At 38.9% G+C, this 113,788-nt stretch overlaps 11 protein-coding genes across 16 annotated transcripts; 5 read left to right on the top strand and 6 right to left on the bottom strand.

The window, feature by feature from the left end:
• Positions 1-10,163: 10,163 nt before the first annotated feature.
• Positions 10,164-24,291, bottom strand: LOC125227353 (mRNA (2'-O-methyladenosine-N(6)-)-methyltransferase). Its single transcript, XM_048131647.1, has 7 exons — positions 23,042-24,291; positions 22,333-22,473; positions 21,604-21,780; positions 17,062-17,330; positions 16,197-16,407; positions 12,381-12,439; positions 10,164-12,228 (listed from the first exon to the last, which is right to left on the bottom strand). The coding sequence occupies exons 1-7, from the start codon at positions 23,969-23,971 to the stop codon at positions 11,961-11,963; spliced, it is 2,055 nt and encodes a 684-aa protein (XP_047987604.1). The 5' UTR covers positions 23,972-24,291; the 3' UTR covers positions 10,164-11,960.
• Positions 24,292-24,578: 287 nt separating this feature from the next.
• Positions 24,579-25,906, top strand: LOC125227106 (2-oxoglutarate and iron-dependent oxygenase JMJD4). Its single transcript, XM_048131316.1, has 2 exons — positions 24,579-25,141; positions 25,230-25,906. Exons 1-2 carry the CDS (start codon positions 24,642-24,644, stop codon positions 25,888-25,890), a joined length of 1,161 nt encoding a protein of 386 aa, XP_047987273.1. The 5' UTR covers positions 24,579-24,641; the 3' UTR covers positions 25,891-25,906.
• Positions 25,715-29,780, bottom strand: LOC125227107 (alpha-methylacyl-CoA racemase). 3 transcript variants are annotated; one of them, XM_048131317.1, is made up of 3 exons: positions 29,635-29,780; positions 27,064-27,179; positions 25,715-26,920 (listed from the first exon to the last, which is right to left on the bottom strand). In XM_048131317.1, exons 2-3 carry the CDS (start codon positions 27,169-27,171, stop codon positions 25,895-25,897), a joined length of 1,134 nt encoding a protein of 377 aa, XP_047987274.1. In that variant the 5' UTR covers positions 27,172-27,179; positions 29,635-29,780; the 3' UTR covers positions 25,715-25,894. The 3 variants fall into 3 exon arrangements, with proteins under 3 accessions (XP_047987274.1, XP_047987275.1, XP_047987277.1); XM_048131318.1 differs by having other exon boundaries at positions 29,630-29,726; XM_048131320.1 differs by lacking the exon at positions 29,635-29,780 and adding an exon at positions 27,329-27,351.
• Positions 29,781-31,306: 1,526 nt separating this feature from the next.
• LOC125227189 (proline-rich protein 2-like) lies at positions 31,307-33,324 on the top strand. The gene is made up of 2 exons (XM_048131437.1): positions 31,307-31,672; positions 32,058-33,324. The coding sequence occupies exons 1-2, from the start codon at positions 31,451-31,453 to the stop codon at positions 33,198-33,200; spliced, it is 1,365 nt and encodes a 454-aa protein (XP_047987394.1). The 5' UTR covers positions 31,307-31,450; the 3' UTR covers positions 33,201-33,324.
• Positions 33,325-34,336: 1,012 nt separating this feature from the next.
• LOC125227215 (39S ribosomal protein L3, mitochondrial) lies at positions 34,337-38,812 on the bottom strand. Its single transcript, XM_048131474.1, has 6 exons — positions 38,611-38,812; positions 38,351-38,438; positions 36,531-36,758; positions 35,858-36,153; positions 35,330-35,494; positions 34,337-34,636 (listed from the first exon to the last, which is right to left on the bottom strand). Exons 1-6 carry the CDS (start codon positions 38,658-38,660, stop codon positions 34,384-34,386), a joined length of 1,080 nt encoding a protein of 359 aa, XP_047987431.1. The 5' UTR covers positions 38,661-38,812; the 3' UTR covers positions 34,337-34,383.
• Positions 38,813-40,912: 2,100 nt separating this feature from the next.
• On the top strand, positions 40,913-46,650 carry LOC125226908 (protein O-glucosyltransferase 2-like). 2 transcript variants are annotated; one of them, XM_048131085.1, is made up of 6 exons: positions 40,913-41,317; positions 41,925-42,133; positions 42,269-42,725; positions 43,005-43,242; positions 45,577-45,876; positions 46,205-46,650. In XM_048131085.1, the coding sequence occupies exons 1-6, from the start codon at positions 41,163-41,165 to the stop codon at positions 46,322-46,324; spliced, it is 1,479 nt and encodes a 492-aa protein (XP_047987042.1). In that variant the 5' UTR covers positions 40,913-41,162; the 3' UTR covers positions 46,325-46,650. The 2 variants fall into 2 exon arrangements, with proteins under 2 accessions (XP_047987042.1, XP_047987043.1); XM_048131086.1 differs by lacking the exon at positions 40,913-41,317 and adding an exon at positions 41,368-41,686.
• A 617-nt stretch (positions 46,651-47,267) lies between these two features.
• Positions 47,268-59,532, bottom strand: LOC125226911 (ubiquitin carboxyl-terminal hydrolase CYLD). Of its 3 annotated transcripts, XM_048131088.1 has the most exons (12): positions 59,449-59,529; positions 59,031-59,169; positions 58,024-58,297; positions 57,134-57,325; positions 56,681-56,880; positions 54,439-54,618; positions 53,642-53,797; positions 52,690-52,878; positions 52,402-52,510; positions 52,107-52,243; positions 51,521-51,704; positions 47,268-48,282 (listed from the first exon to the last, which is right to left on the bottom strand). In XM_048131088.1, exons 2-12 carry the CDS (start codon positions 59,082-59,084, stop codon positions 48,089-48,091), a joined length of 1,869 nt encoding a protein of 622 aa, XP_047987045.1. In that variant the 5' UTR covers positions 59,085-59,169; positions 59,449-59,529; the 3' UTR covers positions 47,268-48,088. The 3 variants fall into 3 exon arrangements, with proteins under 3 accessions (XP_047987045.1, XP_047987046.1, XP_047987048.1); XM_048131089.1 differs by lacking the exon at positions 59,031-59,169 and having other exon boundaries at positions 59,449-59,532; XM_048131091.1 differs by lacking the exons at positions 58,024-58,297; positions 59,031-59,169; positions 59,449-59,529 and adding an exon at positions 57,468-57,581.
• On the top strand, positions 57,690-85,391 carry LOC125226910 (probable phosphorylase b kinase regulatory subunit beta). The gene is given in 23 exon segments (XM_048131087.1): positions 57,690-57,767; positions 61,130-61,253; positions 61,418-61,553; positions 62,213-62,495; positions 62,830-62,959; positions 63,270-63,421; positions 64,017-64,353; positions 74,035-74,124; positions 74,543-74,566; positions 77,113-77,267; positions 78,562-78,576; positions 79,525-79,644; positions 79,806-79,916; positions 80,078-80,205; positions 80,508-80,683; positions 80,996-81,258; positions 82,366-82,524; positions 82,621-82,746; positions 82,943-83,166; positions 83,409-83,523; positions 84,016-84,031; positions 84,034-84,245; positions 84,961-85,391. Coding segments are annotated over 23 exon segments (3,261 nt in total). The 5' UTR covers positions 57,690-57,764; the 3' UTR covers positions 85,123-85,391.
• A 5,153-nt stretch (positions 85,392-90,544) lies between these two features.
• On the bottom strand, positions 90,545-94,022 carry LOC125227192 (dnaJ homolog shv). Its single transcript, XM_048131440.1, has 5 exons — positions 93,470-94,022; positions 93,143-93,319; positions 92,402-92,569; positions 91,195-91,405; positions 90,545-90,748 (listed from the first exon to the last, which is right to left on the bottom strand). Exons 1-5 carry the CDS (start codon positions 93,917-93,919, stop codon positions 90,693-90,695), a joined length of 1,062 nt encoding a protein of 353 aa, XP_047987397.1. The 5' UTR covers positions 93,920-94,022; the 3' UTR covers positions 90,545-90,692.
• Positions 94,023-101,243: 7,221 nt separating this feature from the next.
• On the top strand, positions 101,244-103,558 carry LOC125227193 (proteasome subunit beta type-7). The gene is made up of 4 exons (XM_048131441.1): positions 101,244-101,421; positions 101,500-101,936; positions 102,104-102,309; positions 103,377-103,558. The coding sequence occupies exons 1-4, from the start codon at positions 101,360-101,362 to the stop codon at positions 103,515-103,517; spliced, it is 846 nt and encodes a 281-aa protein (XP_047987398.1). The 5' UTR covers positions 101,244-101,359; the 3' UTR covers positions 103,518-103,558.
• Positions 103,559-103,742: 184 nt separating this feature from the next.
• On the bottom strand, positions 103,743-113,344 carry LOC125227548 (protein O-mannosyltransferase 1). The gene is made up of 12 exons (XM_048131885.1): positions 113,039-113,344; positions 112,579-112,772; positions 111,926-112,227; positions 111,175-111,337; positions 107,024-107,258; positions 106,865-106,944; positions 106,498-106,780; positions 105,873-106,070; positions 105,524-105,593; positions 105,155-105,372; positions 104,390-104,958; positions 103,743-104,259 (listed from the first exon to the last, which is right to left on the bottom strand). The coding sequence occupies exons 1-11, from the start codon at positions 113,138-113,140 to the stop codon at positions 104,470-104,472; spliced, it is 2,334 nt and encodes a 777-aa protein (XP_047987842.1). The 5' UTR covers positions 113,141-113,344; the 3' UTR covers positions 103,743-104,259; positions 104,390-104,469.
• Between the last annotated feature and the right edge of the window lie 444 nt (positions 113,345-113,788).

Genomic DNA, 113,788 nt, shown 5'->3' on the forward strand with positions numbered 1-113,788 from the left:
TATCGGATTTTACTAGTGACATTAACAAAGGAAACTACGCTTGGGATTGCCAGACGGGGAAGCTAAACTTCCTGTTACTTTGTCATAAATTATCTTTTTTAAAGATTTTAAAATGATCGGCAATGGAGGGAAACTATAAAAGTCTAGTGTAAAAGCATCTATAGCTGATGCATCTAGGTATTTTCACCATGATAAGTAAGTGTACATTTGGCATTGGAGCGAGAAGAGAAAAGATCAATATCAGGCTCACCAGCAGTATACATTATGCGTAGCAGTATAAACGCTTCATGAGATAGTTACCATTCAGTATCGAGATTCACATTTCGTGATACCCGGTCTACTTCTATATTGTCTTTCGTATATTTAATATTTATATACGATGCAAAAAAAACCAAAGGTTTCGCTTCTTCGCACCACTGCCAAATCCGTCTGAAAGGGTCGTTCAAATTTCGAAATTGAACGCTGCCCATGCGATTTTCATCGCTTATATCAGTTATAGCTTTCGTATTGTCTATACGAATTAATATAAAACAGTCACAACGACGGTCATTTGAGAAATATTAAGAGGTAAACATACTGCTAACATTTCCAAATGGTTTATGTGGAAAGCTTTTTCCTCGGATCTCGACGCTCCGTGTGCAAGAGAATATAATATTCATCCCCCAGTTCGGATCATTTAATATTAGTTTCGGTAATTTAATTTTCTTACTATAGTTTGGGTCGCGTTGCAAGGCTAGAAATTTTTGGCGTTCTAGAATTTTAGTATATAGCCACCCAAATTTAGCTGCAGGGCATGCGTTAATAAGTACTCCGATCAGTTGAGATAATTCTCTAACGGAACAAGAGTGTAGTGACAGAGATTTTCTAACCATCACGTTGATTTTCTTTCGTTTTTCCCGTAGGTAAAAAAAATCGACTGAGTTTGAACATAAAACCTAAGTCTCGACAAACCTCCCAACTAGCAAAATAGTCTTGGATTGCGCACTTTATAAGTGTAGTGGGCTTATAGCACTCTAATATTTGTTTTATAAAATGTTACGCTCTTATATTAGCCTTAGACAAGCTAGTACGCACTCTAGAACTCTCTGTCTCATTACTTAGTCTCATATGTGTATATAAGCGCATTTTATAATACTATTATAAGCCTCTTACTCCTACAATAACATTTACGTAGATTAATTGCTCTTGAGAGTAAATGTTCTTATAGTCCCCTTCTCTAAGTTTATTTGATTTTATAATGGTCCTAATAAATGCTCTTGTAAGAATGTCAGGCTAATATCTGCATAACATAAAAACACTATAAGTACATGCTTTTTTCATCTTATTCAAAACTATTATAAGATCAATAGCAGTAGTTTAGTAAGACATTAGAGCGATATTGGATCATTTGATGTTATAATAGCCTTAATAAATGCTTTTGTAAGAACTTCAGACTAATATCAGCATAACATAAAAATACAATAGTGCATCTTTATGTGACCTTATTTAAAGCTATTATGAGATCAATAGCAGTAATTTAGTTCGATATTAGCGTAATATAGAATAAACATACTTAAATAAACAATAGATGGGATCAATATAAAGTGATTAGACCTTATATAGATTTTGGGAACACAATTCTAAGTATACAACCATTTCACATCACCAACATTGCCATTTGAATAAAAAGTAAAAACAATAAGTATATTTGTTTTTATAGGGTCAAGTGATATAAAATCAGGTCAAGATAAAGAAAATGAGGTTTTATATAGGTAAAGCAAGGAACCCTAAATTAATTAAACATGGCCGTGTCATTGGTATTCAAGAATGCTAATATTAAGTAAATGATCTTATAATAGTCTAATAGCGCACTGAGAAAATGCAACTATAACAATGGCGTCTTTTTACTGCAAATATAGAAATAAAATAATTAACGAGGATACAAAATACTATTATTTGAGTGGGCGCATGAAATTTGAAGTGTAAATAAGGGTCCATTTTACAGTAAATAATATTTTCCAAATACTTATTGCGCAATATGAAGAAGCACCAAGGATAATAAACACGCTATTATAAGTTTATAAGTATTACTAAATGGTAATTCGTATCTTCCGTGTTTATTTTGTCAAATATTATTTTTATATTATCACGCTACAGACCAAGCGGATAGCCTTAGAATGTTTCAAATACCGTGTTGTCGTACAAAAATCAAAATAAGCTTGTTTAGGCTCATAAGAGTCTAACGTTGGACCAAAATAAGCCTATGCAGGCTTATAAAATACTTACCTGAAAGCGATATTAGCCTAAGGAGGCTTAAATTAGTTTTGGCATGATTACTGTAAAAGCAAACAGTATGCAAGAAAAGTGATATTAGAACGATATTAAAATAAATACGCTTATAATTGTGCCCAAATCCAGGATTATACGATGATATAGAATCAATATAAAACCAAAAAAATGTAGTCTTGAGATCGTTGTAAGCGCGACTTTTGCTAGTTGGGCTGTCGTGGTTTTAATGTCCTATTAGTATAGTTTATGACAAAGCACAAGCATTCTAGTAGGTTAACGTTTACGTTTCGTAAACACTCTACATAAGAGTACCGACACATAAAATACCGCGCTAAAAAAGACCATAAGACAAAGCCGTAAATTCATTTAAGTTAATAAACTAGGGTTTTCATCTTCAAAATGGACGCTCAGATATTTGCGGCAATATCTCGCAATAAGAATCAGTGGGTAAGCTTCCTTCAAATCAACTGTAGCCATGAAGCTACCTGTTGGTAAGTATAAGCTTAACAGTTGGTCTGTGGTTTTCCATTTTGAAATGTTCTCTAGGAATAAATTTGTTCAGCTTTTCGAGATTTGGAATAAAACGTTTGGTGTCATAGATTTTTGTGACAAAAACGTTCTCGAAATAAACTGGTCATGCTGTGGGATGCAAGGGACAACTGCATCCAGCTGAATTAAATTTTGGACGTACCTCCATAACGGCTTTTCCACTACTCCAATTTATTTTTGGGGTACAACGTCTTGAAAAAACCGGACGTTCAAAAGTTACAGAGCAACCGTTTTTAAGCGAATCTAAAATAACTTCATTTGATGTTATTTTTGACCAGCAATCATAAAAAATATTTTATTTTACCAGCGTGAGGTAACTGACTCATTGTTGAGGAGTGGCACGGGGCTTGCCCTGGCCCGCTGGTCTAGCTGGAGGGTTCGGGGTTGGTTGACTGCTGTCCTTTCTCTGGGCCCCCCCGCCTTTCGACTGGTAACGAGGAGGGCCTGACCCGTTTCCCTGAAACTGGTATTGGTTGCGCGCCGACGTTGTTGTCGAAGTTGATGGAGCCGTGTTGCTCTTTCCCAAATATACAGACTTTTTATCTGTAGCCATTGTTTCTCAATTACTTTTGAGGCTTTTATGTTTTCCGGGAGTTTACTTCCATAGAGTAAATCGCCCGCATCTTGAATTATGGTCAAGAAGGGTTTTTATAACCTGGGTGTGACAAGCCTTGTACGTGCTTGGGTTTTGCAATAATGCAAGTCTGATAAGATGCGACAACTGTCGCTTAACAGCTTGATAGCAGTGATCTTATATATCATCAGACGTCAATAGAACAGTAATAGCTCGGTTTATGGCTGTAATGCCTACACCCAACTGGCAGCTGCCACAAACAGCATGGCTGTAATGGCCGCAGAAATTTCTGCATGAAGCATCTAAATGCGTACAATTTTCGGAGATAAGGTATTCTTTTAATATCTTATCCTTCAAATATTTGGTAAACCCTTGCGGACTAATGATAGCCAAAGGGAGGCTAAGTTACCGTGAATTTTTCCCCAAGTATGGGTGTATGTTCGGTATATAGCCTCACCTAAACACGGTAACCAGGTCTGGGTCCAAATCAGGTACTTTTGGAGCTGAATTCTCAGGAGTTGAGCCTGGCGCCGTACCCGCAAGGTGTTGCGTCTTCAGGTAAGATCTCCGGAACATTCTCGATGTATGGAGAATTCGAGTCCTGGTAATCGAGTTGGTTGTCCGGAATGTACCATTTCGGTCTCCGTGACTTCTTGTTCGAGAAAGCAACGATGCTTTCTGAACAGAACAAAAAACCAAGCCATAATTTAGTTTTATAAAAACTAAAATAAAAATAGTACCAAAATTGTGGGTAGGTACACTGAGAGAAAATACAACCAGTTTCATGTTCGTTCAACAAATTTTTTGGTTAAAATAGCACCTACGTGCTTTTTGGTTCAAACAACAAGCTACTTGTCATTTGAATCAACAAGTCGATTTTATAAAAACAACCTGACACATATTGTTTTAAACATACGTTTGGCTGATTCAAACGGATAAACCGCAACAAGTCGAACTTGTTAAATTCACAATGCAAATTTCTCTCAGTGTAGATTTCACCCATATGCGCGAATGCGCGTCTTACTTAGTGTTATCTCGCGGATAACATTCAGTAACTAATGTTCATATCAACATGTGTTCGTAATAGAATCACCATGTCTTACATGAGTTATGCCTTCGTGTTGACTCACGGTCAACCCCCCGGCTGCCTTCGTGTTGACTCACGGTCAACCCCCAGGCTCGCGTCTTGTTAAAAGTACGCGTTGTGTGATCATCCGTAGATGATGATAAAAATACTAGTCCACTGTTTTTCTTGGTTAGTGCGTTTTACGCTTTGGCATTGCCAACAACCAAGATAAACTTAGTATCAAAAGATAGTGCAGTGGACGCGTGCGTCTGTTGCCGTGCACGAAAAAATAATGAGGATCCCACCGCCGGTTGACACCGACCTGAGGGTGGGGGGGAAGGTTTAGAGCCAATTGAAATACTTATATATGATCAAACGAGCTTCGCAAGCGAAGTTCGATCGATATTATATGACTCGCTTCATTGGAAGATATAATTATTAAGTTTACATTATTGTAGTTTATTTAATCTACTGGCAACATATTGCACGCTTATTTTAGAGATTTATAAAAAATAAGTATTTCAATTGGCTCTAAACCTTCCCCCCACCCTCAGGTCGGTGTCAACCGGCGGTGGGATCCTCATTATTTTCAGAGATTATTCTAAGCAAAACTTTGGAATCTGGGTGTATCGGGGGGAGGGTAATTATATCTTCCAATGAAGCGAGTCATATAATATCGATCGAACTTCGCTTGCGAAGCTCGTTTGATCATATATTATATTTCCTCGCTTCATTGTTCGATATAATTATTAAGTTTACATTATTGTAGTTGTTTAGAGACAAAGTTTTGCGGATGCCAATTGTGAAAACAAAATTAAATATTTATCATTAAATTTTGTTACATAATTATTACTAAACAACTAGCAATTACATAATTATGTAATTTATACACAAGATCAGTCTTATTCAGTAACACAGTTCATAATTAATTATAGCAAACTGATCTTGCAAATAGGTCTTCGTCAACTATTTGACGATGGCAGAATTTAGGAAATATTTGCGAGGTTGAGGTCCAACCCGCAGTTTTTCTGATAATGTCAAACATTGACCCATGCCGAAACGGCAGTAGACGTGGTAGTATGGCGAGTGCCTGTGTGCACTAAATGTTGCCACGTCCATCCCGATCTCCGCTAGTACTTGTTTTATCCACCTGCTTATTGACTGTGCCATCGCGTCCCTGTGAGGGCGCTTCGCAGTTAATAAGAGGTGTTCTGAGTTCGGAGGCCTTTTATCGCTTGTTAGAGTGAGATACTCGCGAAGGACCGAAGTCGCGCGACACGTTTCTTTAAGGTACGAAAGGAACAGTATAAGTATGTCGGGGCAGATGGTTATATCTGACACGATAATTTTTACCCCATTTGGGTAGTGTATATTCACTCATTTAATCAGTAAGAATGTTGGCACGCGATGGGCAGTGCATAATGCCAATAATACGACAAGCTTTTTAGTACCTAGGTAATCTGCTCTAAAGATATAGTCGTATTTGGATACCATTCATCAATGTAATCCAATACTATTTTTGGATCCCAAGAGTGAGTAAGTATATTTTGGAAAATTAGGTCTCATTTTAAATATGCGTTTTAACAAACGTTTAACATGTTCTGTTTTTTTTTTTTTTTTTTTTTTTTTTTTGTCCTGCGAAACAGGGATAATGCTGACCTTATGATTGTTTATGGATCCATAATATGACGATCCTGCTGTGATCAAAATGTCCACCATAGTTTAAATCACGTTTAAACGAAACGTTATATTGCTGAATGGTATTTTTTAGAAATAGATGCGATCACATGAAGTTTCCTCAGATAACCTTTACCGGAGAGCACCGCTGCACCCAGGAAAAGGCGCTCGTGGAACGGATTCCTGGTGCTGTGATCAGAACAGACCTTATGTTCTTCGGGGCTTATGTAAATAATATCGGATTTTACTAGTGACATTAACAAAGGAAACTACGCTTGGGATTGCCAGACGGGGAAGCTAAACTTCCTGTTACTTTGTCATAAATTATCTTTTTTAAAGATTTTAAAATGATCGGCAATGGAGGGAAACTATAAAAGTCTAGTGTAAAAGCATCTATAGCTGATGCATCTAGGTATTTCCACCATGATAAGTAAGTGTACATTTGGCATTGGAGCGAGAAGAGAAAAGATCAATATCAGGCTCACCAGCAGTATACATTATGCGTAGCAGTATAAACGCTTCATGAGATAGTTACCATTCAGTATCGAGATTCACATTTCGTGATACCCGGTCTACTTCTATATTGTCTTTCGTATATTTAATATTTATATACGATGCAAAAAAAACCAAAGGTTTCGCTTCTTCGCACCACTGCCAAATCCGTCTGAAAGGGTCGTTCAAATTTCGAAATTGAACGCTGCCCATGCGATTTTCATCGCTTATATCAGTTATAGCTTTCGTATTGTCTATACGAATTAATATAAAACAGTCACAACGACGGTCATTTGAGAAATATTAAGAGGTAAACATACTGCTAACATTTCCAAATGGTTTATGTGGAAAGCTTTTTCCTCGGATCTCGACGCTCCGTGTGCAAGAGAATATAATATTCATCCCCCAGTTCGGATCATTTAATATTAGTTTCGGTAATTTAATTTTCTTACTATAGTTTGGGTCGCGTTGCAAGGCTAGAAATTTTTGGCGTTCTAGAATTTTAGTATATAGCCACCCAAATTTAGCTGCAGGGCATGCGTTAATAAGTACTCCGATCAGTTGAGATAATTCTCTAACGGAACAAGAGTGTAGTGACAGAGATTTTCTAACCATCACGTTGATTTTCTTTCGTTTTTCCCGTAGGTAAAAAAATCGACTGAGTTTGAACATAAAACCTAAGTCTCGACAAACCTGTCGTGGTTTTAATGTCCTATTAGTATAGTTTATGACAAAGCACAAGCATTCTAGTAGGTTAACGTTTACGTTTCGTAAACACTCTACATAAGAGTACCGACACATAAAATACCGCGCTAAAAAAGACCATAAGACAAAGCCGTAAATTCATTTAAGTTAATAAACTAGGGTTTTCATCTTCAAAATGGACGCTCAGATATTTGCGGCAATATCTCGCAATAAGAATCAGTGGGTAAGCTTCCTTCAAATCAACTGTAGCCATGAAGCTACCTGTTGGTAAGTATAAGCTTAACAGTTGGTCTGTGGTTTTCCATTTTGAAATGTTCTCTAGGAATAAATTTGTTCAGCTTTTCGAGATTTGGAATAAAACGTTTGGTGTCATAGATTTTTGTGACAAAAACGTTCTCGAAATAAACTGGTCATGCTGTGGGATGCAAGGGACAACTGCATCCAGCTGAATTAAATTTTGGACGTACCTCCATAACGGCTTTTCCACTACTCCAATTTATTTTTGGGGTACAACGTCTTGAAAAAACCGGACGTTCAAAAGTTACAGAGCAACCGTTTTTAAGCGAATCTAAAATAACTTCATTTGATGTTATTTTTGACCAGCAATCATAAAAAATATTTTATTTTACCAGCGTGAGGTAACTGACTCATTGTTGAGGAGTGGCACGGGGCTTGCCCTGGCCCGCTGGTCTAGCTGGAGGGTTCGGGGTTGGTTGACTGCTGTCCTTTCTCTGGGCCCCCCCGCCTTTCGACTGGTAACGAGGAGGGCCTGACCCGTTTCCCTGAAACTGGTATTGGTTGCGCGCCGACGTTGTTGTCGAAGTTGATGGAGCCGTGTTGCTCTTTCCCAAATATACAGACTTTTTATCTGTAGCCATTGTTTCTCAATTACTTTTGAGGCTTTTATGTTTTCCGGGAGTTTACTTCCATAGAGTAAATCGCCCGCATCTTGAATTATGGTCAAGAAGGGTTTTTATAACCTGGGTGTGACAAGCCTTGTACGTGCTTGGGTTTTGCAATAATGCAAGTCTGATAAGATGCGACAACTGTCGCTTAACAGCTTGATAGCAGTGATCTTATATATCATCAGACGTCAATAGAACAGTAATAGCTCGGTTTATGGCTGTAATGCCTACACCCAACTGGCAGCTGCCACAAACAGCATGGCTGTAATGGCCGCAGAAATTTCTGCATGAAGCATCTAAATGCGTACAATTTTCGGAGATAAGGTATTCTTTTAATATCTTATCCTTCAAATATTTGGTAAACCCTTGCGGACTAATGATAGCCAAAGGGAGGCTAAGTTACCGTGAATTTTTCCCCAAGTATGGGTGTATGTTCGGTATATAGCCTCACCTAAACACGGTAACCAGGTCTGGGTCCAAATCAGGTACTTTTGGAGCTGAATTCTCAGGAGTTGAGCCTGGCGCCGTACCCGCAAGGTGTTGCGTCTTCAGGTAAGATCTCCGGAACATTCTCGATGTATGGAGAATTCGAGTCCTGGTAATCGAGTTGGTTGTCCGGAATGTACCATTTCGGTCTCCGTGACTTCTTGTTCGAGAAAGCAACGATGCTTTCTGAACAGAACAAAAAACCAAGCCATAATTTAGTTTTATAAAAACTAAAATAAAAATAGTACCAAAATTGTGGGTAGGTACACTGAGAGAAAATACAACCAGTTTCATGTTCGTTCAACAAATTTTTTGGTTAAAATAGCACCTACGTGCTTTTTGGTTCAAACAACAAGCTACTTGTCATTTGAATCAACAAGTCGATTTTATAAAAACAACCTGACACATATTGTTTTAAACATACGTTTGGCTGATTCAAACGGATAAACCGCAACAAGTCGAACTTGTTAAATTCACAATGCAAATTTCTCTCAGTGTAGATTTCACCCATATGCGCGAATGCGCGTCTTACTTAGTGTTATCTCGCGGATAACATTCAGTAACTAATGTTCATATCAACATGTGTTCGTAATAGAATCACCATGTCTTACATGAGTTATGCCTTCGTGTTGACTCACGGTCAACCCCCCGGCTGCCTTCGTGTTGACTCACGGTCAACCCCCAGGCTCGCGTCTTGTTAAAAATACGCGTTGTGTGATCATCCGTAGATGATGATAAAAATACTAGTCCACTGTTTTTCTTGGTTAGTGCGTTTTACGCTTTGGCATTGCCAACAACCAAGATAAACTTAGTATCAAAAGATAGTGCAGTGGACGCTAAAAAGGTAAAATAATGTTAATTAATCGCGTTCGACCGTATGTGACATTAAATATGTGTACAAAGCGCGAGAACTTAAAGTGTTATGTTGCCTATGATCATATTTCTATTTTAAACATATGATAGTGGACTATACTATCGGCCAAAGTAAACGCGGCGACACTGGGGAATAACATAGGACTCCTTGTTACTGACATGGTGACACCACTGAGCTGGCATTATTTTTGTGCCCATATGCCGAGTCAACGTTTACCACTAACTGGCGTAGTCTTGACAAAATGAAATGTACCTACAAAACATGCGCGAGTGCGCCAGAGACACCCGATCGACGTTACACACGAACTGGGTGAGATGCGAGCGTGCCATCAGCGCACAGCGCGCGTCTAGTTTGATCGCGTTCGAGCATTCAAGCGCAAAACAGCTAAGTTGTTCTCGCCACTTTATTATCAAACTGCTGCGTGTGGCCTGTACTTTTAATGTCCAAATGCATAATAATTTTATGACTACCTAATTAAATTTTACCGGAAAAAAGTTAAGAGATATAGAAATAAAAAGTTGTTTTTTTTTTCAAAAATATAATGATGAACAATCAAAACAATAGGTATATTTATCGAACTATACAACAGAGATGTGGCTCTTAAAATAACTAAAAAAATTGATAATCGAAATTATCTTTACAACTAAATAATATGTATATACATGATACAAATTTATCTTTATGTACAAAAACACATACACTCGATTTTGTAGGTAGATTCTACAAAGTGCCGCAATCAGATTCTGTCGATTATTCATTTTGTGTGTACAATATCAAAGATAATAAGCGAAAGTAGCATTTGGATGCCACCTACCACCCACATACACATATAAACCTATACATATAGCATCTTTCCTAATCCGAGAGAACACTTTTTTTACAACCCTACACAAAATATAACTAAGCATATGAAGGGGCCAAAGAAAGTTGCTCAAAATCTAAAATGGATTACGGTTTGATCAATTTATACAGTGATTTGTATTGATTGTAAAAATTGTAACTCCGAGTTTCAAGCCTGAAGTAAAATTGAAGCTGAAGGGCTATTGTGGGTTGTGTTAGGCTTCCCACAGACAGTCTTAAAAATTCATAATCTTAAAAAAAACTTGTATGCAATCTGACAGTTCAAACTGACACTGACAGATCTGTCAGTGTCAATTTGCATACAATTTTTTTTTAAGATTATGAATTTTTAAGACTGTCTGTGGGAAGCCTTATTCAGGGTGTCTGCAAAATTTAAGCTAAATAAATGCTAGTGGACCGTCAGCGCCATCTACAATTTTATGTAAGTAAATCTTCTAAGATCGATATTGCCCTCATTTACGGTAATGGGCATCTCAAATCAAAATTGAATGCATATATATAGCAAATAGTTTATCATAAATTTCAAATATTAAATTATTTTCTTGGATTGCAGGACATAAAACTCTGATACCAATTTAAACTGATCGATATTAAAAAAAAAAACAATTTATTGATCGTATTGCATAATGATAATGAGATCATGACGTACAACTGATTTTCTTCCTCTGATGCAGTTATCTATACAGATATTCTTCGCGCGAAGTATGAACAAGGAAAATAAAGATTTGACTCGAAAAACTCTTATCTTATATCTTTCTTGACCCCTTCAAATGTCTGGGAAACGACGACCATTTGACAATTTGTACGATTTAAAAACTAGCCGAAATTAGGTATATATTAGTGAAGACACATTTAACTAAATAAATTTAAGTTCCTCGACTGGCAAATAAAAAAAAAATAAAAAAACGATTATAATCGGACGATGCAACTATCCAACTGTTGGTAAGTTTCATTGTTGAAGAGTAACGCCGTGTCTTGCGTGGGCGACGGTCGCGCGACCGTCGCCGTCGCGTCTCATACTTCTATATCGATAAGGTTTGATTTCGTATGCGTCGCATCGCCGTCGCGCGACCATCGCGCGACCGTCGCCCACGCAAGCCACGGCGTAATGAAGATGTATGCGTGACTAATGTTATTTTAAAGCACCCATTTCGCGACTTTTACACACGGTAAATTATTAAACGGGACTTTTAATCGGTGGCGACACATCGTTTGTTTCGAGTGGACATTTATTTCATGTTAAAGTCCGGAGCTTTTATCATAAATTTCGTACCATATTTCGGCTAGCTTTTTATAATTTCCGACGTCACGTCGCAGAGCCATCGCATCGAGCACACTCGTGATTTTATAATTTTACAGAGGACCGTTTCACCGTTCGAGATCACCGCAGTCGTCGATTAAATTTGATTTTAGATCCGTATACACTCGACGGGTAAATTTGTACGGCACGTCACAATGCGTATATAGAAATTTACAAGTCGGGACCGCACACAGGAGCGTCGCCTACGCCTTGTCGTTGGGGCGCTTGTCGGGCGCGGGCGGGGGTGGGGGCGCGGGCGACGGTGCGGCGGGCGACGGTGCGGCGGGCGCGGCGGGGTCGGCGGGCGCGGGCGCGGGCGCGGGCGGCGGGGAGCGCAGCTTGGCGCGCGGGCGCCAGGCGTCGAGCAGCGCCTCCACGCGCTCGTCGGTGGGCCCCCAGCGCGCGAAGCCGGCCGCGTTCTGCAGCCACACCACCACCGTGCCGCCGCCCCACCGGAAGTACACCTCGCTCCTGAACAAAACGCCGACCGTTTAAAACGAAACGTTGCAATTTTCGGTCACGAGACTACGTTACGCCTTTAGTGGAGTGTGAACGTAGAATCGCGCGCGCCACCGGGTGCCACGCGAATTTAACGAGCCATATTTAATATAAGAGTTACTCACTTTGGAACCACGTGCTGGAAGCCGTGTCGATATTCATGTTCGAAAGCCGGTATCACCACCTGTCACGAAATAAACGATACCTGTGTAAATAACATGAGAACTGAAATAAATCGGACGACGATAAGTGATTTCAAAATAAATTTCATTATGCACCACTATCAGGCCTGTGCCACTCGCGCGTGTAGGTATCGAACTGTATTGGCCGCTGTACACATGGGGCCGACGGTTGGGCAACCCTTGGTGGAACCCCTTGGCCAAGCGTGTAGAGGGCTACTTGGCCGTATGTTGGCAGCTGGCGCTAGCGCTGGCCGGCCAACCGACAGGTGTCGGATTTTTTGTCCACACATCAAAGGATCTTGGCGTCAATGGCCAACTGCGTTCACACGTTGGCGCCTCATTCAGTTTGTCGTCAGCCGTCAGAGAGGACAGTAGTGAAAGATTATCTATACCAATAATAGTGTTGATTTTAGGAAATACAATACCCTTGCAAATGTTTAATGTATTGCCTAAAAAAAATAAATGTGCTTATCAGAACATTCAAAAAATTGTTAATATTTCATATAATTTAATTTTATCAAGAGGTTATTATTTATTACTTAAATTTTGCTGACAACGTGAATGACCTAGAATTATCTAGCCTTTTCCATTCTACGTCCATCTTTTATGAAGGGCCAATGCCAAGTGATTGGTTCACCAATGTGTAAACAGCAACTCTTATCTTGGCCAAGGGGTTCCACCAAGGGTTGGTCTAACCGTTGGCCCCATGTGTACAGCGGCCATTATCTTGGCCAAGGGGGTGCTCCAAGGGATGGTCCAACCGTTGGCCCCATGTGTACAGCGGCCATATTACCCCTCGCGAGGGGCAAATCAGTAGGGCCTCACGGGCGAGCGGTGACGCACGCGAGAGGGTTGTTCGTCGCATACCTACGTACTGATTCGACCGCTGTCACTTGATATTTTATCGTGATCGTACTATTCGAAACCTCATTTGTTTAAAAAAATAACTAAAGGGCGGAATTATACAAGGCCATTGAGTAGGTAATATCAGGCCTGTTTCAATTAAGGTACTTACTTATTTATTTATTTAAATTTATTTTCATTTTCATTTTCAATGATTAAATACAAGTCGATAACTACTATTATAAAATAAACATATACAAATACAATAAATAAACCTACATACATATTAGAACCTATATACACATACTTATCTAAATACGCCTTAGTTACATGCGAATTTATTAGAATTAAACCTACATACCACTAAGACATATTTATCTTAAGTTTATTCGAAGTAGAGCAATATAAAAAAGGTAGTAATTAACAGAGGGCGGAATTACTCATGGCAAAAATCAAACGTCAATAGAGTTGGAACGTAAAATTTTATCGACTATCGATTACACTGAAATTGACAACATTTCATATTTTTGAGTACTACTTTTTATTGTTTGGTTTGAAAGAACTCAATACTAAAAGATACACGTATTTTTTTATTTTTCCAAAAACTGCTATTTTAATGAGAAATTCCCTTTTTATTACTGCTTCGAGCAGAAAGAGCGTAAGTTACAAACGTCAAGACACAGCTTCGTGACGTCACATGTGTTGTTTCATACACCTAAGAAAACGACAAAATCATTCCTAAAAAAAAGTTTTAACAGTCAGCTTAAACAGTGCGGTATGTCTGACTGTCAAGTGTCACTGTCAACCACTAGTGAATGACTTCGAATCATAGACTAAGCCATGATTTTTTTAATATCTTTGCTACGGACTGTGATAAGTTTCACTGTCAAACTCAAGTGACATCCCAACTGGAAGATTTTTTTGATATAGTGGCAGCTCTAAATCAGCTATTTGACGTCACTTCTCCTTTAAACTATTTTTAAGATTTTTTATACTAAAAATGCGGAAAATAAAAAATAAAAAAATGATTTATGTGATCTACAAGCGTATATCTCGAAATGGTTTTCGATTTAGGGACATTGAAAATTTTGAAACGTTGTCAATTATCAGTATATATTGTTGAGTTGTTTTCGACATAAGTAAGACAAGGATACTTCTTTATCCATTTGGTGGCTGTTTTTCGTCTTGGATTAACCATTTTTTTCAAACGTGAATTAGTTGCAAAAGGACTAGTGACAGAAATGGTAATTAAATGTCATTCAATTTACTAAGATTAAAATCTAATCAAAGAGGTCAAAATCAAATGGTCGACTAGCTAATCAAAGAGGTTAATGTTAAAGTCAGAAATATAAATGGTGACTGAATGTATCGATAGCTGAATATGTCGATAAAATTTAACATTCCAACTCTATTGACGTTTGATTTTTGCCATTAGCAATTCCGAAGATTATATTATTTTTTAAAAGGAAACAACCCTATATCGTCAGAAAAGGTACGAGTTGCGCGATAGAAAGCGAGCGCACTTCTACTTTAATATAATTGTAGGCATTTAGCGTTGCGCGGTCGGAATTTGAACTTAATAGTATCGTGGCATGAGTCGTTATTTCTTTAAACAGGTTTTTGGAGAGGGCTTTCTGTACTTGTACTAATATGTATTCTGTGCCACTATTAACGTATAAAGTGGCTTAACGTATAAAATAAAAACCGGTCAAGTGCGAGTCGGACTCGCTCACCGAGGGTTCCGTGCAAACTGTTAATAGATGAATCATCAAAATGTTATTCATAGAACTCTACAGACTTGACTAAATCTCTCAAGACTCAATTTCCCACATAACAAGTAATATTTTAATATACCATTTTATGGTTAGACAACGCACAGTGTGTTAACAACCCCAATTGTGTCTCACCTTGTTTTTATTACATAATTCTACAATTAAGAAGGTTTTGAATAGTAGACTAAAACGTGTCCACGGTGCTACGCCTTCTAGTTTTTTTATAAAAAAATATTAAAATTTGCCTATAACCCGGGATCGTAAAATTCATAAAAACCATAATTCCTTAAAAATCTATAATACTTATTTAAATTTAAATTAAACCAAATGATTAGGCGTATAATACCTGTTCTTTGTGCATTTTTTTGTTTATTTTCTCTTTTTACATAAGGAGAAATTTATGAATTTCTGTTTTTATGTTTTTGATTTTTTATTCGGGAATAACGCCGTATTAGCACATGAAACTAAAACAGAACGATAGCTTACATGTGTTTTTATAAGCCATATTAAAATCACGTGACACACAAAAATAGTTTTGATATGTACAGTTTGAGCTCTTTCTAACGATACCCCACTTGACCTAGTTACTTGAAATTTTTAGTTTGCCCCCCTTTCATTTTAGCCATTTTCTGTAATGAATATTAATAAATTAAAAAAAAATACTTTCAATTTGTAGAAGTTAATGATGTTCATAAGTATTCCAAATTTCAAAGCGATAGCATAAGTAGTTCTCGAGATATTTAATAATGTGACAGACAGATAGACAGACGGACGGACAGAGCGGCGCCATAAGGGTTCCTTTTGTACCTTTTTGGTACGGAACCCTAAAAAGCAACACATGATGTTTCAATCAATTTTCACGTTTTATAATAATATTTATCATCTCAGTAAAATACATAAGGAACGGCCAAGTGATCACGTGACTTGCCAAGATATTATTTAACTCAGGCTATTAAGTTCAAATTAACTGAGGCGAGGCGCGCTGAAGCACGATTCATCTATACAAATGACGGCGACATGACTACAGACCTTGCGCGCGATTAAGCGATGCGAAGCGATTAATCAAAATTGATTTGACACATCAATCTTTAACCGCGCGCCGAGCCAACTGCGCGTTCATCTCAATTTCAAGGTTGTTATTTACCTGCTTGCGCTTGAAGTGGCTGGCCTGCAGCTTGTGCAGCGCGTGCGTGTGCCGCTCGGGCCACTCGGGCAGCACGACGAGGAAGGAGAGCGGCTCGGCCGAGTCCTGCAGCAGCCGCTCCATGTGCCGCAGTGCCGCCTCCAGCAGCTCCTCGCAGTACGGCGGGTGCGCCACCATCGACCCCGACACCGGCCGCAGCTCCAGGAACGGTCTGCAAGTAAAATAACCATGTATAATTGCACCCTTTGAACGACGCGGATCGTGAACCTTGCGGAAGGCACGCAGGTCGATAATGACAACCAGACTAGATGGCACTTTACGTCATACATATTTAGTTTATTGACAAAGCTACTGAAAAAATATAGCCTAGTGCCACGCTACTTCAATTGACAAATAGAATTCATAGTACAAATTAATATTTTTTAATCAAAAACTTTTTTTAAATAGAAAATAGCGCCATCTGCACGCGAAATCCAAAGTAAGAGTCAGTATCGACGAACGACGAGCAGTACTGACGGAAGTAAGTAGCAGTCGAGTGGGGACATGAAGCATTCAATTGTGACACCAAAACAGCGATGTGGAAACTCCAGCACGGGCACAGGCAGCGCCATCTGTGGGTACTACACGCAAATAATGGCCCTTATAAACAGTACAATATTACGTACCCATGAGATCCAAAGTAAGAGTCAGTATCGGCGAACGCCGAGCAGTACTGACGGAAGTAAGAGTCGAGAGGGGACGCGAATCATTCAAATTCAAACGTTACACCAATACAGCGATGGAGGCACTCCAGTACGGGTTCAGGCAACGCCATCTGTGGGTGCTGCACGCAAATACTGACCCTAATAAACAGTAGAATACGTACCCACGAGATCCAAAGTAAGAGTCAGTATCGGCGAACGCCGAGCAGTACTGACGGAAGTAACAGTCGAGAGGGGACGCGAAGCATTCAAACGTTACACCAAAACAGCGATGGAGGCACTCCAGCACGGGCACCGGCAGCGCCATCTGTGCGAGTTGCGCGTCGCCGCCCGCGCCCACCCACGCCGCGTAGCGCCGCAGCACGCACCACACGCGGGAGAGGAACTGCTCGAACTTCTTGTCGTCGAAGCAGCTGTATCGGTATAGGCACTCCTGAAAACGTAGCAGAATGTTAGTAACAAGGGGTGTAACTTGAAGTTAGCCGTGGGGGATGTTGCAAGTTTAGGTAATAAAAAAGTTGGGTTGCTAGAGCGTATCTGCGCGCGTAGCAAGTATAACTAAAAACAAAGAAATATTCCAAGAAATAGACTTCGTTCGAAGACACTATTTAATAGCAGAAAACTAAGACATGAGTACCTCTAGAATGTAGTATATAATAATATATGATATGATCGTTGGCAATGTAGACTGTCTTCTACTTTTTCATTTAGATTTTAGACAATGACATTCAGTGGAACCAAAGTGGAACCAATACAATATTAATAATTTTCTATTAAACGTTCTGGAAGCTCGTTGCGATAATTTGAGTACATAGGGAGTCCGATTTTGCATCAATGTCACACGTTGAATATTTTTAAAGACGTCAAGGTTGTCTGATAAGATCGAAGAAGCGCGCGTTAGGCTATTATTATTATTATAACAAACAATAAACGCGTAAAGACTTATTATAATACTTTTGTTGCGGCGACAATGGGCTAATGCGTATAATTTAGTGTCGTTGATTCAAGATTATTTTAATCTAAGATTATTCAAATCAACTTTTTATTTTTTTAATGTTTGTTCCACGATATCTCCGTCGTTACTGACCCTTTTTTTTATTGAATGTATATTCATACAGAATGGTCCCATTTTTATCAGAACCTAGCTCTGATGATGGGATCCTGGAGAAATCGAGGGAACTCCTCAAATCAGAAAGGCATACATATGGTGATTTTTGTGTTTTTATAAGAACAGCATGCATTTACGTACGGAACAGTGACATTTGGTGCAGTAGAACTGCTGATGATGGTCAGAACGGAACTCCTCAAATCTAAATGACACACTTATTAGTGACTTTGGTATTTTTATAAGAACAGCATGCACTTACGTCCGGAATAATCACATTTGGTGCAGTGGAACTGCTGATGATGGTCAGAACGGAACTCAAATCAGAATGGCACACTTATAGTGACTTTGGTTTTTTATAAGAACAGCATGCACTTACGTCCAGAACAGTGACATTTGGTGCAGTGGAACTGCTGATGATGGTCAGAACGGAACACCTCAAATCTGAATGGCACACTTATAGTGACTTTGGTATTTTTATAAGAACAGCATGCACTTACGTCCAGAACAGTGACATTTGGTGCAGTGAAACTTCTGATGATGATCAGAACGGAACTCCTCAAATCTGAATGTCACACTTATAGTGACTTTCGTATTTTTATAGAAACAGCATGCATTTAAGTTCAGAACAGTCACATTTATTTGTTAGGAGATTTAATTTTATTCTCTTTGTTATGCTTACATATTGAGTTTTCAAATCTTGTTAAGCTCGATTTCTTATAATCGGATATCAGATTCATGAGGAATTGAGGAAACTATTCAAACCTTAACGGCATACGTATATTCATTTGTGTTTCCATCAAATAATCAAAGATTTACATTATACACCGGTCAAATCTTACATGAAAATCGGCTAAAAAAACAAAGTGTGATGTAAAGCTGGATTTTTGGTATGTTATTTGGAGTCCTTGGGGGAATGTAAGACTATATTTTGCAAGCAAAAAAAAAGTGTGCTAACTTCGTAATTTAAAAAAAAAAGTAAAAAAATCGGACTTTTTTTGGTTTTTATTTTTTATTAAAAAACTATGCGTTTTTGGTCAAAAGTTGCTTTGTAATGTTGAAAGCGCATTAAATTTCAAACAGTTTGACATCTTTTTTATCAATGTCCGTCAAATAGTTTTCGAGATATGAAGCGTCAAAAAAGGTTAATTTTTGACGAATTTATAAAATGTAGCATTTTGCCAATATTTTTAGACAAATATCTGCAAAATACTTCATGATATGATATATATTGCAATATAACATTGTATAAAAATTATATTGCTTTAGTTTTAGTGCAAATAAAGGTCAATAAGACGAATAGTTACTTTGGTAAACAAAAAAAAATCTATAAATAGAGAAGCCAAGAGTCTGGTAGATTGGTTAAGGTAAAATAGTTTACGGTAAAAGTTTTAGGTTGAAAGTGCTATCTATTCGATCTTACTTTCTTTGACATCCGTTTATCTGAAAAAATTGTCTAAGCTAACTTTGCATCGATTTGACTATTACTAATGAAGAAATAAAATACAGTAAAATTTTGAAGTTTAGTAAATTAGAAAAATAAAACAGAATTAGTTATATTTTACTTTTTCCTTTTTGAGGGTCCTGGTTCTGCATCTTGATGGCATAACTCCTGTAGTGATAGAAAGTCCACTTGAGTTGTATTTGACCACCAATTGCTGTGGAATAAACTACGGGAAGGGAAAGCGCCCACGCCAATTATTAAGATACTGGAGAAGTGGTACCTATTCCCAGCAGAAGAACGTAGTAAGATGGAAGTCAACTCTGTCCACAGCCAGCGGGCTAAACTGTGGCGTGAGACAAGGAGGCAGTATGTCTCCGGCTCTCTTCAGCGTGTACATGGATGGGCTGTCGCAGGTTTTGACCAGTACCGAGGTTGGCTGCTCCATCAATGGGCAAATGATAAATCACATCGCATATGCAGACGATATGGTCCTACTAGCACCATCTGTGGGAGCTATGCGTGAGTTACTTGCAGAATGCGAGAGATACGCCAGCCAGCATAACGTGAGATACAATCCAGACAAGTCTGAATTTATGCTCATGGACGCAGCACATACGCCCACACATGTACCACCTCTTTTGCTTGATGGAGTTCAATTGCGGAGAGTACACGAAGTCAAATATCTTGGCCACATCTTGTTGTCCAGTTTAAAAGACCACGAGGACATAGAAAGGCAGAGGCGAGCCACCGCAGTAAGGGCAAACATGTCGGCTAGAAGATTCGCCAAATGTAGTGACAGCGTAAAAAGACAGCTGTTCCTCAGTTTTTGTACAAGCGTGTATACTGTCGAGTTATGGTCCGACTACACCTGCGCGGCGGTGAGAGACCTGCGCGTGCAATACAACACATACTATGTACTGATATTTCGTTAAACGGAGAATACTATGATTCGGGCACGTCCACGACAACGCTCGTGAGATTGCATCGATGTTATTGACCCTCAGTGATATGCTTTAAAAACCAGTCCGTACAAGAACAATTTCCGAACAATCTGATTCAATTAATGAGGGTTTTCTACTCGTAAATATTTTTTTCCGCCAAGCGGCGATCCTAAGCTCTTTCTGACCGTAAACTTAACTTACTAAATAAATGTTGATTTGATATACGCAAATATGTGTCTGAGTAATACTTGAACAGCCCCCAAATAATAATAATAATTCGTTCTCCGCTACACCTCCTGTAAATATGAGTAAACTATCCCATTTGGCCATTACCATCCACCGATTATTTCTGATCCAGTTATACTAGACTTATGATATAATCCTATTTTTTTAAATAACTGGCACTCTTTTGGTCTTAAATGAAAACTAGTGAAATTTTCTACATTTTTATTTTACAATTTATGTAATAGCCTGAGTTGTTTTGCTGATATCTGTCTCAAAATATTAGCAAAACGAATATTTTCATAGAAAGGGGAAAAATGCTCTTTTTTGACGCTTCATATCTCAAAAAATATTTGACGGACATTGATAAAAAAGATGTCAAACTGTTTGGAATTTAATGCGCTTTCAACATTACACAGCAACTTTTGACCAAAAATGCATAGTTTTTTAATAAAACGGCAATAACCAAAATAAGTCTGATTTTTTTACTTTTTTTTTTAAATTACGAAGTTAGCACACCATTTTTTTGCTTGCAAAATATAGTCCTACATTCCCCCAAGGATCCCAAATAACATACCAAAAATGCAGCTTTACATCACACTTTGTTTTTTTATTTCTCTTTTTGACCAGTGTATTAAAAGCAGTTTTAAAAAATACCTAGGTACTCATTTCTACATAATCCAACATTCGGAAGTACCTTTCACCAGAACCCCAAAAGCGGCGGTTTTTTTTTTCTTAAAAATTATTTTTTATAAATTTAATATGATTTCATAGAGGAAGTAAAACTTTCATCGTCATAATTTCAGACACTTGGGGTTTGTAATATAGCACTTTCACACTCCGCTATCCAAGTTATCTGTTAGCTAAGACTTACTCTAGATTGAAAGAATAGCATGTGCTTGTGGTTTTCAATATTGTGGTTGAGGAAAACAGTTGCAAACTGCATCACCTAAACATCAGTCTCAGGTCCACATGTCCAAGAGTAGATACCCACCAGCTTCTGTAGGTAGGCGGCGTTGATGACCTGCGTCTCGCCGAGGTAGCGCAGCAGCGCCTGGTCGCGGTCCAGAAAGTGCTCGACGAGCGGCGGCCGCGGCGCCGGCAGCGCGAACTGCACGGGGTAGCACCACACCTTCCGCAGCGCAGCCTGCTGCAGCGGCGCCGGCAGCTCCTGCGGAGTAATAAGCGCGAACTGATGTGTAGTAACGCTATCGCCGCCGGTAGCTTGGGCTGCGGCGCGGAACTCTAATTAAAATTACAGTATTTTCCTAATTCTGATTGATGCCTATAGTGCCTAAATGATATTGCACACCAGTGTACTTTTATAATGTAAGTGAGAATGTCTTCTTTCGATTCAACATATGGTAGGTGTTACCTAGGTCTTAAAATGAATATGACCATTGTTGATGATTATATTTTCAGAAATTATTGCTAAAAAAGAAAAAAATGGTACCTTCTCCTCCCTATTACTTATGAACCATAGGTCCAATAAATATAATGTAAGTATAATTTGTGAAAAAGTAAAGCTATGGGTAACTACACTTAGCATGAACATGGCCATAGCCAGATTTTCTCTTGTAAAAATTTTATGTTCAGTATATAACTATATATTGACTGCTCTTTATTTTATAAAAAAAATCAACATTGCTAAATACATAGTTGTCGAGTCCTCCTAGTGGGTACAAAATACCTGTATCAGATACAATTCTTTATTATTTTATACCTGTATTCCATTTTCTTTTAGCAGAGCACTATGTTTCTCTCGTATTTTCCGAGCATACTCTGCAGATAAATGATATATCTTCAAACAAATGCCTTCCACAGAAGCCTTGACTGTTTCAGCCAAATGAGGTTGACATTGTCTCTGAAACAATCATTAACATTAGATATACAATTTTACAGCATTCTACTAAGTACAGTACCGGTCAAAAATTTAAGTTCACTCCTTGTTTTCAGTACAATTGACTGCTTTAGAGAGAAAGTTTTGTGTAGTTCAGACGTCAAAATTTGTTTCGTAAACAATTTATATTTTTTTAACATCTGTTTCCCTCAAATCTTATAGGCTAAATAATTATTTGGCCTATATTATCTGGCTAAAACTGTGTTTCGTGTAAAGATGTGTCTCAATTAGTGGCAAAGGCAAGGCCATAAATATAACTAGCATTTTGCCGTCATGTTTATTAGATTTTAGTGAAAGAAAGGTACGTGAATTGTGTCTAACTAGTAAAACAAATCTCCACAAAACAATAAATATAAGTTGAAAACATATTTCGACTACCAAACCGAAGATAATTATCGTACAAAAGTACTCATTTGTACCGAAATCAAAGGGTGAACTCAAACTTTTGACGGTACTTTACAGTGTTGTTATAAAAGCCATGTTATTTTATAAAAGCCAAAGAATGCAGCTATTAAAATAAGTAATGACTAACTCGTAAATGTGCCAGTCTGTCTTGAAAGTCATCATAAGTAGCTCCAACAGTGCGCCTAAGCCATTGGAATGTATCTTCTGCATTCCACTTCACCACCTTACGACTTTCAGGTGATGCATTCCTGGACTCTATCATTTTTTTGGCAGCTTCAGCATAACGTGATAATTGTTTACGAGCATCCCCAGTGAATTTAGGATGTGTTAGCTTGATCGGTATATCATTCATGATTTCCTCATACATGGAACGGGATATTTCTGGAAAGCAGTGACTTGGTAAAAGAGGATCTGACCCGCCTTGGTCATTCACTTTACGCTCCATAAGCCACCGATTAAATGAATCCTTTGGAGCATCTATACCCTCCCTGGTATGACACAACTCTTGATAGCATTGTCGAAGTTTGTTTGCTAGTGTAAATCTGAAACCTTCTATTTCTGGATGAGGATGAGGGCATATTGTAGGGGGCCGTTCATATATAACAACATTTGTTGGAACCTCTATATCCCAAGGCCCTGCCAAAACGAACTTTTTAGGAGGTGGTCCATTGTCCTCTGAAGGTCGACGTTTGCTGGCACTTGGTGTCATATTACCTGCATTTGGTGGACCAGTGTGGCAAATGCCAAGGGGGTCTGTGATAGGGTCGAAATCTCTTTTTACTGCTGGTAACTCCCACATTGATTCCCCAGAAAGCTTATTCCAAAAGTACGGCCTGTTTTCTCGTTTGGACCAGTACTTGCGCCAGCCTTGTTGTATGAGATCTGGATGTAAGTCGGCAGCAAGGTGTGGAGCCAATGGTGCTGGCGCTCCGGGCGTCTGCGGGGTCTCCCCACTGCCGCCGGGCGATGATTGGGTCTCGGGTGATGAGTCGCTTCGCGTTGTTGTGTTCTCCCAACTCGAAGACCCGGCAACAACTTTGTCTCGAACATCATTCATGATGCTTCTTTTGATTTAACTAATAATAATAAGATTTATAGATCACTTAACTGTTTTACATCGAACTTTAATAATTCTCTTACACTAATAAGGTTCCAATAAGCACATTTTTCATCAAGAATCATTAATTGTTTTCTTAGCGCCAAGAATTGTTATCCTGCAAACTTCAGCGATCTCAAAGAAATACATCATGATTTATACATGAAAAATAACAGAACCAAATAAAACTTTATAAAACAGTATTAGTAGCTTCGAAAACAATCTGAAAGTATTGTATCGTAAATTTACGACTAAGCAAGGCAGCAAAGCCCCCAAGCTAGCACCGCCATCACAAATATGACGTGCCACAGACAAGACAAATAAATTAAACAAAGGAGTCTGTTTGAGACGCTTATAATTATTTTGCTTTCTCTTTTTAAGAAATGTATCAATATAAATTTCAATTATTAGAAAAATTACTAATATTTAACCTAAAAATCATTCATATATTAGAATGATTTTACAAGGAATTATGATAACATTTTAATTTTTATTCTACATTTAAGAAAAATATGCTTCAAATCTGTCAAAACTATCAAGTCAACTCTGAGAGCATTACGTTAAAAAAATCATAAAAATATTTCAATAATTCGAAAAATTTGAATAATAAATTAGGTTGTGATTTATTGTAATGGAAATAGAAATAAACGAATGTTTTGATAGTACACATATATATGATTACACTACTTGCGATGTTAGTATTTTACCGAAAACCGTACAATACAGTAAGTTTTATAAGGATTATATTTACAACAACTTCCCGTGTATAATAAGAAATATTAGTTCTGACTGGGAATGTTCTGCTACTTGGGTTAAAGACGACACAATAAATTGTGACCATTTCATAGCCAAGTACAGTGATCTTAATGCTCCAGTGGCAGATTGTGATACCTTCGCTTATAATGCGCAAACTAAAAACGATCTTAAAGTCAGTGATTATATGATGTACTTAAAAACTAAAGAAAGGGAAAAGCTGCTATATTTGAAAGATTGGCATTTGAGGAGAGTCCGTCCTAATGACAACTTCTATGAAGTGCCAGTCATTTTTGGCTCAGATTGGCTCAATGAGTATGCGCAAGATCACCAAGAAGATGATTTTATGTTTGTTTACATAGGACCCAGCGGTTCTTGGTATGTACTGTATTTGTATATATTCTCACTCTTAAAATCCAGATTACTCATAATATACAATAAAAATAGTAATTTGTTTATTTTACAGGACACCTTTACATGCAGACGTTTATAGTTCCTATAGCTGGTCAGTAAATGTTGTTGGTAGAAAAAAATGGATTTTATTTCCTCCTGGAGAAGAAGAAAAACTTAAGGATCCTTTAGGAAATTTACCACTTATATTTGAAGAGACAAAATTTGAAAATGTAACACATTTTAAAGTAATACAAGAAAAAGGTGATGCTATTTTTGTGCCTTCAGGATGGCATCATCAAGTTTCCAATGAGCTTGATACTATATCCATTAACCAGAACTGGATTAATGCTTGCAACATAGAAGAAGTTTGGAAAGCTTTGGCCAAATGTTTGTTAAGTGTGGAACATGAGATAAAAGAGTTTCAAAGCACTCCAGAGTTTGTGAGCCAATGCCAGCTAATCTTAAAATCAATGTTTGGTATGGACTTTGAATATTTCATTAACTTCATCTGTTATTTAGCTAAAAAGAGGCTTAGTGAACTGGAAGGAAACAGTTGCATTGTATTCAACAAGTATATATTAGGCAAAAACCATGTCACATTTGATTTGAAAAAGTTACTAAAAATAATAGACTTATTTAATAACCACCCCTTGATTGTAAATAATTCCCTAAATATTGATTGTAAATATGACACTCTCACCATTAAACAACAAATAATCAACAAGGTTCAGTAAACCATTATAATTTTGATTTCTCTTCTGCATATACAACACCCTTATTTATAAAATCTTCTATTTCTTTTTTGTTATAACCAGACTCTTTTAAAATTTGTATTGTATGCTGTCCTGGAATTGACTTGCTCTGGTGTCCAGTGGAAACCCCTGGTGTCACTGACAGCCTTGGGGCTGGCTCTGGGACTAAGAGATTTTCTGAGTCTCTGTAGAAAGACTTTCTAGACATGTGCAATTTGTGCTTGTCAGCAGAGTCAATATCTAAAACAGGTGTGACACAAGCATCAGCTCTATCAAATAATTGACACCACTCCTCTTGTGTTTTGGTCAAAAACTTTTCTGCAAATGCTTTCCTACAGTGTTCTACGTCACTTCCCTGTGGGTAGTCTTCTTCAGATAACTTCAGTACATTCAGGAAATTAACATAAAATTGTGGTTCTAAAGCTCCAACGGCCATGAATTTATCATCTTTGGTTTTGTATGTTCCATAAAACGGAAGACCCCCATCTAGGGCATTTGTTCCTGGTGGACCTGACCACACTGGTAAGTTTCTGGACTTGTATAGCCATGATGCTAAATATGCTGCTCCTTCTGTCATACTGGAGTCAATTATTTGACCTTTTCCAGATTTACTTCTTTCAAAAAGTGCTAAAACAATACCAAGAGCACACATGAAGCTTCCACCAGCAAAATCTGCTAGTAAGTTAACTGGTGGATGTAAGTCTCCTTTTCTTGCCAGTGCAGATAACACACCTGACATGGCTACATAATTGATATCATGTCCAGCTTTGGCCACATATGCTCCATTTTGTCCATACCCTGTTAATCTTGCATAAACAAGACCTGAATTTTCTTTAAGGAGCACATCAGGACCTAGACCCAACTTTTCCATTACTCCAGGTCTAAATGTGTCTAGTAAAACATCAGATGATGCACACAATTTCTTGATGACCTGTACTCCATCCTTAGACTTTAAATCAACAGACAGCATCCTTTTACCATTTGATAAAACATCAAATGGAGATGGTTCTAACTGCAAAAAAATGTGAATTATAATATCTACATAAAATATTCTTAATGACTAATCAGTCTAATCACATGTAAGTAACAACTGTGAACATATTAAAGTTCATAAATATAATTTAATCAAATACCTAAAAAAATAATAAAACTCACTTTTTGAATCACTGTGACTGTAGCTCCAAAATCAGCTAATATGGTTCCACAAAGGGGCCCAGGGGCAAGTCCCAACATTTCTACGACTTTTATGCCTCGTAGTGCCATGTTTTAAACTGTAAACATATTAGAAAGGTTCTATGTTAGATCTTTTTTCATATATTAAAGTAATTATGAATCAAATGATAACAATTGTTACAAAGTTGAATTCATCTCCATATCATAATATTAAAAAAAAAACTGAGCAAATTTTACTGTAAAATACCAAAATAATTTGTGAACAAATCAAAATAACGAGAAAACAAAACACTCAGTTACTTCGAAATGAAATGAAATGAAATATTTATTTTCCAAGTAGGCATATTACAATGCGCTTATGAACGTCAAATAAAACTACGCCGGCTCTAACCCTACGCCTCAGCCTCGAGAAGATTTCAGTCCCCCCTCAGTTGGAGGAGGGTATCCACTATGGGACCGGCAAGAAACTCGGCGGGCCACTTCTTTTCAAAACATTACATCTTATATTTAACATGCATTAAAAAAAAACAAGATACAATGTAATAAGCAAAAGTATTCATAAAAAAAAATATTAACACAAGAAATTATACAAAGTACAAAGCTATTATGATTATTAATAAGAGATGTTAGAGATGTATAGAGTCTCTAAGTGTCAAAGTACATCTAAAAAAATTATACATGAAGAAAAAAACCGAATAACTAAAATAACTTTAGAGTTGTCCTTAGAACGCTAACAATAACAAGTCAATGCCTTATACGCATCGATCTAAACTACCTAGATGCACCATCACGGCTTAGAATGTGTCCGCAGCAAATTGTGCTTGAAAATGTTCTAAGCACAATTGGGCGGTCAGTAGCGCTTCATCCGCCGTGTCGGCAACATGCCTAAGTGCTCCGTAAAAAAGTGCAAAAATAACACCTTATATACGTTGAAAAAGGATGACGTATCGTATTTCCGGTAAGTAATTGTTAATAATTTTATAATGTTATGCATTTGTGGTCAAAATGGCTTCCTAACTTACAAAAAACATTTATTTTCTAGAATAATTAAAGTAAATTCCTCGATTTGGTCTTACGCAGTTTGTCTCTTTCTCTCGCGCTATACTAGTAATGAGCGGACGGCGACAAAAGATGGATGAAGTGGAACATAGTTAAAAATGGAATGATGGAGTCGCTAATTTATATTTTTTGTAAAAGAAGCCTATTTCATATTAATAATGTATGTATTTATTTATTATTATGGACCAATAAGTCTGAAATAAATGATTTCAATTCAATAATATTAATACATATCTTATAAATTACTTTAATTATAAAAAGAAACAACCCGGGAATAGCAAATTCGTTTTTAAGTAATAAAAAAGCTTTTTATTCCAGATTCCCAAAACAAGACGTTGAAAGGGGAAAATGGCGCAAGATTATAGCTGAGGAGCGGAGAGAAGATTTACCCAAACAAAGCTTTGAAAGAAATTATACGTAGAATAATAAATTAATGTCATCGTTCAATTCTTCTTTGTTTTAATAGCTACTTAATTCATATTCTCCAAGTGCACCCTCACACACACCACATACAATCCCTCAACTGTTTACCTTCACATAATCGCTACACATACACTCACTACACGCACACACACACACACACACACACACACACACATATGTTATATATATATATACATACCTACACACACACACACACACATATATATATATATATATATATATATATATATATATATATATATATATATATATATATATATATATATACCTCAGTTGACTCTATTTAATAATGCAAACATTGCAAAACGTGGAGATATTAATCAGTTCAGTTGCAATTGTCCCCCAGTCCAAATTGTCCCGCCGTACCTTATATATTTTTTTGTTTGAGATAATATCAATAAAAATATCGTACAGTAAAAACTCATTTTTTTCGCTTAAAATACGCAACATCTCGAAAAATGTTATACCAAACGTTTTGTTCCTTAAGAAATTTTCTATCTAATAGGATTTTTTAAAACAGTTTTTCGCAAAAATACCGCAAATTTCCTCATTCTCGCCTTTCATCTCATAGCGCGACTCCCATGATGCCTCTGTCCATCCTCGTTCCCAATGTAAAAATGGCGTTTAGATTGTTGCAGCGCAAACGAAATTAAACTTAAGTTGGTTGCAATAAGACGTAGATTTTTTTAAAAATATGCACACCTGCGATCTGCGGTAATAAAATTTTATGGCTTTCGCGATGATCACATTCATTAATGTCATAACCGCCAATTGCTTGCATTTGAAATTGAACTTTAAGTACTAAGAAATAACGTTGTTTTTGTAAAAAAATGAAAGTAGTTTTTACTACATTGCGAAGTTTTCGTTTGTCAACTGGACGCACACATTTGCAACTAAGCGATCGGACACTTTTGAGTGCCGAATTTGTAGGTGATAGTGTATCTAGAGAAGTTTAAATCGATGCTTATACGACACGGTCTGAATAGGAAATAAAATATATTCATGCTCAAAGTCCACTGTCCAGTTAAGTTGAAATGAAACCGACCTTACCGATGAATTATAGCTATACTTAGATGTAGATATACTTAAAAATAATAATTATTCATTTATTGACTGAGATGACAAACTTTCTCCCTCGGCTTTATCCCTACGTACGCTTCAACTTCAAACTTATCAAAGTGTCAAAACAAAGGTCAAAGTGCATGAAGGGCTCAATATACTGTACAACAATAAAGCTCGGAACACACTACGCGGACGTCCGTCGTAAAACGACCGCGACCGCGACCTATCAGTGTGCACGGAACAAAACATCCAGAGAGCCAGATTTCGATCGGACGTCCGTGCGCTCAAGGCCACGTCCGCGTCCGTCGACCGATAGTTTGCACGGTTATGTGTATTTCCATTGTCCAGATTCCCGTCCGCGGTCGATTTACGACGGACGTCCGCGTAGTGTGTTCCTACGTTCCTAGCTTAAAGCTAGGAACATACTACGCGGACGTCCGTCGTAAAACGACCGCGACCGCGACCTATCAGTGTGCACGGAACAAAACATCCAGCGAGCCAGATTTCGAACGGACGTCCATGCGCTCAAGGCCACGTCCACGTCCGTCGACCGATAGTTTGCACGGTTATGTGTAATTTCATTGTCCAGATTCCCGTCCGCGGTCGATTCACGACGGACGTCCGCGTAGTGTGTTCCTAGCTTAAAGCGAGGAACACACTACGCGGACGTCCGTCGTAAAACGACCGCGACCGCGACCTATTAATGTGCACGGAACAAAACATCCAGAGAGCCAGATTTCGATCGGACGTCCGTGCGCTCAAGGCCACGTCCGCGTCCGTCGACCGATAGTTTGCACGGTTATGTGTATTTCCATTGTCCAGATTCCCGTCCGCGGTCGATTCACGACGGACGTCCGCGTAGTGTGTTCCTAGCTTCAAGCTCGGAACACACTACGCGGACGTCCGTCGTAAATCGACCGCGACCGCGACCGATCAGTGTGCACGGAACAAAACATCCAGCGAGCCAGATTTCGATCGGACGTCCATGCGCTCAAGGCCACGTCCACGTCCGTCGACCGATAGTTTGCACGGTTATGTGTAATTTCATTGGCCAGATTCCCGTCCGCGGTCGATTCACGACGGACGTCCGCGTAGTGTGTTCCTAGCTTAAAGCTAGGAACATACTACGCGGACGTCCGTCGTAAAACGACCGCGAAAACATCCAGCGAGCCAGATTTCGATCGGACGTCCACGCGCTCAAGGCCACGTCCACGTCCGTCGACCGATAGTTTGCACGGTCATATGTATTTCCATTGTCCAGATTCCCGTCCGCGGTCGATTCACGACGGACGTCCGCGTAGTGTGTTCCTAGCTTAAAGCTAGGAACATACTACGCGGACGTCCGTCGTAAAACGACCGCGACCGCGACCTATCAAGCTAGGAACACACTACGCGGACGTCCGTCGTAAATCGACCGCGGACGGGAATCTGGACAATGGAAATACACATAACCGTGCAAACTATCGGTCGACGGACGCGGACGTGGCCTTGAGCGCACGGACGTCCGATCGAAATCTGGCTCTCTGGATGTTTTGTTCCGTGCACACTGATAGGTCGCGGTCGCGGTCGTTTTACGACGGACGTCCGCGTAGTATGTTCCTAGCTTTACGACGGACGTCCGCGTAGTATGTTCCTAGCTTTATTTTTTTATCTGTTACTTTCATTTATCTAATTTATCTTTGTACGAAGCTACGAAGGAAGACGAAGCGATTCTACTTGTTGTTCATATTGAATTCTCTAAATATTTGTGGAATTAAACACTAGAAAGTGATTCAATCGAGTGAAATAACTAGAAACCGACAAGATGTCGGTAGCTTTTGCACCAAGAGGCAATCGCCCTCCACTTAGTCCTGCTCAAATCCAAAAAATGTTGGACGAGAACGCTCATTTAATACAAACTATACAAGAGTATCAAGCGAAAGGCCAACTAATGGAATGTCATCAATACCAGCAAGTATTGCATCGAAATCTTGTGTATTTGGCGTCAGTAGCCGATGCTAATCAAAATATTCAGGCCCTTTTGCCGGTAAGTACTTTTTGTACTACACAAAGTAATTCTAGATACTAAATGGGTTTTTATTCAGCACAGCAATGAGGTTAGCTGGTATTCATTTTGACTAAAGGCTATGAAGCCTCATATCACTTGCAAATGATTAGTGTAGTGTGTATAATACTATTTCATTGTTAGTTCTCTTGGCTCATCTTATGTAGTTAGTACCTCTATATATTATTCTGCGTGAATATGACCTTACAGGATAGAGCAACAATTTTGAGTTGTGAAATCAATTACTATTTAATTATACAATTTCTTACTTATTACGAATGGTACTAACAGTAAGGACCTATCAAACCATAAAATCTCTGCTCTGCCCTACTAAGATATCTAATAATTTCCAATGATATACTTTCAGCCCCCTCATCAATTGGCAGCAGGCAATGTGCCACCTCAGGGCCCTCCTCAAGGCCCTCCCTCAAGTGGAGCAGAATCCCCCGGCCCATCCCAGCAACCATACAGACCACCAACTGGTGTGTCAACAACACCAACTAGGCCAACTCAGTCTTATGGGCAGAGACCATATCCTCAGAATCAATATCAAGGCCAATACCAAGGCGCACCTGGTTATCCTCCGCAAGGATATGGGCCTCCAAGTCAGGGATATGGTCCTCCTAATCCTGGTCAGCAACCTCAAGGATATCCTCCTAACTCAAGTTATGGACCTCCTATCACCACAACTCCTAGTAACTACCCTCCTTCCACTCATCCCGGTGGGGGCTACCCACCATCCACAGTTCAACAGCCGTATGCTCCCCCACCGGGCAGTCCCTCCGTAGCCGGTTCCCCATACCCTGTCCGCGGGCCCGCCCAACCTGGGTACACAGGGAATTCTGCTTATCCTCCGCCACAGTCTGGCCCAAATTATGGAGGACCTAATGCGGGAGTGAGCACATATAATTCCACTCCATCCCAGCCCCAACCTTACCAATCTCAGCCGTTCCCTAACACAACTCCCACTTCCGCATACAGCACAACTCCCACTTCACAGCCGAACAGATCTCCACAGCCACCTCCCAGCGGCTACACCGCACAAAACCCACCCAGCTCAGGGTACGGTTCTCCTTCCGCTCAATCTCCTACATATAATTCTAGTTCGCACGGAAATAACGTACCACCTTCGACCGTCGCGTCAGGGGGCGGTCCTCCTCCTCCGAGCGGTCCTCCCGGCCAGCAGTATCCTCCCGGGCAGCCGTCTCCTTACCCGCCGGCCACGCAACCTCCGTATTCCAATCCGTCGTCGCAGCCCGGCAGCCCCGCGCCGTCGGTGTCGACGGCGCCGCCGCCGCCGGCGCAGGGCTCGTACGCCGCGAGCGCGCAGAGCTACCCGGCCGGGGGCGGCGCGTACCCGGCGCACGCGTACCAGCAGGGCTACCCGCCCGCGCAGTACCCGCCGTCGCCGTACCCGCCCTACGCGCGCGCGCCGGCGTCGGGCGCGCCGCCGCCGGGCGCCCCGCAGCCGTATCCCGGTTACGGTTTCCAACCGCCGACCCAACAGTAGTCGTGAATAGATTTAAGTTTTTTTTTTTTAATCCATTTATAGTTTTATTTTAATCGAATGAAATTATTGGTAATCGTGAGTGTTTGATGAGGAAATCTTGACATAGAATAAATTGAAATTTGTACATCTTAGTTTTATTGCTAATTATTTACTCATCTTACTTTCTTTAATGATATAGATATATGTAGTTAGGTACTTCAGTTCAGTATGGAGCCAGATCTTCCCTATTTTTTTTAAAGAATTAAACTATTTCTCTTTCTTCTGTCTTTTTTGAAACTGATGGTCTATAAACGATGAAGGCCCACTTGCACCAAACATTTAACTCGGGGTCAGTGGGCTGTCATCTGTAAAATTCCATATAAAATGATAGGTTAACTCTCCACTTTCGTTGGTGCAAGTGGCCCTAAGAGTACTTAACACTGTGTAAGTGTCTAATGCCCCTAACGTTCACTGTATGTCTTATTACAAAGCACAACTCTATTCATGTTAATGCATGGTACTACAGGCGGACTGCAACTTAGGTACGTTGCCTTCTACCGCGGTTTTGTGAGCGGCGGTGTGTTTAGTCTAGACAGGGTTCTCAAACATTTTTTCAGTACAGACGGTGTTTTTTTACGCACTAGTGCGAGAAGTGGTTCATTATATGCCAGGTCGAAACTTCGGAGGGTCATCTGTACTGAAAAACGTCGTACGATACACGTGCGAAAAGGCGTAACTCGTGTCGATTTAAAACACTCCCTACGGTCGTTTTTTAATTTATCGCCACTCGTTTCGAACTTCCCTTTTTTACGCACTTGTATCGTAATGTACTATTATGCACGCCTCTCCTGTTATAAAAATAAAGTGTCCAGGCCCTTCCCCCCTTACCATTGGTTAGGTAAGTAATGTGTGCACTTGTCCCACGGTCCCGCGCCCCCTGGAAAACGCTGGTCTAGACTATTTAAATAATATAATATAACCAATATGTATGCCTCCTTATTTTTGCATATACATACCTTTATTTCACCTTAAATAGGTATCTGATAGATGCTAGTTGCACCTATTTACAACCGCTATCTACGTAAAACTCATCGGCGATAGGCGAGCTCTTATACAGGCCGTTCTCCCGTTAACGTAAAAATTTAAAACAACCGCAATCAAATACTAACATTTTATTCATCTATATAAAATAAATGCTTATCCACTAGTCTTCTTCAAACGTAATAGTGGGCTCGTCAAACGGATGGATCGATTCATCGTAGTATTCCAGCGGTAGATCGTCGGTGGGCAGGCTTGTGGGGAACGGCGGCGGGGTCTTGTGTTTCCGCAGCGGGAGCACCGTGTCGAACACGTAGCACATGGCGCCCGTCTCGCCGGGGATGCCCACGCCCAACATCCAGAGAACGTTGTGTTTCGTGTTGATGCGAAGGATCTTTACGCCTCGTAGAATTCTCCAACTAAAACAAGTATTGTGTTAAAGAATAATAATAAAGGGAGTCCCCAATCCGCATTGGGCTCACGTGGGGATAGCCCAAGCCCTCTCATGCATGCGAGGAGCCACAGGCCTCCTATGCGGCGTATGTCAATTATTTATTTATTAATAAAGGGACGTTTATGCCGTTAGAAGTGAAGTATCGTCAGGGAAGGTCGCTAATTACTCGCTTACCCAGGGCGTAACATAAAATGAAGACGTAAAAGTAACTCGCACAAAGTCAGTGTCCCTCTATTACCCACCACCAATTTTTATAGTCATCAATACCTAGAATATAATAGGCTAGTTTCCTATACTTAAAATAAAATATTTTATGCAGTGCACGAAATAAAGCACCACATAATTAGAAGAAAAATATGGACAGTAGTTATGTTTAACATAATTTCTATTTAATAAGTCAAAGAGAAAGATATAAAGTAAATGAATTGACCGTGACGTCATTCCTCAGTATTTTATAGTAATTCCATATTAGCAAATCGTTTTGACAGTTCTTAAAAAGAAGCTGATTTGACTAGTAGGAAACTAGCCTATTACAAACGACTAAAGGGACATATGTATAAAAGGCTTCGAACTGGCCGCTCGTTGCTCCATCTGTCGCGCGCATTGTCAATAAATGACACAAAATTTTATAATGAATTCAATCTAATAATGTAGGTACCTGTTGCCCATATGTCCCGGCATCTTGGTACCTGGCCATACTCTTGCCTTCTCTCCACCAGCACCTATGTTTCCAGGCCTTCTGTGGGTCTTCGTGACTCCATGAGATGCAGGCATTCCTTTAAATCCCCACCTCTTCATAACACCTTGGAAACCTCTGTCAATACTGAAAACAAAAGAATGCTTAATGTCATAGAGCAAGAAACATGTGTTTCTTTAATAAAATTGTTTCTATGCCTAAGAGAAACTCACGCTATTGTAATGATATGATAGATAAATTGTAAGGCCTTAATAGATAAATTGTATAATTCCCAACTAGGGTTTCATTTCATCTTCTAAGTTCTAAATAACCACTATCAGAATGATTTTGAACAGCTGACCGAGGGCAGCCAATAGCCATCTTGCCGAGCAGATTTCCTCAGGCGAGGCAAACGTGCGGACCACCGTCTGTGGCATGGACGTTTTGCGCGCGAGGCACTGCCTCGTGAGGCGTGTGGTCAGTGTGGACCCGGCTCATAATAATACTTACGTTTTAGCTCTAACATCCACATAATCCCCAACTCTGAAATGGGTTGCCGTCAACGGGGTTCCAGTCGGAAGGGCAGCGTGTGGAGAGACCAGGAACCTGCACAGGTGTCGCTTTGGCAGCATGCCAACGCTGTCAAACTTGCTACAGTAATCTTTTGTGACTGTTGTGGGGTCTATGGTCTCTGAACCGATCAGTAGACTACCTAGTCTTCGTTTTTCTTTCCAAACTGGTTTTTTTGTTACCATGGGAGTGAAATCTTCTGGTGGTATATATCTGATCACATGGTTGTCCACAACCTGCAAATAAACATGCATTTATTAGTTAATGTTTTTTTTTTTTTTATAAACGTTTTCTTTCTAAAATTTTAAACTGATGTAAAATTTTATTAAGAGTAAAAAAAAATTGGTAATTGTTCATAATTAGGTGTTTTATTTTCCGCACCAAATTATAAAGCTTCTGTATGATACAAAGGTCGACTGGTAGAGAATGCTTTAAGGCATTAGGTGTACTTATGGACCACCCCAATATTAAACCTTTATATGAACTACCTATTGTAGAGGTAATGAGGGTAACCATATTCAACTCTTTAACAGCTATTAAAATTAAAATAAACAAGTTTATACATATAACATGCACTATGTTAATTTCTAAATTCTCCTGATTGAAGATTCACCTGTAAAAGAGTTGTTTGAAGTTTCTTTCCATCCTTTGTCCAAACTGGGTAGTTGCCAATTTTGCGAGCAATGAGTCCTGCACGCCTAGTGTATGGGTCCCAAGGCGCAGTAGGCACAAATTCATTGTTCAACAAGGGCGACTCTAAAGCTGCTTGAGCTTGTAGTTTATCCTGACGAATTTCTTCAAGGAACTGTTTATTTTCTTGGGTAAGCATATCTTCACTCATCTGTAAGTAATTGCATTTAGTTATTTGGAGAAATTATGACATTCATAATTAATAGAATAATAATTCAAGCTTGGGAAAAGGAGGCTGAAGACCGCGACCACTGGAGGAAGACCCTGGGCGACGGAGTACTGCACATGATGAAGAATGGTTTAACCACCTTTACACTAGGCGAGAACTAAGACACCAGCGTGCTGATTTCCCAGGGACCGGACAACCTCTTCCCAGGCAAAAGCCATTGACGGCTTAGCCATTCATTAAAATAGCCCAAATCACATGCCTACCACTTGACTTGCTTTCCCATTCATTTGACTTAGCTGTAGGAAGAGGTTTCCCTTACGCGGTTATATGAGAGTAGGAAGGGGTTTCCTTTTGCGGTCACTTGAATGTAGGAAGCCCTTTCTTTCAATAAGCTTTTGGAACGGCCTCAATTGTTTATTGGATAGCCGACAAGCCTTGCTTAGCTTTAGAACCGGGTTTCCCTTTCGCTTTCCTAACCTTGAGATCTATATTCATATTCATATTCATTTATTCATAAAATTAACAATTTTACATGTCAAAGTTAAAGTTAAATTATCATAATAATATAATTATCATATTATAAGTAGTATAAGTACCTATTACGGTCTGATTTCGTTTCATTAAGCGGGGTAATTTTTGACTTGAGTCAGTTTTTGTGTGTTTTTGAGTATTTTTGAATGTTTTTGTGTTTTGAGTGTTTTTTAGTGAGTTTTTGTGTGTTTTTGTTCCTGTTTTTGTTTTCAAATAAAAAATCAACACAAAAACGCAAATACACAAGACCAAAATAGATACTTATAGATCTCAATGTTAGGAAAGCAATGGGAAACCCGTTCCTGAAGCTGAGCAAGGTTTGTCGGCTATCCAATATACAACTGAGTGGTTCCAAAAGCTTATTGAAAGAAAGGGAAGCGGCTTCCTACATTCAAGTGACCACGAAAGGGAAACCCCTTCCTACACTCATATAACCACGTAAGGGAAACCCCTTCCTACACTCATATAACCACGTAAGGGAAACCTCTTCCTACAGCTAAGTCAAATGAATAGGAAAGCCATTCAAGTGGTAGGCATGTTATTTGGGCTATTTAATGGCTGTTCAATGGTTTGGTGTCTGGAACAGCTTGGGTTAGCAAAGTCGAACGAAATACCCTTTCAACCACCACTTTCCCACCTTTGTCTCTGGCCAGTTGTGCGGCCACGGCTGCCGCTCTCGCATCGGACTTACCAGTCATTTGTGTAAGTGCCACAAAGTTACGGACGCTGCTTAATACACCATATAATTGATGCCAAAGGCCAATGATGATGAATTCAAGCTAAGAGCATTCATTACATTATAAATGTAGGTAACCACCAAATTATCAAACAAATTTGAAATAATTTAAATTTTATAATAGTGTTCAAGTGATGTGAGGAAAAACATTCCCCTCAACTTATTAATGGTGTAAAGCAGGTAGGGGCCTATCCCCCAATCCAACCCCATGGTTATGGAGATATTCATGTTATGGTCGTTGTTTTGTATGATTCACTGGCAGGTACAACAGCAATAAAAAATAGAAGTCCTTTATAATTTTACTCACCACTCTTTCCTTAGGAGCGAACCAGTATGGAGGGCGGTATCTCGGAGGTTGGTAGTAAGAATGTTGCCGTTGGGCAACATTGCTTATTCTGAAAAAAGCACGGTCTCGAATATATTGATAAAAGAAAACTAGTTTATTGACTCTATTAATACAATTTTCCAGGCATTATGTATACAAATAAATACCAAACTAGACAATGCCTGTGACTTTATATAAAGCGATTCACTTTAAATTTTATAATGATTTATTCTAATACTTACTTTAGTTTGCTCAGGGTACTACACAGAAGTTTAAGATTGGAATTTGCCATGTTTAAATGTATATCTTCGTACGTATTAATTAAAACCAAATCTTGCTATAAATCTTTCATGATTCTTGTTACATACAGTTCTAAATTAGTTCATCACAAAGCAAATTAATCGCTAATAGAGGTTAGGTTATGTCGACTCGACTGACACTAATGACAGCTTTGACAAGCAACTAAAGACAAGGTTGTTCCAAAACTAGTGGTGCATTCCCATCTTGAGTATTATTTTCTTTGGTGACCACACATGACAGAGCGACACAGATGGGTGATTTTCATCATTTTCATGATCTTGATCTAATCAATCGCGTGCCTTCTCAGGAAGTGCGTTCGTTCGTGTTCAGAAGTGTCATTGGTCCATACCGGGAAATAAATCCACGCAAACGAAGTCGTGAATAACATATAGTAAACCCAAAGACCTTTACAGGGGACAGCTCAATCACATTTTTTGCCATACGAAATTAAACCTTATTACTGAAACAGAAAGTCGATCGTATCAGACTAGCGAAAACGGTCTACATGAGAGGGCATTGTTTGGGCTGGTGTCCCTCTCGCACGTGTTGCCAGTGTTAATGAGGTTCCCATATTAGTAGTATTTTTATCTGTATATTACGAGGGGAGGTACATATATTCGCGGAATGAAGTACAAGGAGGTAAAAAAATACAAAACCTCTTTGCTCGTTTGGTATGGGAACTCTTTAAGAAAAAAAATATATAAATGTCAATTCCAAACTGTCATTTGTTTTAAAGATTTCCCCTTTCAAACAAATTATTTCGGAATAAACTCGCGACTATGGAGCAAATTGAATATCGTGCCGTGATAAAATTTCTAACGAAGCAAGGAAAACATCCGCAACTTATAATGGTTGAAATGAAAGACGTCTACGGGGATCAGTGCCCTGCTAAAACCATGATTTACAAATGGCATGGCCTCTTCAAACATGGCCGAGAGTCAATTGAAGACGACCCTCGCCCAGGACGGCCAATTGAAGCCACATCGTCGGAAATCATTCAAAAAGTTGAAAAACTCGTAGTAGAAGACGCTCGACTCAAAAAGAAACAATTAGCTGCATTAGTTGGTGTATCAGATACAACAATTTTGAGGATCCTGCATGACCATCTTGGCATGACAAAAGTGAGTGCTAGGTGGGTACCAAGAATGCTCAAACCGCAGCAGATGCAACAACGAGTTGAGGCATCGAAGCAATTTTTGAAGTTGTGCGGTGACAATCCTACCCACATATTGGAACGAATTGTGACTGGAGATGAGACTTGGGTTCATCATTTTGAACCTGAGTCAAAACAAGAGTCGATGCAGTGGCTTAAGAAGGGTGCACCACCTCCGAAGAAGTTCAGGGTATCAGAATCGGCCGGAAAGTTGATGGCTACCATTTTTTGGGATTCACAAGGAATTCTTATGATCGACTACAAGGACAAGGGTGTTACCATAACTGGGGCATACTATGCAATGCTATTGGAAAGACTACGTGCAGCCATCAAAGAAAAAGGCGGGGAAAACTGTCCAAGGGTGTGTTGCTATTGCACGACAATGCACCGGTTCACAAGAGCCATGTTGCGACTGCTGCTCTTAACAGGTGCGGCTTCGAATCGCTGGTCCACCCACCCTACAGCCCGGATCTAGCCCCCAGCGATTATTATTTGTTCCCAAATTTAAAAAAAGAACTGCGAGGAAAAAAATTTTGTGACGATGAAGAAGTGAAGGAGGCAATTTCGGCTCATTTTGAGGGCAAAGATAAAAAATATTTTTTTGACGGTTTACATAAATTAATTAGTCGATCTGATAAATGTATTAAGCTCGAAGGTAATTATATAGAAAAGGAAAAATACTTATGTTGTTTTATTTAATTTGCAAATACTTCGTTCCGCGAATATTTGAACCTCCCCTCGTACCTGACTTTATAACTTCTTATTTTATTTTAATGTTATATTCAAACTAGGGTTTCGATATATTTCAAAAAAATTGAAAATAATTATAATGTAATTATTTTGATGCCAGTAAATCAAAGATTTGTATAATTAAAAAATACTTTCAATTGGGTGTTAGTAGATTTAGTAGTAACTTTGAAAATTGACTGGTATCCCCAATTTATGACAGTGATGACGTCACTGAATAATGTTGACATTGTCAGCAAGTGCGAGAGGGACACCAGCCCAAACAATTACCTCTCATGTGGACACACTTTTTGACCTAACTAAACAATCTAGTTTAATAATTCTAAATCTATGAGTAAACCACTTTCAAATGGTGTAAGCTGGTGCAAGTTTGCTTGGCAGAACATAGTCAGGATTACAATCATGCAATGTGTGCAAGCACAAAAAAACGAGAACAAGTTTGGTTTATTCATGATTGATCTTATGCATGTGGAACATACCCCTCCAATTGTCAAAAGTTTTATTTACACATGATTTGATTCACTTTACACCCACTCTGTGTTTATTTTTACTATTAATTATATTTCAAATGTTAATTATTGAGTATTAGTTATAATGGAATTCAATATTTACGTTATTATATTTTGTCTCTTATCTCAAGTCTCCACACAAAATGAAATTAACATTTATGGGCCAGGGCTGAATCCCAAAGAAATCGTGATGCCGGCTAGATACTTTTTTGTTAATTTCACATTTATTACAGAACAATCGTAAGTAAACATGGTAATAATTCAATAAAACGTACGTTTTGTTAATGTGCAATAAAATAGGGTTTTGTAAAGCGAAATAAAAAAGTTCAATAAACTTGTTAGAACTTAACTTGTGACTTGTCACTATTATATTTAGATCTTATCAAAAGTTGAGCTAGGTCATTGGCCTATAACAACATTTGCATAAATTTACACTATTCATCTAATATCAGTGTGTGCTCTGGACAAAGTGTAATGAGGCTGATTTTCTATTAGTCCCATTTTTGCCACAAATAAAATTCAGTATTGAAAGTGTTCCTTAGTTCTTAACCACCTCTATAGCAGCATCTATAAATTATTGCATTATCATGACCATATTGTTTGTTGATGGTGATTATGTTACATCCCACAGCTGGGCAAAAGCCTTCCTTCCTTTTTCCTCCTGTACAGTCTCTGGACTATCCTTAATGAAGAAATCTACTTTGTATCACCTTTGCCGATGGGATCTGATTCACTCTTTGTAATTTGATTGTGCTGTAGCAATCTAATCTTTGTAAATGTATATAAAGATACATACTTGGTACTGGTACAAGGACCTCTGTAACAAGTACATATCTTTTTTTTTCAGGTATGCCTCAAGTTTACCAAATGACTTAGCTGTAGAAATAAAAGGGAGCTCTAAGAAACACAGAGATTGCCGTGTTTGGGTAAATAAATTGGACAGAAAAGATGGAACATTCATTATTAGGTACAAAGTATATGAGACTTGCCAAGATATGTCAATAAGTGTATATTATAAAAGTAAACATATCACTGGATCCCCTTACTATTATGAAGGTAATTAGCACCTGTTTAGATAAGCAATAGACTTAGCACAAATATAATATTAATCAGCCAGTCTTTCTTACCCTCAGTGAAAAGTTAAGCATAATGTAATCATAGATCTTATACATTTAACTTTTTAATTTTCAGGTCCTATTCAACCAGATCAGTGTGACTGCCCTGAACAAGACATTAATGTATGGCTAGAGCAATATGGTTGCCCTGAATCCTTCAGTAAAATCAATCAAGATCTAAAACCCTTTAATAATGTTGATATGGAAGTAAAAGTACCAAAGATTGTAGAAAAATACCACAAACCGGATACTACAAGTTTTTGCCACTATGTCATTAAAAATAATAAGATTTATAGGGACTGCTATGGAAAGCATGTGGGCTTCAACATGTTTTCAGATAACATTCTCTTGTCATTATCAAGGAAAGTCAGGTTGCCCGACATGGAGTTGGTAATTAACCTGGGAGACTGGCCTTTGATTCGTAAGAACACTGAACTGTTGCCAGTTTTCTCATGGTGTGGCAGTGATGATACAATGGATATTGTAATGCCAACATATGACTTGACTGAATCTACCTTAGAGAATATGGGAAGGTATAGTAAAATCTTTATTATGCTGTGGCGCCTTTGGCTGGCCCATAACACTTGAGTCTAAATGACAATCAAAATTCAATTGGAGGAAAATGTTAAAAGATTGTTTATGGCTGCATAATTTAACTGCTTGGAATTGCCCCAGAAATCCATCTCTTGCCATTATCACAGCACATCCTCATTGTAGTATTTATAGCACAAGCTATTCCTGTGCTAAAATGTATTTTGATGTGTATTCTTAAGGCGATGTTCCGCCCTTATATCGTAATGTTGTGTTTTTAGGGTAACCCTCGACATTCTATCAGTGCAAGGCAACATCGAGAAGCCGTGGGAGGCCCGCGAGCCCCTCGCGTTCTGGCGCGGCCGCGATTCGCGCGCTGAGCGCCTGAAACTCGTCGACATCGCTCGCGCCAACCCGGACCTTTTCAACGTGTCTCTTACGAACTTTTTCTTTTTCTTGGACAAACAAGAACAATATGGACCAAAGTCGCCGCATATTTCCTTTTTTAAGTTCTTTGATGTAAGTAATTACCTACACTAAACTTGTACTGTATTAATACTTAATATAAGTCAATTATAAGAGTAAGAAAAGTGGTTTAGCATAGAATACACAATGGAATAAAAAAATGAACATGGGACCATTTTGAGCGATACCTACTCCATCGTCAGAGAGCAGACCCATTTAAAAAAAACCTAAGGTCAGTGCAGGCAAGACTGGCATACTTTATTTGATATAAAGTTTGAGTGGATAAAACTAGACTATTAAAGTAGTCTGGAGTGATCCGCATGGTCCTATGGGCTAACAAATTTTATATTCTACACAGCTTTTATAATACTTTGGTGAATTAAAGTAAACTTATGTGATAAAAATCACTTTTTTTAAGGCTCGGCGGGTTGACCGTCCCCACGCGTTGTGCTCGTTGTCGCGTAATTTCATATGGAAATAAGTATCAAAATCATGTTCATTGTTATATTCTGTAATAACAGGGAGTAATGTGATAGATATTAAAACAAATAACGCTGATATTTTCAACATATTAGCATTTTTCTATTTATAAGGCAAGACCGTCATATGTCCCGTAAATGAGGTTGATAACCTTCTTTTTTCAGGTTCAGACAAAAGCAAAGCCGAAACTTATAATTAAAATTAACCTACAACATCCGTTTAAACTAGACTTATTTCCCATAAAGCCTAAAAAAGGTGCCTTACTCTTAGTCTTTCCGAGTGCCTTTAGGGTGTTGCATATTTTATCAAAGTTAAAAAGTGCTATGTCTCACCCCCTCAAATTGTTCTCTGGTACTAAAAAGTTATTGTAATTTTTTTTTAGAATTTTTCGATAAATTTTAGAGGTCGCTACTACACAATGAAAATTTTTATTTTTCATACAAAATGATTTTTTTAATATATTTTTTTTTCGTTTTTTCTGTCTAAAACAATGTTTTAAGGTATTTAAAGCAATTTTTAAGGATATTTGATATTAAGAATAATTTCGTTTGATTTTTAATAATTTTTATTCCTGTACTGTTAGTACAAGTCAATAAAATCCACTAAAATAAGTGTTTAAAACACCTAAAACACGAATTTTATGCATAAAAAAAAATTAAGCTGTAATGTTATATCAAATTTTAGGTACATGAATACAATGATTCGTCATAAGTATCATAAAAAAACGAAAAAAAAATAATAAAAAAATCATTTTGTATGAAGAATCAAAAATTTCAACGTGTGGTAGCGACCCCTAAAATGTAACGAAAAATTCTGAAAAAAAATTACAATTATTTTTTTGTACCAGAGAACAATTTGAGGGGGTGAGACATATAACATTTTAACTTTGATAAAATATGCAACACCCTACTAGGCACAATTCCGAAGTTACATATTTCAGGACATAAAACAATAAATTGAACGCTATTTAAGAGCATTAATTGTACTAGACAGGAAGAACGATTATTAAATTAACACGTTACATACATAATGCACAAATATTCCAACTGCTTCTATTTTATTTTAATTTTTTGCGTAACCTTGTTAAACTCGATGGTCGAGTTCGAAACACGAATCAAGTTTTTTGTTAACTAGTGTTCGTCCTAGGGATATCTATTGAAGACCAATGGATTAAGTATGAAAAACTGGTATACCTTCGGAGGTGTAAGAAGTGATAGATATATAAATAATACAAAAGTTATATTCAATAGACGGTCTTCCCGACACTGACCTTAATCGACATTTTGAACAAAACGAAACAGAAATGAGTTTATATGTAATATTCAAACGCGCTCACACAATTTCAAGAGATTTGGTAACTCCTTGCAGCGGCAGTGAGTGAAATTCGTAATTTGAGTTTTTTTCTTTTAAGTCTGACTTACGCTTTACTGTAGATTTCTAATAGGTTTTACTGTAATCTATAGATTGAAAACTATCTCGTGTATTTTTTTGAAAATTTTACGCTTAGTAGTTTCGGAGATAAGGGGGGAATGGTAATTTTTTGCCTATTTTCTTAAATAACTTGAAAATTACCTTACTAAAAATTATTAAAATATTTTTGAATTACTTATAAAAACCTCTTTCATTTGATATGTAAGTAATACAAAATAGTTCTAGAAACTTTGATTTTTAATTTTCACTTTTACCCCCCAAAAGTGGCCGCTATAATTAAATTTTCTTAATTTAAATTACATGTCCGTCTTTGGGTCACAGGTTTACATATGCGTGCCAAATTTCAAGTTAATCGGTTCAGTAGTTTCGGAGAAAATTGGCTGTGACAGACGGACAGACCGACGCACGAGTGATCCTATAAGGGTCCCGTTTTTCCTTTTTGAGGTACGGAACCCTAAAAATACTTGTTACTTCCAGTACAAATACCAAATCAACATTGACGGCACCGTAGCATCATACCGACTGCCGTACCTGCTCGCGGGCGGCGGCACGGTGCTGAAGCAAGCATCACCATACTACGAGCACTTCTATAGCCAGCTGGTTCCGTGGGAGCACTTCGTGCCGGTGTCACGTGACCTGTCGGACTTGGCGCAGCGCGTGCGGTGGGCGCGCGCGCACGACGACGAAGCGGTGGAGATAGCGAGGAATGGGAGGAAGTTTGTTAACGAGCATCTGCTTCCTCAACATATATTTTGCTATCATGCGGTGCTGTTCCAGGTGAGTTCTCTCTTTTTGGGTTGTTAAGCTTTTGTTGTTGCGCCTCAACTTCTTATGCTACTTCTTAGGCTTCAAGATCATTTTCAAATAGAATTTGCATTTTCTTTTGTTCTGTATTATTGTTGAACAAAGAAAAGTCAACTCTATTTCTTAAGCTGTAGGTTCTAATTTCAATAACTTTTCCCTTTTTTAGGGTTCCGTACCAAAAAGGTACAAAAGGAACCCTTTTTCTTGTATAGCTAATTAGCTATAGAAGACTATAAGAATATGGGAGATAGATACAGATGTCACTGCGCATACAAAAATGATGCATGTTCACTTATTACAGGAATGGAGCAAGAGGATAACGAATAAAGTGAATGTGCGTAAAGGAATGACGGAAGTGCCTCAACCGACGTTTGACTGTCATTGCGAACCAAAAGAAAAAAAGAAACGTGAAGATCTTTGAGTATCCCTTTGAGGCTCGGAGTCAAAGCTAATTATGCGCCAAAAATGCCAAAACATTCCTTCCTTGCATAATACAAAGTAATCTCAGTAGTATAGGTAGTGTAAATATAGTTTTGCTAATATTATGTCAAATAACATAAGGCTATGAAAATAAAATTTTATTAGATTATATTATTTTATTACAAACATTACCAAATAATATCACATTTTGGTAAAATCCATACTAATATTATAAATGGGAAAGTGTGTTTGTCTGTTTGTTTGTCCGTCTTTCACGGCAAAACGGAGCGACGAATTGACGCGATTTTTTAAGTGGAGATAGTTGAAGGGATGGAGAGTGACATAGGCTACTTTTTGTCTCTTTCTAACGCGAGCGAAGCCGCGGGCAAAAGCTAGTAAATATACACCGTGTTTCCAGTATCACTCAAAACCTCAGACACCCCAACTGATTTTTATTTTTATAAACGTATCTACAATGTTCATTTTTTAATCTGATGATAATTATTTTTTTAAATTGAATTTTTAATTTTCTGTGCAGCTCTACTCGGCTTTTAACTCTACACTCAATAAAATAATTGCTAGCTACCATCATAAACCTTCAAACTGTTTAATTATGCATGTTACTGCAATGACATAAGGTTTACCAATAGACAGCCATGTCACTGTAAAGCACTTTAACCTGTGTCACAGTAAACTTCAAATTGGACAGGTGACGCAGTAAGCAAATTTAAACCTAACATTCAAAATGACAAGGTTGTAATTAGGTACGAGTTCAATTAAACTGACGTACAACGTCTATCTCGTAGCGGAAAAAATAATCGTCCAAGTAACCAGCCAGTATTAATACCCTTAAATACTGAAAAAAGGTATACAACCTCTAACAATATGATATGCACAATGTTGTACATATTACGAATTTGCAGAATGGGCACGTAAACAATAACTAATAATACAAATTAGAACAAAAAATATTATCCCCATCAAGATATAGCTCAATCGATTCTACTCTCGATTTTGAACAAACAGTTTTCAGGTTTTTAGTGTTAAAAGAAACACGGTGTATATTTCTGCATTGCACATCATACTTAATTACCTAAAAATAACATTTGACTGATGGTCTATCTTCTAAATAATGTATTATAATATTTTTGAAAATACTTTTATCTACATATTGAAGTTTTTAATACCCAGTTACTAAAGCAAAGTTTGTGTCGTATTTTTGACTCGTATTCTTCTATCCAATTGTTTATTTTTTTAACATTAATCTAACGTATTTCACGTAAAGATTACAATACTATACATAATTATTTATATTTAATATTAGTCAACTATATAATAACAATATTTAAATCTAAATAAATACATAGCTATATTTAGCAAGTCTGTCAGTTGACTCAGATGGTGCGGTGTTTCTATGAAGTGACATATAGTATAGTAGACTCACGTCACGGGCCCAAATATAATAGAAAAGTTACTCGTCACGTTATTCCCCAAACCTTCTGTCACCGCCAGGGCGTCCGCTATAGCTGCGCTCGAGAAGCTCGCGGGTCCAGCCAATATACATATTATAGATTCCATATTCCACCGCACACGCCCGCTCCATTTAGCGCTGTCTATACTATTTCTTATTAGACGGGCGTCCGTTCCGGGTACCGCGTCAGCTAGCGCGGGCCCTCAAAACGTTCTAAAAAATGTATTAAGTACATGGGGTAATTCATACCGGGTGACGATGTTTAGTCTGGTAATAGTGCATGACCCTAGGAAGTTATCGGTACATGGCGACGTCGGGGCTGCGGTAGAAGCACATGTAGGCGTCGGCGAGCAGGCGCTTGGCGGGCGCGGGCAGCTGGCGGTCCCGCGGCGCGCCCGCCAGCAGCGCGCGCGCGCCCTCCTCGCTCAGCCACGCGCCCAGCTCCGGGATGCACACGCACTCGGGGATGTTGTAGCCGTTGCGCTCGCCTGTAAACGAGGTGCATTTTGTTTCAGAACCTGCAGACCCAAATCAGTTGACCGTTTTAGTGAGACCTTGCGAGGAGAACTGTTAGAGCTCAGGTGTGGACTTGCAGGTGGCGACTGCTGACATCAGTGTTTGCCGATATACAGTACTGGACAAAATGCATCATACACCGACATATAAAATAAACTTTCTTTTTTTATAAAATATTGTCCTTTAGAGCATCATAATTTGCTTTTCCCGGCCTCGTACCCTTAAAATGTACTAACATCACAGTTGTATTGGAAAACTTTTACCTAATTTCATGGCGTATAATATACAGACAATAACATATCAATGATCGTACAATTATTTTTCCCTCACTAGCTCGGAAACACGTGTTTTGTCCTTTAATACCAGCGGGTAAAAACGCATTTTATCCACTAGTGGGTAAAGTAATTTGACCTTGAAAATAGTCAAATTAACTGCTTTAAAATTGATAAAAGTAGGTGAATCTAGTAATAAAGATGATTTACCACCTGTGGAACTACTAGAAGCAGTGATAAACGCATTTTTTGCGTTGTAGTTTCCTCGCTATAATGAGGGGAAAAGTTTTGTGTTACACTCGGGTGCATTAGGACTATCGATAAGTATACAATAAATAATAAATAAATAATAGTTATTTGTTATACAAGGGGGCAAAGTTGTATTTTAACGCCGAGTGTGGAATTGAAAAACGAGCAAGTGAAAGGATTCTATATTTGAACCTCGAGCGAAGCGAGTGGTTCGAAAATAGAATCCTGAACTTGCGAGTTTTTTAACACATGAGAAGTAAAATACATTTGCACCCGAGTGTAACACAAAACTTTTCCCCTCACTATAGCGAGGAAACTACAACGCAAAAAATGCGTATATCACTGCTTCCAGTAGTTCCACAGGTGTTAAATCATCTTTATTACTAGATTCACCTACTTTTATCAATTTTAAAGCAGTTAATTTGACTTTATTCAAGGTCAAATTACTTTACCCACTAGTGGATAAAATGCGTTTTTACCCGCTGGTATTAAAGGACAAAACACGTGTTTCCGAGCTAGTGAGGGGAAAATAAAATTTACTCGAAATGACCGCCTTGTTTTTTTATACAGGCCTTTAAGCGGGCTGGCCACTCGTCAATAGCGGCACGCACCTTTTCTATGGGGATTCGTTTCGATTCTCTCACTAGCGTGCGTTTTAGGGACTGAAGGTTCGGATGTGTTTTTCGGCATGCTCTTAGCTCCAACTCTGTCCACAAAGCATAATCCAACGGGTTTAAATCGGGGCTTGACGAAGGCCATTCGTCAGTCCTAATAAAGCTGGGTAAATTGTCTTTTAGCCACTTCTGGGTAGATTTCGCTTTATAAGACGGGGCAGAATCTTGTTGGAAAATCCAGTCTTTTCCAGTGAATAAGGTGGTAGATAAGGGTTTTACAACTTTCTCTAGTATGTCATTCTGATAATTTTGTGCCTTGACTTTGACCCCCTGTTGACAGAAATGTAGCGGAGTAACACCTTCATACGAAACGCCCCACCATACCATGACGCTAGCAGGGTGATGGGTACGTTGGACGTTTCGCACGTTAGCCGGGATGTCCTTCGAGCTTTTTGCATAGATTTTGTTATTTTGTCTGTTAAATTTTTCTTCAACTATAAACATTTTTTCATCAGTGAATACATTTTTTTTAGGATCGTGTGTCCTTAGCAGCATCCGACATCGAACACGCCGCATTTTTCGAAGGCGATCATTTAAATAATGATCTTTTCTCCGACTGTAGGCCTTTACTTTAAGATCATATTTAAGAATTCTGTTTACCGATATACGTGAAATATTAGTGGGAAGAGCCATTTTCTTCTATGTGCGGCACGGATTACGACGGAGTCGTTCCCTGATCAATTTAATATTTGCTGGAGTCCTTACCGATCGCGGACGGCCGGTTCTTGGTCGATCAGCAATTGATTGGGTCTCCCTGTAGGTACCTCTTCAAGGTATAATATACAAAATTGCGACTAGCTTCAATACTTTTAATCTGATTGAAAATCTCCATAGGTTTTGCACCGGCTTCATGTACAACGAAATCACCGTTGACCGTAACTGTTTCTTTCCCGCCATCTCGATAAAGAATGACAAATAATCGAATAAAATATCCTTTTTAAAATTAAAAGGTTCCAAATTCAAAATTTGAAACACTGGATGCAAGCTGCGGGCATGTTCTTATTTCAAATTCAACTTTTTAAATTCGTCTCAAAACTTATGAACACACGAGGTAGTAGTGTGTATGCACAGAGAACCTCCTATAGAGTGGCAGTCTTGTATATTTGGTTCGCGATACGAGTCACCAGTGTTTGGGGTGCGAGGAGCGGGCGGGGAATGTGTTAAGCGCGCTGTGATTGGCCGTTTCAAGGACGGCGGGCAGTCGCGCCAGATGAAAAGGGACAGAAGTATGACTGTCCCTCTACTGACGCGTAAGTGGCCAATGTAAGTTGACCTATGCCGGCTCTGAATAAATTATAAATATGACTTATTTGTGGAATGTAATGCCGTCTGTTTTTAAATTTGAGCTTCTTGTTACCTTTCCACACCATTTCACACTACAGGTGGACATCTTTAAGGCATCAAAATACCCTTTTCCAATTTTTTTGTGCGAAAAACACGCGCTGCTTTCGGGTCTGTTACTTGGTCGATACTGATCGGGCACGGCGAGCGCCCGCGCTTATATCAGTGCAAATACTAGGAAGGCTGGCCACAGCGAGTCGTCTTGTAATAGATGTCTATAGGGGTTGGTCTGTGTGTGTATGGCTTTCATCTGCTTTAGATATTGCTGCTTGTCTCGGCGGAACATTTTCAATTACAAACTGAAGGTATTTATCTAACCCAAGCTTCTGTGTGTCTACTAAAGTAGGCAAAGTGGGTATAATTCAGAATGACATTTGATATTCTATTTATTTTTCCAAAAGCTTCCTTAAATTTTGGCTTGGATTGATTACATGAGATGAGACTATGCCATTCAAGCTTTTTATTCCTATTAATTTAATCATAACAAACGCATGAGATATATATACTGGTATTGTCTTTCAGCCATCGCCCGTCTGAATATATATGATGTGTTTAATAAAGATGTCGGCAATACTATAGGACTTTATATAGAGATCGAATAACTGATTCTATCCTATAGTGGCTGGTCTCAATGCAGAGCACTGTGAACAGCTCCATGTAGCTACTCTGCTCACCCTTGCGGTCCGCCATGGAGTCGAAGAAGCACCAGGGCGCGTCGAGCGCCTGCCCCGCCTTCACGAAGGCCACGTAGTGGCTGGTCTCGATGCAGAGCACTGCGAACAACTCCATGTACACGCGCGGCGCGGGTGCTCCCTCCAGCACGCTCGTCCATTCCTCCGGCACCAGCAACGGCGTTGCCTGAACAAGTACATCAATACAAGTGGCGGCACGTAAGTTTAGCGCCGAGTGAAATGTGGAGGGTATAGCTGCGCATGGGGACCACTGATTACATTTACAAAATTGCTGAATTAAAAACTCAATATAAAATAGTATTTTAGTCTCGGCCTCGCCGTTAAACTTTGGTTTGGCGAAATTGTAGTAGTAAGCATCTGTTGTATTGTTATTATATTAGAAATTAAAAAAAAGTAACGTTAAAATTTTGCCGTGCAAAGAAAGTGACAATAGTCCAAAAATATTAAATCCTCCTACGTCACTCCTCGTTTACATAATGGCTTTCCACCAGAGAAGGGGTTTATTGAAATGGACAGCCCACCACGCTTCCCGCGAACTGCGACGCGACAAACGGCATCTCATACGCACCTTGTGGTGCGGGCGCGACGCGTGCGCGAGGCGCACACAGGCGGCGCAGAGCGCGCCCGCCTCCAGCGAGCCGCCGCGCGCGCACGCGCTGCACTCCCAGCGCGCTAGGTTGCCGCATACTGTGCACTGCCGCGGCACTGTGGAGTAATCGTGAGTCAGGAAAAAGATAACAAAAATATTTTTTTTTAATTTTGCTGGGTTGGTATACATCCCAGATAAATAACGAGGCGAAGTGTACCCTGCCTGCGACTTACCGGGTAAAACGTATGAGTTTATTCCGCTAAATAATACTTACATCCTTCGATGAGATCAGTCACGTCGAGCAGTGGTGAAGGCAACACTCGTTGGTACAATTTGTATTGCTTGCCAAATCTTGGCATTTGAATTATAAATGCAGCCGGTACCTAAAACGAAAAAACAAAAAGTTTACAAACACTTTATGTTAAAGCTCAACATGATCTGCTCGTCTTTTTCCACGGACAGCCAAAAGCGTCATCTAAAGACCGCTTTGAAAAAGGTTGCGCTAGCAGGTGCAACTTTTAAACCTTATGCAATAAAACATCAAGTTCAATTTGCAACTCACCTCACTAAGCTTCACACCAGAGGTAGCGAAGGACTGCTCTAACAACTGTTGTACGGTGGGCAACGTGATCTGCTCGTCTTTTTCTACGAACAGCTGGTAGCAAAAAGCCTCCTGTCCTGAGGATAGCTTAAGGAATGGTTCGGCTCTCAGTAACTGAGCGACTAGGCCGTTTAAGAACTCTTCTGGGTCCTGTAATATAAGAAAGAAAACTTGATGACAAGTTACCTTAGTTAGTTAAGTTAGTTAATCAACCGACTTTGATAAAGGTGACTTAAAGGTACAATTTTATTGTATGGTATGATTACCATACAATAAAATTTTGCGAAAGTTTGATGAACAAGAACGACTTCGAAAACAAAAGTTCAGACCTGTGATCTATGACCAGCCATGATCCTCTTGAGTTAAGTTACCTTCCGCATGGGAACGCTATATGCTGCTGCAGCTTAGCAATTTTTTCCTAGTCAATTTACTTTGAAAGCCATGCATATTGGAGAGCTGCTCAGAAACAATCCACAAGCTCATGACGTAGTCACGGGAGCCAGTACACTTATCGACTTTTATATTTCCGTGCAAACTCTAACCGGGACGACTCCTACTAGGGAATCACTAATCCTTTCCTCGAAGATGACCCGGCCCGTTAGATAGCCGCTTGAGCAGGGTTCACAGCCGTGCCACCTTGTGCTAAGTTCACCGATCTTCACCTCGGAGGTAAGGCCGGCACACTGGAGATCCGCTCGATAGGCCCATTCTATTGCGTGTGTGTGAGTGTACTGTGTAAATGTCCTAGAGAGCAGAATCATTTGGAAGTCGTTCGGTCTAGTACAGTGCAGGGAATCGTGTCTTTTGTACTATTAGTACATGTCCTACACAAGCCTACCGCTCGAGCAGAGTCCGCAAGCCCATGACGCGGTTATGCATAACCGTGACATCTTCTCTTACTGAGGTCACTGACCTTCTCCTCGGAGGTGAGCCCGGGCACGTCGGAGAGCCGCTCGAGCAGAGTTCGCAATCGCATGACGCGATCGGCGCGCACGTAGCCGTGTCGCCGCAGCGGGTTCACCACTTCTTCGCGGAGTACGCGCTGCACCTCCAGGTAGTGCGGCGAATCCTGTTCAAACAGATTGAGCTTACAGTCAACAAGAGCAAGGCCGGATCTAGGGTAGAGCGAGTGGAGTGGACGCTCTAGGCGCTAAACCATAGGAGGGGCGCCAAAATGGCAAATGATAAAAAAAGCCTCATTTGTGAGTTTGGTAAAAAAAAGGTAGCCAAAGGCGCCGTAACTTCACTTTGTTCTACTCTGATTAAGTGCTCGGACCGGCGCTGAACAAGAGTGTTAGAAAGTGCAAACTCAAAAAATCCGAACATACGGCTAGATACCGGTAGAGTAAGTAGAGTGTTTAAACCGAATTGTCCGAATTCAAGAATATAAATTACTTACACATGTTAAGGAACATATTGCCAAATACGAAGAGAATCAGAGGGGTTAACTGCATGTAGATTCTCTTAAATAGCCGGGTCCACAGTGTCCACACTGGCCGCACGCCTCGCGAGGAAATCGTCCGTGAACTATTTTGAACAGCTGACCGAGGGCCGCCATCTTGTCGAACGAATTTGCTCAGGCGGGGCAAACGTGCGCTCACGAGTACGGACGATTTCCTCGCGAGGCGTGCGGCCAGTGTGGACCTGGCTAATGAGATATCGAAAGACGAGAGATAAACAAATAGATAGCCAAGATAGTAAGCGAATTACCTCTGGCTCGGGTGGGCGATACAGCAGCGCATCGAAGACACTGGTAAACGTGAACATGGCGAAGAGTGTGGCGTCCAAGTAGCACGAGTTGTGGTGGCCCTGGATGCCGCGGTTCTTGCCCGCCAGCTCGCCCAGCGAGCTCAGCGGCGGCACCACGCCCGTCACCAGCGGGCAGTCCGGCTGTAAAATTGTAATTATCATATCATATTAGGTGAACAACTGAACATGGCTGGAATAGACAAGTAGCCGCGTTTTCGACGCCGACAGTAAGATATGCTGAAAACAACCACCTAAAGTAATCGAGTAATCGCATCTACATTTTTTCAAGCAACGTCGTCACTGAACTGCACGAGCACAGTCTGTTTAGAACACAGATCAATACAACAAGATGGCCCTTACAGGGCGACTCGGGGTCACCAAGCATACGACAAATCAGGTTTATAAAAGTTTGAACGCGTGCGACACCGATCAGTAGCGCCCAAGTATACGACCCGCTAACAGTGTCCGTGTCCGCTCGGGAAAAAATCTTAAATAATCAATTTTGGTTGCAAACAATGGTCTCTTACAGCATAAAGTGGTGTGGCAAGTCTTCTAACACTTCTACATGTAAAAAAGATGGAACAACATTCCACAGTTAAGTCAAATTAATTATTTTGTTGAATATTGTTTATTGTCCGCGGAGTTCATTTATACTGGTCAATATGGTTGTGCTGAGCGGCGCCGAGGCGCGTCCATCCCTCTTTACCGAGTTAACAATGTGATATGCTATCCCTTTCACGTAAACGACTAGGCATGGGGCCATGTTAGTTTATGTCTGTTGCGGGAACTTCGTACTGCCGTTCGTACCATGTGCTACCATTTTATCACAGAATATATAATAGTACAAGTACAGAAGGCTCACTCCTTTGATGTTCACAAAACGCCGCCATTCTAAATTCTTACCTACATTAACAAACGGACCGCACGCGTGCAGACGACATTGAATTTTATTGCGCCGCGCGAAGGTCGTCGCCAGTGAATGGGCCGCGAACTCGCGGCCGCCGGCATGTACTTGTAGCGCGGCGAAAGGATCGCGGAGTGAGCCGCCCTTGATTTTATGAAATATAAAAGAAAGCAGATTTGTAATAGTGAATAATTATCTAGAATCTGTAGAGTCTGTAGTGGTATTTAGTTCATTGATTAGTTTAGAATATTTAGTTGGTTATTTAACTTAGTAAACGTAAGTAAAAATGCACAGTTTAGTTATTAGTTACTAGAATGATTTTTATTGAGATGCTATCACAATTATCATCCTCCTTGCGTTATCCCGGCATCGGCATTCGCCACGGCTCATGGGAGCCTGGGGTCCGCTTTAGAAACTACTACCAAGATTTGGCGTAGGCACTAGTTTTATGAAAGCGACTGCCATCTGACCTTCCAACCCGAAGGGTAACTAGGCCTTATTATAATTTAATTATAATATTATAATTTGTTGCAAAACAAATTCACCACAGTACTGGTACCGGTACCATTGTCTATAATAGACATGTCCCATTCCCATCCCTACTGCTAATCATAAAGGCGCGCCATTATTTGAAACGACCAATGGCAGCACCGTGCGCGCCCGCCTCACCCCGCAAGGATTGGTGATTTGCGTCTCGAACAATATCGCTTGCATTTGGCTTCTAGTGGGGTGTTCTGTGGTTTAGAACATATCTGATCAAGGGCGCTCTGAGCGTGTTCGCTGTATCGCGAGACCAACCGTCGCATCAGCAACACAGAGAGGTAAGGGCGCTGTCAGGGCACGACTGGAGTGCACAAGAGCAACTATCTTAGTATGTTATACGTGCTCTAGGTGTAGATCCGAGTCAGAACGAGCAGTGTCAGGCGGCAGCATCTCGGAATCTTGCATCGCGATGACAATACGGCAGCGACACGAACAGAACAGCCTCGCTGAACCGCACGTGCTATCGCCTAAGCCGCATACTTAATACCACGTCTGCTGGCGCCGTATCTACACAAGATGGTCTATGTTCCTGTATCTGGTAAAGGTGTGGATCCGGGTCAGACCGCGCTGTGTCAGGTGGCGGCGTATCTCGGAACCTTGCATCGTGGCGGCACAGCGGCAGCGGCACAAACAGCGCTCGCCCTGGCGCGCACGAGAACAGCCGCGCGGAACCGCGCGAGCCGTCGCCTAGACCGCACACGCTTTGCTCAATACCACGTCTGCTGTCGAATCTACACAAGATGGCCTATGTTGTACCTGGTCTAGGTGCGGGTCCGGGTCAGACCGCGCTGTGTCAGGTGGCGGCGTATCTCGGAACCTTGCATCGCGGCGGCACAGCGGCAGCGGCACAAACAGCGCTCGCCCTGGCGCGCACGAGAACAGCCGCGCGGAACCGCGCGTGCCGTCGCCTAGACCGCACACACTTTGCTCTAGTTCCACACCCGCTGTCGCCGTGTCTATAATAGAACATTTATGGAATTATTGTTTAAAACCAAACCAGAGACTACCGCGAATAGAAACTAAGAGACAATTATTTATTTTGAGATATACACCATCTAATTGATTGTTTCCATTTGCTATAACAGAACTCATAGAGTCGAACTTCGTGTACGCTAAAAACTATAAACAGACTACTTTCAATGGTGCAAGGTTTGTTCAATATAGGAGCAATTTACGAGCACCTTAACAGCTACCTTCGTTGATGCTTACCATCAATAATCCCGATCCACCTGACAACTCCATAATACTGCTGATCCACATCTGTAGCAACCTCCACCAGAGACCCCACGCCTATGTCTTCCTGTAGGTGTAGGGGTGAAGGCCTTTGCGCAGGAACCGCCCTCGGGGATCCGAGCACTGGCGAGTCGTACAACTCTTCGGGTCCCTCTCCGCTGCACACATCTGTACACAAACACAATCTTGTGTATGATGATGCGATATTCCATCGAAAGGTAGCAGCCCGTGGAAGGTAGGTATCTTAAAAACTGATTACTTATGATTCTTAAATCTTAAACAAATGCAATTGTTTAAATAGTAAACACACCTTCAATACCCTCGTCATACGCGAGCACGCACAGAGGAATTTCATCGTACGAGAGCTCTTGTAAATACGGATACGCCATCGTCGGCACTGCGCGCTGCGCGCCAGCCGGCCGGCCGCGCGCACTACATAGTTTATTATTAGAAACTAGGAAAGCTAAAATTGGAGTAACTTTGCGACCAGTGTTGTAGAGGAGGCGTTATGGACTAGTTTTATCAAGTGTTGTGAGTTTGTTTATTTCAAGTGTCAGTGGGGATAATAGAAAGTTGTTTATTATTTTTTTATTAAACATATATAAAAATGGTAGGTAAAAATAGGCCTATAGTGAATTCATAATACATTATTAGTAAATAGTTCTTGTATATAAATAAACACATATGGAAGGTGAACATCAGAGCAATGTCATGTGAATGTCTAATAAATTTAATTAGATGCATTCATTCTGAATATTCTGATAAACTTTATTGCTTACATTGTAATAATTAATCATGTTTTAAAAATGGAGAGTTTTTGAGAATGTGGAATGTTGTGATAAAGCATAGTTTTATTATTTTCTCACCAACTAGAATTCCAGTTTCAATTTTCTTTGGCTCATGAACCATTTTGCTTTTTGGCCGTTCCTCAGAACTTGTAGAAGCAGTATTTGCAGTGGTAGGTTTGATTCTTCTTTTCTCTGGAGCCAGGTGGTTGATGATATTGACGGATTTCACTCTTTCATGTGGGGATGAGTGCTGCATAGTGCGTCTGTTGCTAGGCACCGACCCATACTCAGGGTGCTCGGGTGGCCGAGGTGCAGGGGGCCAACTACCCCCAATCAGGTCATACAAATCCAACTAAAAACAAATAATAGTAAACTTAAATAGTACTATGGTACAAGTATAAGACACTTAAAAATCTTTAGACATTGTGTTATGATTAACAGTGCACCATAATTCTCAGTATATAGTTAGTAATTAGTTAAAAAGTTTGTGATATTGATATCAACCACTTAACTGAGATGGTTTATAAAAAGTGGTACCACATGTTGTGATTGACATGTGATTGAGACACAATATGTACTATCAGCTGCAAAAGTGCATGGCGAATTTATCAATGAATTCATTCATAATTTCTCCATGCACTTTTGCTGCTGATAGTACAAATACTAAAAAAAATTCAGATGCAACTGTCTGTTTTGCAAAATACTGATGATTTCTGAAGTATATTATTTTTTCTGAAATATGCCAATAATACCTTATGGACGGAGAATTACCTGTGAACTTGTGAACACTAAATAGATAAAATATGTATACGCCTAAACCATAATTGAGTTCCTTATGAACTATCTCAGTTAAACAATTGGAAGTTCTTATTATTTTATTGCTTTTTATTAACAGTCGTTTTCAGATACATTTACAATAGCTCATGCAAATTTTAACAAAAGATAGTAATGTTATTTATAAATAAATGTTAATTTGAAATCAAAACAGAATAAATTAGTGTTATAATAAATATTTGGCCACAACCTCATCTTCTTGCATAAATGCCTTGAGTATCAAGTTAGCAAAATGAATGTATGTTTAAAACCTTATCTTCGGCGGTCCCTGTGTTATGGCTTTTCTGAGGACTTTGGTCAGTCATCCTGATGTATCAAGTAGGGTATATATTTTAATCCATGTTTCATTGAAATGATACTAAATGGCTACAATCGTCGCTGCTAACCGATCTATAGCGTAAAAAAATATAGGTAGTACCAACTTATGTACTTACTGGCTAAGTGGCCATTATACTAGGTAATCCTATGTTACTAAGGTAAAAATAAACAAGAAAAGATATCTGATCAAAGATATGACAACATATGGATAGATAAACGTTAAAATACAGATATTCCTTATTTCTTACTAATATTGGAATTTGTTGGTGATCGCAAGTGATCGAACATAAATTACCTATTTTTTGTTTTCATGGCCTTAACTAAGTACTTAATAAATTGATTAATACATACCTATGTTAAAATGGATCCAATTTAGTTCAAATTTACTATTTTGCATTTAAAATAAAATTCGCAACTATTGACGGAGTAGTGTTGATACGATGTTTTTTTTTTTTTTCCTTTTTTTATAATGACAAATGAGCATTTGAGAGGACTGTTAAAAATAAATGGTAAAACAGTTTATTACAATTTTATTATTTAATTACTATATTTATATTTTAAATAAAATATTCCATTTGTTATGATCTGATTCATTTTTTTTATTACTTTAAAGTAATGATTAAATAACTGAAAATAAACAAAATTTATAGAACAAGAATAAATTCAAAGCTAACTTTACGAATGCTAAGTTTAAGTCATTTTGACATTTTTCAAGACTGTCAAAATAAGTTGAAACGTTTTTTGTGATCGATTTACTTCGATTTTATTCAAATAAAAGGTCGATTAATTAAATCATTTATGCTATATTTTACTGCTCCCAGCCTTTTGATTATCAGAAAAGAGAAAATGTACCAATAAAACGGAATTGGCCTAAAGTATTCACACAATAAAACGATTAACAGACTCTTAGTAAAGTTAAACATCGAAAAACGTCTAAGAACGCGTAAAATTGTGTTGTGATTTATTTTAATTTGTGGAAATAATCCTATTTTTTATTCGTAAGATATCATTTTCTTTCAATGATTACACATTGATGAATTTCAAGTAATGAAAACTTAGTCATTTCAGGCTACTCTCAAGGATTTCTAGCTTATTTGTTTACTATGCAACTTTGACCTTTCAATGTCGTCACTTAAATTTATTTAAAAAAGGTAAATAAATAGATTCATTTCGTTTTACTTCTGTATTGTTCGTGTGTTGTCTTGTCCAACGTATGTGGTATTGATTTACTTATATTAATTAAAACAATATATACCGACTTACACAAATGAACTTTTTGCAAAGTATGTTTTATTTCTGATGTTGCTGAAGTTTCTATTTGGAGGTTTCATAATTCATATATAGCTTTTATTTATTAATTATTAGCCACTTTGAGCTACATTGTCTACTTATAAATAATAACAAGCCACTTAACCTCATGCTAAATTGCCATTTTGCTTTAAGGGATTTATCCTGGGATTATAAAATCTGTATATCCTAGGAACTGCCTGTTTGCCGTTCAGGCATTTTCTCTGAAAGAAAAACGAATATCCAAATTAAACATCTTATTCAACATTCACTAAAGTTATCAAACTAAAGTTTGATTGTCTCTTTCTATCACACCAATATGTCAGAAAGGGACAAATGAACTTTATCGGCTTGATAACTTTAGTAAATTTGAATGAATAAAGGGGTTAAAAAATACATGTCAAAAATATTGGAATGAAGCAAAACAATTAGGTACCAACAAAACTTTTAACTTATTGTTTCAAGATACAGTGTATGTGTTACGTACTATTAGAAAAACACTCTGTTATAAAGGCCCACCACATATGTTTATTATGTTTGTCTCACCTTTTAATAAAAAAAAGCATGTATATGAATAAAGTTCATGTTGGTTTAACTAAAAATTGCATAAGAAAATACAAAATGATCTGTTAAAAAAGTTCAACAGGCTGGTTAGACAGGTGTCCATGGATCATTTGTCTGCTTTTTCTGGATTTTCTATGACTACACATTCATATATTTTTTAATATTTTAAATATAATTTCAGGCATTACCAGATAGAGATACAATGATTAGGCAGGGGAGTATAGATGATATTAATGCTCAGCAATTTCTGAAGATATCCAATTATGAAGATACTGTTAGGCAGCTAGACATATATTATGCAATTGGTGAGTAATTCTAGTTCTACATTCATTAAACTCTAGGCTCCAAATAGTATGTCCTTTGGAAATGAAAACATCTGTTAGTCAAACAAATGAGTACTCAAACTAACATAATAGAATATGATAATGACTTTATATTAATTACCCCTTAATCTTGTTTAAATTTTCAGTAAAGAGACAATTGCTTCGGTTTCAAAGTCCAATCACAGGACTATTTCCAGTGCTATCATCTGATCTCCACATTGGTAGTGTGAGGGATAGCATTTACTGTGCAGCCGCAGTATGGGGCCTATATCAAGCATACAGGTCAGTCCTAGAAAGTTAGATGCAACAGGAGGGGTCAATTCTTTGTACAAAAACTCTTGACTATTTCCTCTTTGAGTTTTGAAGCTTGAGCAATGATTTTTCAATGCATATTTTTTTATGTGTGGTGGACTGTTGAGCTATGATATTATTTTTTTAAAGGCACTAGAGCTCAACAATAATTTCCAAAAACCGTTTAATTGATTATGTCACAAAAAAGGTGTGATTTTCAAAATTGGTAACAAATATCCAAAAAAATTCAGATTCTCAAATTTTGTTCTAATTGGTTAAGTTTTGGAGTAGGAAACTCAGTTTGGCATTTCAATTTTAAAGATGTTTAATTTCATAATATTGATGGCGAAGTGCCATGAACTCCTAACTAAGTATGAAAACCTAAGTAGTTGGGAGTTCATGGTACTTCACCGTCGATATTCTTCACAATTTTCTTTCTATAGGTAATTATAAATCCAGTCAGTAACACAAGTACACATAATTATATTTAACTGATATTCCCAAATTGAAAGGTCCTTTCTATTTTAGGATTTTCTCTTGTTGCATCTTAAAAATTATAATAGCTGCACCTATACAATTATCTTACATAAACTAATCTATGTCCCTTACTTAAAGGAGTTACTCTAAACAATATTTTCTTAAATCCGCAGACGCATCGACGATGACCGAGGCAAGTCCCACGAACTCGGGCAAAGTACAGTGAAATGCATGCGAGGCATCCTCGAGTGTTGGGTGAAGCAGTCCGCTCGCGTCGAGGCATTCAAGACGCGGCAGATGGCCGCGCACGCGCTGCATGTCAAGTTCCACCTCACGACTGGCGAGCCGGTGCTGGCCGACAACCAGTACCACCACCTGCAGATAGATGTCGTGTCGCTGTACCTGCTGTTTCTGGTGCAGATGATTACGTCGGGTCTGCAGCTTATATATACGCAGGTGTTCAATTATATTGTATATTCAAGTCTAGAGTGAATAGGCTATTACTGAACCAGTGAGCTACAACCTCGGCCTTGTCGTCACTTTTCATCAGGTGCGACTAAGGTCAATCACTGGCCAGTTTATAATAATAATAAAAAAATCATATAAGATCCCAGCACATAGTGCTATCTCTTTCGCTCTTTACGATGCTGTCAATATCTCACCTCTGTCGATTTCAGTATCACAACGAAAAATCCATCCGACACCAACCCTGAAGTAGCGTTTCTCTTTTCCAATTTAGGGTTCTAATGATTATAACCTCATTTACTCACTTTAATTTCTTTTATTTCAGGATGAAGTAGCATTCATACAGAACTTGGTGTATTACGTGGAGCGCGCCTACAGGACACCAGATTATGGGATGTGGGAGCGCGGGTCCAAATACAATGATGGCAAACCGGAAATCCACGCTTCTTCCATCGGTAAGCACAATATTCGTATTCGCTGTACCTAAATTCGTGTCGATTATTTATAAATAGTTTTCTTTTAATGGAATCTATGAACCACATTCAATGGCGTATACCTACATATTAGGCACATGACACAATAACATGTAAACACTGTAAATTATTATATTATTAAAAATCGAAATAAGATAGATATTGAAGAAAAAAAAATACAAATCAATATGTTTGTTAAAATAATTTGATTTGTTCCCATAGTTACTGTAAATTGAGTTAGTTACTTGAAAGGGCAGCTGTTTTCCTATTTATTAATATGAATATTTCACAGGCATGGCAAAAGCCGCACTGGAAGCCATAAACGGCTGCAACCTGTTCGGAGACAAGGGCGCGTCGTGGAGCGTGGTGTACGTGGACATCGACGCTCACAACCGCAACAGAAGCATATTCGAAACTATGTTACCAAGGGAGTCTAGTTCTAAGGTATTAAACCTATACCCAGCCACCTATACCAGCTGAGCGTTTGTCCTAAAGTGAAGTTGACGGGTCGCCCCATAGGATTTATACAGAGTAGTCTAAGGCTTGATACTAGTATAATCACATGCTTGGCCAACTTTCAACTGCAAAATATCTAGAGTTGGTATTCGAAAACGACTTTTACAAATGAAAACATTGAATGGGATCTTAAAGGTAATATTGTCTTCGGTTACCGCGATAGTTACTCATGAAATAAAACTATGGAAACGGATTAATACGGATTTTTGTGTAGATTAATTGGTTAATTATTATTATTATTTTTTTTTTTTAACAGAGTAATGGTAAAATTTTTTGAATATTGTATAACTGGCTTTATTAATAGTGTGTGAACCTGCCTTAGAAATCTATATTATTTGTGGTCATGGTTCGTTAATATTTCTTGTAAGTGGGTAGCTTTTGCACATTTTAATTTTTTCCTCAGTCACCCGTTGACCACGAACGCTGTAAAGAGTTCGAAACGTCGGGATGTATTTTAAATTCATTATACGCGATTTAATCCGTTTCCATAGTTTTATCTTAAAGGTAGTTAACACATTTTCAGGGCGTCGACGTAGCTCTCCTACCCACAATATCATTCCCCGCCTTCGCCACACACGAGGACCACTTATTCCAGCTGACCAAGTCGAACATCCTCCGGCGCTTACAAGGCAAATACGGCTTCAAGCGATTCAGCCGCGATGGGTACAAATGCGTATTAGAAGACCCTACTCGAAGATATTACAATGAAGGGGAACTTAAAGAATTTGATGGGATTGAGTCTGAGTGGCCGCTATTCTATGTTATGATGATCATTGATGGAGTATTTAGGACTTTGCCGGACCAGGTTGAAGAGTACCAGAGGTTGCTGAAGGCCAGGATATACATGGATGAATTTGGAGGTAAATGTAATTGTTCGCGTTCACTTAACCTTTTGACCGCGCGCTGCTGCTGTCGATTATCAGCTGTCGTGCATTTCGAAACCGACTAAGTTTGTGATTATGGACTGATACTAAGAGGCACCTAACGCAACAACAATAGGGAACTTGACTGTAGTTAAGAGGGGGTCGTACGAAATCCTCGAAAAGTGCATTCGGCGTTTAACAAATGCTGCTCACATTTCTAAATTAAATGAAATAAAATAAATGTAGTTATTATCTTAAAGAGTGTGTCTACAACTTTTGACTATTCACAATCTCCAATTATTAACGGTGTAATAACTAAACCCACACAAAGTTGACCTAAAATGAGAAAAACGTATGTCGCCGTTTAGTAAACTTTGTTAAAAAAATTCAATACTTTAGTTATAACATTAAGTGATTCTAAAAGCCAGATAAATGGACTACAGGTTTTGAGGTTTTTTATATTTTTCCTCTCAAAGGCAACAAAGAAATTTTACCTTAAATTTAAACTATCGTAAAATTTCCATACATTCGCCATTGCTGTCAGAATTCTCCTTTCGATTAGACGCCGTGAGCGGCTCATCGGAGGCAGACGTGTCGCCGGCAAGAATTTTATATATATCTCTGGATAGTGCGTGCCGACCAATGAGTTGAAGCCAGGTTCATTCACCTTTACTCCTATGTTCTATCTCATTCCAACACTGTGATGTATTGCCAGATAAGTTAATAAAAAAAACGTATAAAACATTCTTCAATCAAATTGACTTACTTTTCTTTGTATTATACAAAAAAAACTCAATCAAAAACCTTATTTCTCCGGTATTTACCTCCTGCGTACTATGGGAACACTAATAATAAAAAAATATGCCCGATATGTCAGAATTGTCAAAATTCATTCACCGATTCAGAGATTTATTTTGCAAAATAAACGTTTTTCGACGATTTACTTAAGTTCTGAGCTATGTATTGCATAGTGAACCATTGTGGAAGTAAATGGAAACCGAAATCCGACGTAAAATTTCACAAGTAAGTACTTATTTTACAAAAATGTTCATAAACCTCACTGGCAATAAATTTTCTTCTATTTTGCTTGTAATCTTGGTTAGTTCTTATCATTATATTGGTTTCATTGTCTCAAATTATATCAAAATTCCCACGAATAGGTTTAGAACGATAAATATGACCTTTAAAGAAAAATAATGCTATGTGTGGTTTTACGACTAGGGTGACCAATCTTTTTCTTGCATGGTATTTACTCTTATTGAATGGAGCTAAATCTATCAACTTGGTACGGTTTCTATGTTCATAGTTCATATCACAGTATAATAATACCAACTTTATATAATTTATGTCTTTACAATTAACATGAATAATATTAAACTTTTCAGTGTTCCAAAAGATGAAGGAAGGAGGCAGCATTGGCTGTTGGCTGTCGATTGTACCGATAAAAGGAAATGTTTCAGAGCGTTCGACAATTTGCAGATTTGCACTTTAAGCCTGAAGATTATGACACAGAAAGAAATTTTAAAAATCAGTCCAGTAACGACGGATATATCGTGACCTAAACATTAAATTGAGATACATATATACATGCGAAGAGAATTGAAATACGTACGAATTGAGAACCACCTTCCTTGAGATTTGGGGCGGCGCTTAAAAATAAAGATACTGTTTTAAAACGTCCTAGTATTTCAATATTTCCCCATTGACAAATACTTCCCTTATATTTTTGTGGCTATTCCCACTAGTTACCACCAAGTTTTTACCTGTCCTAACTACTGGGATTTCCCCCACATTGTTAATTACCACACCGGGGTTGATAGCTACTGGGATTAGTTTTCCCAGTAGTTACTACCAAAATATTATTGTGATGACCAAAACACTAAAATATATATTCCATTGCATGCTTTAATAAACACAGGTGTCAGTTAGTAAAAGACAAATACTTATGTAACTCCGTATAGACAGATAAAGTCTAAGAAAAAAACTTACCTCAAAACCATACAGAAAAAGGTACGGTGAGCTAGATGGCGATACACCTTTGGGGTAGGTACGCTCAGATAGATGGCGCTAATATTAATATTTGACATTTTAACACATATCAATATCATATCAAGCTGAGAATATTGTCAAAACGGAGGTTCAAAGGTTTTAAGCCTGTGTCGAGAGATGTAATACGTCAAATTCCGCGGGATATCCCTAATGTATGCTTAATCATGGACACCCTAAAGAAAGAGATGCAAGACCGGCGTGACGTAATTCAAGGTCAAATTTTCTGGCTTCAACTCATTGGTCGGCACGCACTATCCAGAGATATATATAAAATTCTTGGTCGCCGGTCGCTCCGCGTTGACGTTTAAATTTGACAAATATTTTGACAGAAAATAGTGTACGTACACGAAAAACCATACCAGTGTAAAACTGTGCTCAAAATAAATAGGGTAAATCAATAATGTCAGGTGGAGATCCAATCTCATTTAAAGTTTAAAGGTGCATGGCTTGTGCATAAAAAATAAATTAAAATATTTCACATTATTAAAGAAAATAACGAACACAACCGAATGAGTATAAATGATTTTATTCTAGTTCGGTTAAATTGAAAAAAGTTTCATGTTTTCTTTTACTCATCGGAATACATTTTCATTACGCTGGTATTAACAGTACGTCATTTTAAAAATATATATGACAGCACCTACGTCAAATTTTGTCAACCAAACTTCACAGGTTGTATGTAAACAATTACAATTTAATTTATTCATACATATATTCAGATACTTATTAATTGATTCTTACTTAGAATAGAAAAAAGGGGAATGCGAGCGGGTATAGGTTTAGTGCTTCTTGTTCAAATTTAATTATATATATAAAAAAAATTCTCAATTTCATTAAAGATTTACTCTGTGCATACCACGAACACGTAACCGTAAGTTGAAAACAATAATAATTATAAAGTACCTAAATATATTGTTGTTTAGAAAGTTAACGCTCGTTTTGAATGGCACTTCTCCACTCAACTAGACTAGACCAAATATTCATGGAACAGTCACCAGCATATATGACTATGAACGGCCGTGCAAAAATATCTAATTTTCTATAGGGGACCATAAGTATATGACGACATATTCCCGGCAAAAATTTGTGATGCTCCGTGACCGGCAAAAACATCGTCTCTCTTTCTAGCGTCTCGCGAGCGTATAGCGTCGGGCCAACTGTATGGAAAAAGACGCCGCGTCGGCGCGGCTTAGCCATACAGTTGGCCCGACGCTACGATTGCTAGACGGCAGATGTGGGGAGTGTCCTTATCCGCAGAAATATCTGATCGGGTAGCTTAAAAATATTTGATTCCTGATAAATAAAAATCTAAATTACACTCTCACTCGCATAAATATCTATCCATTGTTAAAGCAAATATATATCTTATATATCATTAATATGTAATTAAAGTGCAATAACAAACCCTACCTTAGTTGCCTTAGAGCGGTAAATTGTATGAGGTGATTTGACATCTCACGAAACACGTGAAGTATTGTCAGTGCATATGTCTGTCTCATCTGTTGTTAAACTATGACAAGTAAACTTATTACAAATCTGATATCAGAAGCCTTTTTACAAGCTTTTATTCAACTTGCCTTGTTAGTATATCTTAGTTTGGGCCAAAACGTAGAAGCTAAATTTGACCCGCTTTCCGATTTGCGATTGAGCTGAAATTTTGCACACTTATGTAAATCACGTGACAATGCAATATTCTGGTATCATGGAGGTGATCTTATGATGGAGCAGAAAGGTGGTCAGAGGAGCTCTGTTATGAAACGTCGTATCCCCATTGAGTAAGGGGTATTTAGAAACATCTCGGAGAGCAATAGATGATTTTTGAAAGAAAGGTACAGTCGGCTAAGGTAAAGCCTGTGCCAAAAATGATTTTTTTGCAAAAAAACTTATTATAAATTGGGAGGTGAATTTTTATATTATCTCTACATATCATTCAGAAGAAAAACCGGCCAAGAGCGCATCGGACCACGGTCAGTGTAGGGTTCCGTTCCGTAGTTTCCGACATTTTACATATTGACAATTTAATAAATACCGTAATTTGGGGTGAATAGGGTTCCCGGGGTATATAATGCTATTATATTTAAATAATATATTTTATGATTTATGTAAATAATATATTTACAGACATGAAAATGTCTGTCAAAGTAGGCATTCAAATTTATTGGATTTTTTACTCATTTTAACTTCATTTTTGTGTGAAATTTTGCTAAGAATTTGTTCATTATCCTTTTGAATTTAGTGTATACCTACACTTCTAAAGTTTATGTTTAACAGAAAATCATAAGACATATTTTCATTTTTATAATGGTTTTCATGAAGAAAGCGATGCAACTGTGTTGGGGAACTTTTACGGGATGAACAAATATCCGCGGCCTGAGGGGTGAATAGGATCAATAATGGGGGAAACGGGTCGCAAAGGGGTGAATAGGTTTACGAAGGGGGTGATTAGGGTCGGAAGAGGGGTGAATTGGGATGTGTAGTCAATGGTTGTCAAATTGTATAAAAGATATATAACTTACCTAAAGTGATGTTTTTATGAATGACCTCTCTGTATATGGACGCAATTTATACGTCAATGTATTGCTTCGTAGTTAGACTAGATACAATAAATTAACATTTAGAAATGTTAATCACACTTCTGTCAACCACAAGTCAACGTTTCTACTTAAGTCCACAAAAATCACCCATGGTTGCTATAATATAAACGGAAAATAAAAATCATAAGTATGAAACTATACATCTAGGGAAGAAATAAAATTATTGTATTGAATAATTTTTGATTTGTTATTTTCAAGTTTATATAAATAATAAATTCTCAATTCGCTCAAAGGTTGCTAGATCCCTTATAGGTATAAGTTCGCCTTTATACACCATAACTATACTGTATTTGTATGTCCTAACTTGTCTTATGTACAATAAAGTGTTCACATACATAATACATACATAAATTGAAATAGATATCATACACGAAAGAAAAAACGACAAGGCCCACTGGTGGCCGAGCCGGGAATCGAACCCGGGTCTTCAGCTTACGCAGCTAACGTCATTACCACTAGGCCACCCGCCCGCCGTGTGGTACCCGACGAAATTTCTCTAGTGTATGTTATCTCTGATAGGCACATTTTGACCACCTCGTATATGAATCTTTAAGGCCCTTTTGCACCAACCACTTAACTCAGGGTTAGTGGGCTGTCAACTGTCAAATTCCATGTAAAATGGTGGGTTAACCCTCAGGTTAACCCTCCATATTCGTTGGTGCAAGTGGCACTCAGAGGATTAGGGTATAGCGAGAGAGATGGCGGGTTCGATTCCCGGCTCAGCCACCATGAGGCCTTGTCGTTCTAACTTTCGTGCGTGATATCTATTTCAATGCATAAGTATGAAAACGGTTATGACTTTATTTTCAAGTAAGTAATTTTTGCTGATAAACTTTTTTTTCGGCATTCAATTTTGTAAGGTATGCTCCCAGCCGAAGATCAGCGCTGATGAAGAGGCACCAAAGAAAAACGTCCGTTCCATACAAGATTTATTAGCATAGAGCGAAAATATAACCTACCCACAATCAGTCGGCGCCTAATTACTAAACTACCCACATTTGTCACAAATTTATTTCAAAAATACTTAAGTCATTATCAGTTTGCCGTTAATATTTGTGGGATATTAAATTGGACCAGGAGTGATATTTAAAAAAAATATACATTTATAACCTTTTGATTTTTGGAATTCGGTTAAAAAATCCGGCCAAATGAGAATCTATTTTCGCACAATTGTAAAACTAAATTATCTTTACTAGTTACCTCCAAAATACTAAATGAAATGACATCTATTGCGACTTAAGTAGTTTGCATAAATTAGTAACCCAATTCACCTAGAGATGGCGCTGTACTTTGGGCTACTTAGTACATCGTTTTCTGAAGATTTTGGGTTCATGGGGTCGGAACGGGTATGAACTAACTTAATTTGTGGTGAATAGGGCCAAAACCGACTTTTGAACGTCGATAGCAGTTTTTAGGGTTCCGTAGTCAACTAGGAACCCTTATAGTTTCGCCATGTCTGTCTGTCCGTCCGTCCGTCCGTCCGTCCGTCCGTCCGTCCGTCCGTCCGTCCGTCCGTCCGTCCGTCCGTCCGTCCGCGGATAATCTCAGTAACCGTAAGCAGTAGAAAGCTGAAATTTGGTACAAATATGTATATCAATCACGCCAACAAAGTGCAAAAATAAAAAATGGAAAAAAATGTTTTATTAGGGTACCCCCCCTACATGTAAAGTGGGGGCTGATATTTTTTTTCATTCCAACCCCAACGTGTGATATATTGTTGGATAGGTATTTAAAAATGAATAAGGGTTTACTAAGATCGTTTTTTGATAATATTAATATTTTCGGAAATAATCGCTCCTAAAGGAAAAAAAAGTGCGTCCCCCCCCCCTCTAACTTTTGAACCATATGTTTAAAAAATATGAAAAAAATCACAAAAGTAGAACTTTATAAATACTTTCTAGGAAAATTGTTTTAAACTTGATAGGTTCAGTGGTTTTTGAGAAAAATACGGAAAACTACGGAACCCTACACTGAGCGTGGCCCGACACGCTCTTGGTCGGTTTTTTATATGTGCCATGCTAATTTTTTACACAAAAAATCTTCCAGCGGTGTGAACTTCGGGTTGTCTTTAAAAATATGTCGTTTTATTTAGTAGTGGGTTAAATTGTGGTGTAGGCGAGAGGCTGGCAACCTGTCACTGCAATGCCATAGTTTCGTTTTCTTTTAACCCCTTATTTGCCAGGAGTGGCCCTGAAGCTTTAGTGGTTTCATGTGCTCTGCCTTCCCCTTTATGGGATACAGGCGTGATTGTATGTATGTATGTTATTTAGTAATTTTCGCTCACCCTAACGTTGGGGTGAATAGGGTCGGGAAGGGGGTGAATAGGGAAAAGTGCTAGGGTTGACTTTTTTGGATTACGAACAAAACCTGACCTGTCACGAGCATATTATATTTATTTTATCAAAAAATAAGGAACTAATATGTTATGAGTAGTCGGTAATGTATTAATAAAATAAATTTATCGAAATCTAGACATATGATAACCCTAAACCAACCTTTATAGTTATATGGTGCTCTGACGCAGTGAACAAGTAAGTATGGTCGTGGGCAGTGCGGATAACGTGTCAAAATATAAGCATAGTTTGTTGCTATTTTTCATGTTTAAATAACTTCTAAACTAACGTAGTGGGTATTAAAGTAAAAGGTTCACAGTGAATATTAGCTTGCCAGACATGTGTTTAGCTATACAATGGTATAGCTAAACACATGTCTTATGATACAACACTCAATACAATGGTATTGAGTGTTGTATCATAAAGTCAAACTAGGCATTTATTACTAATTATTTACTATGTGGGGTGTCTTTGATCACTTGCATGGGGTAACATTGACCATAATGACACATAGTTGATTATTGTCTGATTATGTCACGGTACTTGCTGAGACTGATAATTTGATCTCTTCTTGTGATAAATATTGAAACAATTGCAAATAAAGTTGGTTTTTCGAAGATGGTAATTTTTATTTTTAATCAAAGTAACCCCAAAATAGCGTTAAAGAGTTGTAATATTTGACTCTGCGAACCGTTTTTTATCTTTTCTTGAGATAAAATACTTTTGTAAGGGATTACATTCGATTACCATTAAAAAAATACATAGGGTATCAAAGTAACCCCAATGTCAGTTTAAGATTGATAACATCGTTTTTTTTTGCGTACATTATTTTGTTACCTTTCTAGAGTTTTAGCAGGAAAAGACTAAAAAAGTTGATGGTCCCATTTTTTTCTTTCTTTGTTACGTTACATTGACCAATTATGGAATTTATACTTCTCTAACTTCTACATTTAATGGGTAAAAATACCCATTAAATGTAGAAGCTAGGGAAGTTTAAATTCCCAAATTGGTCAATGTAACCCCAGTTTACGGCAGACACCGTGAACCTTTTCTAATAATTCTCTTTTTATTTGAAAGAAAAATCGTTACGATACTAAAATATGCAATCTGAGATAAAAAAATGCTTTTCATATAGTTACAAACTTAGTTCAGAATTTTTTTCTGTAAAACTTTTATAAATTGTTCTACCTATCAAGTTCAAAATAATTTTCCTAGAAAGTCTTAATAAAGTTCTGCTTTTGAGATTTTTTCATATTTGAGAAAACAGCCCTTATTGCCTGAAATACGGCGACATTGATATTTGCTTTTTCGTATTTTGATGGTATTTTGACTGCACTGTTGTATTTTTTGCCATGCTAATTTGAACCTTATCTCTGAGCGATGTTTTTTAATTTTCAGTCACGTCACAGATGTTTATGACATAACATCTAGGTATTTAGCCATTTAAAAGAAACTACAAGTGGCTTTACAGACGTGGCGACTGCAACTGGTACAGGGCCTAAGCCATAATTTAAAATTATATTGTGATTTTTATATGTATTTGTGTTTTATTTAATGCTAAGTATGAGTTTCAACATTTTCAACTCAAGAAACTGAAATTAAGAGAAGAGACTAGGAAATTGGGTAAGATCAAGAGTCTGATGCAGATAGCGATGGCGGTATTGGATATGATAAGATATGCGTCGATATTCCCTGTCTTCCTTTGGGTCTCTGACTTGACTGCTGCTAGCTGTACTCTATTCATTAGGTTTTTATTGTATACACATGCTTTATTTTTGTATAAACTAAATGATAAAAAAACCTAACGACCAAAAAGAATAAAGAAAATATCTGATAGTCTTTAATACAACCCGCATATACGTAATGCACAGCTCAGGCCTCTGAAGACCTGCAGGGCAATCATGGTCGCGCGATAAATGATAAAACATCGGGCCGTCCCTATCGCACTTACAAATAAAGCGATAGGGCTGATGTTTTATCATTTAGCACGCGACCATAATTGTTTGCCTGGAGGTATCGGCCTTCACACACGTCTTTGAAAAATGTTTGCGGGGATAGGCAGGCTGACTTTAGGTAAATTAAAGTCACATGAGACATGGACAGAGAAGGAAAGCTAGATGACGCGTATTTTTTCTCTGTCTTCTTGTATGCTACCTTTTTTACAGTTTTAATTTCTCAAAGGAGGTCAGTAGTTGACTACAAACTCAAAATAACACTCTTGAAAAAAATTAGGGGTCACTGACCTTTCACAGTAAATTGAGGTAGTGTGAGTGAAGGGTGTTTGTGTGTGTAATGGGGTAATTTGACAGATTCTGAAAATTCTCCCTGCTCTACCCCCTCTTAAAATAAAATATTTTATCCCAAGCACGAAATAAAGCATCCGATAATTATTAAGAAAAACATGAACAGAAGTTATTTTAAAATCCAATTTCTATTTAATAAGTCAGGTAGAAATATATAAAGTAACTGAGTTGACCGTGACGTCACTCAATTCGATTTCATATAAATTCCATATAGGAAGTCGTTCAAAATCGTTTTGACAGTTCTTAAAAAGAAGCTGATTTGACTAGGAGGCAAGTAGCCTATATTTTCTTGACAAGAAGTTTGTTTAAATCAGAGTAATTGTAGGTTGTAATTTTTTTTTTCTAAAACCTGTCACCTATGTGGATATATGTTTTGTTTATTGATTTAAATGATTTCAGATCCTGTGATTCCGTGGTTTTACTATGTTCCCCGGGAAGGAATAGAGAACGAGCGTAGCGAGCCATATTCAGTCCGCCGAATGCCGGCCAGTAAGTTTTTTTCAACATTTTATTAAATTTGACTAAGCGTTCCTAACGCGTGTCTCATATGAGTTGTACGCGCCCTAATGAAACGGTGCGGCGTAACTTACGCAGAATAATTTAACGCAGTTAATTTATAAAGCAAAATCTTATCAGTTATCCAATTGCGTTTTCCATTTTCAAAAACTTTAGGCTGTGGCGGCGAATAACTTTTGTTGATTTTAAAATGCCACGCCTCGCGTAAAAAAACCTTGATGGCACGGCTCTCTTGTGATGGGCACAGAAACAGTCAATAAGTAGCGCGTTGAGCTGCAAATACCAATGGCTTATACAACATAGTCTAAAATATTAAAAAAAATTCACGCCTAATATTATATATGTTTCAAAATTCTTTGATTTGACCAAATTCTACCATGTGTACTTCCAGACCAGCCCGGCGACGACAGCAAAGGTAAACTTGTGCTAGCTTCGAGTTTGATCTGTGTCTTGACTTTAATCTTCCGCACATTTTACTAGTGTCTAACAACCTTTAGTTAGTGCAATACTTAACAACAAATCATTTTAAAATATCTTCATAGTATAACTTTAATTTTATTATGAGCTCTCTTAGAATTAGGTATTCTTTTGCTTACCGTGCCCGCAATTTATTTTTTATAAATATACAGGCTTATTAAGCTATTTACTAGCTTTAATTGAAAGTAATGAACTAATGACCAATAGGTGTGAGGGATAAACGTGGAAAGTGATGTAAATCTATAAATTCCTGTAGGTTACAACAACTGAACCCAGGCATCAATAGTCAATTTGTCGTGATACTCGTGATAAATTATGTGAGGGCTTACCGCGAATACCGAAGAACGTAAATACATGGCATATTTCTCTTTTACTTTAACTAAAGCGTAATTAGATAAAGATACCCGCACTTTGTTAATTTCGGTGTTCGCGATAAGCTCTCTTATGATCAGCAGTAGGTATCTGCACCCACGGACGCAAACAGTTTAGCTTTTAATGCAACAACACGCTTTATAATCATAACGCCTTAGGGCAGTTGGTGGAATTAGTTATTTCGTTACGCTTAGCTTTGTAAATAATTTACTTACCAATAAAATTAGGTAAAGGTTTAAGGTACTTACCTGAAACTTACTTGGCTGGCGCGATAACCCAAAATGAGTTTTGGCCTCCAACACAAGGTATCGTATCGCGCCAACTTTCGTGGATGCCGAGCTCACGGAGGTAGTAGCGTTTTTATCCCGGCCTGTGTAAGACGTGCTGCGGCAATGAATTTTCTTACGAGAAAAAAGATTATCGTTGCTTATTACATAATAGGAAACGGAAAGAATAACCACAATTAAAATTTTGTAAAAACCCCCGACATAGTGGACCTACTCGTATTTTCATGAAACATGGCTAAAAACACTTCCGACTAATTCAGCTTTCAAACAAAAAAACTAAATCTAAATCGGTCCATCCGTTCGGGAGCTACAATGCCACAGACAGACACACAAATAATCAAAGATTTACATTAAAAGCAGTTTTGAAAAATACCTACACATTTCTATATAATCCAACTTATCCAACATTCGCAATTACCTTACACCAGAACCCCAAAAGCGGCGGTTTTCTTTTCTTAAAAATTATATTGAAGCAGATTACTTTTTACATTTATAACCTGGTACGTCAAGGGTTGAAAATACTCTAATTTCATGCCTTTTACTGCCAAAGTGGGTGCGCCAGAGTCTACATATCAGCAGCGGCTAATCCATACAAGCCGATTCCCACCAGCTTGCCTAATATTTATTACTAGTAAAGTACCTAATGTTTAGGTAGGTTTCTTTTTTTGTGTGTTTGCTCAGTGTTGCCTAGCAGAAATGTTCACCAACCGCCAATGCTCTTCTTAATCTGTGTCGGGAGTTCAAAAGGGAAAGACGGTTTTGGATACATGCATCCGATTTTAGAATATAAAAAAGGCATGTTTAAGCAGCTTATTTTTATAATCATCGATGGTCTTATCCCATATAGGGTTCTTGACCCTTTTTATAAAGTTTGTCTTATATTATTACTTTCTTGAATAAATGTAATTAATACCTAATTCTTGATTTATGCTCATTTTATAACAAAATCGGGAATCAGCGTATGTAAACAGTCACGAATCCGTGCGTACGTCCGGCGCCGTCGACACGCTCCCATAGACTGCCATACAACACTGATGAGAATCACGCCGTGCGTAGGCGCGGCGAGCCGAGGGGCAGTCACGGCGCATACGACCGCGGCGCCGTGCCGTGGCGCGATTGTGCGCGTCTACAAGCTTTCATAATGATCCATACAACACTGACGACCGTGCCTACACGCGGCGAATTAACCGTAGGTTTTCACGGCGAGAAACCGTGTCGTGGACAAGAGGCCTTAGTGTACCCCCCCTACATGTAAAGTGGGGACTGATTTTTTTTTTCGTTCCAACCCCAACGTGTGATATATTGTTGGATAGGTATTTAAAAATGAATAAGTGTTTACTAAAATCGTTTTTTAACAATATTAATATTTTCGGAAATAATCGCTCCTAAAGGAAAAAAAAGTGTGTGTCCCCCCCTCTAACTTTTGAACCATATGTTTAGAAAATATGAAAAAAATCACAAAAGTAGAACTTTATAAATACTTTATAGGAAAATTGTTTTGAACTTGATTGGTTCAGTAGTTTTTGAGAAAAATACGGAAAACTACGGAACCCTACACTGAGCGTGGCCCGACACGCTCTTGGCCGGTTTTTTTTACTATGTCCGGCAGTCTGTTGTATACGGGCGGGCCCATCACATACACTGACCTCTCTGACTTTTGCTACGCGTAGCCGTAAAGCTAAGTACATCTTCTTCAGCTCTCAAATCTAAGCACGTTTATTTTCTGCTAAACTGATATTACATTTCTTACGCTGATGCAACGCTAAATCTTTGCTTATAGGTACTTAGTATTAAGCTGGTAAACTAATAAAATAATACCGTGTAGACACAGGAGGCCTGTTCCTATGGGCGCAGTCGATGTTCGTGCTGGCTCAGCTGCTAACGGGTGGCTTGTTGCACGTAAACGAGCTGGATCCCATCCGCCGCTACCTGCCTTCGTACAACCGGCCGCGGCGCGCCGGCCGCTACTCCGCCTTCCAGGTAAGATACAGAACACAACTGTGAAGTGTGAACGTTATTAGTGATTAGTAATGAGGTTCTATGGGTTCAGTCCATGTTCGTGCTGGCTCAGCTGCTAACGGGTGGCTTGTTGCACGTAAACGAGCTGGATGCCATCCGCCGCTACCTGCCTTCGTACAACCGGCCGCGGCGCGCCGGCCGCTACTCCGCCTTCCAGGTAAGATACAGAACACAACTGTGAAGTGTGAACGTTATTAGTGATTAGTAATGAGGTTCTATGGGTTCAGTCCATGTTCGTGCTGGCTCAGCTGCTAACGGGTGGCTTGTTGCACGTAAACGAGCTGGATCCCATCCGCCGCTACCTGCCTTCGTACAACCGGCCGCGGCGCGCCGGCCGCTACTCCGCCTTCCAGGTAAGATACAGAACACAACTGTGAAGTGTGAACGTTATTAGTGATTAGTAATGAGGTTCTATGGGTTCAGTCCATGTTCGTGCTGGCTCAGCTGCTAACGGGTGGCTTGTTGCACGTAAACGAGCTGGATCCCATCCGCCGCTACCTGCCTTCGTACAACCGGCCGCGGCGCGCCGGCCGCTACTCCGCCTTCCAGGTAAGATACAGAACACAACTGTGAAGTGTGAACGTTATTAGTGATTAGTAATGAGGTTCTATGGGTTCAGTCCATGTTCGTGCTGGCTCAGCTGCTAACGGGTGGCTTGCTGCATGTCAACGAGCTGGACCCTATCCTAATAACCGGCCGCGGCGCGCCGGCCGCTTACTCCGCCTTCCAGGTAAGATACAGATACAGAACACAACTGTGAACGTCATTAGTGACGAGGTCCTATGAGTTCAGTCCATGTTCATGCTGGCTCCGCTGCTGATGGGTGGCCCACGGCACGTGAACGAGCCGGGCCCTATGCTGCTCCCTGCCTCCGAGACGTGCCGGCCGCTACTCTGCCTTCCTGGTACCTGGTACATGGGAGACTCAGCATTGTTTGGTGCCTGAACCATGCTGTGATGTCCTGAATGCCGACATTGCCGACGGGTATGTACAATACTTCAACAAGGCGCGGTTCGGTCTCTGTACTATAAAATTTCGGTAATGTACAAAATTAATATAATAGTTATTTGAATTATTATCAACATTTCGCAGCTTAGGGCTACGGAACGCACACATGGTGCTGAACTCGAACTTCACACATTTCATTGAACTTCTAGTCTTCTACCAATGACATTTTCATTAAATACCTATGATAAGTTTGTTCATAATTTGGTCAGTAAATGTGTTTTGTTTTACTTTCATGCTCAAATCCCAGGCCAAACCAGGATTTGTAAGTATTAGGCATTGGCAAAAGCATGTGATGCTAGTCTGAAAATAATAATATAGCTCTAGAGTTGTTTGGCCCTAGCGCCGCATGGTCGCCGATACGGATTGAACTGTTCTAATTATTTATCTATTTGTTCTTGTAAATGTCCTTATGTGATGTCTCAAAGCAAAGGGTTTCACTTTGTTGTTCCACTTTTCTTATTTTATTATTTGTAACAGTTTTTTTTTCTTTTCAAAAGTCAACACTACAAGATTTTTTGATGAAGAGTCTCAAACATGTTCTTTATTTCGTTTGACTTATTAGGAAATAGATTAAGGTATTCTCCCAATTACAAATTAACTTGATATGCCTCTTTACCAGAAGCACCCTTCTTATGTATAATCGATAAAGTGAAACTCTTAGCATTTTTCATTCTTTATTTTTCTGCAGCAGAAATAGTTACGTAGCTTCAGTTTTTGTTTAATGTTTGCAAAATTTGAAATGATGAATGACACTTGCAATATACCTTGCCCTTTAGCAATGCTTTTGTTTTGGACAACGACGCCAACGCGTAATGCTATGATTTGCGACGATATTAACACTACCAAGCAGGCAAGTATGGTCGCGCGATAAATGATAAAACATCTAGCCGTCCCTATCGCACTTACTAATAGTGCGATAGGGACGGCCTGATATTTTATCGTCTATCGCGCGACCATGCTACCCGTGCAGGTGGTAGTATGAATGTAGCAGTATGAACATAGCTTAAAATTTATGATTGATGTTATTTGGGTAGTCTACCTACTACCTACACATACACCTTTTGACAAATCACGCGCTTGCTCTACTTGGCGGAGCCACTGTCGAGCCTCTTCATGCATACCATTAAATTCACATCATCGTCATATTTTCCTTTCTCTTGGTTCTGTATAGGTAACATAAAAGTAATGTAACAGTCACTTGTTCAAACAGGGCATAGCGACGGACTTGGTGGTGCAAGTGGTTTTGATCGCGGAGTCCATGCGTCTGCAGGCCATGATGGGGACTTATGGCATTCAGACCCAGACGCCACATGAAGTCGAACCAGTGCAGGTATATAATATTCTTGCACTTGAGCTAAAATGTTGGAGTTGTACAAGCGATACAAGCACACATCACGCAAATAGTGTTGATCTTTCATAAGGATTTGTATATTCATTGGAAATGGGCAATAACATTAGAAATATTGAATTGATGATATTGTTATTTGGCAGGTTTGCAGTTCAACACAATTAGTACACGTGTACAGACAGTTGGGCGTTTGTCCTAAACTGAAGTTGACGGGACGTCCCATCCGGCCCGTTGGATCGCTGGGAACTAGTAAGGTAAGCAACAGAGTATATTGAGATGGATTGTCTTTTCTCATTCCCGACAATTCGGCCATTTATTAAAAGCCATCAGTATAATCAAGTCAATTACACAATTTTAAACAGTAATTCCCTATAATCTTATCAAATTCTGTAATACATACTGGTTTTTGTTGTAGATTTATCGCGTGTGCGGGATGACAGTGCTGTGCTACCCGCTGATTTTCGAGGTGTCAGAATTCTACCTGTACCGCGACATGGCGCTACTTATCGACGACATCAAGACTGAGCTGCAGTTTGTTGGCAAGTGAGTGCAATTCTTTCAATACCAAGCAGAAAGGGAATAGGAATAGGTATTTGCTTGATGAAATCGTATCTTTGAAAACTTTGTCATCGAGACAAGAGTCGCCGAGTTTCTATGCCAGAAAGCCGAGAGCATATTCCTCCACATTTCCGAAATACTCAAACTCTTTTTTCTCTTGTAGATTGTCTCCACTTTTTCATAAAAATAACTGCGGATAGCAGTTTTTAGCAGTCAAAGTTGTACTTAAAAAATTTCTTAGTCGAAATTGGCCTGCTCGACCTTTCTATCTCTCTGGTATTGTGTAGATACTGGCGATTATCTGGGAGACCGACGGTGTGTCTCCTAGTGCGAGAGGAGCACATGCGCGATCCTCACTTCAAGCAGATGCTGGACCTGTTCGCGATGCTCAAGAAGGGCCACTGCGACGGCGTTAAAGTACGTCTCGGCCGCCTGCAGAACCTCATCTCCAGCTCCTGCATGGGTAAGTTATGAAATACTTTAGTTTCGTACTATGTACACTCTAGCGACTATCTGGAATGCCGACGGTGTGTCTCCTAGTACGGGAGAAGCACATGCGCGACCCGCACTTCAAACACATGTTGGACCTGTTCGCAATGCTCAAGAAAGGCCACTGGGATGGGGTCAAGGTGCGCCTCGGACGATTGCAGAACCCCTTCTCTAAGCTCCTACATGGGTAAGGTTATGATATAGGTGTTTTGGTCTGGCATTATGTACATACTAGCGAAATACGCCGCTGGAAATTTTTCATTTAAAAAAAATCGTTTTATTACAGAGCACTTGGACTTCATGAGCCAAGGAGAATTCCCTTCAGAGATGTTCACCCAGTTCAAGCAGCTCGAACACGAGTACATCGGCTACCAATCCCTCACGGACGTACCGCGTACGCTCACCTACCGCGAGGAGAACTTGTGCTACGACTCATACAAGAACCGGTCGACTGCGGACGTAGTGGCTGCGTTACGGGGCACGGACAATATCTTCGCTCAGTGCCAGCTTTGGGGCATTTTGAAGGACAGAGAGGGAGCTATGTATGAGGTAAGAGCTACCAATCCCTCACGGCGAGGAGAATCTGTGCTACGACTCGTACAAGAACCGGTCGACTGCGGACGTAGTGGCTGCGTTACGTGGCACGGACAATATCTTCGCGCAGTGCCAGCTTTGGGGCATTTTGAAGGACAGAGAGGGAGCTATGTATGAGGTAAGAGCTACCAATCCCTCACGGCGAGGAGAATCTGTGCTACGACTCGTACAAGAACCGGTCGACTGCGGACGTAGTGGCTGCGTTACGGGGCACGGACAATATCTTCGCGCAGTGCCAGCTTTGGGGCATTTTGAAGGACAGAGAGGGAGCTATGTATGAGGTAAGAGCTACCAATCCCTCACGGCGAGGAGAATCTGTGCTACGACTCGTACAAGAACCGGTCGACTGCGGACGTAGTGGCTGCGTTACGTGGCACGGACAATATCTTCGCGCAGTGCCAGCTTTGGGGCATTTTGAAGGACAGAGAGGGAGCTATGTATGAGGTAAGAGCTACCAATCCCTCACGGCGAGGAGAATCTGTGCTACGACTCGTACAAGAACCGGTCGACTGCGGACGTAGTGGCTGCGTTACGTGGCACGGACAATATCTTCGCTCAGTGCCAGCTTTGGGGAATTTTGAAGGACAGAGAGGGAGCTATGTATGAGGTAAGAGCTACCAATCCCTCACGGACGTACCGCGCACGCTCACCTACCGCAAGGAGAATGTGTGCTACGACTCGTACAAGAATCGGTCGACTGCGGACGTAGTGACTGCGTTACGGGGCAGGGATAGTACTCATATCTTCGCTTAATGCCAGCTTTGGGGAATTTTGAAGGACAGAGAAGGAGCTATGTATGAGATAAGAGTTACAATTACCGCACCATCGACCAACCGAAATAGTGTCATCTTCGTCACTCTTTGCTGTATGCGAGATCACAAGTTCCCAATTAATAGAGCTACAATCTCTTGCTACTCGTATAAAATCTGAACAACAGCGGTTGTAGTAGCTGCTTTGTGATACGAGTAGCGGTCAACCTCGACCGATTTTTCTTTCATCCTTTTTTGATCGAGCCGTTTGGCGATCTTTTGGTTTATTTTATCGATGATATCGTTTGTCCAGGTCAACGGCATGACGGCCCTAGACGCGCTGAAGAGCCTGTACCACAGCGCGGGCGTGCTCCGGCACTGGCGCGCCGTGCGCTACTGCTCGTCGCTGCTGAACCACACCGTGGACTCCATCAGCCCCTTCATCACCACCGTGCTGGTCAACGGCAAGCAGGTAACTAAGAGTAGACGATTGTGTGATTGAGTTATCCGAAAAGAGAAGACTAACAAGAGTTGTGACTACGTGACTCAAAAATCCTTTTGGTTTCAGCTGACCGTAGGCGTGATCGGTCATAAAGAAACAGTGTTCGATAAGCCGATGACGCCAGGCGAGATCCAATCCGTTATGTACTCCACCATCCAGCCGTATGACGTCATCGGAGCCGTACTACAGCAGGTATATTTTTCATTTTTTATCTCTAAATTAATTTAAAAAGTAAAGAAATAACGGCTATTTGGAAAAATTGCATTTCATGGACGCTTGTCTTGTTATGTTTCGTTGTAACGTTGACTTTTAGCTTTTTCTATTGAGCGATTTATGAAAAATCGTTTAACATTTCAGATTGTTTATTTACGTTTTATTGTTACACCAGGAAATCGTGTTATACTGCGGCCGCCTAATCGGCACGAGCCCCGAGATGTTCCGCGGCATCCTCAAGATCCGCGTGGGCTGGGTGCTGGAGGCCATCCGCACCTACCTGAACTTGTTCCCCAATGAAGGTCGCGCGGGCGCGCCTCTTGAAGCGCTCTCGCCGTATCGACTACGGACGTTGCTGCAGAGGGTGCTGACTGTTTCCGACTGGGCCGATGAGGAAGGGTGAGTGCTATTATATTACTAAACCTCTCCTCTAGTTGTAGAGCCACGCGGCACACAGGTGGTGTTGACCGTGTCCGATTGGGCTGATGAATATTGGTCAATATTATGCATGTCAAAGTCAAACTAATTGATACTTCTGCTTCAGGAGACCCCCTGCCATACAATTTTGTATGCAAGGGGGTCTACTTTTCTCTGCAGCTGACTGTACAGTGTTGTTTTCTTAAACGTGACTTTTTTTTTAGACTGACTCCGTTACAAAGGCGGCAACTGGAGGGCTGCCTGTGCCGCGTGCCCAAACACTTCTACATACAAGTGTGGGACATTCTACTGCGCACCCCGCAAGGAATAACTATCCATGTAAGATTTCCAAATGTACTAAAGTCCTAACATTGCTGGCTTTGATTTCACAACCTATACCAATATTCAACTAAGTACATATTTTAATTCGAAATAAACTGAAGGAAGTGTATATGAATTTGAGAAATTCTAAACGTGGCTAGGTAGAGTGTAGGTATACGGATACCTGCCATTTTCTCCTCGCCATTTTGCGCATATACGTAGTACCTACGTTGAACCGAGGAAAGCTGTTTAACGCCGTGGCTTGCGTGGGCGACGGTCGCGCGATGGTAGCGCGACGGCGATGCGACGCATACGAAATCAAACCTTATCGATATGGAAGTAGACGATGCGATGAGACGCGACGGCGACGGTCGCGCGACCGTCGCCCACGCAAGACACGGCGTAAGCTGTCGGTATTACAGTTTAAGCAGCTTTCGAACATTCGTGCTCTGAGTTTGTGTGTAATATAATATCTTAGGTCTGCTAATAAAATATACTATGCGATTGCAGGGTCATTTAATCCCCGCGAGCCTACGCTAGTGAACATGTCTCGCTCGGAGCTGTCGTTCGCGTTGCTGGTGGAGGGCGCCCTGGTGCGCGCGCCGTCGGCCGCGCGGCGCCAGCTCTGCGTGGAGCTGCTGTGCGTCGTGGCCGCCATCTTGAGGAGGAACCCCGAGCTGTCTCTGCAGGCACTCGACCTGGACACGCTGCTGCAAGATGCGCATCAGACTTACGCTAAGGTATGTCCCTGGCAATCAATAGACTGTTGTTTTTAATAACCGTTTTAGTTATAAGTACGAGTAGGATCCTCAGGCACGTACCACATGGGACCCTATTAAGTATATATTTCCTATCACCCCGACACTAAAGTATGTTCGTAGCAGTTCTTTTTTAACCCCCGACGCAAAAACGACGGGGTGTTATAAGTTTGACGTGTCTGTCTGTGTGTGTGTCTGTCTGTGGCATCGTAGCTCCCGAACGGATGAACCGATTTCGATTTAGTTTTTTTTGTTTGAAAACTGAGTTAGTCGGGAGTGTTCTTAGCCATGTTTCATAAAAATTGGTCCACTACGTCGCGGTCGGGGGTTTTTTCAAAATTTTAATTTTGTGCTTAGGTTTTTAGTTGTGGCGGCAATCGGCATGAATCCCGCCAGTTGTGTCTTTAAACATTCGGCTTTGACAAGCTGTAGCGGAACTCGTACTACACCTAATTAGTACGTTATGTTCGTACTCTTTTCAGAGCTAATATCCAACAGCCTAACACAATGGAACCACCAATGCTGATTTTGAAAATGGCGTCTAATTTTGCGTAAAGCAGACATAGACAGAGGTTCATAGCTATACCGGTCGAGCATCGCCTCGCCATCCGAGGACGTCACAACCTCGCCCATATCCCGAAGATTGTCCCCGAGGGGTTAAACCTAGGTAGTGAAGTGTACGGCGGTTCGTTTCCAGGACAGCGGCGTGTCGGGCTCGGACGAGCCGCTGGCGCGCGCGGCGGGCGCGGTGAGCGTGGGCTACCTGGCGCGCGCCGTCGTCAACTCCGTGCTGCAGCAGCCCGCGCTGCCGCACCTCGCGCCCGCCGGGCCCCACCACGACTCCTGCCTCGTCGCCTAGCCTAGCTCACCGCACATAATATACTACTTACAGAGCGGACGACCCGTCGACGGACCTGTCGCAGTTAGTTCTTTGTGTGCGTGCGTGATGGCACGACTGGTCGTTCGCATGTACGCAGCATGGATATGATGCGCGTGTATATATAGGCTAGTTTCCTACTAGTCAAATCAGCTTCTTTTTAAGAAATGTCAAAACGATTTGCTAATATGAAATTACTATGAAATACTGAGGAGTGACGTCACGGTCAATTCATTTACTTTGTATCTTTCTCTTTGACTTATTAAATAGAAATTATGTTTGAACATAACTACTGTCCATATTTTTCTTCTAATTGTGTGGTGCTTTATTTCGTGCACTGCATAAAATATTTTATTTTAAGTATAGGAAACTAGCCTATTGCGCAATAGGAGGGTCCGTCTACAAGTGTGTTGCTTTTATGTAGGCTCGAGGACTTGCAACAGGCGTTTCAATACAAATTGCCCGGCATGTCCGATCTCCTCGCTTCCTATATCTGTGGTAATACGAGTTACTCAGTGGAGATGACGGGCTAAAACGTGTTCCATTATAAGAAAATTACAGAATATTTGGTGTGCGTGTGGATTGAGTGAGCACCTTCCGAAAAAAAATAAAATATGCTGATCATTTAGTAAAAGTTCTAAAACAATTGTAAAACGAACCTCTGAATTTGTAAAAAGATAAATCAAAAGATACAGTCATTAACATGTGCTCACTCAGTTCTCACAAACTACCAACAAAAACAGTGAATGTATTCATTTAAAATATAATATTTATATACTAACATAAAAATATGCCAACTTACCTCTATAAATTTTAGATCACCTAGTGATGTATTAAATTTTTTACAAATAGTTTTTTATGCTCACTCAATCCTCACCCTTTTGAAAAGCCGAATTTTGATGAAAAACATAAGATTTAGACCGCTATTATATGTGTATAGTTTAGTAAAAGTGAAATGGGAATTTGTAAAATACAAAACGAACCACTAACGTGTCAGGTTTTTTTATAATAAATTTTTGTAAGTGCTCACTTAGTCCACACGTTTTGAGAAAGTTAAAAATGTAAATATCTTAAGATTTGTAGCACCACAGACACTCGAAAGTACTTCAACATTTAATAAAAAAGCTCTGTTGGAGCCGACATAGTGTGGTCACCCTACATTATACATTTGTATGAGAAAAGTTATGTCTGAATATCTTTAAAACCAGACAACGAATATAAAATATTAGATGGTGGATATTTAGTAAAAATGTTTACTAAATGTTGGAGTACTTTCGAGTGTCTGTGGTGCTACAAATCTTATGATATTTACATTTTTAACTTTCTCAAAACGTGTGGACTGAGTGAGCACTTACAAAAATTTATTATAAAAAAACCTGACACGTTAGTGGTTCGTTTTGTATTTTACAAATTCCCATTTCACTTTTACTAAACTATACACATATAATAGCGGTCTAAATTTTATGTTTTTCATCAAAATTCGGCTTTTCAAAAGTGTGAGGATTGAGTGAGCATAAGAAACTATTTGTAAAAAATTAAATACGTCACTAGGTGATCTAAAATTTATAGAGGTAAGTTGGCATATTTTTACTAAATGTTAGTATATAAATATTATATGTTAAATGAATACATTCACTGTTTTCGTTGGTAGTTTGTGAGAACTGAGTGAGCACATGTTAATGACTGTATCTTTTGATTTATCTTTTTACCAATTCAGAGATTCGTTTTACAATTGTTTTAGAACTTTTACTAAATGATCAGCATATTTTTTTTTTCGGAAGGTGCTCACTCAATCCACACGCACACAATATTTGTAAGTGCATTATGCAGGACGCAGGACTTGCGCGACTGGATACTGGTTGTATTGTAATGTACGGTTTTATCGTAATGTGCCATGATGTGGCTGTGCGTCATATTCGTTTTTAAATGCTACACGCTGTGATGTAGCGATTAGAATTAAAAATGAATGTTGATAAAGTAGTTTTCTATTTCATTGAACATTATAGAAAACGAACTTAAATGTGATAAAGGAAATGAATTGGATAGATGTCTCATGTTCGCCTACTTTTTAGGAATATGTGTTGTATGAACCGCTACAAAATTATGACACTAAATAGTAAAAAAAAGAATTGGGGTGGGGCCCCCATACATGTAACTGAGGGATGAAAATTTTTTTTTCGATGTACATACCCGTGTGGGGTATCAATGGAAAGGTCTTTTAAAATGATATAAAGTTTTCTAAAAAACATTTTTCTTAAAGTGAACGGTTTTTGAGATATCAGCTCTCAAAGTCGTAAAAAGTATGTCCCCCCCCCTCTATTTTTATAACTACGGGGTATAAAATTCTAAAAAAAATAGAGGTGATGCATGCTAATTAACTCTTTCAACGATTTTTGGTTTGATCAAAGTATCTCTTATAGTTTTTGAGATAGGTTGATTTAACTGTAATTTTGGCAGGTGTATAAATTGACATAATAAGTTTATTATATTTGCTGCTACGGAACCCTTTGTGCGCGAGCCCGACTCGCACTTGGCCGGTTTTTTATGTTATTTCTGTATCTTGACTCAAACTAAAAAGGTAATGAAACTGAAACAAATGAATTTTATGTATTAATCCTTTTATACATATGTATTGTGCCTGAGTTGTAAGTTCCTCTTTTTGACACATAGGTTTTGAAGTATGTTGCGATGTGGCTAAGACGTATCGTTTGCCAAATATCGCGATTATTTACGAATTGGTTGAATTGATTAGGTCCTATGTACAAGGAGACGCTTAAACAAAACTGTTATTGAAATTGTTAATGAAAATTTCATTATATCGCACGGGTTTACGTTTTATGGATGCTGTCATGTGTCAAAAAGAGGAGGCCTTTACGTTACGTTAAATCAGCAATAGCAGTAGTATTTTGATTTTAATGGCAATTCCTGTATCAATCTTGCAATGAGTGTTACTCAGTGCCAACTTTATTAGTAAGCGTATGCTAGTTTAGCTTCAGTGTTAGGCGTTTTAGCTATAAGGAAATATGTATAACTATTTTGTTTGTTATAAGGAGGAGCTGGTTACAGCGGCAAGAGTTCCTATATACTTATTATTCTGGAAAGGAGCCCTCCTCAGGGTATTCCGCAGGGGTAATTGCTCCCACACAACCATAACAACCCGTGTAGGAGCACCATATGACCATAACTTTACAATGTCACAAATCTTTGTTTACGGATATGAACATCATAAACCAGCAGGTACCCAGACCCAGAGGCTGAGTACAGACATGTAATAACTTTCACATTCGTAAAGTAATGATCCTACTCCTATATAAAAGTTAGCATTAGAGCAATACGAGTTGGTTCTGGAAATGGGACGGTTATGGTACTACTAGACTTTTCTCGTGCTTTTGACACAATAGACCAAAACCTGTTAATCTCTAAACTTGCCTACTACGGTTTCGATATGCTAGCACTCAAATGGTTTTCTAGCTATTTGAGTGGCCGGCTTCAGAGAACAAAATTAAGCAATGAGAATGGTACCAGTAAGATTTCTGAAGATTCACCCGTCTCTCGTGGCGTTCCACAGGGTTCTATTCGGGACCCAGTGGTCCAATTTTATATATTCTATATAGCGCAGATATAGTAAACTCCATCCAGAACTGCCGATATCACATCTATGCCGATGATCTCCAAGTATATCTCCCAATTAAGCTAAATCAAATTTCTTCTGCAGTAAATAGCATTAACACTGACTTGTCTCGAATAGTTCAATGGTCCAATAGAAACAGTTTATTTTTAAACCCCTTAAAATCTAAATTTCTAATATTAGGTACGGAAAAGCAACGGCGTCAAATTAAAAACTGTAATCCGATTATTAAGATGGGTTTTGACTCTATTGAACAAGTAGATGAAGCTCGAAACTTGGGTGTTCTCATGGATGGCAAATTAAGATTTCACAATCATGTTTTAGAAACTTCCAGAAATTGTTTTTACCGACTCAAAATACTGTACCGTGTCCGTAAATATTTATCTACCGATGTTCGAATCTATCTCTGTGAGTCTTTAATCCTCTCTAAACTTAACTATGCAGATTCAGTCATAGGTGGTTGTCTGTTGGGTCAAACCAAAAAACTAATACAGCGAGTACAAAATGCTTGTGCTCGTTTCTGTTTCCACATACCACCAAGGACTCATGTTACACCTTTCCTTAATAATAGTGGGTTAATGAACATGGAGTCACGACGAGCACTGCATTTCGCTTGTATGCTTTTTGGCATTGTGAAAACTTTAACACCCCATTATCTAGCAGCTAAGCTGGAATTTTCCCAACGTCACATAAGGGGTGCTAGTCGCCTTGCTTGTCCTCGGCACAATACATCTGCATTTCGTGGCAGTTTCAGGTACTCTGCCACGAAGTGCTGGAACAATATACCGCCACCCATCCGCAACTCAGCGTCTGTTCAATCCTTTAAAATTAAGTATAAAAAGCACATTCTGAATTCTCAAAAATTGTGTCTAAATTAAGTGCCGATTATATAACATCTCTGTTTTTGTGTCAAAGTATAAAATAATAGTAATAAGTAAAAATAAAAACCTGTTTCTCTTGATTAAGTGTCGTGGCTCATTATAATGTTTAGTTTACTTAGTACAGTATAACTTGTCGTTATATTATGGTTATTATTTTATGTTATTATATCCTGTAAATTATACATATTTGTTCCGTTTGTATGTAATGGAAGGGTTGCCACGGAAGACCAGCGTCAAAGTATCCAAAAGGTACCTTGACACCAAGCTGAGTGGAAACCTTTTCAGTGACGTTTTATTTCAATTTTTGTGACATCTTTTTGTAATTTATATTCGTTTAAGCGTCCTGAATAAAGTTTTTTCTATTCTATTCTAAATATTCATGACAGTATACTTTTAAACAAAATCAGGTACCTACAACTTATTTTAAGTGCCATGGCCCCACCCATGTTATTTCTACATTTTGCGCATATCTATGAAATTTACTCCAAGTAGTCTACTCGTAAGTAAGTCTTTATATGTAAGTATCAATATCAATGTACTTGTATGTTGAGAGTATTTTTACTTAGAAATTAAAGTCAATATAAAAGGTCATTGTCAACCTTAGTTTTGTTATTGTTGAATATGTTTATAGAGTATTTGTTAGATAATTATATTTTATATTAATTATACTTATATTCTTTTAAAAGACAAATAAATATTATACAAGTTTTTATCCATTGTTTTACTTTGATTAGCGGACTACGAAAAGACCAAAAAGAAAAGTTATGAAATCCAATTTAAATTTATGTACAGTAGCTCTTATGATGTAACAATTATTTCCAGATTGCGGGATTCTATAGACTTATTCAATTCAAGAATGAATAACTGATTCATAACAAAATAAAAGTAACCGGAGTTTATTGGTAAAAGTTTATTTTACAAAAACAATCACATGGTTTCCACACCACATACCGACACAAAACCCTGACAAAAACAAGACTTTGTTCATACCATCGCATTCAATTCTACTATTTCAATAAATTAAAATTGGCAGTAGGCAACTACTAAAGTCCATTATACACTTTATTATTTGGTGACTGCTTAAGTATCTTCCGAATGGCTGTAACAAAAAGAAATAATGCACATTAGTATTTAAGTAACGTTAGTTAATAGGTCAATGGTAAAAAAACTATTCGACTCGCCAGTCGTCAACGGTCCCCCTCTGATGCGCGAGTCACGAACGTAATTGAACTAATTGATCCCCACACTGGCCCAGAGGGTGGGAACCTTTTGATAAATTTTAACTTCTGATTAGCAGAAACGTCTGCAATCGATGCCCAAGGCAGACATTTTCCACTTTTAAATTTATTCTAAACCTTTTGATAAGTTTCCTCACGGTGTTTTCCTTTGCCAAAAAGCGTCCAACACAGTCTAGTGAATATTCGAGTTCGCATCACGCGCGGTTGATCGCAATTAGTTGCGTTAAACTGTACGATTGGTTCATAGGGCCCGTAAGGGGCGGCTCTGTGGGGCGGCTTTACAAAGTAATAAGTCAGCGATAATTACCTTCCTTCTCCTGATCGTCAAAGTCCTGCTTAGGGAACTCGATGTCGAAGGTGATGTAGAGGTTGCCGTGCAGGTTGTTGTTGTCGAAGTTGGGCATGCCCTCGCCCTTCTTGCGCACGCGCGCGCCCGCCCACGTCACCTTGTCGCGCGTCACCGACACCGGGTGCCCGTCCAGGTGCAGCAGCTCCAGCGTGAACCCGGTTAGCGCGTCCTGCACGACAAACAAAGCGGGTCAAACAAGTTTGACAGTAGAAACAGCGAAATTCTATCCACGCCTACAGTTTTTCTTCTGATGGAAATATCGACTCTAGGTTCTATACTCGTAATATAGTGAGGGGCTTTTCATCTCAATGATTTGACTTCGATCAGTAAGATCGATCTGTAAGGAGATCCTAGGAAAGCACTTGTCGTAGTTGTATGAGACAGGAGATGAGTGAGAGACCTCTCCTTCTCACACTAGCTTGCATTTATAATTTAAGGAAACAAACAAATAGGTATCGCTTCTTTGAATGAAAAACTACTGAAACAGTACAGATGAAAACTAAAGCAATTACACCACGTTTTAATCAAAGTACGCCACGCGATTGATTATGGCCAAGATAAGAAAAAGAGTAGGTAAAACTGTGGATTTTATTTTATTACAATGACGAATATCGATGTTGAATCGCGACAAATAAAAATAATACTTATTAGATTTTATTCACTTTGAGGTGAAAGAAAATTGTAACATAAATTGTACTAATACTTATTTATTATTATTATAGCAAACAATCAATCATATTGAATTGGCTTTTCTACAAATAATTGTACATTGGTTAAATTATTAGCCGCGTAACGGCGGCAAGGTCAAATGCGGTGCCTGATACTTTTTAGTCACTATTACTTGTGAAGTGTAAACTTAATATCTCACATGTATCTTGTAGAAATGGACATAATGTTTATCAAAATAACAATCGGCTCAGTCTGTGTAGAATCTGTGTAATTATAGGTTTACTGTAGGTATGAAGACACAGAGCTAGATAGTCTTAAAATATTCTTAGCATTTAAAACGCCTCTTAGGAGCACGGCAAAAGTATCAGTAAGTAATCTAGAGTAGTATATTTTATTGAAGGAAAAGACATACCTACCTAGTATCTCTTGAGCCTGAGATACTGTTGCGTTAATGTGTTAATCTTAATTAAAAGTATAAGCTAACGAAAGCTCTTACCTGCAGCGAGATGGTAATATTGGTGTAAAGATCATCTCCCTTGCGCGTGAAGCGCGGGTGACGCTCGGTGCGCAGCTCGATGATGAGGTCTCCAGGCTCACCATCCATGTGGGGTTCGCCTTCGCCACGCAGCCGCGATTGGTGTCCATCTGGTGCACCTACTTCTACCTACAATCGTAGATAACATTCAGGTAGATCAGCAGGTCAAAATGTAAAGTTGAAAATATGTTATTTAAACTTCATAAGTATATTAAATTACTCAAATAAAAAGGATTATGTCAATCAAACAAAAGGCACATCAAGAGTTTTACCTTAATAGTTATGCTTAAAAATGATATTATAACAGAGCCATGCTGTTACATTGTCGCCTAAATAGAATATTGTTTGTTTTTTCTTGTCTGTTTTTAATCTGTTTTTTACTATTTTTGTGCTATACCTATTGTTTTTTTTTTAGTTTTACAGTGCCTTGGTTTTACTGTTATGCTGTGTAACTTATTTGAATAATAAATCAATAAATAATATGAATACTTTAATAGTATCCAACCTAAAAATGTACTTCATTTTGGTTCAACTTATTGGATTACGAGTATTACGACTTTTGATTGCTGCTGTAAAATTTTACAGCACCAATTTTTTATGTTCAAAAAATTTACTACACAGAAGAATACTGTGATGATGTTAAGTCTAATCCTAAATAGAAACCATGGAGTTTTATGAATAAATAGTTTCTAATGGACATACCTCAATCTCTAATAGCCTTTCCTCATTGACAAACTTGACATTGGGGCACTCATCACACACTGTCTGTTGCATCATCTGGAAGCGCCCAGGACCCAAGTTACGGGTCACCATCTCTTGCCGACAGTTGCATTTGCGTGTGCCGGGTGCTGGCTTGATGACTGGCTTATTTCTTGTAATCTGTTGACAGAAAAAGGGGTGTTGTATGTACTTTACAATAGAACTACATACTTGAAATTTATGTTTTGATTTATATGCAGAAGCCTACTTCAAGAGCAAGTTCTTAATGGTGATAAGAATACACAGGAATAGGCTATGAAAAGTATTTACCTCAATAAAATTTCCATTATAAAGTTCTTCAAGCGTTACTGTGAGCTGCATGGTGATGTCTGCTCCACGCGGCGTCTCATGCTGCTGCGGTTCGTTGCCGAAGTGGAAGCCGAAGTCTCCAAAGAAACTAGCGAAAGGATCGTTGTTGTTCATCATCCCGTCCTTCTTCAGGCAGTCCTCGCCGCAGCGGTCGTACAACTCTCGCTTCTCGGGGTCCGACAGGGCTTCGTATGCGGCCCCCAGGTCTTGAAACTTCTGCGATGCATTTGGATCATCTTGGTTCTTGTCCGGATGTAACGCTTTTGCTAGTTTTCTGTAAGCTTTTTTTATTTCATTCGTGTTAGCCGAACGAGACACGCCGAGAATTTGATAAAAATCACGACCGGCTAATGCTAAGACCGCAGCTGATAAAGTATAAACTAAAATCACATACGCTGAATTCGTTAACATTTTGCTACTTAGGAACTATGATAATTTAAATACTACGAATATTTATCGTAAAAAATCTGCTAAACATCGCGTTTAGTCTTACTAATTTGACATACAAATGACAAAAATAATAGAGGCGTGTAAAGACAATTCGTCCATCGTCTATTGGTTACGTGTATTTGAATAATCATCAAAGGTCTTAGAACCAATGTGTTTTTTTGAAATATAGCTCTAATAACAACTCCAGAAAACCGAAATTCTAAAAGCTAAAATGTTCCACGAGTGAGCCAATGACGTGTAGCCTCGTCTGTGAAGGTTTGCCAGCATAAAAAAAGTAAAAAAAAGAATTCATTCGTAAAGATGTTTGGCATCTGTTTTTACACGTCTCCGATACGTTCATAGTAGAATTGGTATGGACATTTTTATTATCTGTGTCGACTAACAACAAAATTTTGACAAGGGATTCTTTGGCGGGAATTTGAACTGAGAGGGCGGAAAATTTCAAATATTTTTCAAACTTTTCAAAATTCTGTATATATATATTGTAATTTTGTCTGTAATATAGTATTAGTGTAATATACTGATAGAAAATGAGTGACGGCGAGGGCGGGGGTGAGAAACCCCCGGCCTCCAGGAACAAAAAGAATAAAAGGAGTAAGACAGTGGACCTAGACAAGGAAAATGGTAATGGCGTCGGCGGCGGTGAGGAAAATTCTTATTTACCTTACTTCAAGCCTAATTACAAAAGACTTTACCCAGAAAACTCACTCAACAGTGAATTTAAAGTTTTTGTTGAGTCAACTGGCACGGACAAAATTGGAAATAAAAGCCCGATTTACCTGAATCATATATTCACAAATGGAATCAAAGGTGTGCAGGCTATTCGCAGAGTTAATGCAAATAAAATTGTAGTGGCCTTTAAGGAATTTAACACGGCGAACAATTTCATAAATAACTCCGCTTTTCTTGAAAAAAATGGCTTGCGAGCATTCATTCCTGCGGCGCATATAGAAAAAACTGGTATCATACGATTTGTTCCAACGACCATTTCTAACAAGGATTTGTATTCGAAGCTGTCGTCGATTTACGAAATCATTTCAATTCGACGATTCACAAAAAAAGTAGGTCAAGACAGAGTGCCTTTACAAACTGTAAGCATCACATTCTTGTCGAACACATTACCGGATAATGTCCAATACGACCTGTTCTCGTACAGAGTCTTTGACTATGTTCCTCCTCTGCAGCAATGTTACAGATGTTTTAAATTTAATCACTCGGCCAAGATCTAATCACTCGGCCAAGATCTGCAGCGGCAAACAGCGCTGCAGCTGTTGCGCTGGTGAGCATCACTACAAGGACTGTGAAACCCCAACGGAACTTAATTGTGTTAATTGCAGCGGACCTCATATGGCGATTTCCAGGGCATGCCCAATTAAAATGCAGAAAATTAATGAAAAAAGGAGTAAAATCACTTACGCCTCCACTGTAAATACTGTTGTAAATACTGAACACCTGACTAATTTCCCAGCCTTAAAGGCTCCGCTGCAAGCAGCGCAAAATGTAAATACTAATAATGTAAATACCAATGTAAAAAAGAATGTAAATAAACCTGTAACTATAAATAAGTCACAGACCCCACCGGCACTGCCCACTGTTGCCGATGTTAAGGCGCAGTTACTGAGCAACGATGTTCTGGCCTCTGCTGTTGTTCAAACTTTAGTAGATTTAGCAAATAAAGTTGACGACTCTCCAATTAACACCAAAATAATTAAGGATATGCTCTTAAAGAATTTGTCATAACATGGATTCTTGTCCCTCTCATATTTCACAGTTAAGAATTGCTTTACATAATATTCAAAGTGTTAAAAATAAAAAACCTTTACTTATTCAGTTTTTAAAAGAAAATAACATAGATATTTGTTTACTTAACGAAACGTGGCTCACAGATGGTTATAATTTTAATATTCCTGGATACAATTTCTATAATAAAAATGCAAAAAATAGACATGGTGGTGTAGCCATACTTATTAAACCATTTTTAAAGTACAAAATACTACAAACAGATTTCTATGAGGATGTACAGACAATTGCTTTATCACTGTCGGTTGAAACAGGTAAGTTGACAATCTTATGTGTTTACTGCCCTCCAACAGGCGGTCTTTTAGAAATTAATAAATTAAAGAAAATAATTCTTGATCTACCTAAACCTATATTCGTATCAGGCGACTTCAACGCTCATCATATAGCATTTGGCTGTGCGTCCACCAAACCGCGTGGCCGGCAATTATTTGACATGATAGAAGAGTGTGATTTATGCATTTTGAATGATGGTAGCTTTACAACTCTTAATTATCCAAATCGTAATCCTTCTGCCATAGATGTTAGTTTAATTAGTCCTAGTGTTGCCCCTCTTTGCGAATGGTTGGTAAATGATAACAACATGGGAAGCTATCACTTCCCGACCATAACCGACATTACACTTTCAGTTGATAGATATCAAGTAAACTCTCCTATTGATAAATATTTATACAGCAAAGCAGACTGGACAAAGTTTAATCAGTTATCAAGTAGCGTCTTTGAAAATTTTACTGTTGATTATGAAAATCCTTTAGAGTCATACAATCAATTTTGCATAGGTCTTGATACTCTTAAACAACAATGTATTCCAAAATTTACTAAAACATCAACTTTTAAAAGCAAACCTCCCGCTCCGTGGTGGAATGAAAAATGTGAGCAGAGTGTCATCAACTCTTATCAAGCTTTAAAATACTATAGAGCTAATCCTACTATAGATAATTATATAAAATACAAAAGACTTGATGCATTAAAAAAACGAACTATTGCAGAGGAAAAAAGTAATGGCTGGAAAAGACTTTGTAATTATTTCAATAGAACTACGCCAATAAGCATCATTTGGAACTACATAAAAAGGTTTAAAGGTATGAATACAAATAAAAATAAATCATATAGTGATGAATTTGTCCCCTCCTTTTTAGATAAGTTGTCTGATGACAGCACAGTTTTGTTAGATAATCTTGATGTTTACTACAATCTCAATAATAACAACGAAAATACAAAATTTCTTTTGCAACCATTTTCAAGAACTGAATTCTTATCAAGTCTTTTATCACGTAAAAATACTAGCCCTGGCTTAGACGATTTTCCCTATATATTAATAAAAAATTTGGATTCAACAGTACTAGATATTTTATTAGCCATCTTCAATGCATTATGGTCGAAACAAATAATTCCGCAGTCTTGGAAAACGCAATGTGTGATCCCAGTCCTTAAGCCTGGTAAACCTCCAAATAACGCCGATTCATATCGACCTATATCCTTGTCTTCATGTATAGGCAAAATATTTGAAAATATTATTAAGTGTCGACTTGACTGGTTTGTTGAATCTAACGGCATCATTCCTCATGTGCAATATGGCTTCAGGAAGGGTAGGAGCTGCGCAGACAGCTTCCTTTCTCTCATATCTGACCTGAAATATGCAAAAAATAGTCATTCTAGTGCTGTATGTGCTTTCTTAGATGTAAAAGGGGCATTTGATAATGTCCAGCCTAGTGTTCTAGTTAAAGTCTTGACTGGCTTGGGGATACCCGGTCTACTTGCAAAATGGATATATGAATTCCTAAGTAACCGTATTCTATATGTGAAACATAATAACATGTTACATGGACCAAGATCTGTATCTAAGGTGCAAGGTGCAATTTTATCCCCATTGCTATATAATCTGTACACTAGTGAGATTTGTAAATATGTAAATACACAGTTTGTAAATATTTTGCAATTTGCAGATGACCTTGTATTATACTCAGTGCATCATAGTGTAGACATTGCCATAAATAGGGTAAACTATGCTCTTGAAGAACTTCATTCATATTACTCAAATAAATTACTACTACAAATAAATCCCTCTAAAAGTTCCGCTATGATTTTTAGCAAAGATTTACCATCTTTTCATATTTTATTTAACAATGAAATAATTCCCCATGTTGATCACCATAAATTTTTGGGTATAGTTATTGAAAGTAATCTGTCTTTTGAAAAGCACATTAAATATATTTCACAAAATTCAGCAAAGGGTCTAAACATAATGAGATGTTTGGCAGGAGTATCTTGGGGGCAGACCCAAAAATACTCACTATTTTGTATAAAGCCATAGTTAGGAGTCATTTTGATTATAGTTGTTTAGCGTATTTAGATAGTAAGTGTGTACAAAGATTAGATATTATTCAGAACAAGGCTTTGAGGATAATTTCAGGAGCTATGTGCTCCACCCCTATAAGGGCAATGGAGATAGAAACTAATATTATGCCACTTACATTGAGAAGGTTACTACTTGCAGAAAGATTCGGTGTGAAGCTACTAGCTTCAAGTAATCAACATATAATGAAGAAAATCATACCTTGCGAATTAAACTGTAGGGAGCCTCTAACAACAGGTGCTGATCTTCTCAATGGCCATCCTCCCGAACTGTCTCGCATTTTGCTGGAATTAAAGAAAAATTACCCATCAATATACTGTATTTCACCTTGGCCATGCTATTCTCATACATATGATTGTTTGTTTTGTGAGGTTTCAGTAATTAAGGATTTAGTCAATAATAATGAGGAAATGTTAGAGTTTTTAAGTAAAAATGAAGAAGTCTATAAACTTTATACTGATGGTAGTAAAGGAGATCACCATGTACGTAGTGCTGTTTATAATCCTCAAACCAAATTTGTCCAAAGCTTTGTTCTAAACGGTAACTTTAGTATTTTCTCTGCAGAGGCATATGCAGTCTTAGAGGCCATTAAAATTATAAGTCATGTAAATAGTCATCAAAAGTTTCTTATTCTCACCGACTCTTTAAGTTTAATTAAAGCTTTAGAAAGTTTTAAGATACATTTCAAAAGTTTGTATATAATTTTTAAGATAAAAGAAATGATTACTATTTATAAGAAAAAGGGAATTGAAATTTCCTTTATGTGGATCCCTTCACATAAAGGAATATCCGGAAATGAGAGAGCTGATAAGGCTGCAAATGAAGGACTTAACCCATTAGATGTATCATTAATGATAAATATACCAATGACAGATTGTTATTCGACAATAAATAATGAAATAAGAAGTTTGTGGAAGGAGTTTTGGAAAAAAGATCAGGAAATTAAAGGAAAATGGTATGGAAGTATCCAAGCAAACTTACCAGTTAAGCCATGGTACCACAAGTTAAGAACAGCAAGTCGCGACTTCATCACAACTTTAAACCGCCTCCGTTTTGGTCACACTAAAACACCTGCACACCTAGCCAAACTTGGGATCATTGGTGATGACAAATGCACCAACTGTGGTAACATCTGTGATGTACAACATATAGTCTTTTCGTGTCCAGCATATTCCATGGCTCGTCTCATTCTGGCCACTGAGGTAACTGAAAAGGAAGTGCTTGAAGTCACAGACGACCCCTCCCGCCGCCTAAAAGTGTTGTTGCAAAATGTGGACTATTATCTATGATTTTTAGCAAAGATTTACCATCTTTTCATATTTTATTTAACAATGAAATAATTCCCCATGTTGATCACCATAAATTTTTGGGTATAGTTATTGAAAGTAATCTGTCTTTTGAAAAGCACATTAAATATATTTCACAAAATTCAGCAAAGGGTCTAAACATAATGAGATGTTTGGCAGGAGTATCTTGGGGGGCAGACCCAAAAATACTCACTATTTTGTATAAAGCCATAGTTAGGAGTCATTTTGATTATAGTTGTTTAGCGTATTTAGATAGTAAGTGTGTACAAAGATTAGATATTATTCAGAACAAGGCTTTGAGGATAATTTCAGGAGCTATGTGCTCCACCCCTATAAGGGCAATGGAGATAGAAACTAATATTATGCCACTTACATTGAGAAGGTTACTACTTGCAGAAAGATTCGGTGTGAAGCTACTAGCTTCAAGTAATCAACATATAATGAAGAAAATCATACCTTGCGAATTAAACTGTAGGGAGCCTCTAACAACAGGTGCTGATCTTCTCAATGGCCATCCTCCCGAACTGTCTCGCATTTTGCTGGAATTAAAGAAAAATTACCCATCAATATACTGTATTTCACCTTGGCCATGCTATTCTCATACATATGATTGTTTGTTTTGTGAGGTTTCAGTAATTAAGGATTTAGTCAATAATAATGAGGAAATGTTAGAGTTTTTAAGTAAAAATGAAGAAGTCTATAAACTTTATACTGATGGTAGTAAAGGAGATCACCATGTACGTAGTGCTGTTTATAATCCTCAAACCAAATTTGTCCAAAGCTTTGTTCTAAACGGTAACTTTAGTATTTTCTCTGCAGAGGCATATGCAGTCTTAGAGGCCATTAAAATTATAAGTCATGTAAATAGTCATCAAAAGTTTCTTATTCTCACCGACTCTTTAAGTTTAATTAAAGCTTTAGAAAGTTTTAAGATACATTTCAAAAGTTTGTATATAATTTTTAAGATAAAAGAAATGATTACTATTTATAAGAAAAAGGGAATTGAAATTTCCTTTATGTGGATCCCTTCACATAAAGGAATATCCGGAAATGAGAGAGCTGATAAGGCTGCAAATGAAGGACTTAACCCATTAGATGTATCATTAATGATAAATATACCAATGACAGATTGTTATTCGACAATAAATAATGAAATAAGAAGTTTGTGGAAGGAGTTTTGGAAAAAAGATCAGGAAATTAAAGGAAAATGGTATGGAAGTATCCAAGCAAACTTACCAGTTAAGCCATGGTACCACAAGTTAAGAACAGCAAGTCGCGACTTCATCACAACTTTAAACCGCCTCCGTTTTGGTCACACTAAAACACCTGCACACCTAGCCAAACTTGGGATCATTGGTGATGACAAATGCACCAACTGTGGTAACATCTGTGATGTACAACATATAGTCTTTTCGTGTCCAGCATATTCCATGGCTCGTCTCATTCTGGCCACTGAGGTAACTGAAAAGGAAGTGCTTGAAGTCACAGACGACCCCTCCCGCCGCCTAAAAGTGTTGTTGCAAAATGTGGACTATTATCAACCAATTTATAAGTTCGTTAAAAACACTTTTGGTTCAGTTTGACGTTACACCGGTTTGACAGTATGCAACGAAAGTGAGTTTTAAATGTGTGAAATGTGAAGTGAACCAACTTAAAAAACCGTACAAACGCATTACCATTAAAATAAAGACAGCTTTAGTGAAACTAGTGATATTAAAATATGAACTGTGAAGTGAACAAAGAACTGACTCATCACCATCAAAAATAAAGACTTGGCTTAAAGGTCTTAGATACCAGGCCATAAAATTACAAAAAAAAAAAAAAAATTTTGACAAGCGGTGCAAGTCATCACATTTCTCTGTTACATATTTTGCAATAAATTAAGAATTATACTAACCAAAGTATTCTTAATCTAAATTTATAAATCTTTTCCTTATCAATATGGCTTCAGTTCTACTTCCTGAAGTACCAGCTCCTGGATTTTCCTTTGAAAATTTCCAGCGGTAAGTTTTCGCACTTTTGAGGTTTTTGTCAGTAATCATTTGAGCTGTAATACAAATATTTTTCTTTGAAACTTTCAGCAATGCTTTCCTTGCTTCAAAAGGATTTCCAGCGCCCACAGCCACAAAAACTGGTACCACTATCGTTGGTATCATTTATGCCGACGGTGTGATTTTGGGTGCCGATACCCGCGCCACCGAGAACACTATTGTGTCGGATAAGAACTGCGAGAAGATTCACTACTTGGCAGGAAACATGTACTGTTGCGGGGCGGGCACGGCGGCGGACACGGAGATGACGACGCAGACGGTGTCGTCGCAGCTGGAGCTGCAGCGGCTGCACACAGGCCGCCAGGTGCCGGTCGCCACCGCCGCCACGCTCCTCAAGCGCATGCTGTTCCGCTACCAGGGTCACATTGGCGCTGCCCTTGTGCTGGGTGGTGTTGACCGCACTGGGCCACACATTTATTGCATTTATCCACATGGATCTGTTGATAAATTGCCTTATGCCACTATGGGTAAGTACACTGTATCTGTCAAGATAAATAATTTAACAATTTGTGCCATTTTGAGAATCTCAGTCATCATGTATATCAATAACAGTAAATGACTATCTTTCAATACACATTCTTGTATTCTCTTATTACATGTATTTTTAGTAAAAGTTCTTATCATTAAACTTCAGGCTCTGGATCATTAGCAGCCATGGCAGTATTTGAGTCTGGTTGGAAGCCCAAGATGAATGAAGAGCAGGGTAAGAAATTGGTCAGAGATGCCATTGCTGCTGGTATTTTCAATGATCTGGGCTCTGGTTCCAATGTGGATCTCTGTGTCATCCGCAACACTGGGCCTGCCCAGTACCTGAGGACTTTTGAAGAAGCTAATGTGAAGGTAACTTATCATTAAGAAAAAATATTATGTATGTTGGAATGAAATTACTTAAAATACTTAGTCCTTTTGTTTTACTCTGTTAAAATTATCCTCCTTTTTAGGGTTCCGTAGTCAACTAGGAACCCTTATAGTTTCGCCATGTCTGTCTGTCCGTCCGTCCGTCCGTCCGCGGATAATCTCAGTAACCGTTAGCACTAGAAAGCTGAAATTTGGTACCAATATGTATATCAATCACGCCAACAAAGTGCAAAAATAAAAAATGGAAAAAAATGTTTTATTAGGGTACCCCCCCTACATGTAAAGTGGGGGCTGATATTTTTTTTCATTCCAACCCCAACATGTGATATATTGTTGGATAGGTATTTAAAAATTAATAAGGGTTTACTAAGATCGTTTTTTGATAATATTAATATTTTCGGAAATAATCACTCCTAAAGGAAAAAAAAGTGCGTCCCCCCACCTCTAACTTTTGAACCATATATTTAAAAAATATGAAAAAAATCACAAAAGTAGAACTTTATAAAGACTTTCTAGGAAAATTGTTTTGAACTTGATAGGTTCAGTAGTTTTTGAGAAAAATACGTAAAACTACGGAACCCTACACTGAGCGTGGCCCGACACGCTCTTGGCCGGTTTTTTTAAAACATGCGTTGTCATATTTAATAACTGATCAATTTTGTTTACTATTTTTTATATTCCTTTCCCAGTATTCAGCTTATTACTGGTCTTGTCTCATTTTCACAGTATAATGCAGGCTTGTTTATTAATTTTATTATACATGTAAAGTTCCCTGGTGAATGTGTGTTGGTGTTCTTACAATATTGAAAGCTCGGCCACACATGCGCGTTTTGATAGCATAGGCGGAGCGGCAGCGGAGCGCAACGCTAGCGGTGCGCCTGACGAACGCTGGCGTTGCGCCCAGAGGACGCCGGCAGGAACTAACGAGCGCGGATTGCGAGCGGAACGCCCGTTCCGCCGGCGCACCACTATCATTGCGCTCCGCTAACGCTACTCTATCAAAACGCTTTATGTGTGGCCGAGGCTTAATTGATCCCATTTGATTTCAGGGCAAGAAACAAGGTTCATACAGATATGCCCCTGGAACAACGGCTGTGCTGAGACAGAAGGTAATCCCACTGGAGGTGGAGTCTGTGACCATCCACCAGGTGCAGCCCATGGAGGTGGAGGCTTCAGGAAGTCGCCGCTAAGCTTTTAATTTTACATAAACTACAATAAATTTTATAACAAACATTTTGTTTCATTTTCTTATTATAATATAATTTATTTGTATAGAGCCTTCTTTGTCACACTGCTTTCCAAAAGCCTTCCCCCTTCTTTTTCCACTTATCCCTATTTAGAGCAATCTCTAGTTAGTATTTCGAAAATTATTAAATGTTATGATTATTATGATGTGTAAAATAAAACCATGGCAGTATAAAAAAATCTATTTACTTGTAAAAAAAATTGAATGCAGGACGGAATATATTACATTTATAAATAATTCTTAAAAAGTACTTAATGATCTTTACAACTAACTCTTCTGGTTACATGTAGGTATGAGAATTGCATTACAAAAATATGAAATGCATGTTTCTGTATTCCTGAGCAATAACTTATGAATATGCGTATGCGGTGAAAACTGATAGTATGTGAAGGCATTTTCACACTAACAAGCAATTTTACTTGTACAAAATGCTGATAGATATGTGATTCTGATTCCACTCAAAAATAATATTGCTTGTACCTACAGTAAAGTTTGTGACGTTTAGAGTATGACTGCGTTTCTATATTGTTTATTTCTTATATCTAAAGAGTATTTTTATTACTTAATATACAAATATTGTTCATGTCTTCAAAAAATATTACTTATATAAATTACATTTCTAATACTGAGTGTTTACAATACCTTCATCCACGTTACATTCATTTCATACAAAAATAAACTTTAAAGAAGCTACCAAGGAAGTAGTCTCAGTTAGACAAACATAATAATATGATAAACCTAGAAAAAGATTACAGGCCATATCAGTTGTTTTTTCAACTGCCTGCCTGAATTATATAAATAATAATAATAATAATAATAAAATATGTTGTGATGAGATTTTGGGAATGGCTCGTACATATTCAGTACCGTCAGACTTAGAAATACTCTAGATTCAATTACTTTTTGTGCAGTATAAAATCCCACGTGTCCTTCCAGCGGAGACTCATGAGCTCGCTCTCGGTCAGATCTACATTACCGTAGTTGAGGACGCTGAACTTCTTGAACGTGATGACCACATACGCGAGCCACACCGCCACGCACACCACGAACAAGTGCACCAGCGCCTGCGTGCGCTTATGGAGTCTCAGCCTGTAGTAGACGTGCTCGATGACGTACGCCAGGAGGAGGATCTTGAACAAGTAGGCCGGGAGGTAGTGGTGCAGGAAGAGCGTGCGGTCGACGAAGAAGTAGGGCAGGTAGTGCAGCCAGTAGCCCAGGAACAGCACGTGGCCGGCCGACAGGAAGCGCGCGGCGGCGCGCGCCGGCAGCTCGGGCCGGGCGCGGCGCGCGCGCAGCGCCAGCCAGCACAGCAGCGCCAGGTACACCAGCACCGACAGCGAGCCCGCGTACCACGTCACTAGGTTGCCGATTAGGTGGATCTGAGCCTGTAAACAATCAAACAGAGATCAGTATTTTACGCAGACTACTTTAGTAGGTCAAAAAATAATAAAGCGATCGACTACCGCTATGCTAACTTTATTTTCGAGGAGTATTTTTTGTCGGTAGGTAGATAATTATATTGTATAGCAATTCCCTACTGTGCATCTGTAACAACGTGACTACATAGAAGTTCTAACTCACGTTGGAGTCCGGAGAGAGCCAGTAAGCGATGGAACGTGCGAGCACCGGCCAGTCAGTAGGCTCGCTGGCGAACATGTGGCCGGTGGGCGCGTCGGCCGAGTGCGCCGCCATCTTGAACTGCAGCTCGAAGAACTTCTCCCAGAAGGTCAGCTGCGTGTTGCCCGGCGGGATCATCTCGGCAGACACGAGCTCGCGTTCGCGCTCCTTTCTGTCTTCAGCTAAACGTAACAAAAAGTAGCTATTATCGCTTGATCAGAATGCTTAGCTTAATATTATAAACCCAGACTAGGGTAATAAAGAAATCTGAAATGAGGCTACCAATTAAAACACAAAGAAGGAAGTGAAGAAGTAAATAGAATGGTGGATTACCTTTAGTATAGCGATGTTCTTCGACGTTCCATACAGTGTCCTGATGAGTAAGTACTTTGTCGGCGACAACCTGAAATAAACAAATAAATGGCTGAAATCTCTCAAATTAAAGCTAAAGCTCACATTGAAAAATACCGCTCGTCTTTCTACGACTTTGACGAGCCTATATTAGCGCACGAGAGGACACTTTGCTTGATCGACACTTTATTATACCTCGTGCTGGTGGGCGCCCGAGATGGAAACCTAGCGCCCTTGTAGCGCTCGAGCCCTCGCGTAAGAGCTAGCGGATGCTGTCCCACGTGGCGTCCTCGCTGGCTTGGCTGAGAGTCTCCACCGTCAGTATAGTCACCTCGTGCTGGTGGAAGCCCCAGGCGGGCAGCTGGCGGCCGCTGTAGCGCAGCGCGGCGCCCGAGCCCGCGTGCACGAGCCGCACGAGCGAGCGGATGCTGTCCCACGTGGCGTCCTCGCTGGCGCGGTTGATGATCTCCACGCGCCACAGGTTCTGCGCCGGCATCGACACGTTGTAGTCGATGTAGCAGGACACCTCCTGGAATGTTCATGCTTATTAGGTAGGTAAGTAAACCTCGTAATTGCCGAATTGTGCATGGGATCAAGTTCGACTATGCATCACCATGTTAGCGAAACCGAACATAAATTGGGTACCTAACCTACCTAAAACTACATAGAAGGAACACATGATCATAACAACGCTTTGGAGTAGGTACTTTTTGTTTTCAAACCAGTGTAAACATCATAAATAACAACGAAAGGCTGTTCTTTATTGTTCACTGCCCTGTGACTGCGGTAAAGCGGCCGCAGCGACATCATATACCTAGGTCAAGCGCGCGAATAGTGATACCGTGCAGTAAACTGCACAACATCTCCGTGCCTGCACGTCAGGCCACTTCACGGTCCAGGTCCACCAGTTGGTGTCCTTGACGCCATTGCACATCACATGTTGGCCCTCTACTCACCTGTGACTGCGATGAAGCGGCCGCAGCGACATCATGCGAGTTAAGCGCGCGACTAGTAATGCCGTGCAGTAATTGCACAACATCCCCATGTCTTATAGCGTCCGGCGGCCGAGCCACTGCAAGCGACGCCACGTCGGGCCGCTTCACGATCCACCAGTTGTTGACGTCCTTGAAGCTGTAGCAGGTGACTTGCTGCTGGTGCGAGGAGCCGCGCCCGTCCGCGTACCGCACCGGGTACACGTGCGCGTGTGAGTGCAGCCAGCACGTACGTCCGTGGGTATGCCTGCAATTGTTTAACCAATTTAGGAAATTGATGAGTAAAGGTATAACTGGTATAAGCAACATTAACAATAATGCCATGGATTACCTTAGGGTGATCTGCGAGCCATGCGCGACGTGCAGTGGTTGCCCGCGTGTGATGCTAGCAAGCCCACCTTGCAGAGACGCCTACAAGTATAAACACGTCAGAATTTTTCCTTGTGAAGGATGTACAGTAGAAACATCAGCGTTTCAAATATCAGGTTACCTGAAAAGCGCTCGTCATCACGCTGTCATGCGGCCCCGCGCGCGGCAGCATGGTCAGGTGCGCGTAGAAGACGCCCACGTAGACCGCCAGCGGCAACACCACCAGCACCGCGAGCCGCCAGAGCGCAGAGAGCAGCAGGCGTAACGTGGAGTCCGTCTCGCCGATCCGTTGCCAGATCTGGCGGCCCACTATGAACACTGCTAGGTAGTAGGTGTAGAGGCCGGAGTATTTTACGCTAAAAACATGACGTTTTATAAGGTCAGGTAGTATATGAAAAATATTTTTCCCCTCACTAGCTCGGAAACACGTGTTTTGTCCTTTAATACCAGCGGGTAAAAACGCATTTTATCCACTAGTGGGTAAAGTAATTTGACCTTGAATAAAGTCAAATTAACTGCTTTAAAATTGATAAAAGTAGGTGAATCTAGTAATAAAGATGATTTACCACCTGTGGAACTACTGGAAGCAGTGTAAATGCATTTTTTGCGTTGTAGTTTCCTCGCTATAGTGAGGGGAAAAGTTTTGTGTTACACTCGGGTGCAAATGTATTTTACTTCTCGTGTGTTAAAAAACTCGCAAGTTCAGGATTCTATTCTCGAACCACTCGCTTCACTCGTGGTTCAACTATAGAATCCTTTCACTTGCTCGTTTTTCAATTCCACACTCAGCGTTAAAATACAACTTTGCCCCCTTGTATAACAAATAACTATATTTTGCTCTTGGCAAGCATGTATATCTGAGGCAATGTAGTTTAAATGGATTTGTAAGGGAGAGAGATAAGACAGGATTCAAAAAATGGCGCATACTCATGGCGTAAGGTCAGTGTGGAGAAGACCGTCTACCCGGAAAGACCGTCTATTGACTATAACTTTTTGTGTTTATATATCTACGCCTCTCACACCTCCGAAGGTATAGCAGTTTTTCATCCTTAATCTATTGGTCTTCAATACATATCCCTAGGACGAACACTAGTTAACAATAAATTAACTTGATTCGTGTTTCGAACTCGAACATCGAGTTCAACATGGTTCCGCAAAAAATTAAAATAAAATAGAAGCAGTCGGAATATTTGTATATAATGCATGTAACGTAGTCATTTAATAACCGTTCTTTCTGACTAGTACTATGAATCTACTCAAAACGAGCTCAATTTCTAGTTTTATGTTCTGAAATATGTAACTTAGAAATTGTACCTACTCAGAAAGTCCGGCATAAAATAGAAAGGCAAGACCGGCATATGATAAACAAGGAGTTGCCAACCTTTTTCAGGCTTTATTAGAAATAAGTCGAGTGTAAACAATATCAATATATAATAGAATAGGTAAGTTTTTGGCTTATGAAAGTTGTACCGTTTTTGATTTTAAGTTCGAAATGAGTTTTGATAATGATTCGTATGGTGTTACTAAAATCAATCAAAAGTATCAAGTAAAAAACCGGCCAAGAGCGTGTCGGGCCACGCTCAGTGTAGGGTTCCGTAGTTTTCCGTATTTTTCTCAAAAACTACTGAACCTATCAAGATCAAAACAATTTTCCTAGAAAGTCTTTATAAAATTCTACTTTTGTGATTTTTCAAATATTTTTTAAACATATGGTTCAAAAGTTAGAGCGGGGGGGGGACGCACTTTTTTTTCCTTTAGGAGCGATTATTTCCGAAAATATTAATATTATCAAAAAACAATCTTAGTAAACCCTTATTCATTTTTAAATACCTATCCAACAATATATCACACGTTGGGGTTGGAATGAAAAAAAATATCAGCCCCCACTTTACATGTAGGGGGGGTACCCTAATAAAACATTTTTTTCCATTTTTTATTATTGCACTTTGTTGGCGTGATTGATATACATATTGGTACTAAATTTCAGCTTTCTAGTGGTAACGGTTACTGAGATTATCCGCGGACGGACGGACGGACGGACAGACAGACATGGCGAAACTATAAGGGTTCCTAGTTGACTACGGAACCCTAAAAATAAAATATATGTGACATGGTTAAGAAGAATGCTAAGAGGTGAACAGAAGTAATCCTACACTGCATTATTCGTCATCATATTTAAGTTGGTAGAATTATCGTAAGTTCTACCCGTTTTTTATTATTTCTGTTTAAGCATATATAGATTGTGCAACATGCGGCGACAAATATTTCAAAAGAGAGTAGGGTTTCAAGTTGATCATTAAATAAATAAATATTGGGGGACACCTTACACAAATCAACTTAGCCCCAAACTAAGCAAAGCTTGTATACTGTGGGTGCTAAGCGACGATATACATACTTAAATAGATAAATACATACTTATATACATGGAAAACATCCATGACTCAGGAACAAATATCTGTGCTCATCACACAAATAAATGCCCTTACCGGGATTCGAACCCAGGACCGCGGCTCAGCAGGCAGGGTCACTACCGACTGAGCCAGACCGGTCGGGGGATTTTTATGAACAGCATTACCCAACAGGGACCGTATTAAAATGGTTTTGACCGACTATTTTACGGATGTATACCCGACCGTTAATTGACATTGCTGACTGTCACTTTGACACAATAGTCATCATGGGTGTCGTCAAATAGGTTTTTGGGGGTGCTGATTTCAAAATTAATGACCAATTGGAAATCTGACATTGCTGACTGTCACTTTGACATAAAAGTTGTCATGGGTCGGTCATGGGACGACGCCCATGACGACTCTTGTGTCAAAGTGACAGTCAGCAATGTCAGATTCCAGATTGTTTATTAATTTTGAAATCAGCACTCCTGAAAACTTATTTGACGACACCCATGACGACTTTTGTGTCAAAGTGACAGTCAGTAATATCAGATTCCAAATTGGTCATTAATTTTGAAATCAGCACCCCCAAAAACCTATACTCGTGGTATATGCACTTCGCGCATACAGTAAAGAGTGACAGAGATAGCACTATCGTTATTGAGATTCGTGGTAGTAAGAGTGAGGAGAGACCTCACGATGTATCGCTACCGCGCGGTCGCCACCGTCTAAGCAAGACACCTCGTAATAACCGTTCAGCTTAACTTTCGGTCGGGTACCGTAGCTACTTGAAACGGTCAACATAAGAGTTCAATCGACCGTTTTAGATTCATACCCCGTATATGAAATATTAAAGGCCATGCCTGGATCAGAGATAGGTATTAATCGATTATTTTTTTATCCGACTAATTAATCGTCAAAATTAGTCGACGTTTAATGTACTATCGATAAACGTTAATCGAAGATCTTCGATTACAACTAATTAATCGTCCTTTTAAATAGATTAAAACTAATTAATCGTCTTATTTTAATCGTTACTCGTTAGTCGATTACTTTTTGTCCAACTCTGGTAGTGACTATAGCAAAACCAAGCATTGCTAAGAAACGTTACCAAACTAATTCACATATCTTAATATCCTATTTACCTTTTCTTAATAACAAAGTTTCAAAAATAGATAAGTAGTTGTTGTTCGTTGGAAAAACAGTATTATGCAATATCTGGACCTGACAAGAAAAGGTTATGAACGCCATCTACGGGGCATATGCCGGTCTTGCCTTATAAATAGAAAAATGCTTTTATGTTCAAAATTTCAACGTTATTTTATTAATTATCTAGCACATTATGCCCAGTTATTACGTAAAATAACAATGATCATGATTTTGGAACCTAGTCTCATATGAAATTACGCGACAACAAGCACTAGACGGTCTTTCCGTACCTACTCATCGCGGGAGGACGGTCAACCCGCCGAGCCTTAAAAAATGTGATTTTTATCACTTAAAAGTACCTTATTTCACCAAAATATTGTCAAAGCTTTGTAAAATATAATATTTGCTATCCTATAGGACCATGCGCATTGCGCCACGCCACACTACAATTATTATGGAGTTTTAGCCACTCAAACTTTATTTCAAATAAACTATGCCGGTCTTGCCCGCACTGACCTTATACTCTTTGTGTCAGCATATGTTCCTGATCATATGGCAGTAGCAAATAGGGTATATTCCTACTTTCTTTCAATTTCATGCTCTGTCATGTACCATTATCAAAAAATAATCATAGCATTTGCAATGCTTCTTGCAAACACATAAGGCAGCCAGAATATTGAATATACTGTTAATCAAGTTTCAACATTATTCTATTGATATTAATAATGCTTACGAAAAACAACAGCCAAGAGAAACTGCACTGATACATAGCCAAATAACTGAAGAGGCGCCATTGTTTTTTGTGCTCTTTATAGCACAGAGCACTCCACACAGGCCAAACAACATCTGAATGCACTCCAGTAACATAAATCTTGACTGGGCTAAAAAACAATTCTCTGTAACAAAACAAAAGAACATTAAGACCTCTAATATGCTCTAAATAGTTATAGTATTTTATGCAACAGGCGTTTAAAGGAGGTCAAAAAAGACGAGTGGCGTGGGTAACAATTTGAGGCGAAGCCGAAAAATTGTTATTAAGACGCCACGAGTATTTTTTGACTCAGTTAAACACCGTTGCAATAATAGTTTTTCTACGACCATGCATTTAGTTTTTAATAGTTTTCTTGAATAACTTTCGTGAATTTCACACTGTTTCCTGTATTTTGACTCAAAGGTTTGCACTGTCAGCTCAGATGCCCAAAGCCTTCTCGCACAAGCGCGCAGTATCGTTATAACAATGCGTTGCCATGGTTGCAGAGCCAAACAATGCGTTTTCAGTTTTTTCGATACTGCGCGCATGCGCGGAAAGCCGGCGGATGCTGGCTTTGGGGAATACTCTTTTATGTAGGGTTTTAAAGATCTGTGCATCACCCTGTAAATGACGAATAACAGTTCGGGAGTAGAAAAAAGTTATAAAACTACAGTGTTCATGTTTAAAACTGTTATTGTAAACATTATCATCTTCATAACAACTAAATACTTACCAAATAGAATCAACACAGCAGCTAAGATAGCTGTCCATTGATATGTACACATTTCAAGCATCAATTGGTAAGCCACAGAAACTAGTAAACTGCCAGCCACAGCCGGCACTAGCCTTAAAGCTCCAATGGGCACATTGTCTGCATACGGAGAGCCAATGCGGTCAAAGGTGAAGTTGCCGTCATATCCAGCAGCCTTACCTGCCAGGTATAACAACTGCTTGCCCAGTGGGGGGTGGGCATCAAAGAAAAATATGCCTTTGGTGTACAAAGACACATATCTTCCATAATGTAGTTCATCAAAGCTGTAAATGTAATAAAAATATTTGTATTCTATGCAGGTAATATTTGTAATATTTATAATATGTAAATGCCAAATTCCATTAGAATATGATAGATAATTTACACAATGATAACAATTTTTATTTAAGCTCAATATGGTGAATTCTGTTGATAATTTTACAGACAAAGCAGGATAGCTTTTAGTGTTGGCAATTAAAAGCTGATGGTTTTCTTCCTACAGTAGGAAACATAAAAAAATATGATCACTTGTGGATAAAATTGTAATAGCCCCTGTGATGGAACTGGCGACATTGACCTTGTGTACTGCTATATTTTTAGGATGGCTTTATAAATGCATTCTTTACAATACTTACACAATATATCTTGGTTCTTGCAGATTATACAGACGAGTGCATAATGCTATAACTAGCAATGACAAGCACACCAAATCTATCTTGATATGCAGATAAAAGCTAGAAGGTGCGCTGTCTACATCCTTTGTAACTTGATCGCTTGTTTGTTCATGAGAAAATGATTCAGGTTCCGATTCAGCAGGAGCACCATCTCCCTAAAGCATGAATAATATAATTTCGTTTCTTAAAATAAAAGTTAGTTTGTTTCTTTAAAAAAATGAACAACTGAGTTAAATAATGTTTACTTCATAGAAAGTAGCTTTGCGACGGTATCAATTAATGTTTACTTATAGTTTTTAAAAGTTTAACAGTAAGGTGTACCCAATGTGTAGGTTCCCTTTGCCAGGCTGTGAGAAATAAATTAATTCTACAGAGTACTGATTACATTTTTACAGTAAGATAGACATGAATTACTACTTACAACTTCTCTTTCTTTTATGGTATTCTCAGTGTAACATTCTTCAGAAAGTTCGCTGACCTCGTTCGACTTCTTTTCGCCCTTACGTTTCCTAATATTACTCATATTATATTATTCTGAAAGAACAACCATTCAGAAATTACTACAGGTATTTTTCAATTGGTATGCATGTTAAGTAATTATATATTTCGTATTATTTATTAATTTGCTGGCAAAACAACGGTACATTTCGTCAAACTTTCGAAGTTCTAGTTTGACATTGACATAATGGATGAGTATTTTCCTAGTTCTAAATAATAATAAACTCTTAAGGTGGTAAGAGACGGACGTACTAAGCACTTGATCCTGTACATTTTCATTATATTTCCTCGCTTCATTGTTCGATATAATTATTAAGTTTACATTATTGTAGTTTATTTAATCTACTGGCAACATATTGCACGCTTATTTTAGAGATTTATAAAAAATAAGTATTTCAATTGCCTCTAAACCCCACCCTCAGGTCGGTGTCAACCGGCGGTGGCAACCTCATTATTTTTTCGTGCACGGCAACAGACGCACGCGTCCACTGCACTATCTTTTGATACTAAGTTTATCTTGGTCGTTGGCAATGCCAAAGCGTAAAACGCACTGACCAAGAAAAACAGTGGACTAGTATTTTTATCATCATCTACGGATGATCACACAACGCGTACTTTTAACAAGACGCGAGCCTGGGGTTGACCGTGAGTCAACACGAAGGCATAACTCATG

The sequence above is a fragment of the Leguminivora glycinivorella genome, chromosome 6 (assembly GCF_023078275.1).
Source record: "Leguminivora glycinivorella isolate SPB_JAAS2020 chromosome 6, LegGlyc_1.1, whole genome shotgun sequence".
NCBI lineage: Eukaryota > Metazoa > Arthropoda > Insecta > Lepidoptera > Tortricidae > Leguminivora > Leguminivora glycinivorella.

Bases quoted from the DNA above. Each gene is read 5' to 3' on its own strand.
- LOC125227353 (XM_048131647.1), bottom strand. From the start codon at position 23,971: ATGAATGATGTTCGAGACAAAGTTGTTGCCGGGTCTTCGAGTTGGGAG. The intron at 21,781-22,332 runs GTATAAAATAAT...ATTACTCCGCAG, and splicing joins TAAAAGAAAATGGAATACAG to GAGCTGCCGGCGCCGCTGCA. The intron at 12,229-12,380 runs GTGAGTAACTCT...CGTTTTGTTCAG, and splicing joins TTCCAGCACGTGGTTCCAAA to GAGCGAGGTGTACTTCCGGT.
- LOC125227106 (XM_048131316.1), top strand. From the start codon at position 24,642: ATGGAAATAGAAATAAACGAATGTTTTGATAGTACACATATATATGAT. The intron at 25,142-25,229 runs GTATGTACTGTA...TTTATTTTACAG, and splicing joins ATAGGACCCAGCGGTTCTTG to GACACCTTTACATGCAGACG.
- LOC125227107 (XM_048131317.1), bottom strand. From the start codon at position 27,171: ATGGCACTACGAGGCATAAAAGTCGTAGAAATGTTGGGACTTGCCCCT. The intron at 26,921-27,063 runs GTGAGTTTTATT...ATTTTTTTGCAG, and splicing joins CAGTCACAGTGATTCAAAAA to TTAGAACCATCTCCATTTGA.
- LOC125227189 (XM_048131437.1), top strand. From the start codon at position 31,451: ATGTCGGTAGCTTTTGCACCAAGAGGCAATCGCCCTCCACTTAGTCCT. The intron at 31,673-32,057 runs GTAAGTACTTTT...ATATACTTTCAG, and splicing joins ATATTCAGGCCCTTTTGCCG to CCCCCTCATCAATTGGCAGC.
- LOC125227215 (XM_048131474.1), bottom strand. From the start codon at position 38,660: ATGGCAAATTCCAATCTTAAACTTCTGTGTAGTACCCTGAGCAAACTA. The intron at 36,154-36,530 runs GTGAATCTTCAA...GTTTATTTGCAG, and splicing joins TTCAAACAACTCTTTTACAG to GTTGTGGACAACCATGTGAT. The intron at 35,495-35,857 runs GTAAGTATTATT...TTTTGTTTTCAG, and splicing joins GTGGATGTTAGAGCTAAAAC to TATTGACAGAGGTTTCCAAG.
- LOC125226908 (XM_048131085.1), top strand. From the start codon at position 41,163: ATGGAATTCAATATTTACGTTATTATATTTTGTCTCTTATCTCAAGTC. The intron at 42,726-43,004 runs GTATAGTAAAAT...TTGTGTTTTTAG, and splicing joins ACCTTAGAGAATATGGGAAG to GGTAACCCTCGACATTCTAT. The intron at 45,877-46,204 runs GTGAGTTCTCTC...CACTTATTACAG, and splicing joins ATCATGCGGTGCTGTTCCAG to GAATGGAGCAAGAGGATAAC.
- LOC125226911 (XM_048131088.1), bottom strand. From the start codon at position 59,084: ATGACTGACCAAAGTCCTCAGAAAAGCCATAACACAGGGACCGCCGAA. The intron at 58,298-59,030 runs GTTTTAAACATA...ATTTGTTTTTAG, and splicing joins CAGGGACCGCCGAAGATAAG to TTGGATTTGTATGACCTGAT. The intron at 52,511-52,689 runs GTGAGTTGCAAA...TTTTCGTTTTAG, and splicing joins CTGGTGTGAAGCTTAGTGAG to GTACCGGCTGCATTTATAAT.
- LOC125227192 (XM_048131440.1), bottom strand. From the start codon at position 93,919: ATGTTAACGAATTCAGCGTATGTGATTTTAGTTTATACTTTATCAGCT. The intron at 91,406-92,401 runs GTAAGAGCTTTC...TTTGTCGTGCAG, and splicing joins ATATTACCATCTCGCTGCAG to GACGCGCTAACCGGGTTCAC. The intron at 90,749-91,194 runs GTAATTATCGCT...TTTTTGTTACAG, and splicing joins TGACGATCAGGAGAAGGAAG to CCATTCGGAAGATACTTAAG.
- LOC125227193 (XM_048131441.1), top strand. From the start codon at position 101,360: ATGGCTTCAGTTCTACTTCCTGAAGTACCAGCTCCTGGATTTTCCTTT. The intron at 101,422-101,499 runs GTAAGTTTTCGC...TGAAACTTTCAG, and splicing joins TCCTTTGAAAATTTCCAGCG to CAATGCTTTCCTTGCTTCAA. The intron at 101,937-102,103 runs GTAAGTACACTG...ATTAAACTTCAG, and splicing joins ATTGCCTTATGCCACTATGG to GCTCTGGATCATTAGCAGCC.
- LOC125227548 (XM_048131885.1), bottom strand. From the start codon at position 113,140: ATGAGTAATATTAGGAAACGTAAGGGCGAAAAGAAGTCGAACGAGGTC. The intron at 107,259-111,174 runs GTAAGCATTATT...TCATGTTTTTAG, and splicing joins TCTCTTGGCTGTTGTTTTTC to CGTAAAATACTCCGGCCTCT. The intron at 106,945-107,023 runs GTAACCTGATAT...TTATACTTGTAG, and splicing joins TGATGACGAGCGCTTTTCAG to GCGTCTCTGCAAGGTGGGCT.